At 47.9% G+C, this 144,179-nt stretch overlaps 1 protein-coding gene and 1 long non-coding RNA gene across 4 annotated transcripts; both read left to right on the top strand.

Moving 5' to 3' along the window:
* The first annotated feature begins 6,672 nt into the window (after positions 1–6,672).
* Add2 (adducin 2) lies at positions 6,673–105,786 on the top strand. Of its 3 annotated transcripts, none has more exons than XM_063285470.1 (16): positions 6,673–7,010; positions 64,548–64,646; positions 67,597–67,813; positions 69,759–69,897; positions 75,067–75,218; positions 75,621–75,701; positions 78,532–78,681; positions 80,426–80,569; positions 83,064–83,162; positions 86,597–86,773; positions 88,675–88,932; positions 89,709–89,828; positions 90,252–90,341; positions 92,063–92,216; positions 93,199–93,324; positions 100,195–105,786. In XM_063285470.1, the coding sequence occupies exons 3-16, from the start codon at positions 67,631–67,633 to the stop codon at positions 100,497–100,499; spliced, it is 2,178 nt and encodes a 725-aa protein (XP_063141540.1). In that variant the 5' UTR covers positions 6,673–7,010; positions 64,548–64,646; positions 67,597–67,630; the 3' UTR covers positions 100,500–105,786. The 3 variants fall into 3 exon arrangements, with proteins under 3 accessions (XP_063141540.1, NP_001103350.1, NP_036623.1); NM_001109880.1 differs by lacking the exon at positions 6,673–7,010 and adding an exon at positions 59,574–59,627 and having other exon boundaries at positions 100,195–100,657; NM_012491.2 differs by lacking the exons at positions 6,673–7,010; positions 92,063–92,216; positions 93,199–93,324; positions 100,195–105,786 and adding an exon at positions 59,574–59,627 and having other exon boundaries at positions 90,252–91,813.
* A 19,860-nt stretch (positions 105,787–125,646) lies between these two features.
* On the top strand, positions 125,647–135,493 carry LOC134486809 (uncharacterized). The gene is made up of 2 exons (XR_010066202.1): positions 125,647–126,720; positions 134,938–135,493. It is a non-coding gene; the product is annotated as an uncharacterized LOC134486809 (long non-coding RNA).
* Positions 135,494–144,179: the final 8,686 nt, after the last annotated feature.

The following is a 144,179-nucleotide window of genomic DNA, read 5'->3' on the forward strand; positions in this document are numbered from 1 at the left end:
TCTAAAGACTTCTGAGTGGATGGATGCGTAGCCTTGGTGTTCCTAGTATGGCCACTTGAAATAGAAACATTCTCTTGGAACTGGAGAGGTTGTTCAGTGGTTAGAGCACTGGTCGCTCTTCCAAATAATAAAAAAGGAATGTTTTCTATCAGTTCCCACAAGCTGGATCCGCTGGATCCCGCTGCTACTCTGCCACATGGTCCGTAAGCTGGTCACTCCCAGCTATCTCCCCTTTAGCTACCCTCTCCGTGAGGTCTCCTATTATTAGGGGTCTTTATTTTCAAAGGATAACAGGTCCTGAATTCTCTTCAGAAAAAGGAACAAGACTTATTTTTCTGGGTTTACTTGTTGGTTTTTGTTTGGTTTTGTTTGAGATAAGATCTTCTAGTGTAGCCCAGGCTGGCCTCAGACTCTCTATCCTCATGTCTCAGCCTCCTGAGTTCTGAGGGTTCAGATGCATGCCGTCATGCCCAGACCTGTTAGGTATTCTAACCTAACCATGAACATGCCACTTCTGCAAACAAAGACCATACCACATAATTGAGTTTTCGATTCATTGGGCTCGTGGCTTCTGTCAGGGCTGACTTCTAAGGCAGCTTGTAAGTATGACTGCTTTTGTGAAGGTACACTCTTAGGATTCATTCACCTTATTAAGAACTTATTATCCACTGGCATTTAAAAAGAGGTATTTATTTATAGACAGGATCGCATGCAGCCCAGGTTGGCCTTGAACTTCTGATAGCCTCCTTCACTTCCTGAGCCTGGGCATTACAGACATGTGCAGCACATCCAGCTTATACAGTGCAAGAAGTCAAGCTGGGGGCATGGTAGGCAGGCACAGACTGTGAGCTCCCCACAGTCTGTGTGTCCCCACCTCCTAGTGCTGGCCCTGCTGGGGACTCTAAATCAAGTTCTCATGTTTGCAAAGCAAGCACTTTTGCCTACTGGGTCACCTTTCCAGCCCCCAAAGCCAGCTTTTCTTTGACCATAGGATGCTTAGAAGGTTTCAGCCCAGGTTATTCAAAGAGGCGACTACACAAAGGTCTAGAATATTACTCAGATACCCTGACTGAACAAACTCTCTGGCAGCTCTCAAGGCTCTCTAGCCCGAAGTAGTCTTTCAGAGGGCTCAGAATGTAGGTTGTGGCCTTGCCAGTTATGCTTTGTGTAGGTAGCACCCCTCTTCTTGCCTTTAGAGAGGATCTGGAGAACGGAATTCCTGAGGCTGGCAGTAATGGCATTGAGGGGATTTAGAGATGGGGTTGGAAAGGGCTGTGCATGGTCAGCAACATTCCTGGGAGGCAGGATCCAGAGTGAAGCACATGAGCATCTGCTGAGGTGGGGGTGGGAATGCGTAGCATTTTCCAGCCTCTGAGACTGGAGCAGGTTTCCTGGGGACTAAAGCCACTCATGTGTGGACAGAGCAGGGCACGAGCCATGAGAAGCCATGGTCTTAGTAGGAATTGGGCTGATTTCAAGGTCCGGGAGAGATTTATTTACAGGGTTTCTGGTGTGTGAAGGTTGACATCACACTGGTGGCAGAGTGGCATCTGTCTTGCTGCTGTTTGTCATTGGTGATAGTGGTCGAGAATCTTAGCAGCATACATGGCTCCAAATCATAGTCAGACTTGGCTTATGTAACTGCGGAGACTGTATCTCAGGAGAATTCCCATTTTCAGTTTTGGTGTGCTGTAGCCATAACAGTGGAGAGTTGTGTCTGAGCATAAACTGGGACAAGCTCAGGAGGCACCCACAGGAGAACAGGAGAGACCTAGAGAACAGGAGCAAGCTCTGAGAGATGTGTGCCAAGCAGGTGACGGCTATGAGACAAGTGGCTGGGAGGCAGTGTAGAAGGTGCCTCTCGGAGCCTTTCTGATGTTCAGGGGTGAGAAGCTGATCCCAGCATGCCCTGGGGATGGCTGCTGGACCCCAAGTCGGGGGAACAGTGGATGTGGAGTCCAGAGTGGGTATCTGTTTCATGTGAGTGATAAGCTTTAGAGCAACCCTAGAGCAACACATTCAATTCCTCACAGTTTCCATGGGTCAGGGATTGAGTGTGGATGTGGCGTTACCTTGTCCTCTGTTTCCAGGTCTCATGGCATTAGCCAGGGACCTGACTTCACACACACATAGTTGTTGGCAGAATTAGTTTCCTCTAGGACTTTTGAAGCGAGGGATTCTGCTAATAGCTGGTGATTGGCTGATGTCACCCCCATGCCTGATGTCATGCAGGCCTTCCTGATATTTGCACCTAACAGAAGTGCACATGCTAGGAAGGCAACCAAAAGAGTCTGCCACGAGAGAAGTCTCCTATGACTGGTATTCTGTCAACGTGACACCTTAGAGTTATTTGGGAAGAGGTACCCTCTTTGAGAAAGGCCCCCACCAGATTGGCCTGTGGGCTTTTTTATTTTAATTAGTAAGTAATGTGGGAGGGCCCAGTGCGAGTCTGGGCAGGCAGTCTGGGGTGGTATAAGAAAGCAGGCTGAGCAAGCCACGGGGAGCAAGTAGGTAAGCACTCCTCCTTTGTGTTGCTCCCTGCCTCCAGGTTCCTGCCCTGACTTCCTTGGATGGTAGACTACAAGCTGTAAGACAAAACAAGCCCTTTCCTTCTCAGGTTGCTTTTGGTCAAGGTGATTCATACAGCAACAGAAACCCTAGGACGGTGCACTGCTAGCTGGTTTTGTGTGTCAACCTGACATAAGCTAGAGTCATGAGAGAGGAAAAACCTCAGCTGAAGAAATGCCTCCATGAGATCCAGCTGTAACGAGTTTTCTCAACTGGTGATCAGCGGGGGAAGGGCTCAGCCCATGCTGGGTGGTGTCATCCCTGGGCTGATAGCCCTGGGTTTTATAAGCAAACAGACTGAGCAAGCCATCAGAAACAAGCCAGTAAGCAGCACCCCTCCAAGGCTCCTGCCTCCAGGTTCCTGCCAGATTGAGTCCCTGTCCTGACTTCCTTCAATGAGGAGCAGCAATATGGAAGTGTAAGCCAAATAAATAAACCCTTTTCTCTCCAACTTGCTTTTTGGTCATGGTGGGTTTTTGTTGTTGTTGTTGTTGTTGTTGTTTTGTTTGTTTGTTTGTTTGTTTTTTTAGCAATAGAAACCCTAAGACAGACAACATTCCACCATCTTAGCTGAAAAGTTTGGTTAGAGGCAAATCACTACTGCCAACAAACATCTCAGGATGAATCCCAGGAGGATAGGGACGCTTGAGGCCATCGTAGAAGCCCCAAAACAAAGTGCTGTGCACCTGCTGCCTCCTCTCCCTACATCCACTGCTGACAGAGATACTCAAAAGACTCGGAGCTGAAAAATTATCTTATCAAAAATCTGAAGATCAGAAAATCAACTTTTAAATTACATCTGTCCCCCGGGGGTTACCTGACTGCAGTGTCCAGTTCTGACTGGGGTTCCCAGAATCCTTCTGTCCCTGGCCAAGAAGGGCCACACATTGTTGGGCTTTCAGGGTGACAGCTGGCAACACCACCAATATTTACATGTGATTGGGTTTCAACATGAGTTTGGAATTGAGTGAAGTGCCTACAACATCAGTGGGATTTCACAGGCTGCCAGTGCAAAATTGGTGTAATCCTGCCTCCTAGCAGACATCTGAACAAGTCCTAAAGGCTTAAGAGAAGAGGGCCACATTTGATGTTTTTTTTCTGCTTTGAAAATGCTGTGGCGGGCTGGGAGGAGGGGGGCACTTTGAGTGAGTTAAGGAGTCCTAGTCTTCACTTTGTACCAGTTCTGCTTTTGGAAGAGGTGTGGCCTTGCACTTGATATGCAGCTCCGGCTTGTCTCAAACCTGTGGTTTCAAACCTTCAGCAATCCACCTGCCTCTGCCTCCCGAGTGCTTGGATTACAGACGTGATCTACAACTTCAGTTCTGCTTCAGAACCCCTGTTCTCGTTCCTCTGCAGAGTAGAGGCTGTCACACGCTTAGAACCCTGGTCTGCCCTGTACTAGCGGTGTGGTCTTGGGTAAATTACCTTTCTACTCTGTCTCAGTTTCTCCAGTGAAGAGGCCTTTTAAGACTGGGTGAGGAAGATGTTGCATGAAGCCTTCAGACAGTGCTGGGGGCCAAGCAAGGTCTGCTGTTAGTTTGGGGGAAACCAGCACCCTACAGAGAGATATTTCAATGTAACAGAGTTGGCTTGAGAGGGTTTAGGAAATGGTTCTTGATTCCTGTTGAGATTCTGTTTAGGAAAGGAGCCTGCCTTACCTACCATTTAATGGAACTCTAAAAGGGGCTCCCAGATTCCCTGGGGTTCTGACAGGGAACACTGCTTCATATTATTTCCTTGGTAGTGGAACCTTGGACATAGGTACAGGAGAGGGGAGAGCTCACCCTTGTGACTTGTGATGTCAGAGTGAGAGAGACCATGACTGCATCTGAGGAAGACATGGAAGTGCGTGAGAAGCTGTGGAGGCGGAGGAGGTGTGGGTTTGGGGAGAACTGCTGAGAAATAGTCATCCTTAGCATCTGAGCAGCATGCCCGTGGGCTGTTCTGGGGCTGTCGTGGTGAAGCCTCCCACATGGCACCAGTAGCCGCTTTTGCCGAGAGACTATTCATGTTAATAGTCTCCGCCCACCACTTCTCTACTTCTGAGTACTTGGACCTTACGTAGGCCAAGCAAGCACTCTACCACTGGGCTAGCCCTAGAATGGCCATTCTCACAAGCCTGTTTGCAAAGGAATTATCAGAGTACTTGTTTAAAATATTTGAAGGAGATAGCTTGGTGAATGTTCTGTTTCACTGTAGTTCTATGACAAAAGCACCATGACCAAAAGCAACTTGGGAAGGAGGAAAGGATCTCGCAGATCACAATCCATGAGAGAAGTTAGGGGAGGAACTCAAGCAGGAACCTGAAGGAGAAACCATGGAGAAAGGTTGCTGGATGCTTCAGTCAGGTTCCTATTTAATAGCTAACTTTATTCTACAGGTCAGGGTCACCTGTCTAGGGACATATGCTGGTTACAGTGGGCTGGGCCTTCCCACTCTAATTAACAGTCAAGACAATCGTCCCACGGGCATGCCCAGAGGCCAATCCGATCTGAGCAAATCTTCAATTGAGGCCTTCTTTTCCGATGACTCTAGATCTGTGGTTCTCAACCTGTGGGTTGCAGCCCCCACAGGAGTTGTATATCCGATATTTACATTATGGTTCATAACAATAGCAAAATTACAGTTATGAAGTAACAACAAAATGATTTCATGGTTGGGGGTCACCATGACATGAAGAACTGTATTAAAGGGTCACGCAGCATTAGGATGCTTGAGAATCATTGTTTCAGATTGTGTCAAAGCTCACTAGGACAGTGGGTAGGTAGGATGCTTGCTGGGCAAGCATGAGAAACTGAGTCCTGATCCCCAGCAGGATGTAAAAGCCAAGCACAGCAGCGTGTGTTTCCATCTGTCCTACTGGATGGCCGGTCAGCCTAGCAGGCAGCACTTCCACATTCAGTGAAAGAGGCTGTGAAGTAAGGGGGAAATGTGCGTACTGGCTGGATTTGTGTCTCAACTTGACACAAGCTGGAGTTATCACAGAGGAAGGAGCCTCAGGTGAGGAAATGCCTCCCTGAGACCCAGCTGTAAGGCATTTCCTCAACTACTGATCAAAGTGGGAGGCCCCAGCCCAATGTGGGTGGTGCCATCCCTGGGTGGTGGTCCTGGGTTCTATAAGAGAGCAAGCTGAGCAAGCCAGGGGAAGCAAGCCAGTTTGTAGCATCTCTCCACGGCCTCTGCCTCAGCTCCTGCTTCCTGACCTGCTTGAGTTCCAGTCCTGACTTCCTTTGGTGATGAACAGCAATGTGGAAGTGTGAGCTGAATAAACCCTTTCCTCCCCAGCTTGCTTCTTGGTCATGATGTTTGTGCAGGAATAGGAACCCTGACTAAGACAATGTGTTAAGTACCTGAAGTCAACTTCTGGCCTCTGTACATGCATGTACTCATGTGCACATGTACACACTCCCCCATGAACATGTATATACATGTCCATTCCTGGGCTACTTTCAGAGATTTGGGTACTGCCTGACTGCGTTGGAATCCAAAAGGTTGCTGATGAGAATGTCAGAAGAGCAGGGCTCTTCCTCAATGGCCTGAGGTTTTTCTGGCAGCTGAGCATTTTGACAGGCATATTTCTGAGTTTTGGGAGTGACTAGCATGGAGTTGGAGGAAGCAGGGTGGAGGTCTCCTTTCCGAGGGGTAGGCCTTGAAGAATCCTGTCATAACTATTAGAAAAGGTGCAGGTGACAAACGCATTAGATCCAGGTCATTTTCCAGTAGAGGACAGGCTCACAGAGTTAGGTGGGATCCTCAAGGTCACAAAGCTGGGCAGTAACAGATCTGAAGATTGATTCTGATTCCCCACTCAGCCACTGGGGTCTCTCCAGGCGGTGGGAGGTAGAGAAGTACAAGAGCCCAGAGGAAGCAGAGGCAGTGTAGGTTACAGGAGTGAGCCCCCAGCCTGGTTGAAGATGGGGTCAGAATTAGAATCAGGATCAATCAGGTTTGGAGTTTAGTCGTCCGGTTGTCACTAGCTAGCAGCACTGAAAGTTACCTCCCAAAGCCAAGATGCCCTGAGACTCTAAATAAAAATAAAATATATCCGGAGTGTAAACTCAGAGCGGAGCGTGTCTAACTGGGGGTTCTCCTGAGGGGCAGGTCCTCCTGTCTTTGGCCCAGGCTGCTGCAGGGCACGGGCGGGGACGCTGCAGCAAGCCGGGCTCTGGAGGGGGCGCTGCGCACTAGCCCGGCCCTTTGTCATCGCGCACTGCTGGGAGCTCACACTTCTTCCAGTCTCCCGCGGGCTCTGGACTTGACTCTGACTGCAGCGCCTGCCTCAGGGACGCAGATCTAGGGCCTTTGTCCCGAGCTGCGGGACGCGCGGGAAGCGCCACGCAGCGGAATAGCCGTGAGTCCAGGAAGCGGATCTCAGAGTAGAGGAGCGCTGCCCAGCCGTGCTGGGTGAATTTGGGGATGGATGCGAGACCGCCGAGTACAAGGTAGGGCATCAAAGAAGGAGTAGGGTGGGCGCCACAGCAGGCAGATCCCTAGGGTACTGGAGCCACAGAATGACCGCGAGCTCAGTTTCAGCCTGGGAGTGGCTGCGCCCGCGCAGGAGCGGACGCCTGGGTACACCTGCGGCTCTGCGGCTCTGTCATATTGAGCTCTGGAGATGGGCCTGCGCGCGGACATGGGGCATTCCAGGTCCAGTGTGCCTGCTACACCCAGAAGGTGTAGCCTTCTCGGAGGGCCGGCCCGGCCGACGCCCTGCGGAATCCACGCGGGATGTGCGCCTGCCCAGCTAGGAGCACTGGGGTCTAGATTCACAAGATGCGCCTGCCTGGCTGAGTGCAATGGGGCTGGCAGGGCAGATGCGCAGGATGGGGAATTGATACCTGAGCACCCAGGGCTTGGGTTTTTATGTTATCCCAAAGCTTTGGGGATGGAGTAGTGGAGGCCGCTGTCCCTGAGGAGGTGCTACTAGCTAGTTCATTTTTAGCGCCCACCTTTTCTTTCTCTCGTGTCTCCTCCCCTCCCGTTCTGCACCCCAGGGAGGAGCAGAGAAGACCATTCTGGGTCCGGGGGTCCAGAAGGCAGGAGTCCAGCAGTTTCTTGTTTTGAAATCATAACCACAGTCTGCCAGGTGTTGGGGGAAGGGAGAACACAGCAGGGCAGGGCAGGCTGCTTTAGGATGCCAGTCAGGCCTGCAACCGGCCTATTGTCTGGCTCTTCAGGCTCCTTCCTTTTCTACCCTCCATCTCCATCCTCTGCCAGCAGTGAATAGATAAACATAAAAAACAAGTTTCACCCACACCCTGTCAAATTCTTTAAAAAATTGTCTTCATGACATACAAATCATTACCACCTCTCTTCATGCCCACTCCTCCTCTGGCAGTTTGTCATGAAGAGCTAAGTGTCTCAAATAAATAATAGAAATCGAGTCTCAGGTTTCTGTGCGGAGATTTCTGACTAAGGGGTAAGAAAGGGCTGGTTCTCCATCCTCGCTAGAGCTAAGGACAGGGAGAGAGTGGCTCAGTTCCTTTCACCGCATTGGGGCTGGCTGAGCCTGTCATGTGTTTAACTTGTGCTTCGAACTGTGAGCCCAACGCTCGGAATAAAGGTGCTCGAAATGAATATGGACGTCGAAAACAACCCAAATGTCAGACTTTCAATACCCCTTCCTACTAGCATGAGGGTAACGTGTCAGAAACTGTAGCTGGCAACAGGGGGTTCGACTATTGAGTATTTTTGCTCTTTTCAAAATGTTACTTTGTGGTGCTGGAGATGGAACCCTCGAGCACACTATGCAGGTGCACTACCACTGAGCTGTACCCACGGTGTGTCTGCCTTCTGTCCTTTGTTATATAAAGTGGACAGATGTCTCAGTACCTGTGGACCAGGACCTTGCCTAGCATGACAAACTCTTCACTGTGAAAGGGGCACATTACTTTTGGAAAGCCCACAGACTAATCTTTTTTTTTTTTTTTTTGATCCAGAATCTACAACAGTTTCATTGCCAGCCCATGTTCCTTTTTGTCCATCCAGTCACCCAGTCTCATTAGAAGTGAGCTTGTCCCAGACACATTACCAAACTGTGTGGATGCTGTTAGTTCACAGGTTCTGGGCCTGGGGTAGAACTCACTTTAAACATTACTATATTGTTGGAGACAGCAAAACTCAGCTTCTTAAATTTTTTTTTCTTGGATAAGTTCTCAACATGCATCCTAGGATGGCCTCAAACTCACCATCCTCCTGCCTTAGTTTTCCCAGTGATAAACCACAGCTCTTTTAAAAGTGTGCAGATGGTCAAATGTGTGTGTGTGTGTGTGTGTGTGTGTGTGTGTGTGTGTGTGTGTGTGTTGGCAGAGGATTTATGTTAAGTTTTTAAATATATATGTGACATGGAAAAGTATATTTATTTAACTCCTACCTTGTTTCACAAGGGATTTGAGTCGGTTTACAAGGATTCATAAAATATAACAAGGTAACCTAGTGTAGAAAAAAGGAAGCAGGATAGAATTAATGGCAGCGGAGGGACCTTCCAGAAACTCCGGGAAGGTAGCTGCCCAGCCCACTTGTCTGTGTTTTATTTGTAAACACTCATTGATTATTCAGTGAATATTCATAAGAAGCTACTAGATGCCTGGTTTGATAGGAAGTTCTGGAAACAAAGATGTGTGACATAGATGGCCAAGGGCTCCACCCTGTTAGCATTTCATGTCATGCAAGAAGCCATGGTCACAAAGGATGTTCTCAAATGCATCTTTACAAGCTGTGATGAGCATCGTCTTAGAAAAAGAGGAATCACCATTCACCCAGAATATAAAACAGGACAGCTTCCAAAGGGAGGCAGGGGACCAGGAAGACCCCATTATCAGACACAGCATGTGGGGTGAAGCCTTCCATTCTCTCCTTGTCAGACACAGGGTGAGCTTAGTAGGCTTGATTTGGTCTCCCCGTCTCTCATGCCCCTGGTGTTCTGAGGTAATGTACACGCCCGGGGACCTGAGTAGTCTCTAAGATGAATCACTTTACCCTAGTGATAATTTTAACTAAGGAATAATGAAGAATGTGCTCCGGATTGTTTTAGGGCTGGGCTTCGGTTCTATGTTGCCCTGTCTGAGCGAGGCGCAGGCCTGATGAGTCAGAGCATGGGCGAAGGAAGGGGAGTTCGAATAGAATGTACGGGGGAGAAAGAGGCTGCCCTGCACAGGGAATGGCTGGTCGAGCTCAGAGGATCAGCTCCTGATGACGACTGCCAATAGTAAGGAATGAGAGGGTTATGCCAAACGCACCTCCCCATGGACCAACTTGGAAGCGCTTGTCAGTAGCAGCAGCTGCCACACGCAGTAAGAGTGTGATGTACCTGTTGATTCTCAAAAACCTGGACTAGCTATCCACTACTGCAGATGGACTGACTTCTGTTAACTGCCTTACACTCAGCCAATTGGGTGCCTCGGTGAAGTGGAACCCAACTACTTGGTGGCTGGACTTACTGGTGTAAGACTTAGGCCAGTTAATCCGCCTCTTTGTTCTCCAGAACCCTCTGATATCTAGAGACTAAGCGTAAGGTGCTGCTTCCCTAAGAACTGATGCGGTTTACATGTGAGAGTCTTGGGACACAGACTGGCATTCTTTATACGTTAGCACTGACTATTGTTACTGTAAAATGAACCGGCAGCCAGTTTATGTAGGCACTCTGGGGGTGGCTTGGGGGCAGAATTTTAAATTATATCTGATTATCTTCAAGTAGCTGTGTGTTCTGGGGCTGTTAGCATTGTTTTGCAGGCATGCTGAGAGCCATGCCCGAACTGCCATTGCCATAGTAAAGTGCAGAAAGTGATGGTAAGGGCAGAAATGACCTGAGGCATCATTTTCCATTTTTTTTTTTTGAGACCTTTTGTAGTATTCAAACTCACGGCAATCCTCCTGCTTCCACTTTCCCAAAGCAGAGACTATAGGCATGAACCTCCATGCCTGGCTTGTTTGGGCATTAACATTTTCATTACAAATATTTAGTGTGTCCATGTGTTTGTGTGTGTGTCAGTGTGCACAGGTGCCACAGTGCACATGTGTAGGTCAGAGAACAGCTGGTGGGAGTCAGTTCTCTCTTTCCAACATGGGGGGCCAAGGATGGACTTCAGACCATCGCACATGTTCCTTGGTGAGTGTCCTTACCCACTGAGCCACCTCGATAACCCTGTTGGCATTTCAGCAATGTAGGGCTTAGGAGAACATATGTATACTCAAGTACATTTTACTGAAAGCAAACGGGCCGTTCCTTGGGTCCATGAGAAGTTTGTTTCCCTTCAGGATGAATTTCTGTCCTATTGAAAGCTCCTAAACTATGTTGTAGGACATGGCCAGGATTGCTGAGGTACAATTCTGAATCTCTAAAAGAGATTACAATGCTGGTATTCAACCTGTCTACTGAAGGATTGGTTTGAAAGGATTTTAAGGCTGTAGCACCAAAAATGACTTCTATGTTTAACCACCACACCCTAGTCCCTCTTATTCAGATGGTACCCATGGAATGAAAGGCCAGTTACCCTGGCCTTGGTTCCCAGGTGAAACACATGGGAATGGCGTGCAGATATTGAGTGCACTGGAAACAACACGCAAAGCTCAGTGGTATCAATTAAAACTAATCCATTGATAATCTTATTCTTACCTACCCAGTCTTTAAAGTCATTATTTTAGTTATAATATATATATGTATTTATGTATTAGTTATATATTAAGTTACAGGCCATGGTGCTGTGAGTTGCTCTATATAATGGTTATGGGGTATGGCGCCGTGAGTTTCTATATAATGAAATGAACCATTAGTGAGTCAAGGCAGTTGATGTGTTCACCTCCTGAGATGCCCTTTGATTTTTGATGTTTCTTTGTGGGATCACTGTGATATTCCTATACACGTCTACAATGTGTTCTGATGAAACAAAGGTAATTATTGCTTCCACTCTCTCATGACTTCACATTCGCAGCCCTCTAGCCCCCGTCTTTCAGTTATTCATGAAACTTGGAATAGGCAATTGCAAGCTGTCAGTCATCCCTCATGCTGCCATGGAAACCAGAACTTCCTCCTTTTATCAGTTGTGCTCGAGTATCTATTCCTAACTTCCTTCTAACACTCTCCAGTCCACACAGCCAAGCCTCTGATCGTCACTATTGTGTATTCTACTTGTCTTGTTGAAGAGGCCCCCAGGCCTGGGGAAGGGGCTCAGTTGGCAGATTCCTTACCTAACTCGTACGGAGCCTTATGTTTGATCATCCGGTGTGGAGTGATCCGTGCCTGTTATCTCAGCACTGGCAGATAGAGGAGGGTCAGTAGTTCAAGGCCACCCTTAGCTATATAGTGAGTCTGAGACTAAGGCCAGTTTAGGCTACATGAGGCACTGTCTCAAAATAACAAGAACAAAAGCAGAAGGAAAAATGAAGACATTCATGTGAGATACATAAGAGAGGACATGCAGGCTTCCCTGAATCTGGCTTTTATTCAATATAATGTCTTTAGTTCTGTCAATTTAGCAGCAGCAGACAGGATGTCATTTTTTTTTTACAGCTGAATAGCACCCTATAGAGTGTACATACAGCATTTTCTTTAGCCAGTCATCTGTGGTTGGGTACCTAGGTTGGCTCCATATGTTGGCCTTTGTGATGGTGCTATGGTAGGTGTGGGTGTGAGGTGTCTTTTGAAATGAACGATATGCTACTGCTATTTACTTTGAACCTATACAAGAGCAAGACAGCTGGGTTGCATGGTAGAGGCACATTTTTTAAAATGGAATCATTTATTTATATCTGTGTGTGCATGCATGAGTTTATGTGCACCACAAATATACAAGTGCCCTGGGAGGCAAGAAGAGGTTATTGGATTTCCTGGAGATAGAGTTAATGCAGGTATGAGCTGCCTAATGTGGGTGCTGGGAACCAAACTTGGGTCCTTCATAAGACTGTCAAACGCTATCTCTCCAGCCCCACTTCCTCTATACAAACTATTTCAGTGTGAGGTTGGTTGAATCTGGATGCAGAACAGTGGGCTCGTGGGTCATCTTGAACAACACACACACAGTGCTGGACAACACTGCTGGTACTATGCTCTGTGGGGCATTGGTTGCCAAGGCTGGGATGCTGTGTGGGGCACTGGCCACACAGCCTGGGATTTCCTGGAAGGTTTTTAGGACTAAGTCTGGGACAACTCCAGGGAACATAATCTTGACACAAAACTTGTGATTTTCATGTCTTCAGCATAGACTGAATTGTTATCCCAAGTATCCTTGTTTCATTGTCTGCTTTAAATTTCACAGTGTGACAATGAAACCAAGACCTTGCCTTAAATAATCTTTAACCCAGTTTTAAATTTTAAAACTTCCTTCTTCCATGCTATTTTTGGGGTTGGTTTTAGTTTTGTTAGCCCAGGCTGGCTTTGAGCTAGCATACTTTCCACCTTGCTTTCTGAATGCTGAGATGATAGGTGTGGGAGCCGCACCCAACTCGCCCACGTTATTTCGGTTTTTGCCTTTTGCTTGCACTGAGCTGCACCTTTGCTTCGTTTATTTCAAAACAACACAACTGGATTTTTCTAGCCAATATTAATAAACATTAATATTGTACACGGCAGATTTGTTGTTCTAGACTTTTGCTTTACATTAAAAAATTGTAGACTAATTTCCTCACTAGCAGTTCTCTAAATGCAGCCCAAGGCCGTCTTGCTCTTGGACTCAAAGGGGTTGCATTCTCTGTGGTTATTTGGCTACTAGTCTTACTTGAAATTTGCCTATGTATTTAATAAAATTATATATAATAATATATATTTGTTCCATTCTTTACCAAATAATGGAAGACTTACTACCTTAATGTCTTTCCTTCTCCTCTCACACCCATTTAATCTCTCACCTAAGGCATTTCTTGCCTTTACAGCCAGTTGGTATCTGTTTGATTTTTTTAATTTAACTTTATTTATTTTTACTTATTCACTTTTTATCCTGCTCACTTCCCCCCTCTCAGTAACCCCCTCCCACCAACCTGTTTGATTTCTAACACCCGTGCTTCTATTCCTATTGGGCTCCTAACTGTGCTCACAGTGGTGAAATTCCGAGTTATACAGGTGTCTGTGCTCACTCTTCTTTCCGATATTCAGTCTTTCATTTTACTTCTTTCTTGGGTTTTTTTTTCTCCAGAGAATGTCATGTCTTTTTGGTTCTTGCTTGTATAAGAATTAATACTCCTTTCACCCAATACTTTTGTAATTCCTTGTCAAACTCTTTTCATCTTAACACTCTATATATTATTCATTATCTTCTAATAGTTAGAAACTTCCAAGTTATGAAAGATATATATATATGTATATATATATATTTGTTGTCTGCATTTAAAAAATAAAGAAACAACTCAGGGTGGGGAGATAGATTGGTGGACAAAGCACTTCCCACATAAGGATGAGAGTTGGGTTCAGATCCCGAGAACCCACATAAATGCCAGGTGGGTGTGACCCACCTGTAAATACAGAACTGCAAAAGGGATTTGAAGCACAAGCTGGCTAGCTAGGCTAACTGCATCAGGGAACTCTGGTTTCAACTGAAAGATCATGCCTCAGTTAACAAAGTGGAGAGCCATGGAAAAAGATTCCCAACATTAGCCTTGTGCACACATACCTGCACACACATGTGTGTCCACACACTTGAAAACACCACATACTCACATGCAAAAGGAAAAAAAAATAACTGTGCTGGAAGCACAGAACGTTGTTAGCTCTTTTCCTCATGCAGTGACTAATTAGCTGATTATTTTTGCATTGCACACACTAAACACTCATTCTACCACAGCTATAGCCATAGCTCTTCAATGATTTTTATTTATTTATTCTACAAAAGATTTAAAAATTGGAAAACATGGGAGCTGGAGAGATGGCTTAGGAGTTGAGAGTTTATACTGCTCTTGAAGAAGACCCAAGATCAGTTCCCAGCACCTACATAGGGTGATTCCCATCCTCAGGGACTCTGACGCCCTCTACTGGCCTCCAAGGACGTGGTTCTTCATACATGCACAGACACACATACACAAAATTATAAAATAAAAACAAGCTTCACAAAATAGAAAGCATAGCAAAGTACGTGGACTAAGGTACAATTTAATGGAGTCCTAAAATTAATGCCTGAGTGGCCACTGTGCAGATCAGCAAGAAATGGTGATGGTAGCCACGAGTCCTGTGCTCCTACCCATCCCATTTCCTCCCGCCTAGAGGTAACTGCTCCCTGACTTTTATAGGGATACTTACTTGCTTTCTTCTTTGGGATCCTTGACCAAAGCAGCTCAAACTCTTAAGCTTTCACAGGCGTACCATTTTTGTCTTCCTAAACTGGGGCACCTACGACATCACTGGGATGGCTCCTCCCTATATCGTGGCATGAGGTTATTAACCTCTGGTCCTTGGGCCTGTTAGGCAAGTGCTCTCATACTGAGATGTTTCTCCAGTTCCATGGTTTTTGTGAATGTTACATGTGTGTATTCAATCATACCAAGGCCAGGAGTCAGCCTGAGATGTTGTTATGCATAACCTTCTCATCTTGTCTTTGGAGACAAGATGTGTTACTGGCCTGGTGCTCACCAAGTAGGCTGGGCTAACTGGCCAGTGAGCCTCAGTACCATCCTCTTGTCTCTGGCTCCTGAGTGCAGGGATTGCAAACATGTTCCCTTACACCCAGTTTTCATATGAGTTCTGGGATTTAACCCAGGTCCTCCTGCTTACCTGGGACAGTGGATGAGTCTAGTTGAGTTCTGTAGTTATCCACAGGCTCAGTGCTCTGTGTGGCATGATAGAGGGTCAAGGAGGAGGGTAGAAGCCAATGAAACTCTTCTAGCTCTTTTGGGTGGCATGGTAGACCCAGGTTTTGATGATCAGAGAACTATACCATGCTGGGTTGTAAGCTAGAAGCTGTGAGCAAGGTCAATGATTATCATTTCAGCTGGGGAAGCTGAAAGAGCAATATTCATTAACAAATGCTGCTTGGTACAGGAGTAAATATGGCTGACATCTGGGTCTGACATGGCCCTTTGTCCCACAGGCTTCATGCTTCCCACCACATTTAGAATGTGTCTGCCCCAAAGCAAATTTCATGTAATAACCTGGATGGTCTTAACCTTGGCCCAGCCTGGAAATGACTAGAAAATCTTACCATGCTAGGTGGCAAATCCCTGTGACTTTTCTTTGTGGCAGCTCTGAGGACTGTTTGCTGCCCTGCACCCCATCTCTTATGCACACAGTGGCCGGTCACCTTGAGCCTTGCATGAAGAGGAAATAGTTCAAGGGAGAAGAGAAAACATGTTGCAGCCTGGACAGAGAGATCACAGATAGGGTTCCTTCCTCTCCCATGGTCGCTGGTCCATAGGGAAGACTTGGCTCCCAGAAGTGACTGTATCTAGGTCCCAAGAAACCTAGCTAGATTCTAGTTTCTATGCCAACAAGGTTGCCTCCATCTCCCTCAGCATGCTGGCTGGTGTCTCTTGGGTCTCGTTGGCTCACGCTGCCATTAGCTAGAGCATGGAGCACATGGGATATTCCCTAGTCTTACCCCCACTCCAGTTCAACCCCCCTAGGTCCACAGTTGATCTTTTGGAACAGAAATGCAATCTCTTCATTCCCATATCTAGGGTATGTTCCTGACTCCACCTCCACCTTTCCTGAGTTCTGCCCTCCCCCTAGCAGCCCCTCCCTCACTTTGTGTCTAGCAAGTTCTTTTAGAAAGTCAGTAAAATAGACAAACTTCTGGCAAGGCTAATGAAGACAAAAAGGGTGCAGATTCAGAATGCTGGAGGCAACATATGGAACAAAAGGGAGAAGATTTAAAATAGCAGGCAAGTTACCTAATCCCACATGTGCGAGCGCTTGACAAAATGGACAGTTTTCACAAAAAAAAATGTGAACCACCAATATTGACTTAAGAAATAGAATGTGGTGTTCCTGGATGGGAGGAACCACGTTTCAAGATGTCAATCCCCCACAGTTCCGGCCACGCTTCCTGGTAACCCAAAGGGATTGGAATTTGTTCCTATTTTTACATTCCTTTGGCAATTTTCTGTGGTGCTCAGAAAGGGGAGTTAAATGCCTATGCTCAATTGTGAATCTTTCTATTGAAGAGAAAAATCCATTTGAATGTCACCAATAAATTGTTTCTCTTGAAGAACAGAATTCTTAAGCATTGAGGTATATGGAGACTTCATGAAGATAATTTCATTTAACTGTAGGTGTGTTTTTCCACTTGTTATTTTATGAGTGTAATTTTCAGCACTTTTTATTCAGCATGGGGCCCCAGAAAGAACTGAATCTTGATTTAGAAAATCTACAGGGATCTGGGCAGATAACCAGAGGACTCTGTATCCCACCATAGAGAGGTTTGCATGTCTGCGATTACCGCTGCTCTACTCACAATGGCCAGGAAATGGACGCGACCCAGATGTCTGTCAACAGAGGAACGGACAATGACGTGTGGTACATGTATATAATAGGGTGTTATTCAGCAGTGAAGAGAAATGAAAACACAGGGCAATGGGTGGATCTGATAGGTATAAAATAAGCAAGATGGCCCAAACTCAGGAAGGCAAAAATTGTTTTCCCTCATCTGTAGATCCTAGCCTTTAATGTACACATGTATATATGGAAACAATTATGAATATAAGTGAAGTCAAAAAACCCAGAAAGGAGATCAAGAGCGATGAGGAAGAATGGGGCAGGGCAGTGGAATGCATGGGACATGAAAGAGGAAGTGTGTGTGTGTGTGTGTGTGTATGTATGTATGTGTGTGTGTATATGTGTGTGTGTAAGTGTGTGTATGTATGTGTATGTATGTGTGTATATGTGTGTATGTATGTGTGTATGTATGTGTGTATATGTATGTGTGTATGTATGTATGTGTGTGTATATGTGTGTATGTATGTGTGTGTATGTATGTGTGTATGTGTGTGTATGTATGTGTGTGTATGTGTGTGTGTATATATATGTATGTGTGTATGTGTGTGTATGTATGTGTGTGTATGTGTGTGTGTATATATATGTATGTGTGTGTATGTGTGTGTATGTATGTGTGTATATGTGTGTGTATGTGTGTGTATGTATGTGTGTGTATGTGTGTGTATGTATGTGTATGTGTGTGTGTATGTGTATGTATGTGTGTGTATGTGTATGTATGTGTGTATGTATGTGTATGTGTATGTGTGTGTGTATGTGTGTATGTGTATGTATGTATATGTATGTGTGTATGTATGTATGTATGTGTATGTATGTATGTGTGTGTATGTATGTGTGTGTGCGTGTGTGTGTATGTGTGTGTAGCAGGGCACAGTAGCAGTGGGTGGAAGAGATGGGGAAGGAGACCCACAAAAAAACTTGGCTCAACAATATCACATGGTGTGGTGTCTATTATCTTGTATGACTGTTTAAGAAAACTAAAAACACTTTAAATCTCTGAAGCTGGGGATGGTAGCACACGCCTTTAATGCCAGCACTCAGAAGGCAGGGGCCAGTAGCTGTCTGTGAGTTCAAGGACAGCGAGGTTTACATAGCAAGTTCCAGACCAGTGAGAGTTACACAGTAAAACCCTGTCTCAGAGAAGGAAAAAAAAAGGAAAAGGAAAAGTACATTGCAGAGAAAGATCCCAGGATCCTCCGTGTGGCTGGGCCTTCTTCCACACTGTCTGCTACAGAGCATCTATGCTGGAGATCTCAGTAACCCTTTATTTAGATTCTTCTCTCCTGGCACCACATTTCCCTTCTTTCCCTTTGCTCTTCCCAACACCCTCTTGTGTGCTAAATCAGCTGCATCTGTTGCCATAGCTACGCTACACAGCAGCACTTTAACCCTTCCATGCCAAGTTTCCTTTCTGCTACTTTAAAACTAGACATTTTCTTTCTTTTTCGCCTGTCTTCTCTATGTTTTGTTTTGGTTTGTATTTAGAGAAAGACTAACTCTGTAGCCCTGGCCGGCCTCAAACACCCAATCCTTCTACCTCCCGAGGGCTGGGATTACAGGCATGCCTTACTGTGTCGAACATAATACAAGATGGGAGTGGTGGAGTTGTAATATGGACCAGCTGTCCCCGCTCACACCGAATCGTTAAGGAACCGTTCGATGTGTTTCTAAGTCTGCTGTTAGTATCTGAAAACGATCCACATATAATATACTTCTACTTTTGGATTTCCCTCTTTACACAGTTAGAGAGTAGCCCTTTCCATGAATGTCCAGAGTGAAGCTTTTTATCTGTGTCTCTCCTCAGATCCACATGGCTACAAACAAGTCCTTAGGATATTTTCTTAACTAGTTACTGGTGGGGGAGGGCCCAGACCGTCGGGTCGGTAGTCCTGGACTTTATATAGGAAACCAGTGTGAGTGAGCCGGTTAGCAGCCTTCTTCCATGGCCTCTGCACCAGCTTCTGCCCTCAGGTCCCTGTCCTACTGGAGTTCCTGTCCCTTCAATGGAAGCTACAAAATGGGTGTAACCCTTTCCTCCCCAACTTGCTTTTGGCCATGGCGTTTTATCACCACAATAGTAATCCCAACTTAGACAGCATTTTATATCACTCTAGTCAGAGACATCTGAAGTTTAAAAAAATGGCAATAAACCTGGCTAGGATGTAGGAAAGGAGGAGCCAGCACTCACTGCGGGTTGGGAGTGCAAACTAGTGCAGCCATCAGTGAAACCTCAAAAGTTGAACTGAAGCACCATAGAGCCGGCTGTCCACCTGAGGTGTAAGCCTGAGGGACCCTGTATCCTAGCACAGAGACATTTGCTCGGCCAAGTCCGCTCTATTTGAAGCAGCCAGGGAGTGGAAGCAGCCTAGATGTCCAGCTGATAAATGGAGGCTGAGCATGTGGTGCACAGACCCAGCTGTACGGAAAACGGCATCATGGAACTTTCAAGAAAATGAATGGCTCCGACAGTGTTCTATTAATGGAGACGCCACAGACTCCGACAAGGATCACATGATTTCTCTCACATGCAGATTCTACCTTTAACATTTGTGTGCACGTGAGAGTGGGTGGGGAGCAAAAGGTCATATGTGGCATGAAAACGGGGAGGAGGCTACCGGGGTGATGGGGCACAAGTAAAAGAAAAGAACAGAGACGAAAGACTTGTCTGGAAAAATCTCCATAATGCAATCTAATACGTTTATGCCAACAAAAAAAATAATAATTTTATCTAAGTATGGCTACCTTGTGTGTGCATACCTTTAATCCCAGCATTTGGAAGGCAGATCATTTTTTACTTCTGTGTAGTTCCAGACCAACCAAGGCTATGCGTACCCTTTCTTAAAAATATTTTAAAATCTAGATTTCCAATACATTAGCCAGGTTCTTAAGGCTGGACACAGGCTTTGGAATTCCACCACACAGCTTGAGTCTGCTTAAGTCTCACGCAGTGAGACTGTCTGTTCTGAAGACTGTATTTATCACATTCTGTTCCAGGCCGTGGACATATCAGGATTGAAGACATCAAGGGATTGAAACTCCACCTGGCATGTCTATTATAGTTATGAATGAAATGGTAATATCTAGGATAATATCTAGGACTTGTTTCAAAGCAATATTTTGTGTGGATTACAACGGGCAGTGGGTTGTTGAGGCTGAATAGATCTCATCACCTAAGGTGCAGTCCATAGGTCATCAGAACAGGGGACATAGCTGGAGCTCCAGGGTAAACTGCCATCTTCCAAGATGCTAATTGACAGGCCTTTGGGCTCCAGTTAAAGAACAACTACTTAGAGTAGCTCTTTAATTTCATCTAAGTTCTATAAATTTTAAGTGTCATTTTCTGTTTTATAAACATGAGCTTTTGACATTGAGCTGTGATGTTCAGCACTGCCAACTTTAAACACAATGAGAAAGCAGCTCGAGAATGTCATCACTGGATAAATCTATTAAGTTGATTTATAATGAGATAAAATCCATAGCTTCTGCAGCTGGGGCATTCAGTGCGCACAGTTCAATTAAGTGGATGATGTGGGGGATCAGGTGCTGCAGCCTATGAGGAGGAGCTCTGCCTCTGCTGAGGGCGTGGGTCCTGGGGGTTTTATCCAGAGCAGAGGCATCCTGAGACAGACCCAGGTCTGCAGGGAAGTGAGCAGGGGAGGGCTTACTGTTTCAGGGCCATGAAGCTGCTACCCAGCGAATCCCTGTTTAACCCTCCTACACTTCTCCTCTGCTGGGATCTTCTTTTCGAATGTGATTTTGACTCTGAGAAAGGAAGGTTATATCCCCACTCCGTAACTACCACGTCGCAGGGTTTCTGGAGGAGGCACTTGGATGGTGCTCCAAGCATGTGACCCACCTTGTCAAGATGTCAGTCATTTGAGTCTACCAATCAAAGGGCCCAGGTGGTTGTGGATTTGGCATGTGGTTCTGTGAGTGCCATTCAAGGTGGAGCTCTGGGTGGCAGGAATAGATGGATCACATGACTTCTGGACCTGAGGCTGGGCTGCTAGCCCGGCTCTGTGACACTTGCTGATTCTGGTTCTTCAGAGGTGATGTGTAGCTGCTGTGGGCTCAGATGCTTGCACTCCTAAGGTAATTTGTTCCTCTGCTCTATTGCTAATGGTCACCCCTGTGTCATAGAAACACGCTTGGTAATTTACATGGTTAGGCTTAATATGCCTACATCAGATTTTATCTTCTTTGGATATGTGGTTCTGAGAATTTTACAAATACACAGGATCACGGAACTGCCACTTCAGTTAAGCTTCAGGAATTCTCCAGTCTCCTCCTCCCATATCATCAACACTGGAATTACATGCATAACTATCGTGTCCAGCTTTATGTAGGTCCGGGGGATCCGAACTCAGGCCTCAGGCATGTGTGGCAAGCTCTGTATATACTGTGCCATCTCCTCAGCCCACTGACAGTTATTAATTGCTCTGAAATAGGCCTTTAGAAGCAATACCATTATTTCTTAGATAGGCACCCACTAAAGGTCACATGGCCTGGGCAGAGAGGTGTGTGCCGTACTTCCAGTACTTGTGAGCTGAGGCAGGAAGATAGTTCATTTCAGACCAGCTTGGGCTACAGGGTGAGAAACTATCTCAAAAACAAAACAATAAAAGGCATTTGGGTGAGCTTCATTTTGAGGTAGGAAGGAGGCTGATGTCTGTGTGGGTATTCATGGGAATCTGAGACTTCAGCTATCTGAGTCAACACCATGACGGAGGCATGCATTCTCTACTCTTACTGCCAAATGCTTTCCAAAATGGCTGTGCCTTCTGACACTCCTGGTCTCTCTCCACCTGGTATTGTTCTCTCTGTCTGTCTCTGCCTCTTTCTTTCTCTCTCAATTTGGCTTTAATTCATGTCCTAAAGATCAGCAATGCTGAGTGTCTTTCTGAATGTTTAAGCAGGACACTCTCTTCATGGTTTGCTGATCTCAATAGGTCAGCTGGCTCTACCATTCTCAGGCAAGCAGGCGAGTCTCTTGGCTTCAGAGGGGCAGCATGAGCTTGGCAGGGGGTGCCAGGGAGTACACAGGGAGCGGCCTCAGATGAGAGTGGCATTCAGACCCAGCCAGGAGCTGACCCAGGGTCTTTGGTCCCTTCCTCTGTGCAGGCTGCTGGTGGCCGGGTCCTCACTCTGACAATGTACTCTGCTTTACTAGTCCCCTCCAAGTTCTGTTTTTTATAGCTTTAGCTGAGTAGGTTTCTTTAGAAACGTGTCATGGCTGAGTAGGGTAGTGCACACTTTTAACCCTATCTCTGCATTTGGGCCTAGCCTGGTCTACATAGCTCAGAATTAAATAGCGCTGGCTGCTCTTACAGAGGAGCCAGGTTCTACTCCCATCCCCTACTCATTCACAACCATCAGTAATTCCAGCTACAGGGGATCGGGTTCCACCTTCTGACTTCTGAGGCCACCAGGCACATGTGTGGTACATAACACGTGTGTAGAAATTCACACATACTCATGAGAATAAATATTAAGAAAGAAGGTGAAAGGGGCATCTTTGCCTCTGAGAGCACCCCTTAACTGACCTTTAGGGTTTTGAAGAGAGCAGAAAGAAGGCATGCCTGAAAGAGGTCCAGGAAAATGAACACTTGCTCATCACAGCTTGTGATGTGCTAACATTAATAAATGACTTGTCACTGTGGCCTGGCTGTGTGTTCGCTGGACACCTGCATGTAGCTGTTGACCCGGGTGTGGGACTGTCTGGCAGAACCAGACTTCACACTGAGTCAGGAAGAGGAAGCTAGAATGGAAACAGCAGATGGACAGCGCCAGCATCCACCTATTCTGCAGAAGAGAGACTGAGGTGGGACAGGGGAGTGACAGTGGGAAGCTGCTCTTGGCTAAGTAGCCAGGATGCCCCATGCTAAGGGGGTCAGGGGTCAACTCAGGTGGTTAGAGGAACAGGGGTGGCCACATTCTTATTGTATCATTTGGGTGACTTCATAGGCTTAGAGTGGGGTGAGGACAGTTGTGGGGACCTGGGGAGATAAGCAGGGGGAACTGAGTCTTTAGAAGAGTCTATGCTGGAAAGACCGACTGCATGGTAATGCAGCAACAGAAGGGGATGGAGGGGCTTCCGAAGCCTCCACTGTGCAGTTGGGGACAAGGGCCAGCTGCTCAGGGAAAGGTCAGGAGGAAGGTGAGAAGAGTGGCCTTTAGAGGTGCTGTGCCTGGGCAGGGGAGTTGACCCACATGGGAAGAATAGAGCAGGGGCAGTAAAGGAATAGGACACCAGCCTCCGTGCTGACTGGTGATGTGAGATTCAGGTTGCCCTGTGGTTGGAGTAGCAGCTAAGAGCTTACACCTTGAATTAATTGCAAGCAGCTCGTAGAACATATTGGGAATGGCTAGAAACCTCAAAGCCCACACCCAGGGACATACTTCCTCCAGCAAGGCCACACATCTTAAACCTTTTCAAACAGCACTAGCAACTGGGGACCAAGTACTAAACATCAGAGCCTATGGGGGTGGCATCTCATTCAAACACCATAGTCTCATATATACTAAGCTGGCTTCAAATCTGTTATGTAACCAAGAATTACCGTGAGTTTCTGATCCTCCTGCCTCCACTTCCTGAGTGCTGGGAGTCAAATCCAGAACTTCGTAAGTGCTAGGCGGCCTCTCTACCATCTGAGTTACATCCCCAGCATGCAATAGGGTATTGAAGGGAGCGGAAATAGAGGGATGTAGCTCTCTGGTGCAAAGGACATCTTCAAGGAACCCTGGCAGCTCCCAGGTCCCTAGGATCGGGGGTGGGGTGGGGGGAGCTATGGACAGTAGTTTGCTGGGAAGATCAGGCCTTTAACTTCCAGATTCATACATCACCAGAAGGGACATTATGTAGCTACATTAGGGAGCACGGACAGGTATGTTGTGAGTTAGCTTAGCAGCCATGCAGGAAGAGTCTTAGTTACTTCTCTCCTGCTGTGAAGAGACACCATGACCAAGGCAACTTATAACAAGTAAGAAAGCATTGAATTAGAGGCTTGCTTACAGTTCCAGAGGTGAGTCCATGACCACTGTAGCAGGAAGCATGACATCAGAAGGCTCTGGAGATGCCTGGAGAAGTAGAAGAGAGCACACGGTTGACCCACAACTATGAGGCAGAGAGAGCGAGAGGGAGGGAGAAGAGGGAGAGGGAGAGAAAGAGAGAGGGAAGAGGGGAAAGAAGAAGCAGAAGTGGAAGAAGCAGAAGGAGGAGGAGGAAGGAGGAGGAAGAAGAAGGAGAGGAGGAGGAAGAGGAAGAGGAGGGAGAGGAGGTGGTGGTGGTGGAGGGGAGGTGGAGGGTGCTAATTGGGTTTGGCATAGACTTTTGAAACCTCAAGGCAAAATTTCCAGTGACACACCTACTCCAGCAAGACCACGCCTCCTAATCCTTCCCAAACAGTTCACTAACTAGGGACCAAGCATTTACACATATGAGCCATTCTCAGCAATCCACCATGGAGGGTGACTAAGGGGACATTCTGGGCTTTATGCTTGTTCAAAGCTTGGTTAAAAGGTGACTGACAAACAGTATCTGGTTTTGTTACCTAAACTGTCTCTAAGGATCTCCTCGTGATCCTTGTGAAGTGTCCCCGCCAGCGGGGACCCAGTTATTCAGGGTCCCGAAGAGGCTTTCTACCTGTGGGCCAAAATGGGGGTGAAGAGAAGAAGGAGACCAAGCAAAAGTTCTGTTGTCAAGGTCTCGTTTATTGGGATGAACATTGCAGCTTTTAAGGCTTTCAGGTAGGGGGAGTGACCTTTGTGAAATATGAAGGAGGGGGAGATGAGGGTATAGGCAGTGATAGCTGGAGGCAAAGAAGTCAGGCGATGAGGTCAGGTGGTGGAGACACTGGGTGTTGACTGAGGAGATAACTGGTATCTGCTCGAGCTGAGGCATCCCTTGAATGTTATACTCCTGTGCCGTAAATTCATGGGAGAGGCTTTATCCAACAATCTTAAGATTTATGGCAGTCATCTTCGGGGTGAGTCTCTGTGGCCAAACAGCCCAGAGTCACTTTGAACCATGCAGTCAAAAAGCGGCTAGGCCCAAATCCAATATGGCTCCGTGCAGTGAAGTGCAGGAGAGGAGGAAAGGCAGGTACTTGTGTTTTCCCTGTAATTTGGGAGAGAAACCTCCTGTAAGTCCTGTTTCCATCTTGGTCTGTGGTGACTTCTCTGCTGAGCCTTGTTCTACCCAATGGTGTTCCTTAATGAAATCATAGGGAGTGATAGGCGCTGATGGGGAGGACGCACTCACTGTCTGTCACTCAAGCCTTGGAGCATCAGTGCAGAGCATTGAGAAAGGAAGCACTCCATTGGGCATTGTGGGGATTAACAACATGACAGCCAAAAATCTCCCCCAAATCTCCTTGTACTGCCTGGTGATCTGTGGCCACAAGTGACAGGTGCCTCTTCTTCTTTCTGAATCTTCCTCTTACCCCACTCCCCCCCACCTTCTGGGTGTCCTAGCTTCATTTAGTACTAGAATCACGGTCTAGGAGCTCCAGGCTCTTCCACCACCCTGCCTACTGCTATGGTTGAGTGGCCCTGACAGCAGGTCTGCCCTTCTTCTGAGCCAGACACCATTCCCTTACCTCAGAAGCACCGCCACAGCAGCTCTTCCTTCCATCATGGCAGCACGCCACTTTCCTATGTTCTCTGAGTCTCATCAACAGCACCACACATTTGTCGTCTCTGTGCTATCGCGGCTGCTCCGATCAAGGGTACCGTGACGACGATGTCCTCACTGATCAACATGATGAAAATTCCCTGCTTCATCTTACTAGACCAGCTGGCGGCATTAGCACAGCTGCCCTCTTTCTAGAATAGTCTCTCATGTGGTCACCAGGGGCAACTGCTCCCTATGTTCCCCTTTACCTCGGTGGACTTCCCTCTTCCCTGTTCCACCATCCTGAGGAAGTTTAAATGCAAGCGAGCTCTCAGGCTGTGCCTGGTACCCAGTCTTCCCTGCCAAGAGCTCATCCAGGCCTTGACTTTAGGCTCTATCTACAAGGCCATGAAGTTCACAGTCTTCATATCCTCTAAAGGCTAGCCCGCTGTTGCCTATGGCTCATGTAGGGAAATTGTTCTAATGTAGATTCTGATTCCATGAGTCTAAGCTATGGCTTGAGGCCCCATGTGTCCCTGAAGCTCTCACAGTGTTTCATACAGGGCTGTTGTGCTGTGTACTAGCCTCTTCCTGGACCTCTCTACACTGATCTCAGACAAAAACCACACTGTCCTGGTACGGTACATGGCTGACTTCTTAGCCAGTTTCTCTTGTGTTTTCTCTTATCACCCTCCCAGTTGCTAGAGCTGAAAAGGTTGGGGCTGCTCTTGGTTTCTGTTTCTTTTCTTTTCATCCAATCTGACAGCAATGCTGTGGCCTCTGTCTTCCCAAACACACCCCGAGTCCTCCCACTCAGCCAGCAGACCTGTGGCCTCCATCCTCCCAAACACACCCCGAGTCCTCCCACTCAGCCAGCAGAGCTGTGGCCTCCATCCTCCCAAACACACCCCGAGTCCTCCCACTCAGCGCCATGATGACAGCAGGGGCTGGATGCTCTGGAGGTACGGCCCACATGCTGGACTCTGCTCACACTATGTGCTTATATTTATATGCATCTGAAAATATAATCATCACAGCACAGCTCTACAGGGAATATCTTAGTTTTTGGACCAAAAAATAAAAAAGTGTCCATACTGGGTAAATGAATAAACACAGACGCTAAGGAGCTTCATTTGAACCTTTAAGTTTATAACTTTAAAAAACAAATTTAGTCTGGGGAGAAAAGCCGGGGGGAGGGGGAAGAAGGGGGGTAAAGGCTGAGTTCAATTCCCTGAACCTATACCATGGGAGAACTGAGTCCCATGGGTTGTCCTCCAATCCACATGCGTGTGCTGCTGGGTTGCACGCAGGCACCTCATCCCCCCAAATCTTAAAGAACCAAACCCCAGCGCCTTGTTTTCTTTCTCTCACTTGTAGCAGTCAATAGCACTATGGGGGCACTTAGGGAATTAGGGAGACAGCATGCTATTGTAAGCATTCTGTGTCCTTGCTGGGCACTAATTATATCGAGAATGCTCAGATGTGCCTGTCCAAGGGGTTTGAGCAGGACAGGACTGATAGTTTCTTTGGCTTTTGATTGCATGCATTTAAGGCTTGAGAGCTATTTGTGTGATAATTACTGTGACTCACCCAACGGAGGCCTGGTGCCTCAGGCATCTTTGGGAGGAGTGGGGAGCAGGGGTGGGGTAGAAGAGGCACACCTGGGCCCCAGAACACTGTTCCTCCCTCCAGTTTCCCTCGTACGGATGAGTTTGAGAGTGGTCGGCAAGATTACGATTTCCCCTCTGTGGTTTGCTCTCTATCGCTGTGATACCAGAATAGGGCAACTCTGGTTGGAAAGGACTTACTTCATCTTATACATTACAGACCATCATAGAGGGACGCCAGCCAAGAACTGAAGTGGAAGCCATGGAGGAACATTGTTTACAGGCTTCCTCACAGGACTTCTTATACAACCCAGGACACCCGCCAAGGGTGGGTCTGTCCCATATCAATCAATTAGCAATTAATAAAATGGCTCCCAGACGAGTCCACAGGCCAATCTGATGGGGGTAGTTCTTAGTTGCAATTCCCCCTTCTTAGATATGTCTAAATTTATGTCATGTCGCTAACTGAAGCTATGACACAGAGTATGTTAGGAAATGGTTAGGCTCAAACCAAAGCAACCAACATGGTCACAGTGCATGGTCTAATTATGACACCAAGAAACATCTCAACGAACTTGGGTTATTCAGATTGGAGAACTTGCTTTAAAGGAAATCATTAGTAAACTTGTTCATAAAATCCAGGTATCTTGCAAATATTAAAGTGATGGTTTTATAAGTGAACATTTTCTTAAGAATGGGGGAGGAAGACACACTCACCTTTGCCCTGCCTGTGGAGTGCTCTGTAAAGAATCACGCCCCTCTCTGAACTTTTATTATGCTATGGCAAACATCTGCAAACACCACCGCCTTCCCTCCCCCAGTGCAGTTCTAAGACCCATCCCTAGGAGCCAGACTCTATGACCTAACAACGTGTCAGTGTGGTTTGTAACTTTAGGATACTGCAGTTTGGCAGGAACCATACTTTAAATTTTGATCTTTTCCCAGAGTAGAGGCAATTCGACATTCTCCTAAGACGTTGGACAGTGGCAGTGAGCAGAAGTTCCTCACTGCAGCCAACAGCCCACTCTCCCCTCTAGTATGTGAGGTCCAGTCAGAGACTCGAGCTGGCTAATGCTCTGTCATAAAATGAACTTCATGTGTGAACTTATTGCTCCAACTCTGGCTAATGTAAGTGTTCTGAGTATGCTGGCAGGTGTGTGTATGTGTGTGTAGTATGTATGTGTGTGTGTGTGTATGTGTGTGTAGTATGTGTGTGTATGTGTGTGTGTGCATGTGTGTGTGCATGTGTGTGTGCATGTGTGTGGTGTATATGTGTGTGTGTGCGTGTGTGCATGTGTGTGTGTGTATAGCTCAGCTGTTAGGTGGATTCAAACATTTTTATCTTAGTGATATTTTTGACATAGAATGGATCTATCAGGGGACACAGCTGTGCAAGCTGAGGCAAGCCTGTGCAAGTGAACCCAGGGAAGCTCGGTGGAGCAGCATCAGCCAAGGATGCTTCGTCACAGCCAGCCCTGCCCATCTTCATGGTCAAAGCAATATGTGCCAGTTGTCATTTGCATGACACATTCCCACTAGGACACCATGAGAGGGAATTATGTGGGTCCCTCCAAGTGAGAGGGACCACAGCAGGGCCATTCCAGTCCTTACCAAGATGATGTGGCTGACAAGAGTGTAAGGAGGCCCTGCCCCGGCCAAGTAAGGCACAGTTCATAGCACCTATTTAAATAAGCAGCTTTTCCTCCTCCACCCTCCTTCACCCACCATCTCCCTTCCCCTCCACCTCTCCCTTTCTCCCTTCCCTCTCTCCTCCCCTGTACTCATCTGTCTTTCTCTCCACTCCCTTTCTTTCTGACAGACTCTCATTGTGTTGCCCTGACTGGCCTGGAACTCTGTGTAGACCAGACTGACTTCAGACTCGCATAGTTCTTCTGCCTCTGCCTCCTAGTGTGTGCCTCCAAGCCTCCCTAACTTTCCTTTCTTAATGTGAGTCCTCAAGATGCTATTTGATCTCAAGGAAGATTGGCAGCCAGAATATACATACATTTCTTACAAGAAACTGAACTGCAGTAGAGAAGCCTGTGTGGGGAGGTGGGCTCTCTAGTCTTCTGGGTTTTGATGCTGATTCTCAGTGCTCCTCCCTGGAAACAGGAAAAATGTAATAGTGATTTAGCCTTGCTGACAGTGTTGCCTAGGCAATTTGTTTCCCAGAGTCTCATCAACTGGGTAGCAACTATGGGCAGACTCAAGACAAGAGCAGCCTGTTGGCATCCAGGTCCAAGGTGAAGTTGTTGCAGTACCACGCTCTTTCAGGGGCTCTGTGGGGAAGACCCTCCCCTGTCTTCCTGCTTTGCTACCTGGTCAGTGACCCTGTCCTTTCTCACCTTTCCCCTGAGTCGTACCCATCTGTACCACCATCATCACACATTCTTCTTCCTCTGTGGACATCTCTGTGACTTTGGCCTTTTGACTTAGGAGTTACTCATGATGGCCTCATCGTACCTGAGAGTGTATGTACCTACCTTATTTCTTTTTTTTTCTTAAATTTTTTATTAGATATATTTCTTTACTTACATTTCAGAGGTTATTCCCCTTCCCAATTTCCTGTCCATAAGCCCCCATTCCCTCCCCTCCCCCTCCCCACCCTCCCCCATATGGGTGTTCCCCCCATATATCCCTCTTATTGCCCCCCCCATATTCCCCTGCACTGGGGTCCAACATTGGCAAGACCAAGGGCTTCCCCTTCCACTGGTGCCCCAACAAAGCTATTCTCTGCTACATATGCAGTTGGAGCCCAGGGTCAGTCCATGTATAGATTTTCGGTAGTGGTTTAGTCCCTGGAAGCTCTGGTTGGTTGGCATTGTTGTTTTTATGGGGTTGCAAGCTCCCCTCTAATTCAATACTTCCTCTAATTCTCCCCAAGGGGGTCCTATTCTCAGTTCGGTGGTTTGCTGCTAGCATTGACCTCTAAGCTGGAAGGAACCTACCTTATTTCTAAGTAAAGACACATTTAACAGTTTCAGATGGACATGGATTCTTGATAGACCTGAGTTAAGCTAGTATGCCAAGTTACAGTGGGTTTACATCTCAACTTTTGCTAAGGATTTATGTTTGCATATCCCGGGAGGCTGTGCTGTTCCCTTAGTTCAGGATTGAGGTAGGAAGTAGAGTACTGAAAACCCATTTGGGACACTGGGACACATTGGTTTAGCACTGTTCCCCAGAGAGGACAGGAGCAATGAAAGGCTCCGAGGTCATTAGAATGTGAGAGACCACACTTGACCGCTCTCTGCCACTCAGCTGGAGTAGACACAGCTCAGGGAGCCCCATGTCTACTCTTTTTTTTTCTTTTTTTTTTTTTTCTTTTTTTCGGAGCTGGGGACCGAACCCAGGGCCTTGCGCTTGCTAGGCAAGCGCTCTACCACTGAGCTAAATCCCCAACCCCCCCCCATGTCTACTCTTATTAATCTGTACTTACTCTACATTGACTAAGGTTTGTCTCCAGGACATGGAAGAGAAACTCAGCCACTGAGGCTTAGCCAAACAGGGGCTTCTTCTCTGACCTATGAGGATAGAACTTAGGAAACAGGCCCATCATCTCACAATGGCACTAACATGCCACGCCAAACTCAGCCCTAATTAGTGTGTAATAGCCTTTCCCGCCTACTCCATCAAACTAAGCCATCTCCTGCCTTTTGTCTGCCTTCCAGATAAGGAGGAGAAGCTGTGTGAGAGAAAGCCAGTGGTATTCCCATCAGGAAATCGGATTCAGACTTCTGTTTGTACATTATTGAACCAGCACTATATATAGCAAGTAGTTGCTTCCAGGGTACATGACATATACAGTTTCTAAATGGACGCATTTGTCTTTGGTCTGACAAGACAGGATTCTACTGGAGAGCCATAAGCGAGGGAGGACATCTCTGAGGTAAAGCACACAGGTAGATATTTCCCTGGCCAGCAGAAGTGGGTGCTAATAGCCACCCTTCTCAAGAGCATACATCCTCATGGCTTGCAGATTCCTAGCACCAACTGCCAGGTCTGACCCTGCCAAACATTTTAACTGAATACAACTCAGGCAGTCTGAGTGCTTCTCTGAGAGCACTCTGAATTATTCAATGTGTGCTTATGCTCTGAAGTGTATCTAATGTGGGCTAATGGAATTTGGAACTTACCTCTCCAGATACACACACACCTCCCCCCACCATAGCTCCTAAACATGCTGCCACCATGTTGGACGTGGTCCGCTCAGAATACATCTTGAAGAGCTAGGCTGTCTATTCAGGATAGCATTTAATGCATTGAAAAGACATCAATGTCACTTGCTCAGACAACAGTCGATACAGAGTGACTTCAAATCTTGCTAATGAGGGGGTCTTCAGCAGTCAGTCACCCCAGAGGGGCTGAGGAGCAAATCCTCGTTCCCAGGCAGGAAATACCCAGTCCTGTATCCAGAGTGGCCTGCTGCAAGAGCCTGTTGTAATAAAGTCAGTGGACAGGAAGCTCCCTGACTTTTGGTCCCTCTCCTTTGTTTAAACACACACACACACACAGACACACACACACAGACACACATAGACACACACACAGACACACACACAGACACACACACAGACACACACAGACACACACAGACACATACACAGACACACATAGACACACACACAGACACACACACAGACACACACACAGACACACACACAGAGACACACATACACACACAGAGATACAGACATACACACACAGACACACACACACACACACCGACACACAGACACACACACAGACACACACACAGACACACACACACACACACACCGACACACAGACACACACACAGACACACACACAGACACACACACACACACACACCGACACACAGACACACACACAGACACACACACACACCAGGCAGGAGGACAGCAGGGATTGCAGTATACCCGATTTCACTCCAAACAGCCATACTGTCAGGGATCATATGGAGAAATCATAGATTCCAAGAGAGGCTCCTTTTTTGAAATCAGTGTTTGACCAAGTTTAAACTCTCCCCTCAGTAATTGAAGGACTTGGAACTACTCTGATAAGCTCATTATGTCATCAAACAGGATCAGAGACACTCTTTACAAGTGAAACCTGATGCCATTTCTATAGCTGCAGGGAATAAACATAAGCTTTTCCCGAGATCCAGTGGTTTTTCTGTCAGGATATCAGGTTACGGTTTCTAAGGAGCCACTCCAATCTCATTGTGCATTTCCAAGAAAGCACAGGGCCCCCAGACTCCCTCCTAAAGGAGGCTGTTGCAGGGAGCTGTCTCCACCCATCTGGATACTTACTATAGAAACATTGAACAGAATACCACCGAACGCAAAGGAAATGTCATCACCGAGTAGTATGTCAAAATGCCATTCTGAATTGTGAGTCATTCCCAAGCCACTGACCCACAGACAGTTACTGATCAGGAGTCCAAGTTGTGTGCAGAAGATGGACAGGGAGGGTGTGGCTCAGTAGAAGACAAAGACAGGATGAGAACAAGATGCCTGTGTAAGTCCATCTAAAGGCTTGGCTCACAGCTGCAGGCAGTGGTTGGGAGCCCGGGGGTGGGGTGAGGTAGGGAGTGGGGAGGACTGGCCTGAGTGAAGGTGCATAAGAGTAGGGCTCGGTGAGGAATGAGGGTGCTAAAGGCCAAGGGATTTGGCAAGTGTCCTAGGGGAATCATCCACCAATAGAAAGCCGACTGCAGGGTCTTGGCCTCCTGGTCACTGGTCACCATCCTTGTCCTCTGAAGGTGACAGAGCCAAGCCACTCAAGTCAAAATCTATATTGTTCCTAGTTACTAGTGGTGTGACTGGACACTGTTCTCAGCTCTCAAGCTCTTCTTTCTTCTCAGTGGCCTATTTCCTCAAAGGGATGACGAGGATTAATGGTCCACATTTGAGATGCCTGCCCCATTCACAGGCTTGTGAGTGTCAGCAGCTGCTGCTACAGCCCTGCCAATGCATATTCTCTATAAACTCCAGAGTGAGGGAGGCTGAGCTGAGGAGCTTGTGCTGCAACCAGGACACCCACCAAAGTCACCTCTACAAAGTGCTCCCTCATCAAGGGCTGCAGAACACACGGGAAAGGCTTATCCATTCTGCCCCAAAGATCAGAGAAAATGCCTCAAGAGGGAGGGCACTGAAACAGGCCCATAGAAACCTAGATGAATGTCTCTCCCTTCCCAAAGATGCCTTTCAAGTGCAAAAGCCTTTATTCTAATTGGCAAGACGTGACAAGGTGACTGTCATACCTGCCCGCTCTCTAGCTCCTTATGGTGTGACAAGAGAATATGTCTTATTTACAGTTTTCCTCCCAACAATTACATTTTACACATATAGTTTATACATTTTATATAGTTTGTATCACAATGAATTAAGATTAAAACAGACCTTTCTTAACAACAGTAATCAGCAAGAGAGACTCACATGATGTATCTGGTCTTTATGGAAAGTGTTTGCTGTGCATTCTCAGAGAAGGAGCAGCAAACGGTAACAGCTGCTCTCCCTGGGGGACTGGGGGACTGTCTGGCTGCCCTTTTTCCCTCACCCCAGTGTGAGGCTTTATGCTAGGTCTTAGACATAAAGCGCCTCTCTCACATAAGACACAGGTCTTTAGTTCTGTTCTTTGTGAAGCAAAGAAAATACAAGAGCAAATCAACAACCTTACATACAACAGGGGTAGGGGCGGGATGTGATGTCTCACGCAGTTCACTTTGAAATTTGCGGTTTTTAAATTTAATTGATAAATTAATTTTGAGGCAAGGTCTCACTGCATAATCATGACTGGCTTGGGACTTGCTATGTAAACCAGCCTGGCCTCCAACTCAGAGAGATCCATCTGTCTCTGCATCCTCAGTGCTAGGATTAAAGACATACACCACCATCCCTGGCTCCTGTCTAGCTCTTAGGCAAGAGATGTTTATCCTGATTTGGATGTAAGATCTGGGGAACAGCTCTGAGGCTTAGTTAGGTTCATACTGATAACGCTTCGTGCTAGCCCCTGGAGCAGTGCTGGACACACGGATATGGGTGGGTGCCTGACTGAGAGTGACCCCACTCACTTGGCCCTCCATGTCACCACTGCTGGCTTTTTCAGGCTCTGCTGTCCTTACTATAGCTTTCTCTTCTGGTTCCCTTTCATTGCTGTGATAAAACACTGACTAAAAGCAACTTAGAGGAGGAAAAGATTTACTTGGTTTACCCATCTAGGTTATACCCTATCCCTGAAGAAAGTCAAGGGGGAACTGGAATTCCATTTGCTGTCTCACTCTTAGACTCTTAGCTTACTTTCTTATGCAGCTCAGAACCATCCGCCCCTAGAATAGTGCCACTCATAGGGGGCAGGGCCCTCCTGCATCCATGAACGATCAAATCCATCCCCGACAGACCAATCTGGTCTGACCATGCCTCAGTAGAGGTTTATCTCTCAGATGACTCTAGGCTGTGCCAAGTTGCAAATCAATGCTGCCTAGGCTCCTTCCTTTGGACGCTCCTGTCCACAGGGCCTTTGCATGTGCTGGTGCTTTGCCCAGCACTTCTCTCTGCTTCCCTACTTACTCTTCCTACAAAATCAGCTCACCTGCCCCTTCCTCAAAGAAACGGTCTACCTGCTTTCAGGAAGAGGCCTGGTTCTCCAACTGACAAGACGCTTTGATGGCTAGATAGCCCATGTTCGAGGAACTGGGACAAAGCCTGGGTGTGCACCAGGCTGCATTAGTGCCTTCATGTTTATATACTCTGTGGTGTTTGCACAATGATGTAATCACCTAGAGACACACTGTTCAGACCAAGCCTCCACCGCAGGATTCAGGCATGGTGGTGGCACATGCCTGTGGACCCCAGCCCACCTGAGGATCATGAGTTTGAGGCCAACCTGAGGTAACTGCTGAGACCCTCCTCCAAAACCCATAAGGGTAGTGAGATGGCTCAGCAGGCAAAGGCGTTTGCCACCAAGCCTTACAATGTGTGTTTGAGCCCCAAGGCTTGCCTGGTAGAACAAGGGAACCAAGTCCTGTAAGCTGTCCTCTGACCTCTACACAAGCACTGTGACATAGTCACAGCACACTCATGCACACATGCTTGAGTACACACACACACACACACACACACACACACACACGGAGAGGAGAGGAGAAAGGACAGGGAGAGAGAATAAGGAACATACTCACCTGTCCTGTTGACAGTTGTGTAACTGTGTTGGTGTTTTAAGCACTGTTCCCCAAACTAAACGAACTCCCACATCTGCTGGGATATTGCCTACCACCATGCTAGCTTTGCCAACTGAATTTTTTCCCTTCTCGGTAAGTAACTGCCAACATCTGGTAATGGAGTTTGTTTCTTTAATATAAGTATTCTGTTGCAGATTGAACAAGCACCTATGCCAATTAAATTGTGTTTGAAAGAAGGTTCTTCTCAATGTATTTTTGATCCTATGAACTGTTCAACTGCAGTGTTAAAGCTTTTCCTCCGCTCTCCCCACTGTCAGCCACCAGGGCTCCGTAATCACCTCAAGTAGTTTTGCTTAGACTGTTACTGTGAGTGTTTTAATTTTTGATGCTCCATGAACTTATGAGCATGAATATTATGTCCTAAATTGCCCAAATTAGGAATTGTTTGATGTATTAAAAATACCCCAAAGTTATACAAATTAAGTCACTCTTGTTATGTCCCATAGGTATTTAGTTAAGATTTTCTCATCAGAAAAACAAGAGTCTTCTTGTCTCATTGAAAAAAAATTATCTGAACACTTTACTTTGGAACAGCTAATAATTTTTACTAAAAAATCAGAGATAGGGGCTGGCAAGATGGCTCAAATGGTAAAGGCACCTGCTACCAAGGCTGCTGACCTGGATTCAGAGGTATCCACTTGGTGGAAGGAGGAAACTAATCCCTGCAAGGTGACCGCTGACCTCCACATGTGTATACCATTGTACACATATACACACTAAATGAATAAATGTATTTATTCATGTATATAAAAGAGTACTGCTCTCAAAAAAAAAAAACCCCAAATTCTAGAATTCATCACCTAAAGTAGGATGTGCCATTTAAAGTTAATCTATTAATTTGTTTGGAAAATGAAACCTTACTTTGAAGAGCCTTGCAAACCTCCCGAGAGTCCTCCTTTAAGTGCCATGCAAACACAACTTCTTGGAGGCTGACACTCTGGGTTGTTTTAATTTAAACCCAGCAAATCGTTCAGAGAGTTAACAGCTTTTTTTTTTTTTAAATGTCACATACTTACTGAAGCCACTTTCTCCCTAGTGAATGACTGATCCTTGTGTGTGAAGTAGCTGCCTTTGTCACACGCACCTGAGGGCGCACATTCAGAAGATGGAATAAAGGTTCAGGGGCAGCCTCTCTCCCTCCGTGCATCAGGCATTCTAGAGCATCTTGTGCTTACATGCAAACCCACACCTCGATGGCGCACTGTTAAGACTGTTGAAGGATGGCTCTGAATTGTTTGCTGGGTGCAGGTCTCATTCTTGTCTTAAGGTGTGATTTTGCTGTGACGTTTTGATCTGCTTAGCCACCAGTCAGTAGAGCCACACCCTTGTCTCTTATTGGATTGTGCTGCCTACAGGCCGTCATAGCATTCAGGAATTTGCTTCTTAAAATACTTTACATATTTGTTTCACTTTTGATGTATGACCGTTTTGCCTGCATGCATGTGTGTGGCCATGTGTGTGCTTGTTGGACCTCCTGGACCTGGGTTATGAGCCATCGTATGGAAGCCGGGAATTGAACTTGGGTCCTCTGCAAGAGCAACGCATGCTCCTGGTCTCTGAGCCATCTCTCCAGCCCTGGCAGTGTTTTTCTTTATCACACTGTTACCGTGCCTGTGAGACAAGAGAACGCATGGTTCCCCACGTGGGCTAAGTTCACGGTAACATTAGCAAACCTGAACAATAGTGTGTGACTTGAATATAATGTTTGGTTCCAACTGCAGCCAAAAACCTCCTTTTTGGGTTCTCTAGAGCAGTTCAGGTGATGTGTGGTGGTGGGACACACAGGAATTTTTAGCCAGCTTTCCTCAGACATGAGGCTGCAGTGTTACAGCCTGGAGGAAGTGGAAGCTGGGGAGACACCGGTGGTAAACATGTGCTTGTCTGTTTTAGCTTCAGCAGCTGGACAGAGATTCCTGCTTCCTGTTTTAGGGCTGCTGCTTTGTTACTATGTTGCAAAGATGTGTTTGTAATCGGTACTGTAGCTTCCATCCACAATTAGAGGCAGAGATGAATGCATGCAGCTTCCCTGCTCCTTTTCTCCACTTACGCAGTCAGAATCTCAGCCAAGGAATGGTGCCACCACTAAGCTATGTCCCCGGTCTCGTTTTACTTTTTAATTTTAAGACAGAATCTCTTCCAACCTGGCCCTGAATTCCTAGGTTCAGGTATTCCTTCCTTCCTCAGCCTTCAGTGGCATAGCTGGGACTACAAATCTGGCAAGATGGCTGGCCTGTGTGTCTTACTGTGTGTGATTAGTCTTGCTAACCGTGACCCCATTAAAGCCTCTGGCAAGGGTAGCAGTTTCCTGCCACCCTGGGATCTCTATGGTGTTGGGGCTCAGCGAGTGAGGGTGGGGATAAAGATTTATTTATCCATTCAGTTTTAGGACATGTATGGGCATGATGTGTGTGCAGAGCCCATGGGGGTCAGAGGAGGCCTTAGGTCCTCTGGCACAGTTGTGAGATGTCATGTAGGTGCTGGGAACCAAACCCCTGACCCTCTGGAGTGTTCCTAACTACTGAACAAATCTCTCCATCCTTCATGTTCGTATTTTATGGGTCAGAAACTGGAAAGGATGGGACTTTGAAGGTGGATGGATACACACTGGGCTGGACGTACACCCTCTTCAACCATACTCTGGCCGCGCTCCTCCTCAGCTAGGTTCTTCTGCGTGGTGGAATTTTAATCAAAGCCTTGAGTATCTCAGAAGGTGCTTATGGCGTAGGACCATGGTGTTTAAATTCAGCGTCAAATATTTGAGTCTCTAGTTGATTCTGATCTTGGTCCCAGAAGAGTGATGGCACCAGCTTCCTTTCTGTGGCCGGGGAGCTTTCTTGGTGACCCTCCCTGCCCTTACACATCTGCTACTTTTCTGCCTGCAGTTAGGTCATTAGTTAACATTTTTTGTTGCTTTTTCTGAAGGACGAAGTTCCTTTGATGCTGTTGTTATTTGAGGCAGGCTCTCATGTGACAGGAGCTAGCCTCCAACTTTCTATATAGTCTAAGGTGACCTCGAACCGTGATCTTTCGTCACCTCCCAAATGCTGGGACTCCAGGATTGCCCAGCACCCCTGTTTTATGCAGTGCTGGAATGGAACCCATTCCTTTGCTTAACCCCTTCTATGTTAAGGCTGGGGATGGCTTGCAAAGGAGGCAGGAACTCACTATGTTTATATTTAAAAGCACACAAACAAACAAACACCCACAAACAGCCAAAAACCCACAATCAAAGCACACAAACAAAAACACACAAACAAACAAAAACACACAAACAAGCAAAAACACACAAACAGCCAAAAACCCACAATCAAGCAAAAACACACAAACAAAAACACACAAACAAGAAAAAACACACAAACAAGAAAAAACACACAAACAAGAAAAAACACACAAACAAGAAAAAACACACAAACGAACAAAAACCTTAGACAAAAATAGACAAAAAAGGAGGGGGGTCAAACAAAATCCCCATTCTCCCCATGGACAATACCTTTTCTAGAATGAAAAAGCATTGATAAAGTGTTCTGTTCGTTTAGCTGACATTTTCCTGGGTTGTGTGTTGAAATTTATTACTATAATGCCAACATTCACTATGTATCTTGCTAAGCCATCTGTCAGCTGTTTGATGTTGTCCTGTGAGAATGGATGTGATGGGGAGGGGCTTTAGTGGTTAGTCAGACTCTGTACTGCCTGCCCTCTTCCCCCAAGCTCTGTAATCCTTGAAGGGCTGACAAGCATATTAATGAGGTCTATTATCTGTGATTTTTATCTGATTTCCAATGTGGGTTTGTATACACAGTCAAACATTAAAAATTATCTGGTATGCAATTATTCAATTTTTATTATAGGATTTACTTTTGGGGGCAGGGTTACACTTTGTAGCATAGACTAGCCTTGAACTCACAGCAGTCCTCTTGTCTCAGCCTCCATATTCCAAGGATTAGAGGTATGGACCATTTGGCTCCTTTTCTCTTTTTTTGAAAAGGAATTTCTACTATATGTCCCAGGCTGGCTTTGAACTAGAACCTACTGCCTGTGCCTCCCAAGTGCTATAGGACAGGCATGTAGCAGCACATCCAACCACAGGATCTAATCTGTGCTCCAGTAGAAATGCTGTAACGCAGAGTTTAGCTTCCTATTTATCCAGCTGATCATTTGTAATCACATCCTGTGACTTCACTGTGCTCCACGTGAACTTTATCCCCCCCCCCCCATCCCTCTTGTCAGAGTCTGTTCTCATTAAAGTCGTCAGACGTGGCATGACAGACCCCGCTGTCCTGACAGAAAGGGGTGTGAGAGATGGGCTCAGAGATAATATGGCACAAAGTGCTCTGGCTTTTAAATGAACAGCTGCCTCCTCATAGTGGGAAGGTGGCTAAGCTTTCTGGTGGTGGAGGCTTTGTCTGAGCTGGGAGGCAGCCTGGGGTGGGGGAGGGTGGAGGTGGGAGTGGGGACAGCACAGCTTCCCCTCCAGCCAGGAGCTGCCTCTTTGCTGAGTGGAGAAGGATGAGTGCCTTTTCAGATGCTGTTCCTGCCCCTCCTCCTTTCTAATGACTCTTGTAGTATCATCCTTTGTTTGCCTTTTGGCTCTGAGGTATATAATACTAGCCCTTATTCCTGGAGTTACCATGAGCTGTGCTTTCAACGTGTGAGTTGACATCGGGTTTTAACTGAAAAATCTGTATGTGTAGAGGTGGGTCATAGACTATCATTCAGACCCCATCCTAACTGGGAGCATTTGAAAGATTCTCTCTTTGTTTACACTTATTGGGAATGTCTCTAAGCAGTATTGTTTTTATTTTTTAATTTTACTCCAGTTTTTATTATGTGTATGTCTGTGTATGGATATATGCCCGTGTGTCCTGGTGCCACTGGAGGCCAGAGCTGTCAGATTCCCCTGGAGCTGGAGTTGTAGGTGATTGGTCAGCCTGATATGGATGCCAGGAACTGAACTCGGCGAGAACCACTGAGCCATCTCTCCAGCCCCAGAAGTACTTGTCTTTTAAAGGCTTCAGAAGTTAAGTTACAGAAACAACTGGGCTAGAAACCAAGCTTTGCACTAGATGTGTCAAGCCTGGGGGCTCAGCTCCACTGCTGTGGTTCTGATCAAGCCCTAAAAGCCTGGGCATGGGTCTCAGTTCGCCGGAGTTCTGCTCAGACACCTGTATTCCAATGAAGCTGGGATTCTCGGCTTTGTCACAGGAAAAAAAATCAGGATGAACTATTATGAATAGAGTTGGAGTTTATTAAGAGATTCTCAACATGGATTTAAATAGAGGTGTGAGGGGGAGCGAGGCCCTTTGAAAAAAGAGCGTTGCACACTGTAGTGTGGGTGTGGGCTTCTCAAGATTCTGAGTCTTAGCAGTAATTTCAGAGGCTCTGGAAGCACATCATATCATCAGAGGGCTTCTAAGGTCCTCGTCCTAATTTTATCTCCTTTTCTATCCTCTCAGTGCTGGTGGCCAGCATTCTCAGGGAGAAGAGGGGAGCAGCCTCCTCAGGGAGACAGGGTCAGAGCAGTGGATTTTGAGGGCTATAACCATTTCAGGTCAGAACCAGATATGAGGTTTTAGAGCAGAGATACCGTGGAGAAGACTGCAACTCCATAAGGCAAAACCATGGGCCACAGAGCTGGAGAAGTCCCCCGGTTCAGAGCATGTACTGCTCTTGCAGAGGACAGAACCCAGCACTCATGCTGGACAGCTCACAGCTGCCTGTATCCTCAGGTCCAGGGAGAGCTGAAGCCTCTGGCCTCCATGGGTATCTGCGCGCGCGCGCGCGCGCGCACACACACACACACACACACACACACACACACACACACACACACCCCACACCACACCACACATACACATAATTCAAAATGAATTTTTTTCAAAAATAAAGATGTCATGGTTCACATGGATTCCCTACAAGGGGTAAGATGTGTCATTTACTGCCAATGGATTCCTGTGAGACTAAACTGGAGTGTGTGTGTTTGTGTGTGTGTGTGTGTGTGTGTGTGTGTGTGTGTTGGAGGTGTGTGTGTGAGGTGTGTGTGTGTTGGAGGTGTGTGTGTGAGGTGTGTGTGTGTTGGAGGTGTGTGTGTGTGTTGGAGGTGTGTGTGTGTGTATTGGAGGTGTGTGTGTGTGTGTGTGTGTGTGTGTGTGTGTGTGAGAGAGAGAGAGAGAGAGAGAGAGAGAGAGAGAGAGAGAGGGGTGGAGGTCATACTACTGGAAGATCATATGCACTTAGGCCCTGTTCAGTGTGTGTGTGTGTGTGTGTGTGAGAGAGAGAGAGAGAGAGAGAGAGAGAGAGAGAGAGAGAGAGAGAGAGAGAGAGAGAGAGGTGGAGGTCATACTACTGGAAGATCATATGCACTTAGGCCCTGTTCAAACATTCTTATTTGAAACATCTGTATGGAGACGGCATGTTTTCTCCATGTTAGCAATTGTCACAGCAGGTGTCAATTGTGTAAGAGTTGTTGACACTCAGCTGGTGACTGAGGGGCTCCTTTCTCTCCTCTTGTCCCCTTAGTAGTCTCCCCATCTCTCTGTCTGCCCCACAGGAACATACCTCTATAAACACAAAGGACAACATGGAGGAACGATACGGACGGCAGTGAGGGCAGAGACCACCTGGGGCTGGCTAACTGGGATCTGATCTCTCTGGGTCTACAGAAGAGAGGAACTGTAGCCAGCATTGTCAGGGAGAAGAGGGGAGCAGTCTCCTCAGGGAGACAGGGCCAGAGCAGGGGATTTTGAGGGCTTTGACCATTTCAAGTCTCCTCTCCTGAATTATATGTCTATACGCATTTTGATGGATAGTTTTATGTCAACTTGACACAAGCTATAAAATCATCGAGAGGATCATCTGAGAGGAGGGAAACTCAATTAAGAAAATGCCTTCAGGGGTGGAGAGATGGCTTAGCAGTTAAGAGCACTGACTGCTCTTCCAGAGGTCCTGAGTTCAATTCCAGCAACCACATGGTGGCTCACAGTCATCTGTAATGAGATCTGATGCCCTCTTCTGGTGTGTCTGAAGACAGCTACAGTGTACTCATATGAATAAAATAAATCTTTAAAAAAGAAAATGCCTCCATGAGTTAGGGCTTCACATAGCCTGTAGGGGGTTTACATGAGTAGTGATTGGTGGGGGAGGGCCCAGCCCATGGTGGGTGGTGCCATCTCTGGGCTGGTGGTCCTTGGTCCTATAAGAAGGCAGGCTGAGCAAGCCATGGAGAGCAAGCCTGTAAGCAGGACCCCTCCACGGCCTCTGCATCAGCTCCTGCCTCCAGGTTCCTGCCCTGACTGCTTTTGATCATGAACTGTGAGTTAAATAATTCCTTTTCTGCCCAACCTGCTTTTGGTCATGGTGTTTCATCACAGCAATAATAACCCTAACTAAGGGATTCTAGGAGACTATGACCCTGTGTATCTTCAAAGTCACATTGTTTAAGTAGTTACTCGTGTGTGTGTGTGTGTGTGTGTGTGTGTGTGTGTGTGTGTGTGTGTGTAGGCCGTAGGTTGCCACCAGGAGTCTTCCTCATTCACTTCCCACGTTTTATTGTGGCAGGTCCTCTTGCTGAACCTGGAGCTCCCAGTTGCAGCTAGGTTAGCTAGCCAGTTTTCCCAGAGATCGAACCCCTGTCTCTGCTCCCCAGGTTCTGGGATTAAAGAGGTCACCACAGTTCTGGGATCTGAAACCAGTCCTCATGCATGCAGTGCTAATGCATTATCTACAGAGACGTCCCCAGCTCTTACTTTAAAATAAATAAATAAAAGTATAAAAAAAGGTTTTTCTAAGTTAAGGAATACAGTAATAAGATCTTCAGGACTGAGTAACTCTGGAAGTTATACAGTAGGCGAAATTACTGACCTGTCTACGTGGTGGTGGCAGACATCAAAAAACTGCCATCATAAAGCGGGAGAGAAATTTTACAAAGATGCTTAAAGATCCTCAGGTTGCCTAGGCAACTGGCCCTTCCTGTCCTCTTGGCTGGCACAATACATAATGCAGAGTGTGAGTAGCCCCCAGGGAAATGGCTGCTGTTGTATTTATTCAGCCGCTCTGCCCCACACCAGTCCAGCTCCGCCTGGACCTCTGCCCTCGGATCCTCTGTTTCATTCATGTCCACTTCCTTCCCACCAGAGGCCCTCAGCATCTGTTTGACCACTCTCTGCCTCTCCACTCGCTACCCTGGCTGTTTTGACATCCACTTGGCTTTGTGCCCTGTGCCCTGTGCCCTGTGCAGGTTCCATGTCCTGGAGGAGGAGGGCCAGGCCTGTCTTGGGTTTGGAAAGTGGAGGAATGGAGAGAAGGGGGGGACGGGTCCACGAGGAAAATGAGAAACCGGATGAGTTCTTGACATTTGCTTCCCTATTCTGAGGTTCCAGTAGGAGCAACCGAGAAAAGGAGAAGAACGAAAGTGTGGATGGGCCCCCGGGTGGACAGGGATTGGAGGAGGGTTACAGCCAGGACAAGGCCCATGGGTAGCTGGCTGTGGAATGCCTCGCTCGAGTGGGAAGTGGAAAGGAGATTGTCAAAAGCCCTGCCTGCCTTCTGTTCCTTGGAGTATTGTAACTGTTCTAGCAAAGGAGTCAGACTTTTAAATTTTGGGGCTGCAGCAACTGTGTTCCCATGACAACGGCATCCTCTCAGGACCAATCCAGGTGCATGTCTGCCTAATTAAAGGCTAGCCCTTCTAGGCAAAGAGTCGTTTTCTTTTCCATTAATCATTATGCAAATTTCCTCCCAAAGCCCTGCTGCCAGCAGGAAGACCCTTCCCTTCCCTGCTCAGGTGTCTCTCTGACTTCTTGGCGCTGACAAAAAATGATGGGTATTGTCTTTATTAGGAAAAAATCACGAAGCAGCCATGGTATGAGACGATACTGGGAAAGCTGCATGGTGCACTGGAGAAAGCCACATAGACATGCTTAGGATTCCGGAGACGAAATCTTCCTCAAGTCATTTCTCAGGATCACTTCCAAATTCTGCATCACTTCTTCCTCCTTCCCTCTCTGCTTCCCTCCCTCCCTTCCTTTTTATAGTATCTAATGGAGCCCAGGCTATCCCCACCCCCTTTTCATATTCCTGCCTCTGCCTCCAAAGTGCTGGAATTCCTGCCACCATGCCACCATCCCCCCCATGTCCCCAGGCCCCCATGCCACCATGCTGCTATGCCAGGCTATGTCTAAACTTTCTTAATGTAGCTGGTAATGATCTTCAGATCCTCCTGCTTCCGCTTCTCTGGTACTGGTATTACAGACGTGACCCACCACACACAGTATATGCAGTGCTGGAGACTGAACCCAGCACTTCATGCATGCTAGGCAAGCACTCTGCCAACTGAATTACAATCCTAACTCCAAATTCTGAACACGTCTGCAGGCAACGTTGTCTCATTGCCCAGAATAAGAGTTGATAAACTCATAAAGACTCAGTACATCCAGTCAGCCTCAGTGCTTACTCTTCCAAAGTTGTGTAGTATGGGAAGATGGGTCAGCATGGGATTTTTCAGGGCTCTTGGCATAAAAGGATAGATGTAATGTGTATCACAATGGGGCTAACACAGGGCTGGGGTCTGAAAAGGAGACCCTTTAGTGGACATTAAAGTGAATGGTAAAGAAAAAGTCAAACACTGGCCCGCCCAGGATGTTCAGAGGGCAAGTACATACATGCCACCTAGTGATGGGAAATGATCCCAGAAATGTGTGTTTGACATGTTTATCATGTGCCAGCATCAGACAGCACACATATGCACTCCTGGACAGTACACACTGCCAATATCCGGCCTCTCAAAGCAGCCAACCCGCACAACATGGAGACGCCACAGTACTGAACACACAGTGCTGAATATCTGTGTATCTAGACCATAGCGTAGACCTGAAGTTGGTCACTGGTAGAAATATGATCAGAAGGTACACCACTGGGATTCAGAATCAAGCAAAGACCCCCTCACAGCCTCCTTTACCTCCTCCCCTGCACCTACATTGCATGAACACATTCCCACTCCTGGCTGGCTGCCAGCAGCCATCTTACCACTGCCCTGCCTTCTACTCCTTTCCATCCACCCCCTCCTCCTCCGTTGTTATTAGTAACACTGGCTTTCCTCTCCTTTCCTATTACATCTTCCACGACTCCTGAGTCTCTGAGAACCTCATGGATCAGTGTTTTGATCTCAAAGATCTCTCCTGGCCACACCCTCCCCCCTACAAAGCAGTGGCTTCAGCCCATTGGTGGATGCCATGGCTAAGGCTCCCATTTAGGGAGTGTTAGGCTGGGTGTTTTGGAGAGAGAGCACTGAATGGTAAATCCTGCTTCTTTAGGTCACTCTTGGTAATGCAGGTCCCGGTTCCTGCGCTGGTAAAACTGCTGTCCTTGGTTCCAGACTCTTGCCTTTCTGTGTAAAGACGTTCATTTCCCCGAGGGTTATCTGTGTGCAGCCCATGTACACGCCTGCTGGGCTGTCCCAGGAGCTGCTGTTCCTGCAATATGCTAGGCCTTTTGCTAGCAAAAGGGTCTCAGAGTGCAGGGGAGTGGTGGTGAAGAGATGGCGGGCTCCCAGGAAGGGTGGGCGGAGGCTCCATGGAGGCAAATCTGAGGCTTTCTAATTCTAGAGCTAAGAGCAGACTGGTTTCCTTGACAACCGAGCTAAAGTCTGCTTGTCTGCTGCTTGGGATGAGCTTTTGTGTATCTACCGAAAGCTCTGGGACTTGGGGACAAGAAGCAGCCATTTCTGGAGATGTGCCAAGCCTTTTGTATTAACAATACTTAAAACCTTCCCAGGTGGCCTGGGGACATCCGTTATGTAATCTGTGCATTGGGAATCTAGGCATAGAATCTTTCTACCATATTGCCCCTGATCCTTAATCTTATTTTTTTTTAACCATGCCAGTCACAGCTCTTTGATACCATGCTTTACAATGTCACTTACCAAAAGCATCTTTTCCTTCCTCAGCTGACAACTGTGTATGACAAACGACATTCGGCAAGCTGGCCTGGCCTCACACCTGTGCTTATCAGGTGGCATCCTCAGACAAGGCTTAGGGGGCAAACCCTCCTTCTTGGTACAAACCAGAAGTTTCAGGCACAGTACTGCCCCATTAGCTTAGTGTGGAGGTAGGGCACCATGGCGGTGACACATCTTGGGAAGTGGTTTGGTATTTAATTCATAGGTGCTTCCCTTCCTAGGCATTAATAAAAGCCTCTTCTGGAAGCATTCATGGATCACAGGAAGAGGCAATCAGCAGAGATTTCACATTGCCTGCAAGAGCAACATCTGCTTCAGGGAAATATTCTGCAGACTCAGAGCCCGTGGCAAGGCTCAAGGAGATGACTTCAGACCTCAGGTTCAGAGAACTACCATTTGTCATATGTGTGCCACGTTTCTTCTGTGTCGGTGCACTGGATATCTGAATGCCAAGTGACACAGATGGGAACTGTGAACGAGTGGCTGTGATGAGAGTGGAAATAATTAGCAGGGGACAGTGGCTTCAGACAAATGTGTCACCTGCAATGTACACACCAAACCAGAACCTTCTCTAACAGGCCCCTCAGGGAGTCCTGCTTCTTGTGACAGTCACAGCTCCAGGGCTCTAGTGTGTCTGACTCATTACTGGGGGTTGGATGACCGAGGCATCTAAAACCCTTTACACAATTCCTTTGTCCCTTCACATTCCAGAAAGCCATTGACTGCCCAAGAAAAATATTGGACTTATGAGTCTAGATGGGGCTTAAGTTGGCAATTATTTGGTCTGGAAGAGACGCTTACCCCAGGGCTCTGCTGCTCTTACTAGACAGGACCCTGCTCCCTAACTGACCTTCTACCTCCCTCAGGGCCACCTGAAGATGGCTCTATCTGGGAGTCAGGGACCTGGCTCCCTGTTGTCTGTATGTCCCATGCCTTTCCCCTTGACACAAAAGCTTCCAAGTGCCTGCTTGGCACCCTGGATCTATGAGACATATGTATACCTGGGTCTAATGACTCCCAGTTGGACAGAAGTTAGTCCGTCAGTCAGTGATGCTAGGAAGCTGTGTGGGTTTGCATGCTGGTGGTCCCTGGCTAAGCCTGCAGGACAAATGTTTTTGCAAACTGTAAAGACCCAAAGGCCTCATTTTGTATGTGTGTGTATGTACTGCTTCAGAACAAGGTTATATGCAGGACCCTGTTCTCCTGTCCTACAGATCTGTTGCTGCTTCTCACTGCAGCTTGTGTCTTGCCAAGCTCTGAGCCCTGTGAGACCTGGGGACATGATGGAAAATATCAGCTCAGGGTATTGGGTCTGAGGTAATATTGGCAGTTTCATTTTGCCTGTGGTCATTCAAAAACGAGGAGCTGAGAACCTTCTGTGGAGGCTTATGCTGTGTCTTCCAGTGTGGAATCTCTAAAGCTTAAGGCTTGTGTACCTAGGGAAGACACATCAGCAGGCCACCGACCAGACACTACCTAAGAAAGAAAGCCATTCAGGACAGCAGAGTCAGTTCAGCAGAGCCTGTCTGTGGGGTCTTCCTGCAAAGGATGGTCCATGAATGTGTGGGACGGTGATTAGCGGCATGCAGCAGTGTGATTAGAGGGACCGTGAGACATCCTCTCCTCACCAGCACCTTCCTTTTCATCAAGACAGTTCCCAGTGACTCCACTCTAGGTGCCAATATACCAGAAGACACCAAGGGGATCAATGTCAAGGGAGCCCTGCCCCCTGAGAACTTCTCGTCTAACGTCAGCGACAGCTCCTTCTTGTTCTCAGCTGCTTTTAGGAGCTTCAGTGCAAATGCTTCTGCCACATTCTCAGGGTTGCAGCTCTTTCCTGCCATCTGCCCACACCTCCTCCCACAACGAGGAGCTCTGTGACATGAGAGTAGGTGGCCACAGCATGTCCCAGTAGTCCGACAGGACAGATCCTTCATCTCTGACGCTTATCCTCTTCTAATAAGCCCATTCTCCCCAAGGCCTCCTGTACCATTACAGTAAGGTGGCCTGTATCCCCCTCCATGGGACTCCCTAGCTATAACATGCTGCTTGTTCCCCTGTCACCTTGACATCATCACAACATTAGGAAGAACTCTATCATTGGGTCACATTGATGTCAGATGGATGAGCAAATGTCTAGCCAAGTCTCCCTGGGGCACTGGCTGCTATAAAGAAGAGGCATGTTAGCCAAATAAACCTCCTCTTGCTCAAACCTCAGGCAGAGGGAGAAGGGGTTGTAGAGCTGGCTTGATTATGTCCTCAGCAGTAGGGCCTGAGACGGACATAGTTCTATGCTTCACCACCCTGGGGAATTTTGTTCAGAGACTTTCACGAGAGTGAAGCAGGCATGTTTGACCTTGCCTTCCTCCTGAAAAGAATTTTGGGAGGAGTCAGCATGAGGCAAATTTTAGCTCGTTAAGAAGAGATTTTTAACAGAAACTTAAGCACATGGGGTATTTAGAGAGATGATTAGGATGTGGGTGTGTCTTCTCAAGAGCATATCCTCCGTGATAGCCTAACAGTAGCCCTGGAGACTATTTTGATGGTTTTTCAATGTTTCAGAGTTCAAAGTGTGTCTCAGGAGTTTTTCTCCAACACCACCTTTTTCAACTTTTCACCCTCACATTCACCTCCTCTTCTTCCTCCCCTTCTTCCTCCCCCCTCCTCCTCTTCTTCTTTCTCTTCCTCCTCCTCCTCTTCCTTCTCCTCTTCCTCCTCCATTATCTCCTCCACCTTTATCTCCACTTCCTTCTTTTGGTAAATGATATCACAGAGTGGTTTCTGAAGTGCCTCTGATGGAACTCTGAACGGGTAAAGGCTCACAAGGCTACATGGGGGTCTTTTGTTATAAATAGAAATGTTCATCTTGCTTGTAAGACTGTCATAGATGCTTGGGCCTTAAGCCTGGCTCAATGCTGTTTTAACATTTTTATCTAAAATATCTTTCTCTGATAGAAATACTGTCTCTGTGTAGGAGTCGTTCATAGCAAAGCTTGTTAATTGTACTGGAATCATTGGCTCTGTGGAGAGTGTTTCATCTGGATTTTAGGGTCAAGGACTTCTTTCCCTTCCCATGTTCCCTTACTTTCCCAGGCCTTTAGTCTGACCTCTATATGGTGACTGGATGAGAAATGTCTCCTGTACTTGATCCCCAGTTGATGGTGCTGTTTGTGTAGGCTTAGGAGGTGCCACCTCACTGAAGGAAGTGTCACTGGTGATGAGGAGGCTTTGGGAGCCTCACGGTGCTGGTACTTTCCATCCACTCTCTGCTTGTGCTTGCGTTTGAAGATGAGAGTTATCTGGTTCTCATGCTAGCCATCATGCCAGCTACTTGCTGCCATCCCCTGCCATGACGGACTCTTAGCCCTCTGGAATTATAACTAAGACATTCAGTGAGATCTGGAAAGAATGCTCACTACTGCCTTCTACGCCTGTGGTCAGTTTGCCTGGCTGAGCCATGACGCCTGCTGCCTTCAGTGCACATGTGTGTGCACCTGTGAGTGTGTGTGTACACGCATGCATGTATGTACGTTAGTGGCTGATTAACTTACTTGCATTCTTGTGATTGTCTTGGCTAAGGGACCACAGTAGGGGTCTGACTTGAAGAGCATCAGTGTCCAAGGACCTGATGTGATGTTGTGCTTACGAGTCACTCCAACTTCAGGGAGTCACACTTGACTTTTCACATTACTTCATTCACACAACAGGCAACACTGAGATAATTCACATTTTCCATCCCAGGGCAGCTTTTCACAAAAGAAATAGGATTTTTTTTTGACACTATCTTGCAGTGGTTACAAATGATAGAAATTGCCTGTAGGACTCTTGAGAAATTATGAAGTGTTAATTAGCAGAAGCACTGTGTATTTAAAATGCACGGCCCGTTTAAATAACTATGGGATCAAACCTACTTTGCAACGTTGTAAAACCATCTGGTCTGAAAATCTGAGGACTTAAATTTTGCTGCATATATTAAGAAACATGTTTGGGGCCTTCTGGAAATGGTTGTTTTGTAGCAGTTTTTAGTTCCCTGGATGTGGAAGCAGGCTTGGAAGCATGCCATGAACTGGCAATGGTTAGGCCTGGCAGGCTTGGATGGCTCCTTGTGTCTGGAAGCCTGTTTAGAGGATTAAATGACAAGGCTGAGACTGCGTATGAGGGATTAGCATGATGCTGGCCCAAGAGGCTATGTCCTATGAAGCCACACTGATGGCACTGCTGTGGCTTTAAAGATGGGCATGAGTGGCCAGAGAAACTCATGGTGGCAAGTTAAGGTTTTATCTTTCTTGACTAGGAAATGGAAACGTGTGTAGGCCACAGCAAGACTCCTTAGACATCGACTTTCTTTGTTATTTTCAAAATGTATTACATAGATAAAATGTACCTTGACTATATCCATCCCTACTCCCTCTCCCTTCCTCCAACTCCCCTTAGCCCACCCCCAGCATATCTCCCTCACACAACTCTCACAACTTCATTTTCATATTTGTGTTTTTGTTTTTGGGGTTTTCTTGTTTATTTTGCTTTTGGTAGTAACACACCAGATCCTATTTGCTGCTGCTCATATGCCCACAGGTGTGGGGTATGGGCAACGTACCAGAGGCCACCCCACAACGAAAAGTGAGTCCCCCTCCCCCAGAAGCCATCTTTTGCCAGTAGCTCGTCCGATAGTGTGGGGCCTGGAGAGCCGTCCACTGGTTCACTGGTCTGTGTTGGGTTGATCGTGTGCAGGTAGCCACAGCTGCTGTGAGCTGATGTGTGCGGCATCCATGTCGTGTCCAGAAGACGACATCTCCCAGCCCTCCTCCCTGCTCCCCGGCTCTTACAGGCTTACATCGGCCACACGTGAGCTGTGGTGTAGGAATTGATGTAGATAACCCGTCTATGGCTGAGCACTCCACAGTCTCAAGTCCAAGTCTTGGCAGTCTTGACAGCTGAGAGTCTCCACAGAAGCTCTCTGCACTGAGGGGTGGGGTAGGGGAGATACATAAACCATAAATACTCAGAAGGCAGCTCGACATCATGACTGTTTAGCAAAAGACATCGGTAGGTTCTGTCCTAGGGCCCGTGCTTCCTTGGCTGTTGTTTTAATCATGTTTAAAACACGAGGCATGTATTCCCTCTCTCTAGGCCGAGAACTACCCAGTGCATGAAAGCTGGTACCTGATGGCTATGGGCATGACATTTGTGAAGCATTTTAGAGATAACACCATGTGTATGGGATGTCCTAGGAGGATTGGAAGAAACAGTTGGGGGTTGGGAGGAGTGGGAAACAGTGGAGGTGGGGGGAGTAAGCCATGCACATCTGAACCATCTGTGCATTCTTGTTCCCACTTTGGGAGAGTAAAGCCCAGGCTATGGCAGCTGAAGCCACTCACTCTATCGTAACCTGCAACCTTGTATTGGTCCCCACCCCATCCACCCACTCCTTACTCACTCCATCTCAACCTGCAACCTTGTATCGCTGGTTCTCCCGTCCATTCACTCACTCAATCTCAACCTGCAAGCTTGTATCAGTTGTTCTCCCCACCCACCCCGGTTGCCACACTTAAAGTTCAGTGCCCAGGCTATTTCTTTTCTTTTCAAAAGTTATATTTGTTTATTTGTGTGTGTTCTTGTGGGGTGTATGGGCATGTGTGGGATCAGAGGACGACCTGCTGGACTCAGTTTTCTCCTTCCGCCATGTGGATCTTGGGGACCGGATTCAGGTCATCAGGTGGTAAGTGCCTTGACCTGCTGAGCCATCTCAGTGGCCCAAGTGCACTCACTTTACAAAAACATTAAGGCGGTTGATTTAATAATCATTTATGGGTCAAATCAAGTTCATCAGAATTAGGAATGTAGGCTCTATTTTCCCGGAAATTCTTCAGGTGTCCAGGAACCAGGGGAACAAAAGTTATTTTAAATCCTTTCTATCAAAAACAAACCAAGTGTAGTGGAAGTAAGAAAGCCTGAGCAGGGTGCCACTGCTTCAGGACGGCCATCGAATGGCATAGACGTGTGCCCATGGAACGGACATGCTAACTGAGCAGACATGGTCTGAGGTGTATAAAGTTTTGGGTGGGCATGTGCTTGAGTGGCTTCCTTCCAGCTGTGTAATATTTTCATTTGGGAGTTCATTACAACAAACTGATTTTATATAAAAGAAAGGAAAAGAAGAAGCTGCCTCTTGATAGACTTGCTCAAGGGCGATGAACTAGAGCCGTCAGGGTCCATTAGTACTTCCCCAGTGAGCTGATGTTCAATTCAGAAGTATCAACTGAGCCCAGGGACAAGTGCCACCAAAGGTCATCTCCTGCTAAAGGCAGAGCTTCCACATGCTGAAACCCTGGCCTAGAACCAAGGCTGACTGGGTCCACAGTGCTCCTTAGTCTTCATATCCTCTGCCATCGGGGCACTTCGGGCTTGTTTCTCTGTGCTAGGAAGTGTACCCAGAGCTCTGCACATGTGCAGGTCACTCTAGCACTCTACCGCTGTGTCTGATACTTTCCTCTTTGCTATAACAAAAGCAGCTTAGGGAAGGGAACGTTTATTGTGACTCACAGTCTGTCATAGTCGGGGCACTCATGGTGGCAGGAAGCTGAGGTTGCTGGTCACTCTGTCCACAGCAGGAGTGGAGAGCTGAGTGCTGGTGCTGGTGCTAGTGCTCACCCACTCTCTCCTTTTTGTTCAACCCAGGGCTACAGGGCAGAGAATGATGCCACCCACCCACAGTTAGAGTGCGTGTTCCAGCTCAGTTAACTTAATCTAAGCCATTTCCCCTCATAGATGATAAATCCAGTCAAGTTGGTAATCAATACTAATGATCATAGCCTCTGTGGTCTTATAACCTTTTCCTCTCTGAATAAATCAGTTCTCCACTGAGGACTCTGGTGATGGTATTTTTAGCCTCCAGCTCAGTAATCCAGGATAATCTCATCATGAGATCCTTAATTGCACCTGCTAAGACTTTACCCTGTGAGGTAATGTTCACAGCTCTGGAAAACCCACGAGTGTTTTGTGTGGATGTAGGGGTCAGGGAAGGGGAAGACACAGATGCTTCAATGATACCCACCCTTTCTTCGGAGCGTCTGAAGGGTATTTATCACAGCAACAGGAGAGTGACTACAACAGAGGCTTATCTAGCTGATGGTTCTAGACCTGAAGTCTAGGGACATCCTGGACCAAGGAAGCAGGCACAGGCGGAGAGGTCAGCCAACTACATCCTTTGGATTTGTGCCGACTCTGGAGATTATGACCTAATCTAAGCCAGTCGCAAGCATCTTGTCCTCCTGATCCAACGATCTCCTGAAGGTCACCCCTCTTAGCACGGCTGTCATGGCTGTTGTCTTAACACGAGAAAGGAACATTCTGACGACACACCTCAGAAGGGAAGGTGGAAGAGCATTAAAACACACCGTAGAACAGAATCCGGCCACAGACACTACCTGCCTAATTTCACTGAGCTCAGACTCAGCATTGCTGACTTTCCCTTGAGGACGTGGGATGGGGCAGCCAGCCCAGATCAATGCTTACTGGCAAGAAGGAGTCTGGGCAGTGATTTGTACTTTAAATTGTTAGATTATCAGTAAGCTACACTAGGGGTGATTTAATAATATGCTATAGGCCCTGCACAAAGCCAGAGCTTTCTGTATGCTACCTTGTATAATCGTACCTGGCGTCCTGTCCACAGTATATGAAAGAAGAAACAGAGGTTAGAAAAAGTAAACCACTGTACCAGTGAGATGTCTCAGTGGGTAAAAGCTTTGCCACCTGATGGAAAATGAAGTCCCCCTAGTGACCTGACTTCAAACCCCAGAATCCATATAGTGGAAGGAGAGAACTTACTCTTCAACGCAAGCTTTCCTCTGACTGCCACTCATGGCACACACACACACACACACACACACACACACACACACACAGAGAGAGAGAGAGAGAGAGAGAGAGAGAGAGAGAGAGAGAGAGAGAGGGAGGTGAGATTCAACACAGGTTATTGGGATTAGCGCCTAGGCCCTGGCTGCCCTAACAGTCTAGGCTTGCCACTTGGCTTCAGGAAGCCATTTTAAGAGACACATTAATGATGTAAAGCAGAAAACAGGTTTGTCAATGTGGCCACGTCGAGATGAATTAAGAGGCCACAGGTATGCATAAGTAACCAATCTCAGATGAGTTGTCTGTCCTAATATTGACCCATCATAATCTCTGTCTCAATTCCTCCTACAAGGTAGTCTGACAAGCTGTAAGAACTGTGCAAACTCTCTTTCCAGATGATGAGTTTCACTTCTGCCTGGCACCAGCCTTTTCTTCTCAGAATGAGACTCCAGGAGAAAATGCGAAGTTCTTGGGGACCAATGTGTCAATAGTCTTATAGCCAGAGACAGGCACAAGAATATCATCTGGGTGGCTGATGGGTAGACCCAGTCTCTGGGTCTTCCTGTAGAAAGTTGTAGAGTATTCCAGGATTGTTTATCACCCTCTGGAGACCCTCATTTTCTTTGTTCTATCCCAAAGTTGGGAATGTGCAGGCCAGAGATGAATGGCAGTTCCCAGAGGGATTTGGAATGGAAACTGCCCTCCATGGAGCCTCTGACACATGTTGATCTCCTCCCTTCTCTCCCTCTCCTTGTCCTTCTCTCCTCCCTTCCTCCTTCCTCCCTGTGCGTGAGTGTGTTTGTGTGTGTGTGTTCATGCATGTGGGGTGTGTGTGTATGTGTGTGTGTTCATGCATGTGGGGTGTGTGTGTGTGTGTGTGTGTGTGCATGTGTGTACATGTGTGTTCGTGGCCTTATGCATGCCGGCAGCTGTATCTCTTAATCCTCCTGTGTTTTCATCAGCTCAGCGGGTCAGAGGTCCAGGTGATGGGTGAGTCTCCTCTTTCATCCCGTACTAGGCTCTCCTCACCTGTGACATTGTACTGCTGTTTCACAGAAGAGGAAGTGGCCTCCTCATTAGAAAGCAGATAAAACCTGTGTGGAAGCTGGGACATTAAGCCTGCCCTTGCCCTTGACCTCAGGACGCAGCATGGGGCAGAGGCAGATATTGACAGACAGGCACCCATGCCTGTTAAGCCTTCCTGGTCTTTCTCTTTTGGCATCTCTCCATCCATCCATCCGTCCGTCCATCCATCCATCCGTCCGTCCATCCATCCATCCGTCCATCCATCCATCCATCCGTCCTTCACCTGGTAATGACATGCGTCCTCCCATGGGAATATGCTGACACCGATTTCTTTACAGTGTGTGCTTGCACGTGTTTAGCTATTGTGGGCACGCTCAGAGGCCCAAGGCTGATGTTGGGAACGATCCTTAGCCACCCTTCACCTCATTTGGCGAAACAGGGCCTCTCAGTCAGATGTCGAGTCCCCCTTCTGGCTCATCTCAGTAGCCAGCCTGCTCGGAGGATCTTGCCTTTGCCTTTCAAGGCTTGAGTCGTACACGGACTGCCATCCCCACAAACACGCAGAATATGTTGGGATCCAGGAGTCTGAATGTTGATCCTCATACTTGGGAGGCAAGTGACACTGACTTGTAACATGGGTTTCCATGCTTTATCTATTCTGAGACACATTTCCCCCACATTTAAATAATCTCTGAAACTAGGACGTGTCTTCTAACCAAAGGTAACATATAACCAAGGGTGTTTCTTCTTTCAAGCTGTGATGTAGATCAACTGGGTTGGGCTAATGGTTATTTTTACAGCTCACCCTCATACCAGATTTGCTACCTCCCCTACATCTCACCCCTGCATCCTCTCTTCTGAGACCAGCATCTGTGCTGGCCTGTGTGACTCACCTCCTGTGTCATTTTCTCAGACAGGAGTATCCCAAAAGTGAGGCTGACTTGAGTCACAGTATCTGCAGCCCTCAGCTTGTTCTCCCTAGTATGACCTCTCATTTCTTCTTCTTCTTCTTCTTCTTCTTCTTCTTCTTCTTCTTCTTCTTCTTCTTCTTCTTCTTCTTCTTCTTCTTCTTCTTATCTTATCAATAATCTTATGGCCTCTTGGGAGTTAAGATGGAAGATTATGTTTTAAGATTTGTGGCTTCAGCTGGTTATTTATTCCCTTGAGTCTGCCGCTAGGAGTCTAATCCCCCCCATCACTTCAGATGAGCTCAGCCTAATTTAAGGTCTGCACAAATGGAGCTCCCATTTCTAAGCTGGGAGTGGGGTGGGCTGGCTCCTTAATTCTTGTACTTTTTTTGTCTCCACTCCGAAGTGGATTGGTCATGAAGTAATTGCTATGGCCTTGTTAGAGCAGAAATTGAATTGACCTGAGGTATAAAAGGTTGAGATGATTATGTAGACACCACAGTCATTCCCAGAAAGCATGTGGCTTCCTGATAACTTTTGCTAGAAGCTATTTCCCCTTAAGGCTGTATCCTCATGGATTTCACCTTACCTGAAATTATAGTAAAAGAAAAACAAACGTATCTTGAAGAGCCCCAGGATGGCAAGAAAAATATCAATGCCACAGCCAGGGAGAGAAAAATAAGGACAGAGATTCCACGCATGGATACCTGGACCCCAACGGGGTCTGTGGGAAGGAAGCGGAAGCCTGGCGTTCATAGGAGTAGTCTCACAGAGAAAAGGGAATGTGTGAGAGCACTGGTAGGCTAGGATACCTGCTAGAACAGGCTCAGGAACTCCAATCGGTTGCTCCGCTGTCTGTCTTTCATTTGGTGGTGACTCCACTGCCTGGACTGTTTCCTCTGTCCTCTGCTTCCTGCAAGGAAGATGGCACTTGAGAAAGAATGAGCATCTGCACCTGGACTCTCAGTCACTGTTAGCCTGCATCTGTAACTGTGACTAAACACTTGAGATCAAACAGATTAAAAAAGGAAAGCTTATTTTGGCCAGAGCTGTCAGAGATTCAGACCATGGCTGAATGGTCCTATTGCCTTGGGTCTGTAACAGCATAGTACACTCCAGCATATGAGCTGTGACAAAGGTGACTGCTGGCCTCATGGTTGGGTACAAGAGAAAGGACATACCTGACATCCAACAATCCCTTTTAATAGCAGTCCTCATAATCTTAAAACCTCTCACCTCTTAAAGGTGTCAGTGCAATTCTCCTGTGAAAACAAACAAACAAACAAACAAACAAGCAAAAAACAAATAAAAAACATTGCAAACCTTAATAAAGCAAGGGCATCTTGAAAATTTTGACCTCTGTGTATTAAAAGAGTGTTTCTTTCCACCTCTGGGGACTGGGGGTGTTTGCTGTGTTAGTGGCAGAGGTGTCCTGGGCAGTTGCTCTCTGGAGCTCTTGGTTGGAAGTAGGGAGGACCATGAGATAGCACCTCAAGCAGAGATGTCACCCTGGGCCAACATAAAGACACTGTGGTGTTTGTACTCAGTCAGGTGGGTCACTTTCAATGTTTGTTTCCCTGAAGACAAAGGGTAGACAAGGTAACTGCCTCCTAGGGCCTTGACGGATCCAAGACAGCAGAGGTGAGAAATGGTGACTCAGAGGGCAGTCTGCCTCTGTAGTTATCTGCTTAGTTCCAAGGTTGGAGACCGGCTCCCTGGAACCATCATGGGTGGAGAGCCAGGCCCAGCCAGCCAGTCTGCTAGTTCTGCTTAGCCTCAGCAAACTCAGAGCTTCCTACGTGCCTCTCCTCCCCCTCACAAAGGCTTGACAGCCACTGGTTTGGGGATCACTAGCAGAGGTACCTATGGTGTGGATTAAAGTCCATTGCTGGTGCCTCAGTGGCAGGAACTGCATAGTTTCCATGCTGAGAACTGTCCACTTACACTCCACCAAAGATGCCGTTGGCCCCACCCCTGAGAAAGCCTTTTGAGAACAGGGACAGGGGATTCTGCTGCTTACATTACCAGCAGTTGGGCAGAACCTGGCAATGAGAGGACTGTCTTTGAGTCCAGGTCCAGCAGAGCCCAGAGGTGACTCCATCTACCTTAGTGACCCGGAAGCCATGGTAGTATGTGTTGGGTGACCTATGGCCACCCACCTCACCACACCACCACCATTCTACTTGGCTGTGGCTCTTCATTTGAGTGGGGTAGGGCTTGGTAAAGCAAAGAAACAAGCTGTCAGCTAGATGTGTTCAGACCCAGGCTGTGCTCTCAACCAGTTAGTTCAGAACTGCAGATCTAGACGTTCAGGTACCCAAGGCTCAGCTCCCCACCTAGAAAACCAAGACACTGGTTCTTCATTGTAGGGCTTGGAGAATAGGCTTAGCCCCAGCAGCCTCTGGGTTTCACATCTCCAGAACCTCCATGCACTGAATAATACCTCTCATTTTTAAAAAGATTTATTTATGTGTTCTGCATATATGCCTGCAGGCCAGAAGAGGGCATCAGATCCCATTACAGATGGTTGTGAGCCACCATGTGGTTGCTGGGACTTGAACTCAGAACCTCTGGAAGAGCAGCCAGGGCTCTCAACCGCTGAGCCATCTCTCCAGTCCCCGAATAATATCTCTCATTAAGGTCTAAGTCAAGACTTTGATTCTCATAAATGTCCACAGAAGCACTGAACAAGGTCTGTTCTGGTCAGGCCTGGCCTTCATTTCCAGACCCCGGATTGAGATGACCAGCTGACTACATGTTAGCATACATGCGTTTGTGTTTCTGAGTCTTATACGCACCCTCATGTTCAATGAGCAGAGGCTGTCTATGGCTCTCTGGATGAAGATGTCTACCTCTCCCGGAATCTTTCTCTGGTATCTAGGTCCGGTTCCTGGTCACTCCTGGCTTTTGAAGCTCCTGACCAGACTCATTGCTGCACAGTGAGAGGAAAGGAAACCAAGTGAGTCCAGCCCTGTGGGAAGCAGCGCTGGCTATCCACACTGACAGGTGGATGGGAAATTGTCTATTAGCCCCTCAGGTGTGAGGCCCTGAGCTGGATGCTTTTAGCATCCCCTGGGCCTCTCCAGAAGAGCGTGGGTCAGGAGCACCCAGAAGTCAGTACTCAGGTGCATCAAGGCAGGCAGCAGTGAAGAGCTTCCGGTCATCAAGATTTCAAGAGGCCGACATTGGTTTTACCGCCTCTTCCGTCCCTCCTCTTTTCTTCTTTTTAAAAGTACTTTGGTCCTAAATGACCACAGTGGCTGTTATGCGAGGTGGAACGTGAAGAGTGAAGAGTCATGCGGTGTGAGACTGTGATAAGTGTCCCCCGAGATCCTGCCTTTATCTGAACATGGCAGGCAGGGTGTGGCTGAGTCTCTTATTCTCTGCCCACCTCTATTCTGGGTAACAGCAGCAAGGCCACAGGCACTGCCTCCTTCATTTGTGGGAGTCTACAAGGATGGAGGATAGGTGAGTGTGGGCTCTGATGGTGGGCACAAGGCTTGCAGCCTGTGCCTGTGGTTGGCCTTGCCCATAGCTGACCTGGAGGGTGGGGCAAGGCTGGGATTGCAAGCAGCTGAGCCAATGGTAGTGGTGACCTGGAGCGTGAGGGCAGCTCATGGCTGTTCAGGCTCTGCATGCCAGGGAGATAACCATCTGTCCTATGTGGAGACGCCCGTGAAGTGGCAGGAGACGGTCGCCCACCTCTCAAGCCACACCGAACTTAATCGTTAGGTTTTAGCAATGTCTGACTATGTGGGCTCCTATCTGTTTTTCTTGTGGCTGCTCAGTTCTTTCCAGCCTCAGGGAGCCAGTGCACCCTCCAGGGCCATGGCTCTTAGTGAGCCAGAGAGGAAAACGCCCTCGGCAGTGACTTGCAGCACAGCTCTACCCCCAGCCTCCTAGAGCCTAGAGTGGAGGGTGGAAGAAAGTCCTGGCTACACAGGGAGGGGCGTGCAGGGGTCCAGGGCTTCCTGAGGGAGACAAGTTGGGGTAAAGGGGCTTTTAAAAAGTGAGAGGGTTGTGGAGAGTGGTGTGGGTATCACCTGCTCCTTGGGCTCCCGGGGTCAGTGTTGCACGTGACTTGGACTTGTTTGGCAGAATGTAGGCTATCTGGGTGTGAGCTCCGATGCTATGTCTGAGACTTTCAGTAAGTGCCCGTGGCCAGTCTTGCTCAGAGCTGATCTGGGAAGAGGCAGGGCAGGGCTCTAAGGTAGCTGAACCTATGGCAGTGGTACCCAGCAGAAGGACAGATCATGACTATTCAGGCTGTGTGTACCCAACATAAGACTGACTGGATGCTCTGGTCCAGAGATACCCCACCGAAGTGGCAGGAGATCTGCTGGAGTTTGTCCCAGACTGGCCTTAGGGGCCATCCCCTGGGTTGTAGTTTAGGAGGCTGTGACCTATCCTCAGGGCATCTGTTGCCTTTCCCTGTAAGGAGCGTCTGTGCAGTGAGCTCCCCTCTGGCCTGGTCAACTTGGATCTACTTTGTTGACCTGACCCTACTTCTCAGTACATCGTTTGTCCCATGTCTGCTTAGTTAGTTAGCTTTTATTCAGCACCTACCTTAGACCAGCCCCGTGCAACTCCTTAAACAGAAAAGTCACCAAAATCAACTCCTTGTGCTTGCTAGGAGCTCTGGGTAAAAGCTGTTGCTGTTGGGTTAAAAGAAGAATGAAAAAAGCTAAGAGAAAATGAGTGACAGCTAAAGGTTGGACAGACTCCCCTGAGAGATGGTCCCTGGGTGTCAGGAGGGGGTAAAGAGGAAGGGGTGTTCCTGGAAGGCTCCACTGTCCCCAGAGAGTCTGTCAATGAATTGTGAGTAGCTCAGAGCATGATGGGAAGGGGGTGGGGCAGGCACTGAATGTCACCTCACGGTGTGATTTTATTATATTGGTGGCCTCCCTAAAGGGGGAGGAGTTGAGAGAGGGGAGAGAAACTGGCTTAGTTGGGGGCCTGTCAATGAGTTTGAGTTCAACACAGAGGGGGCATGCAATTGGTTTTAAAAAGCAAGTGCGTAATTATAGTTTGATACTTGGCAAGGGTGAGAGAAAGGAACGTCTGCCATTTTTGTAGCAGGATCCCAATTTGACTAAGTTTTGACTGAAAGAACAGGAATTAAAGATGCCAGTTTGGTGCCCCTGTGGAAGAGCACTGGGTTTCAGCAGGACCATGGCAGGCAGGGGCCAGTTTGCAATTTTGGGACAGAGACTCCATTAGGCAGTTGGACAGTGGTTAGGAAACAAGAAGGGTTATACAGGCCACTCCCCACCCCACCTCCCACCCCCACTGAAGGCTAAGACAAAGAGACATAAAACTAGAAGGTCTCTGTGGCTGAAATCCACAGGGTGAGGAGAGGCAGGAGTCAAGGTTGGCTCTGGTATACTTGGGGGCAGAGAGAAAGGGGCCTAGCATAGGCACAGCCATGCCATGGTATGAGCTAACCAAAGCCACACTCCATTGAGCAGGCTGACATTAACGTTAAAACTGCAAAGGCTTTTTAGCATTTTTGTGTCTGAGTGCACAGACTGGAATCTCCTGTGAGACTCTCGGTACCTTCATGAGGGCCCAGTGACATACTTAAAGTGGGTGGCCCTGGGTACCATGCGTTGGCTCTCTGAGTCATCTAGAACTCTTGGGGTGTCAAATGTCCCTTCTCCCCAACTTGAGTGCGATAGCCCTTCCACATTGCCTGCAGCCAAGTCGATAGGGCATTTTCTTGATTAATGACTAATGTGGGAGGGCCCAGCATTGTTAGCCCTGGGCTGGTGGCTCTGGGTTGTATAAGGCTGAACAAGCCATTAAGCAAGCTACTGAGCAGTGTCCCTCCATGGCCTCTGTCAGGTTCCTGCTTCCAGGTTCCTGCCTTGAGTTCCTGCAGTGACTTCCCTCAGTTGCTTTTGGACTTGGTGTTTTTGTCACAGCAGTAGAAATCCCAGATGAGACAGGGGAGCTCTTGAGGTGAGGCATGTACTGGAAAACCACGAGAGCTGGTGCTGCCCAGAGTGCCCTGGCCCAGGCAAAGCCATCTTTAAACTGTGCCGATCTCCTGCCTGCTCCAGCCCAGTGCAGCCTGACTCTGTAGTTTGTGCTTAAGCAGAGTTGTCACCCCAGGGTAGTTGTTTACAGGTAACTAGTAAGAACTGTAGGGCCATGTCACTCCAGTCAGGGGTGACACTATGACCCCAGGCACAGAGCTGGGCCGATGAGACAGGGGTTATGCTGTTCACACGAGAGACAGAGGACTGCCTCCTTGTCAGTTCTGGGGTGAATTCTTCACTGTGTATAGGATATTATTCAGACCCCAGCATTTCAAATCTTGTGAGTTCTGACCTCTGAGGAATTTCAGCAGCTCCATCATGGGGTCAGCCATGAAGTCAGGGTCATGGAGGGCACAATGGTGGCTATGATCCTGTTGTAGCTAAAATAATTAGTAAATGAAAGCTGTTTAGCAGTCACCAGCAGGTACTAGACATGCTAAACACAACCTGGCTTTGGAAACACTCCTAGTCCCTGAGGTAGCAAGATGAACTTCAAGTCTGGCCTTAAAGGCTGCAGAGTACTGAGATGTAAAACTCCAGGCCCACTAAGTGGGCTGCAGAGGGGCCTGTCTCAGTGAGCACAGGCATGTGAACCCCCAAATCCATTCTCCTTACTCCTCATTGAGAGGCCAAGCTCCAGATAGCCCGTTCTCCACCATCAGGACAGGGAATGAAGAGACATGAACTTCAGCCATGGGTGGGGCACATAGGGGAGGTTGACTCTGGATGAGACACCAAAGCACCTGGGGACTGGGTAACAGGACATCCAGGTGAAAGTAAAAGCTCTCAGACACACACACACACACACACACACGCACACACACACACACCACACACACACATACACATACACACACATACACACACATACACACACACATACACATACCACACACACACATACACATACACACATACACACACATACACATACACACACATACACACACACAAACACATACACACACATATACACACATACACACACAAACACATACACACATACACACATACACACACAAACACATACACACACATACACACACACCACACACAAACACATAAACACACATAACACACACATACACACATACACACACATACACACACACCACACACACAAACACACACACACCACACACACCACACACGCACACACCACACACACATGCACATACACACACACCACACACACATACACATACACACACATACACACACAAACACACACACAAACAGACACACATTCACACACACATACACACACACAAACACACACATACACACACCACACACATACACATACACACAAACACACACACAGACACACGTACACACACACCACACACACAAACACACACACATACACACACACACCCCCACACAAACACACACCACATACACACAAACACACACAAACACACACAAACACACACACACCACACACACACACACACCACATACACACAAACACACACAAACACACACACACCACACACACACACACACACACACACACACACACACACACACACACACTGCTTACCAATCTTCATTGGCCCCAGAGTTTTACAGTGTCTTCCCCATGTCTATTGAATGTCAGTGACTTTCCCCTCTAGATGATCCCACCCACCCAGTCCTAGCTGGGTCCATTCCTTCCTTGAATTCTATGTGAAGTTCTTTCCAGTGCAAGGCTCTCCCATCTTCCTGGGGTGTGGTATCCTTCAGGCTGTTTCTGTCTCTGGGGAGTGATCCTCAGATTTCTCACACTAGCACCAGTGAGTACAGTGGCCGTCAGTAGGGTGCTTTGAGGGGACCTGGGCAGGAGTTCTATTTCCTGGTATCGTACTCTGCTTCTCCCACTCTCAGAACAACTGTAGTGGCTGCCACAGGTTCCTCCTCCTCCTCATCTTCCTCTTCCTCTTCCTCCCTTCCCTCTCTCCCTCCCCTCTTCGGTTTCCCGGCCTTTCTCACCTCTTCCTTTTCTCCTCCTACTATCTTCCTCATCTCTTCCTCCTCCCCACTTCCTTCTCCCTCCACCTCTCTCCTCTTCACCTCAGGCCTTCCCTTTTCCCCTCCTTCTTCTCGGACTTCCTTGTCTCCTTCCTTTCCTCCCTCCTTCCTTAGCCTGCAACCAGCAGTGCTGTCTTAAAATAATCTTGATTCCAGCTATAAAGGCTAGAGTCTTCTTAGCCTGTTAGTAGTCATGATTAGCCTTAAACACTCTTTTCCAGATCATTTCTAAGTGGGTCCCGGCATCCATGGACAAGCCAGGTGAAGAGCCTCACCTGACTTCGCAGGTAATCAGTGTGGCTGAGGTACTGATGTCTGCACTTTCGTTTGGCAGTTCCCACCCGGCTGTGTGAAGTGTGGCTGTGCCAGCCCTCCTAGTTGTGAAGACCTGGCACTGAGGACAGAGACTGGACAGGCCTGGTTCATCCTACTGGTAAGTGATGGATGACTTTTGGAGGCCATGAAGGAAGTTTACTGAGGGCGATAGTCTAGACGTTAATGGTTTTGCTCTGAACTCCTGTATCTGACTTGGAGATATACAGACTATTGTTAGTACGACCCACCCAGTCCCATCCTTAGGTGTGCTGGAGCCCTCTGCAGCACCAGAGACACTGACTCTAGAAGAACCATCTGTCAGACAACCAGTGCTCTATCCCCCTTTACCAGCTGTTCCCGTTGGTGGGAAGTCCTTTCTTAGGCCTGTCTGCAGTCCCCCTCTGCCAGTTGGCTCCCAGACCAGAAAACTAGCCTAAGCTCTCTTCCTACAAGGTGGCTTGCTATGTGTTTGGGGGCAGTAGGAAGGAGCAGAGGAGTGAGGGCCTGAGCTAGACAGGGTTCCAGGTGAGTAAATGCTGCCCATGAGGTCGTATGTAGGTTAGGTGGCTTCTCAGTGAATACCCACCAATAGAGAGGGCCTGGGTATAAAAATCATGATGGAGAATAGAAGTTGCCTGGAACCACAATCTCATTTTGCCAAAGAATCACATGCCAAAGGTAACAAGACTGTCCTGTGGACATCTATGGGTGGGACGAAGACTTGATCACAGCTGCCATGAACCAGGCCCTGTCTTAAGTACACACACACACACACACACACACACACACACACACACACACACACACACAGAGTTTGCTATCCTTTAACTGTTGGCTTGGCACAGTTAAGTGAATTGGCCAAAGACCACAGGGCTTCTAAGCGGTATTGCTGAGTTTGAACCCAGGGGGTTTTGTTTCAACATTGCTGCCTTACCCACTAAGCCATCTGTAGGCAACTGGTCATCACCAGTACTGTGGAAGGGAGCAGCACAAGGGATGCCTTACTTCACAGAGTCTCTGTCCCGTGGGGGCAGAGTTAGCCACCCTTATGGACGCACATCTAGAACCAGAGGGCAGCCAGTTGTGGCAGGGCAGTTATGGGCCAGTGCTTTTCTGTTGAACAGAATGGACTGAAGTCAGGAGGCCTCAGGACCTGCTGTGCTGAGCCACATCATCTCCGGCCCAGGGATGCAGAAAGCTTGGTGCTTCTGGAACTGGTGACTTAGAGTTCTACAAGGATGTGTGTTAGGATATAGGTAGTCATATATCCATGCTCACACCAGGGTATGCACAGGGTGGGGCTGCTTGGTTCTATTTCAAAAACACCCAAGGTTTGGGGCTTTGAAGGTGCTGTGGAGATTGGTACCAGGTAGAGCAGTGGCAGCAGAATGGGGAGGAGCCATGGGAGGACTTCTGGCCACATGAAACAGGGCTGCCCCATCCGTGTCTTCATGGCTGTGTCCTCTGCACCTGTCTTCCCATTCTTTCTTACCACAAAGTTCCAGGATGAGCTGGACGGGAGCAGAGTAGAGGCACAGTGTTCATCACTAACTCCTAGGGATGGGGAGCCAGGAAGTCCCCTTCCACCATGACACCCAGATCTACGTGGATCTATCTGCCTCCAACTTTCACAACCATGAATGGTCTGGACTAGAAGGGAGCCCAGAGGTCGTTCTGCTCACCGCTCAATGAGAGATGGATGAGATGAGGCAGAGAGGGAAAGAGAGCCACTGAACACACGCAGGTGTCAAGGGACAGAGCTGTTCAAAGTACAGGCCCTGACTTCCAGTCGAGACCTGCTCACCCGAAATGGCCCCCAGCTGCAGACCTCTCTTCTCCATTTAGAATATATGTGAGGCCCTGGACAGCTATGCACAGGCCCCATACAAGATCATAAACTTATTTAAAGTGCTGAGTTTTTTTGGTTTGGGCGTTTTTTGTTTTCTTTTTACTTTTTTCCGTAACTCAACTGTGAGAGTCTCAAGCTTGAACTTTGTAGATGAACTTGGCTTAGAGAAGCCCAAAGGCAGATACCCTTGACTTAGATGGAAGGGACCCTGTATTTGAATGTCCCCAAGTACTCCTCATTTGACCTGCACACTGCCAAATCTGCTTTAGAACTTTAAGAGATTTTTCCCTCCTCCCTCCTCCCTCCTCCCTCCTCCCTCCTCCCTCCTCCCTCCTCCCTCCTCCCTCCTCCTCCCCCTCCTCCTCCTCTCTCCCCCTCCTCCTCCTCCTCCCCCTCCTCCTCCTCCTCCTCTTCCTCCTCCTCCCCCCCTCCTCCTCCTCCTCCTCCTCCTCATTCTTTCCTGACCTCCAGCCTCTTGTCCTCCATCTTTAATGTTGTCAGACATCTGCTCAACAGGACCGCCAGGTGGCGCCTGCTACTTTTGAGGACAGAGTATCACTTAGCACAGGCTGGACCTGAACTCTGTATGTAGCCAATGACTTTGATTCCTGAGTCTCCTGTTTCTCTCTCCTGAGTGCTGGGATTGCAGGCATGTGCCACCATACCCTGTTTTATGTGGTGTGGAGCAGGCCAGGCAAGTACTCTACTAACTGAGCTGTGTCCCCTGTTCCTGGCGGAAGTGTTCTTCTGTGAATTTCTGGACCATAAGCTTTTGAGGAGGCCTACAAAAAGAAAAGGGTATTTATATGATTTGTTTGGGATGCTGGACACAGATGCCAGACATGGCCTAGATGTGCTAGGCAAGTACTTTTTGCTCTTAACTACACCCCAGCCCATTACAGCCCACTACACCATTCTACTAAAGTACTCATGGATCAGAATAGCTCCTGCCTGACTCTGTGAGGGCTCAACACAGAAAGAGCCGGGAAGGTCTGCAGGCCATGTTTATACTCCACCTAGGAAGTCTCCCCTGACGTGCCAGTGGGACCAATTAGACTGGACACCTGCCGCACAGAACCTGATGGTGCATTAGCAGTCCCTATGGGTCATCAGCCTGCCTTCCCACTTGGAAATAGCCACAGGACATGGTGAATCACACCACCCTTTGCCTTAGCAAGCAGCTGGCCCACTGGGAGCTCACCCTGTCCTTCTTCTACAGGGTTCCGGGAGTGGACTGAAGCCTTAGCAGGAGCATGAGTGAGGACACGGTCCCCGAGGCAGCCTCACCGCCACCCTCTCAGGGGCAGCACTACTTTGACCGGTTCTCTGAGGATGACCCTGAATACTTGCGACTTCGCAACCGTGCAGCTGACCTGCGACAAGACTTCAACCTGATGGAGCAGAAGAAACGGGTCACCATGATCCTGCAGAGCCCTGTGAGTGGGCAGGGCAGGGAGGGCTGGTTTCCCAGAGACTCAAAAGACCAGTGGCTCTGGCTCTCATCCCTCACCAGGGTCTTGGCAGTTTAGGCTGTGTGGGTGTTTGATTCCCTCCCTGTCTTAGGGTTTTACTGCTGTGAGCAGACACTATGACCAAGGCAATTCTTATAAATGATATTTAATTGGGGCTGGCTTACAGGCTCAGAGGTTCAGTCCATTATCATCCAGGTGGGAACATGGCAGCATCCAGGCAGGCATGGTGCAGGAGGGTTCTACATCTTCATCTGAAGGCTGCTAGCAAAGACCGACTTCCAGGCAGCTAGGATGGGGGTCTTAAAGCCCACACCCACAGTGACACACCTACTCCAACAGGACCACACCATCATTAGTGCCACTCCCTACGACTATCATGCACAAACCACCACACTCTCTAATACTGGTCAAGGGCAAGCCCAGGAATATGCACGAATTCTGAAAGTGGCAGAGAGACACGCCCGCTGACCTGGTTTCCTGTGCTCCATTTAGGCTTTGGTTATCAGTCCTCTTTTCCTGCAACAGGCAACAGATAGGACCATGTGAGCTGGAGGAAGGGTTGCCATGGGGCTGGCCTAGGGTTCCCTTTGCTGAGTAGCATGGAGTATCTGCTCACTGTAGAGTGAGTAGCACCTGAATGTCCAGCCAGGGTTGAGGAAGGGGGACAGGGGCCAGCCTGAACTAGATGCTCCTGAGTCTCCAGACCAGGGTGGGTTCGGGCCTGTCTCACAGGATCTCAGAGCTCATTCCCAGGTAGGCAGTGCACTGAAAAGATGGATGGCTGAGGAGGTAAGAGTGCTGCTGACCCTTGTGTGGGGAAGAAGAACAAGGGAGAAGCAGTGAGAAAAAGGAGGATAGCACTTGGGGCTCTGTAGGACACAGGCTGGGAAGTCCAGGGAGGGAAGTGGCTTCTCAGGGGCCTTTGGAACAGCACATCCCATGGTCTGTGGGCAGTTTTCACCAGGAGCAAGCAGACTGCTCAGAAGGACAGGAATGAGCCTCGGGCCTTCCTGGCACACGTCAGGGGCCTAGAGGAACACAGCAAATACTTAAAGGCCTTAGGGTCAGGTAACCTTAGACACCCAGAGGGAGGGGTGGCAGAATAGAGCATCTCCAGCCATGGGTAGTGAGTGAGGCAGGATATGGGGATGCAGGACCCCTGGTTCTTTCCCGCCATTCCTAGGCTCCTCAGTTCCCTGTTCCTCTCACGCTTCCTCTTGCCACTTGGCCAGCAAGACCAGAAATTCAGCTCCAAGTAGGATGAAAACCTGAGCTTAGCATAGGACACAGTGTCAGGCACTGCAGAGGTCCTCCACTCCTTCTCCCTCTCCTCCTAATCTATCAGTAAGAATACAGATGTGTGAGAAGGGCCCTGGGTGTGCTAACGGGGAGGGAGGGGCATACTCGCTCATTCAGTTAATTCCCTCTAAAGTCAAGTCCTGCCCATGACTGGTATAGCCTTGGCCATTGCTTATATAGGGAGCTGGAATCTGGGCTAGCTCCACAGGAAAGGGGGCTCTAGGTTCTCTACAAGAGTCTTCCTGAATACTTACCCAGCAAACTGGGGAGGCACCTGGGGCCCTAGTGAATCTGCATCTGGGGATCCCTCAGGGTCCTGGGCCCTTACTGAAGAGCTGGAAGAGCAGCCCCCTGGACCCTTGCAGGAGCAGTGTTCCTGTGAAGGAGCTGAAGGAAGGGAGTGGGTGGAGATCATGCCCTGTGCAGAGCTCAGCAACCAGCCCCTTGGGACTTGCTGTGCACTCAGCTCCTAGGGACCTACACAGTCCTCAGTTTTGCAAGGAGCTGGGCACCAATCCCTGGGGACCTGTGGGGCCTCACCCTTTTGTGAGGGTCTGCTGGGCCCTCGGCCCTCCATGAGAACCAGGAGCACCAACCCCTTCTGCTGCAGTCTTTCAGGGAGGAGCTGGAAGGCCTCATCCAGGAACAGATGAAGAAGGGTAACAACTCCTCCAACATCTGGGCCCTCCGACAGATCGCGGACTTCATGGCCAGCACCTCCCACGCAGTCTTCCCAGCTTCCTCCATGAGTACGTGGGTGCCTGGGTGTCTGCCAGGAGCAGAGGAAGGGGGCTGTGGTAGGGAAGGGAGGAGAAAGCACCAGAAGCAGCTTGGTTGCTAGGCAATGGCCAAGCTGCAGTTGCATTAGCAGGTCTGAGCAAAGAGATGCCTGGTCTACTTCTGATGTTGTTGTGAATTAAAGGCCCGAGGGAGAATCGTTCATGATGCCAGGGATGGGGAGGGTGGAGGTAATTCAGGGGACCAGCCAGGGTGATCACCTCTGAGCAGTGAGAGGAGCTACGACTATGTGTGGGCTCCCTTCCCGGACTGTGCAGCCATGCCCACAGCCTGGAAGCTGCACGTGACTCATGTGTATAGGGTGATGGCCACAACTAAGGAAACATTTGAGAAAGAGAAGCCAAAACCCACTTGGTTGTATTTTGAGAACTCCAAGATCACTCTCAGCAATATTTTGATGTATCTTTTAAACTTTTTTGTTTGATATAGACAGATTATGGAAAGTAAGAATAAGACATATTTTAATGGTATATCAAACAAATTTTTGCATCATAAATAGGGTTCTGCATTAATGTTTGTGGACGCGTGCTGATGAATCAATCATTCCTTACTGGAGTTTTAGATTGTGCTCATGTCTTCACTATTATGAATCACAGTGTGGTAGGCATCCTGGTAAATTAATTTGATGCTACATGCACAACTGTCTTCTGAAGATAAATTGTAAGAATGGCTGGGAGGATGCAAATATGAGTTTGGAGGCATCGTGCATAGTGTAGATTCTGTCCCTTCACCATCCTGGAGGAAGATTTGCCAGCTTGCTCTCAACAGAGTGAGGTGGATGTGACCCTTCCTCCATCTTGTCTCAGTCTGTTGGTTACTGCTCCCCCCTGCCCCCTGAAACAGACTCTACCTAAGCCTTCATCTGTGCTTTTCTTTATAGCAAAATGCTTGTCCCCATACTTGGCCAATTTTTCTATTAGTATGTTGTGAGTAGGCTTATTCAATCTTTATAAATTAATGCTATTTCCCTACGATCTGTCAAAAATATTACAGTCATTTTTCAATTTCTCTTTTGTCTTTTAACTTTGTTCATAGCACTTGTTATGTTGTAGAACACATTGTTACAGAACAGAGCCTCTGTTGTTTTTCCTTTGTGATTTCCATGTTGGCCACGTGCCTAGACAATAGGTCAAAGGACTGTAGTCACCAATTCATCTTAATCTCTGTGCAAATTTATTCTATAAAGTAATTTTGGAGTTATTTTGTCAAGCTCTATTCTCCTCCACTTTAAAATCATCCTTTTAGGATTGTGATTGGAATTGCATTGGTATTGATTTGGTAGAGGAGTTGGAATTCTTTATTTTTATTTTAGAATATAGCTTCCATGGGGGAAGTGTGCATGGTTGGCTCTGGAATACTCTACCCAGTGTGTAGGAGATAGTTTAAAAAATATTTTCAAGAACTGATTTTGAATATACAGAAACAAGGTATGCTTTATGCTAGCTCTGTGATTCCCACCCAGAATGCTTCTAGTTGTTTTCATATGATCTGACTACGTCTTAATCCAGGGGCTTAGCTGTCATAAATGAATCTTTATTCAACTTCTTCATGAATATATGTGCACATATTATCTTGAGTTTTAAAACCATTTTACTATTTTATTTATTTATATACGTGTGTGTGTGTGTGTGCATGTGTGTGTATAATCATACGTGTGCTTGTGAGTGTGTATATATATCACAATATGTTTATGGAGGTCAGCAGACAGCCCACAGGAGTTAGTTCTCTCCTCCCACCATGGGAGCCCCTTGGCAGCAAAGCACTTTCCCCCTCTGAGCCATCTTTCTGGCCTTGTCTTTTTGTATATAGAGAATCACATAGTCTGCAAACATTGACGTTTTGCCTTTGTCTGCCAGCATTTTGCCTTTGGGCTTATTTTTTCTAGTTTTCTGGTTTTGTCCCCTCAGGCTTTGGGATGGTATTTAATAATTTAGAGAGTGGTCATCCTTGTCTTGCATCTGACCTTAATGGAAATTCTGTCACCACAGAACTTGAGATCATTATTCTTTTTCATGTTGATAAAATATCTTTTTTTTTTCTAGCTCATCATAGCTCTCTCTGCAGAAATAGATTTTTGAGCTTTATAACATGATGCATTGGGGACACTGATTCCTTTTTGTCCCTTCGAGCAATTGTCACAATGAGTTATAGTAGCAGACTTCTAAATACAAGGCTCTAAATTATCTCTGGTCTCGTTTGTGTGTGTGTGTGTGTGTGTGTGTGTGTGTGTGTGTGTGTGTGCGTGCGCGCACGTGCGTGCGTGCACACATACATGGGTGTACACTCATGTTCATATATAAGCACACATGCATGTGGAAACCAGAGTTCAACCTTAACCAGCTGATCCTTGGAAGCAACCCACCACAGATTTTGAGAGATCAAGAACATTTTCAGAAACTCCTGTTGCTTACCTCTTTCGGCATTTAAATTTTTATTTTGTGCTGTGTCAGCAAATTTTGATCATATGTTTTGTATGAAGTTATCTAGTTTGATGGACTCTCTTTAAGATGAAGTGACTTACAATACTCCTTTTATTGTTAGGTCTTGTGCTGATTGGTGGCTGGGTTTTGTGCTGGCTTCTGCTGCACTGTGTTCTCAGTTTCCCTCATTGAATAAGTCATATTTGTTTATTCAGAGGTCTTTATTCTGATTCTTGTATTTGGTTATTAGTTCTAAATTTTTTCCCTATTACTAATTTCTTTTCCAACAACAGGGATCAAGCCCAGAGCTTTGTACATGCCAGACAAGCACTGCTCACCGAAGCTACATCCTAGCCTTTTGTGGGAGGAAATGGGAGCAGAGTCTAGTCACATAGTTCTGAGTGGCCAAGACTCTCAACCCTCTTGCCTTCACCTCACTAGGACTGGGATTATGGGTGGACCTCACCACATCTGACTGACTTTGGTTTTGTACTCACTATTTGCCATACTATTTATGTTCTAGTTTGTTTCCTATTGCTACGACAAACACCTCAAACCAGAAGCATCGAGAGGAAAGGGTTTATTTTGTTTACATGTCAGAATATCACTGAGGGAAGTCCAGGCAGAAACTCATCATGAAGGGCAGGAACCTGGAAGCAGGAACTAAAGCAGAAGTCATGGAGGAGGGCTGCTTACTGATTTGCTTAGCTTGCTTTTTGAATAACCCGGGACCACCGGCCCAAGGGTGACCCCACCCACAATGGGCTGGGCCCTCCCACATCAATCATTAAGCAAGAAAATGTGTCTACAGACTTGATTAGAGGTCAGTCTGATGGGCACAATTCCCCAGATAAGATTCCCTCTTCCTAGATATGTCTATGTTTATATCCATGAACCACAGCTGCACACACGTCAGGCACTCACTGAGCAGCAGCCCCACTTGGTCTGGCTTTTGTTCCATGAGCTGTCTTTTCTCATTGCCAAGCTGTTGGGTGATCATTCTTCTACAGATCCGTCAATGTCAGGCTACATAGAATCAGAAGTTCTTAAGTTCCATGTCAATGATTTAGTGAAAGCTTTTTGCAACCTAATATTATTATTTTTAAATGACTTGTAGTTGAAGGCAGTCTCCAAGACACTTAATTTAATTTATATTTCCATTTTCATTGGATTTTGTCAAAAGTAAAGGTTGGCCCATCCATTTCATTTTTGCTCATTTCTCTTTGTACTTAGGCTATGTTTTCTTTATGTTTTGTTTGTTTTGAGATGGGGGTCTCACTGGGTAGCCCAGAGTGGCTTTCATTCGCCCACTTTGACATCCTGAGTGCTGGAATCACAGAAATGTGCTACCATACCTAGCCAGTCCTGACAAAATAACACTTTGATAATGATAACATGACCTTTAATTTTTTATTTAACCAATGTACTTTTTAAAGGAAAATGTAGTATGTGTGCACACATGTGTGTATGTGTGTGTATGTGTGTGTGTCTGTGTGTGTGCGTGCATGTGTGTGTGTGAGTGTGTGTGTGTGTATGTGTGTGTGAGTGTGTGTGTGTGTGTGTGTGTGTGTGTGTGTGTGTGTGTGTGTAAATGTATGTCCCTGACATAGGGAATGTGCTGGGAACTGAGCTCAGCCTCTGCAAGAGCAATGAATGTTCTTGATCGCTGACATTTCTCTAGCCCTTAACTTGTACGCCTTCCTCTGCTCCCCTGAAGCTCATAGGCAGTGACATCATTGTTAAGGGAACAGACTACCCATCAGCTTCTGGCATCTGGGTGCCCTGGGGACAAGATTGCTACTCCCCTCCCCCTGGGGCCCATTTCCAAATCTCTCAGACTTTCCCTCAAATCCCTAGAGAAAAGCAGCACGTGACTGCCTGGCTACCTGTCCCAACAGAAACAGACACATGCCACCAGACACTGCGGCTCTCTAGTCAACCTTGGCTTTTGGAGTCTGTGTCTCTCAATGATGCGTTGGGGAGAAATTGAAGAAGTGTCTTCCTGGTTGATATGGCTTTCTATGTGCCATGTTTCCCAGCCACAGAGTAAGTTCTGTTGCATGGTCACTCAAAACACAATGACAGCAGCCCTTCTGCCCAACGCCAATGTCACCTCCATACATTCCAACTCAGAAGCCATTCTGCACTTACCTGACCAATGCTCCGGTTGAGGGTTTCTGGAACCTTGGCATTCTGAGAACTCTTTGTTCATGGCTTTGAGATGTGATGTGGCTTTGTTTATTTTGTTTCCTTGAGAGAGAGGCTCCTGTAGCCCAGGCTAGTCTCAGACTTGCTCTGTAGTCCAGGATAGTCCCAAACTTCTGGTTCCACTGCCTTCATCTCCTGAGTGAGTGCTGAGATTACAGACATGCATCATCACCAAGACTTTATTTAGTGCTAGGGTCAAACCTGTAGATGAGTGCAGGCTGGTGGAGTAATGAACCACCCGAGCTACTGGCTTTCCTCTAAAAGCAGCACCAGTCTCACTCAGTCAAGCAGAGAGAGGGCTTTGAGCCACACATGGTCACTCTATAGCCTTTCTTCCTCTAGGTGTGAGTCAAGAGCTGTTCGATCCTCTGGCTGGTGGCATTTCTTATACCATGGTAGCATCAGTCAGTGAGAGCTAGCGGGGCACAGGACAAGGACCAGACTGGCTGGTAGGGACTCAGGGAGATGCACTGTCCCCTCCCACCCCTACAGACTTCTCCATGATGACACCCATCAATGACCTCCACACTGCCGACTCCCTGAACCTGGCCAAGGGGGAGAGGCTTATGCGGTGCAAGATCAGCAGTGTCTACCGTCTTCTGGACCTCTATGGCTGGGCGCAGCTCAGCGACACCTATGTCACGGTGAGGGGCAGATGCCCTGTGCCCATTCCCCATCCTCCTATTCCCACAAAACCTGAAGGGAAAAGTTCCGACTCTTAGCATGGTCAATCACTGTTAGTGGCCCTTGGTTAAAATCCACTCACCTCTTCTGTGGTCATCAGAAGAGATTCCCCCCCCCACACACACACACCCCATTGGTACCTCTTTGGATGGGAACCAGCTCCTATATTTAGGGCTGTGCCTAACTTTTGTGAGATTCCTCTGGAAGCTCCATTTTCAGTTTAAAGAAAGACTCATGTGGAGGAGAGTTCACTAGAGGAAGCCTTGGTGCAGTGAGTTCAAGGAGAAAAGGATTTAACAGTATTGTAGAAGAATCCCTGTTCCCTGTCTGCTTAGCACTGAGTTTCTTGTTTGTCTTCTTAGCTGAGAGTGAGCAAGGAGCAGGACCACTTCCTGATCAGCCCCAAAGGGGTTTCCTGCAGTGAGGTCACGGCATCCAGCCTGGTAAGTATGCCCCAGCATCAGTGCCAACCCTTATTAAATACTCATCTGACCAAGGAGGGGCAGCGCATCTCCACGTTAGAGCTCTGTTCCTTGAGAGGTTCACACTCTTCCTGGGCAGAGAAGATAAATGGCCACGTGGGTGCCTAGATCGTGATGCGGCCAGGATGCAGGCCACAAACACAGTGGGAGGGAGGACGGAATGGGCCTGGGGTCCCGTAGACTCCCGGCTTGAGGTTAGACCACATGTCAGAGGAAAGCTTCCTTGGATGGGGATGACTAGAGCAGGAGAACAAGAGCCTTGCAAATGTGACTCAGCACTTGGAATGTGGAGGTAAGAGCAAGACAATCTGTTTCCTTTGCTCACGGTTTGTCCTAACAGAGGTGTGGAGGCCAGCAGACATCAGGACAATTGCAATTCTGGGCTTGTGTGCTTGCTAGGTGGGCCTGCTGATCAGCTGGGCTGGCAGCTGAGGTCGAGTGTGAAGAGCTGGAGAGGGGTCCCTGGGGCAGCGGCAGTTGGTATTTGGCTGCAGTGGGTTCTGACCCCACATTGCAGACTTGAGAGGAATCACAAGCAGGAGGTGCTCTGAGGTATGGGCAAGACTCTGCAGGCTTGTGGAAGTCTCCAGCAGGAGGTAGTGTGGGGTGTGGACAGACCCTGGGCTGCTGTGTGTGGATGTTCAGCTCAAAGGGGGAATGTGGTTGATGAGGAAGAGAGGAGCAGGTGAAATCACGCGGTGTCACTCCCTGCAATGTCCTAACAATGGGCTTCTTTTGTAAATTTGCACAGCAGCAGAACCCAAAGCCAAGCCCGAGCCTCTGGGGAAGTCCTCAGAGTTCTCTTCTAGTCAGAGGCACCAGATGTACTGGCCACTAGGTTGTGGAGATCTTGAATGACGCAAGTCACAGGCCCAATGATGAGATAAGGAACATGTGAGCCAGAGGGGACTCTGACTGGGCCACTCGGAGGAACTGGGGAACCAGGCTGAGCACATGCATTTGTTTTATGGGGCGAGAGCTGGAGGAGTTGCTGTCACACCCAGCCAGCGCCAGGCCACTGCTAACCCAGGAAACACAGTCCATAGAGAGGTTGGCAGTGGGGCCTCTTGGATGCTACTCCTGTGCTATTAGCACACAGTACAATTGTGGGTCCCTCCCATACCACGATGTCACTGCCCTGTAGTCCCTCTTTTGTCTGTGGGCTTTTGGGAATGAGGTGTGACACCATTCGTGGAGCTTCCTTGAGCGTTAGTCTGGATGTCATAGGGGCTTCCTGTTTTGAGGGACAACTTAATAGTGATCTCTCTCTCTCTCTCTCTCTCTCTCTCTCTCTCTCTCTTCCTTCCTTCCTTCCTTCCCCCTCTCTCTCTTTCTTTCTCTTTCTTTCTTTCTTTCTTTCTTTTCCTTCCTTCCTTCCTTCCTTCCTTTTTAAGAAACTAAAACCTAACTTGTTAGTGTGTAGGGTATAATTGTATTCATGTGAGCTCAGGACTGCCTGAGGACCAGAGCACATGCTCACTAAAGTGTCAGGATATCAGTTCTCAACCTGTGCGTCACAACCCCTTTGGGGGTCATGTAACAGCAGCACAGTTACATTTATGAAGTAGCAACAAAATAATGTTCTGGTTGGGTCACAACAACATGAAAAACTGCATTAAAGGGTCACAGCGTCAGGAAGCTTGAGAACCATGGGGGCTAAGAAATGTCACACATACAGGGGTTAGGAAGATCTCGCCTCTGAATTCAGGTTTGTGTTGGGTGATTTGGGCCTTTGAGGGGTGGACCTTGCAGTGTGCTGGAGGGTTGGTGAGGGCATCTTGAGGATGAAATTTCCATGCAGAAGGTCACTTGTCTTGTACCAGTCATCGAAAGCCCTTCTGTGACACTGGTGCTCTGTGAATCCGTTTGTTAAGTAGGAACACCATAGGCAGCCAGTAGCAACATCCTCTCTCTCTCTCTCTCTCTCTCTCTCTCTCTCTCTCTCTCTCTCTCTCTCTCTCTCTCTGTGTGTGTGTGTGTGTGTGTGTGTTTGCGCATGCCTGTGTGCGCACAAACACACATGCATACATGTATGTGCTCTTTCTCCCACCAGCACTCACTGTGCGTGTGTGTCTGTTTCTTTCTCTCTTTCTCGATCTCTCATGATCTCCCACTCTCCTCTTCCTTTCTCCCACTCTGGTCTACCCACCCCCCACCCCCTCCTCTTCCCCTCCTTTCTCCCTTGCTGTTCCTTACGCACATATTGTGTGTGACATTTCTTAGCCAAGCCACCTGCTTGTCTCTTGGAGTAGGAAACAGGCTAAGAAAGGGACATCTTTTTCTCGGTCCCTTTTCTGTGACCAGTGAAAGGTGTTGAACCTCATTCTCTTTACCTTTGTGTACGAAGATGTTTCACAAATGAGACGGCTCAGCTTTGACATGGCTTCCTCGGGGAAGGTTTCTGCTGGCGTTCACGATTCCTCTTAGCTGCTTCTGGAGGATTCTATCACTGTCTTCTAGCTCATTACCCACAATGGGGTATGTGGACCACAGCCTGGCCATCATTTGGGAAATGGTTAGAAGTGTTGTTTTCTCTGTTTAGAACCTATTTTGACAGCTTCTGAAACAATGCGTAACAAAGTCTGAGAAACGGCTCCACCACTTACCCTGTAAATTCACCTGCCACCCCTTTAGACTCCCCACAGACAAGACTCCCCATTGCTGTGCCCCCACACCGAGGCCAGCCATTACTCCTGTGGTCTGGAGTGGTGGACATGAACTGGGGAAGGCACTGGGCTCATGTGTGGAAGAGGGCAGGAGCCCTGAGTCTGGTCTCTTCTTTACTGCCTAGATTAAGGTGAACATTCTAGGAGAGGTCGTGGAGAAGGGCAGCAGTTGCTTCCCAGTGGACACCACCGGCTTCAGTCTGCACTCAGCCATCTATGCGGCCAGGCCGGACGTGCGGTGTGCCATCCACCTGCACACGCCTGCCACAGCAGCGGTGAGTAGTGCCAGGCTTCCTGTGGCTGCCAGCCCAGAATTCCTGTTTCTCCCTGAGCAGATACCATCTGGAGTATAGCAATGTCATCATTTAAGATTTCTGGGAAGGGGACAGAGAGATGGCTCCGTAGTTAAGAGCTGCTCTTCCAGAGGACCTTGGTTTCATTCTCAGCAGCCACATGGCCTCTCAGCCATCTGTAACCCTAGTTCCAGAAAATTTGACACCCTCCGTTCTGGCCTTTCCGGGTACTGTATTCATGTAATGTCCAGACAAACATGAAGGCATAATACCACACACATAAAATAAAAAATAAAATAACAATAAAAGATAAAAACTGTGGAAAGATCTGGAACTCAGACCAAGAGAGTGAATGCTCAGCTTAGGACTCTAGTCCAGCCCTCTTTTCATGCACCAAGGTCTTGATGAAGCATGAAGGAGGGAAACGTTTATTTCACAGACTCCCCTCTGCTGTGGCCACAGCTGGGAACTCAGCCAGGCAACCGCACCTCCCCAGTGTCCACCCAAGTCAATGTGGTTGGGCTTCAGGCTACCCTGCCTCTGCGCGACCCAGAGGAGAGGTGGGAAGTGACTACAGACTTTTCCACAGTTCCGGGCAGCTGCGATCTGGGGAAGGGTACAGTAACACTGGGGACGAGACGAGGGAATGATCACAGGTCACAGGTAGTACCCGAGCCACGTCTCCATGTGTGGAGGACGCTGCAGAGTCACTTGTGACACTGGGCATCACCTTGGCCATCATCCTCTGCTGGCACAGACCACATAGCTTTAGGGGTGAGCACATGGCATCAGCCTATTGATTCTGAGGGAAACACAAAGGCCATGGTGTACAGATATCCCTGAACTGGGACCACGACACAGTGGTGTGTTTGTGTTGAGGGTCTCTACAGTCTCAGGCTGCTTTGGGGCAGTGAGGCAAGATCAGGAAGGCGATTTGTTTTTGGTGAGAGGTGAAGGAGGACTCTCCATTGGTTTACTAGTCTGGTATGTTGGTGACACCATGGCCGACTCAACAGGGAGCCAAGAGCTTGTTTCACCTTACAACTTGTAATCCATCATTCAGAGAAGTCAGGGCAAGAACCCATCGCAGGAGTCTGGAGGCAGAAACGGATGCAGAGGCCACAGAGGAACTCTGCTTACTGGCTTGGTCCCCATAACTTGCTCAGCCTGTTTTCTTTATAGCATCCAGGGCCACCAATCTCAGAGTGGCACTGCCTACAGTGAGCTGGGCCCTCCCACGTCAATCATCAAAAAAAGAAAACAGGCCCACAGGCTTGCCCAAGAGCCAACCTGGTGGGAGCACTTTCTTAATTGATGTTCCCTCTTCCACAATGGCTCAAGCTTATGTCAAGAGTTGACATGAAGTTTTAGCCCTAGGTCCTTGCAGTCATCCTGTGCCAGGGCCATTCTAAGGAGGAAAACATTTCTGCCAATCCCGCCTCCTCCCAGAGTCACAGATGAGGACAAAGCTGGGACCGGGCCAGGACCCTCTTTGGTGTGCTCTGCCCAGCAGTCCTCACGGCCTCAAAGTGATGGGCAAGAGTAAGGAGAAGCCCTCAGACCCCTCAGTGAGAAAGGCCTGGGTGGTGCGGGCTTCTTCCTCCCTATGACCACCCCACACTCTCTGGCCTCAAAACAGGGCTGGCCTGCTGTGCTCTGAGGAGAGAGGGCCAGTGCACCCCTGGGCCTGGGCTGCAGTTTCTAGGCAACTATTGTTTCCCTGTAGGTGTCAGCTATGAAGTGTGGCCTCCTGCCTGTCTCCCATAATGCCCTGCTGGTGGGGGACATGGCCTACTATGACTTCAATGGGGAAATGGAGCAGGAAGCTGATCGAATCAACTTGCAGAAGTGCCTTGGACCCACCTGCAAGGTTTGTTTCTGGGGGTGGGATGGTACTGTGGAGTGGTACTGTCAAATGCCAGTGTCACAGGACTAGGGGAGACAGCTCAAGGGGCAAAGAGCTTGCTATACAGGGCCTTAGTTCCATCTCCAGTACACACATTAAAAACTAATGGGTATGGCAGTTACATACCTATAACCCCAGTGCTGGGAGCTGTATCTCTGGGGTTTGTGTGGCCAATCAGCTTGAGTGTACATCAGTGAGCTCCAGGTTTAAGGAAAGACCACAACTCAAAAATCAGGTGATCTGGTTCATCACACACACACACACACACACACACACACACACACACACACACACACGGGGGGGGAGAGAGAAAGAGGAGAGAGAGAGGGAAGGAGGGAGGGAAGGAGGGAGGGAGGGAAAGAGAATTAACATCACAAAGCAACATGTATTTATTGAGACTATTTATTTTGTAGACATTTTTTAAAGATTTATTTGTATATGTGCAATGCATGTGGAGACCAGAAGGGGGCATCATATCCCCTGGAGCTGGAGTTGCAGGTGATTGCCAGCAGCCTGATGTTAACGCTCAGACTCAAACCTGGGTCCTCTACAAGAGCAGAAAGCACCCTTAACTGCTGAGCCACCTCTCTAGCCTCCAAATTTCCTAGATGATTTTTTTTTTAAGAAAGACAACTTTTTTAAAAGCCATTTCTCCCACACTGCTCTGAGATGTTGATGCATTCTCTGAGGCTTTTCACATATATTTATAAAATCAGAAAGTCAGTTCTCCCTCCCCTAGCAATGCACACTAAATGACTTGGTATGTCACTGTTTTCTCCATCACTCAGATTACTAAATCATACCTCATTTATGAGTAGCTGTAATTTAGCCCACACAGTTGAACCTTCCAGGGGTTGCTTCCCACCCCACCTCACACCACCAGGCAGAATCCTTCCAGCTAATCCTCGGGGATGGAGGAGGCTCCCTTAGACATTTCTAGGAGACAAACTTTTTAAATATGACTTCGTTTTTGTCCAATTGCCTACTGCAAATGTTGTACCTTCTGCTTTCTTCCCCATGTCTAATAGATGGGCTATTTCTCTTCAGTTTCCCCAAATCCAAGCACTATATTAGTTAGTCAACTAATTCCACTTTTTAGTTACCAACTAGTTAGAGGGCAGAGCTGCAGTGCTGCTTAAGTCTGAACACTTCTACTAGCACATCTGAGGGGAAAAGAACTTTGAGACAGAGCCTCACTTCTCCTGAGCCTCTGCGGCTCTGCTTTGAAGGAGGAACCCTGCTGCTACTTCTGCCCCGCAAACCCCAGGGAGTCCTCAGCAGTGTTAGTTAATAGCACACCTATGACAATCCAAGGGAGGATGTTCTGGGTGCTTCCGTTTATGCTCTTGAACTCTGAGCTCCTAAGTCTCGGGCATTGGAGAGGAAAGAACTTCATCTATTCTTAGAGAGGATGTGGCGCTCTGAGCCTGACCCTCAGCCCTCTGTGGGGGAAGCTTGGAAGCATAGATCTTTGCCTCAGTTTCCACTTGGGCTTCACCTGGTTTCAAACTTGCTAAGGGTAAAACCAATCGTGAATATTTCTTTCAGGGAAGGAAGTAGAACTCGACCCTGGGGGAATCTTGATCTAAACATCTTTCTGATCTCTTCACCCTTTTTACTCACTGCCCCTGCCAAATCAGAAGCCGTTTCCCCTGAGAACCTCAGGTCTGGTCCAGAATCTGCCTCCAGTTCTCCTCATTTCTCTTTCCTCATTTGAAAAGCCAATTCAAAGTAGACTGTGGATGTCGGAGCCAAGTCTGTGGAGCAAAAACTCAGAGGTCCAAAGAGATGATAATATGGCTGCCTGTTTCTGCAGGGCCTCCTCTCAGAGCGCATCCTCCTGGATGTGACTGAAGTCAACTGAATCACTTGCAGAGGTTGCTTTTGGGGTCTAAGCTCGACAGACTATGCTCACCTAACACTCACAGGCCTCTTCAGACTTCTGAGTTCTCTAAGGCACCAAAGGATTGCCCAAAACAGTCACTCACTGCACTGACTCAGCTTTAAACGCCTCTTCCATCTCCTGCAGTTGGGTGCACTGGCCTCAAACCACTCCTGGGTTAGTGGTGGGGTTCTTGAGTAGAGAAAGAGCAGTAAGTTTGTGGAGGGGCTCCAGGCTGTGGTATGGAGCTGGTCTTAGTAAGAGGAAAGTCTCTTAGGAGTAAGACTTTTTTTAAGGTTGATTTTATTATACAGTTTTATTTATTTGTTTATTTAGTTTTTATGCATGGGGGCGTTAGGGTGGGGAGTTAGTTTAAGCTGCCATGGTTCACTTGGAGTTCAGAGGACAATCTGCAGGAGTCATTTCTTTCCTTCCACCATGTGGGTTCCAGGGATTGAACTCAGTTTTTCAGACTTGGTGGCTGGCACCTTCCTCCACAGAGCCATCTTGCTGGCCCAGGGAGCTGGGGGTGGGTTTCAAAGACTTGGGTTTGACTGGTTCTTTCCTCCTCCACAGATTCTGGTGCTAAGAAACCATGGTATGGTCGCCCTGGGTGACACCGTGGAGGAAGCTTTCTACAAGGTCTTCCACCTGCAGGCTGCGTGTGAGGTACAGGTATGCAAGATGGCCTGGGAAGTGAGCTTGGGCGCTCGTTTTGATGGGGCCCCAGGGACTGTGGGCCCCACTAGTTGTCAGATGGGATCCTGACCTCCTAAACTGCTTTACCACCCTGTCCATCACTACTTCCCTTATACTCCTGCCATTTCCTGATTACAATGGGATCCATGCTCTGGAAGAATCCATCACAGTAACTGACTGGTATTACCTAGATCTAGGGGACCTGAGGTAAGACTGGAGGAAACCATCACAAGGCACACAGAAGCCCTACTGCTCCTGTGTCATCTGGTCAAGCTGTACTAGGGGCACAGAGAAAGGTTGCTCTCATTTTGCCAAGGAATGGGGTGGAATGAAGGCAGGCTGTACATGGGTAGGGAGTGTGGCCAAGCACAGAAAGAGAGATGACAGTGAGCCAGTCAGGGTTGTCATGGCAACCAGAACAGCCAGCCTTCAAAGGTATACAGGGAGCCAGCTCATCTCCAAGTCCCCTCGTTGGGAAGGAGTGCCAGTACCATGGAGCCCCTAGAGCTCCAGGAATGCTGGTTTATAGGCAGCTCCGTGGTGAGGGTCAGCCAAGGGCATGCATTCTGTGGTGTTCAAGTTGGTGGGATATGGGGTACGCTATCCAGCCCTGGATAGATTCGTAACCCAGTTCTCTTAGCTCCACCATCTCCAGCTCTTTGGGGCAGAGATGTGCCTCTACAAGCCCATTAGTCTTTGTGTTGGCACGGATCAGAATTGGCTGGGAGGAATGTCTCTCCAGGGTAGGAGAGGTAGTGACACTATAGTGGCTGCAGTTCTAGGACAAGCTAGCTCTCTACAAGTCCTACCTACATGGTGCCCTCCTGCCTCACTCTGGCTGGCCTGGGAGAATGGCATTGAAGGAAGGTTGCTCCCTCTCTCAGTCACTTGGGGTGAGATCAGCCCTGCAGTGTGGGGGAGCCCTGAGGTACCCTTACAGTGGAGTGCTGCAGAGACAGTTGTAAATCTGGAGATGGATAATGTTATGTGGAAGGGTGTGAGGCTCCCAAGGAACAGCAGTGGTCAGAATTAGACTCTGAGACCTGGAGCCAGGCCATATCTGATGTGGTACCTTCTCCCTCAACTGAGACAGCTGACTGATCTAGCTACTGACTGGCCTCAGAACTGGCCGAGCCTTCACTCTCAAGGGCAGACTCTTCCTTTCCTCACACTGAATTGCAGAGAGTTCCCTAACACACCTTTGCAGAAGCTCTCCTGAGAAAACAGCACACAGGAAAAGCTCTTCTCTGCAGAGACACCTCAGCTCTCTGCACAGACAGAGAGTTGCTGCTGTGTCCCCTAGAGGTCCACAGCGAAGAGTCCTCTCCCATTTCAGACCTCAGAAGTGACCCCTGGGCAGCTTAACCCTCTGACCTGCAGCCACAGGGCAGAGCTGTTAGTTCTGGTCCGTAACAGCCTCCTGGCTGCTGTCGCTTTCTGCTCAGGACTGGCTTGATGTGGTTTTGCCCTCTCACATCCCTCTGGCAACCAATCCCGGAAAGCACCAGAGGCTCCATCAGTTTTACAGATGGAGAGGCTTCTAGAGGGAGGGGATGGTCTAGAGGACATGGAAGAGCAGAAGTGAGGACTACGGCATAAATGAACACCGGGGTCATGGCCTACAGCTACTGTCAGGATTTCGCTCTGGCGGGCCGCTCTGAAGCTCCATGTCTACCATGGGCTCTGCTTCCTCCCTGACCTTGGTGGACAGGCAAATGTGACTGTGGATAAGTCTGTGACCCAAGCCCAGGCGCCTGCTCTGCTCTCTGGGGCACGGTGATTTCTTTGCCTATCGGTTTGGAGTTCTGGGAAAATTGGGTCATCCCTCACTGAGAGGCAGATGGGAGGCACAGGCAGTTCTTCCCCATCTGCTACCCATCACCATGGAAACTGCTGGAGGAAGAGATGAAAGGAGGCAGCTTGGGTGAGGCCGTGGGTGCTCTCTCCCTTCTTCTCCATTAACAAATAGTCCCAGGGAGGCCGCCTCTCCTTCTGTGAGTGTTAAAGTAGCAGCAGCATCCTGTGGTGCTCCCGAGGCTCCAGAACATTCTAGATGCTTTGCCATATCACCTTCAGTGGTTCCTCACGAGGTAGGGCATCGCCATTTTTTCTTGTCGGATGTGGAAACTGAACCCAAAGGTGCTAAATGGCTGCCCAAAGTCAGAGGGCGAGGAGGTGGTGTGACAAGCTAGGCCACCCTGGTACCCAGGTCCGCCCCTTACACTCACCCACGCACTGTCTCTCCGGGGCATCAGGGGACAGTGGGGACAGTTAAAGACATGTGTACATATATCCTGAGTACAAAGGCACTGGGAAGTGTTGTGGTGTCCGCCTGTCCCAGGGTGATGGGACTCACCTGAGGAAGTCTGAGGGGCTGACCTCCAAGAAGCAGGGTTAGGGCCGTTGTTGGTGCAGGAGAATGCCATGCACTGAAGGTGCTACCTAGATGCCTGCATCTGTCGGTAAACTAAATGGATCCTTTAATCTATGGTGGAAACAAACACCACCAAAGCCACAACCCAAACTCCCAACCCATCCTGAGACACCAGGCACTGCAGATTCGATTATCAGAGCACAACTCTGATGAATGAGCTTCTGTGAGGACATCAGTCTTCTCGGATGTGAGGGTGCGAACACACTGCTGTGTCCTCTACAGGTCCATGGTGAAGAGACCTCTCCCATTTCAGGCCTCAGAAGTGACCCCTGGGCAGTTTAACCCTCTGACCTGCAGCCACAGGGCAGAGCTGTTAGTTCTGGTCCATAACAGCCTCCTGGCTGCTGTCACTTCCTGCTCAGGACCGCCTTGACGTGTTTTTGCCCTCTCATGTCCCTCTGGCAGCCAACCAGAAAAGCACCAATGCCTCTCATTTCAAGGATTTCTCCCTGAAATCCAAACCCGACTAAGGACATCTGAATGGTAGGGATGCAAACTGGGAACAGATGTGTGAGTGCTTTTAAGGTTAACCTAAATGGCCCACACTGTACACATACCTCTGACCGAATCATTAAGTGTGTTGCCTGAATCCATCTGCACTGCCCCCTCTTCTCTGAGGCATTGTGACCTCGGTACTGTTTGGTTCTCTGGGGTGCTACATCCTAGGCACCATTTTTCTTCTCTGGAGTCTTGTATCCCAGATAATGAACATTCAGTCCTCTGTGCTGTTTCATTCCTGGGTTTTAACACTTGTTATTTCTTCCTCTCTGTGTTCTCTGGGAATTGAGCCCAAGGAAGAATTACTGATACTGTGCTCCATGACGATGAATGCCGGCTCCATAAGTCTTCGGATATTTTCCTTAGGTTCCCTAAGCCTTTCTGGATCCCAAGTTCTCTGTGAGCCCACTGCCCTCTGGTTCACACCGCAGCAGTTCCAAGGACTCCACCCACCCACCCGTGTGCTGATTCTCTGCAGGTGTCGGCTCTGTCCAGCGCTGGGGGGACCGAGAACCTCATCCTCCTGGAGCAAGAGAAACACCGTCCGCATGAGGTGGGCTCTGTGCAGTGGGCCGGCAGCACCTTTGGGCCCATGCAGAAGAGCCGGCTGGGAGAGCATGAATTTGAAGCCCTCATGAGGATGCTCGACAACTTAGTGAGTGTCTCGGTACTGTACTTCAGACCACTCTGTGGAGGCTGAGCACCCAGAACCAGATATCTTAAAGTGCTGGGGACAAAAACCACCTCTGTCATGGTTTACTTAGTGAAGGCCTCCAAGTTTTAGCTGCACTTTCTCCAGCGCTTGCTTTTCCTTCCTCTGCCAAGTGCTGAGACATCCTCACGTCTGCCTATGCTCTCCATGGGAATCATAGTCCTCCTGTCCACAGCCCCTCCCCATCATCCTATATCCATTAGCCCACACTGCCTCAGCAGTTGGCCCTGATCATCCCTAATGTCACAGCTTTAATCCACACAACTAGCTCCCTGTTCCAAACATCAACGTTACTCTATTCTATTGCAGTGAATGAATGAACCAGTTCACAAGGAATTAGACGGGATGGTTCATTAACAGATACAAAAGGACAGCCTCCTTCTTCATGGAGCTAATGATTGGGTTGATAACTTGGGGAATCAGAGGAGACGCTTCAGGCACAGGAGGTAGGGGAGGGATGCAGTGAGGAGCGAGTTCAGAGGGGTGAGACATGAAACCTGCCTTCAGAACAGTCCTGCTTGGTTCCCTTCCCTCACCCTCAAGGCCACCTGACCTAATCATGTCAAGGCCACTACAATAATTAATACTTTCCCTCCTTCAGCGCCTCCAAGTCATTGCTCGCCCTGTTGCTAGGAGGACCATGATGGCTTTGCAATGATGAAATGTGCCTTAGTGGTGAGAGGGGACTCTGGACACCGTGTGCTGAGTCACTGCACCCAAATGAAGCACCAGGCCTTTGCGGGTAGCTTCCTACAGGAATCGTTTCAAAGCTTTGAGGGAAGCAGACAATTCTACTTAAAGTTTCAGAGAAGAGAGAGAGAGGAGGGTTCTAACACAATCAGATTTCACTGGGAATGTTGATGACAGGTGCCAGCTCTATATAACATCAGGGTTTGCTCCTACAATTCAAGGGCATTTTACTGTCACAAGTATTTTGATATTTAAAAACTAATGTGTAACACGTGGATTTCCTCATGGCAATGTCATTCATATCTATCTATATCTATCTATACTGTATAGATATATATACTGATATAGATACAGATATAGATATATAGCATTCTACACTGTTCTCATTCCTCCCATCTGGCTACTGAGCCCACCCATTGACCCTCTAGCTATTCCTCATCCATCCCTCAGTCCCCGCTTCTGCTTTCACACGGCATTATACGTTACTCTCTGTATCGTGCTCCTTAAAGAGCTCTTCCTCCCTCGCTCATGATCCCCTTTCCAGTTTAATGACTTGCAAATGCACATACATGTGTGCACACATGCACATGTATATAAGGACGCACACTTACGATTTTAAATTTGTTATTTTACCTTAATGTTAGCTATCTTAAAAACATATTAGCTACTGGGGGTATAGCTCAGTATATAGACTGTCTGATATGGCATGATATGCCAGGCCCCGCACTGCAAAATTATACACTGCCATCATCACTGAAAGCAACACTACTTACAAATTCATCAAAATCATGAGCATTAAGCAGGCCTCATTTCTTGTTAAATTTTATGTGCTGGAGATTAAACTCAAGGTTTCACGTGTACAAGCAAGCATTCTCCCAAGGAGCTATACTGCCCAGACTTTCTGTTCACACTTTATTTTGAGACATAGGCTCACTAAGTTACCCAGATAGTCTTGGCTTGCTTTGTAGTCCAGGCAGACCTTGAACTTGTCATGCTCCTGCCTCAGCTTCCTGAACAATTGGATGGACAAACCTGAGTGACTAAGCCCATCTTAACTTGAAAGGCCTGTAACCCGGTGGATATTTGGGGTTGAACCAAGTCCTGGTGTGGACCTCTATCCCCCACAACACCTGGCTCTGGTTCTGTCCTCTCAGGGCTACAGAACAGGCTATACGTACCGCCACCCCTTCGTCCAAGAGAAAACCAAACACAAAAGTGAAGTGGAGATCCCAGCCACGGTCACTGCCTTTGTGTTCGAAGAGGATGGTGTCCCAGTCCCTGCTCTGCGCCAGCACGCCCAAAAGCAGCAGAAGGAAAAGACCCGCTGGCTTAACACTCCCAACACCTACCTGAGGGTGAATGTGGCCGACGAGGTGCAGAGGAACATGGGCAGTCCCCGACCGAAGACCACGGTGAGAGGGATGTCGGGCCGGCCTGGATGGGGTGGGAAGCAAGTCTGTATTGAGGTTTGGGGCACAAGGAGCAGATTTCTCCGGAGGGAGACAGAACTGGGCACTTCCATCAGCACAGATTCAGGAGAGACTGGGGTCTGGGTTTCACCCTGCGCCTACAGGGGGCTTTGGGAAATTCCTGGGAAACATGTCGAACCCTGGGCCTGGGGTCTGACACAAACCCAGGAGAAGGACAGGCCGATCGTTTTCCTCTCTCCCTTTCTCCTCACTCACACACATCTCTATTTCATTTTTTTCTTTCCTGTTCTTCACAGATAAATGTGCTTTTTTTCTTGGCAAGTGCACAGGTTCACATGTATGTGACTCAGATTGATGTATGGAATAATCGTCTATGGTATTCTTTGAGAATAAGCCTATACCTTGCTGATATGGTTAGATTCACTTGCTCTGGAAATCCCGTCCATGCTTTCTGAGTTATGGGTGAACCACTGCACCATCCAGGTTCCTGGGGATCCACACAGGTCCTTGTGCTTGAAGGGCAGGTGCTGTAACCATTGGACCTGCTCTCTGGTGTTTCGTTTTTGTTTTTGTTTTGCTTTTTTTTATGGCCCACTGGCCTTCCTTGCTGTCTATGTTATCTATTACTCATCTTGGCTCTGACCCAAAAAGAGAGAACAACTCTGGGTGACTTGTGGACCTTCCGTGCTAGTGGGTGGGGCACCCCAGTGGGAGGAGCACCGGGTGGCCCACACCCAACTCCCTACTTGCCTTGTCAGTGGATGAAGGCTGATGAAGTGGAAAAGTCCAGCAGCGGCATGCCCATACGGATTGAAAACCCAAACCAATTTGTGCCTCTCTACACTGACCCCCAAGAAGTGCTGGACATGAGGAACAAGGTGAGTCTGCCCTTCTACCTGCTTTTCTGAAGGAATCTGCAGTCCCAGAAGTGCAAGCCAAGTTCCTGGATTGAGGAACTCATTGGTACCCCTGGTGTGAGACTGGGTATGGACTACATCCTGGGCTCAGAGCCCCTGCAGGACTTACAAGGCGGTCCTCTGTAACCCACTTACGTAGCAGCACACTTACTTTACACGTTAGGTGTGTCTAAAAGACATGTCCACAGAGTGGCCATTTGTGAGCTCAGAGTTGCTCAAGGCCAGGTACAGAGGCAGCCCTCAGAATGGCAGATTGGGTTGGAGCAGAGAGGATAGACTCTATGGACAAGACCATGGAGGACCTTGTCAGATCCATCACAGGCCTCACTGGACACCAGAGGGCCCCTCCGTGCTCTGACCCCTTCTTCTCCTCTTTCTATGCAGATTCGAGAACAAAACCGACAAGATATAAAGTCAGCCGGGCCTCAGTCTCAGCTCTTGGCCAGCGTCATCGCCGAGAAGAGCCGGAGTCCGGTACAGCAGAGACTGCCCCCAACTGAAGGGGAAGCTTATCAGACTCCTGGGGCTGGGCAGGGGACCCCTGAGTCCTCAGGCCCACTCACCCCATGACCTTAGGTGCTGGGCTCTTGCTGCACAGTGAAGGGCCACCACACAGGTGGCTGTGAGGTCCAGGGAGGACAATGTTGGCTCACTCCTGGGTGCACCAGATAGGGAGCAACAAGGAGCATCTGTTCATAGGAAGGCTTCTGGCCAGCCCCACACCTCCCGCCATGAGACTCCACGAGGCCCTCTCTCAGTGTCCTGCTGAATTCTGGTGGCCCAAGTGTTTCTGACCCCTGGTTTGGATGTAGCATCATCAGGATACAGGGAGGGGGTTGTGGCTAGGACTGCTGTGCTATGGGGTGGGAAGGGTAAAAAGTAGCCATACAAACGTAGTTAGCATTAGAAAGCATGACGTCACTGTTTCTGTGTTTGAGGGGATGGCATCTTGTCTAGGGCTTAGGAGCAGATGGCATTGCAATTCTGCCTTGCGTGGCATCATGGCTGTTCATGGCTTGTGGCAAAGGGTGTGACACTTTCCTAGACAATGGCTAATGGGACGTGCCAGGGCCCATCACTCTCTGCAGAGCATGTTAACGTGATATGGCTGCAGATCAGGCAGCTGCAGGCTGCACCCTCACATCTGCTTCCTGACCTCCCCCAGCTCAGCCAAGTCAGTGAACTCTGAGCATGCCATAGAATCAAGGTTAGAAATGACCCGTGATCCCAGGGGGATGAGAGATGAGCACAGGGCAGGACTGTCGTTCAGCAGCTCTGTCCTTCACAGCAGGAGTTCTCAGTGGAGTCCCTCATCCTCCTTGGGGTCTATCTTAGACTCCCCTTTGACTCTGAAACCCGTTGAAATAAGCCTATTGTTGCTTCTGTATGAGTGCAGCCCATAAGTGGTGACCAGAAACCATGGTTGCTCTGGGCTCACCTCCCTGAGATCTCACTCTGTTCTCCTCCTCCGATAGTAAGTGATGCCTTCTGATAGGCCACAGTGAGGAAACTGACTTAGGGAAAGGACAGAAGGGTCTGGGTTCAGTCCTCTCTTGAGCAAGAGGGACCAGATGATTCAGAGCCAGGGATTCAACTGAGGTGCAGAGCAGAGGTTCTGTCAGTGCCCCTGCCAGGGCCTCAGGGCCTGGCCTCTTGGTCACCATGACTCCAGGATTCACTGCTTGGACTGAGAATGCTGAAGGCCCTGTATCTTATTGTTTTAATGCTGTGTGCTGAGGCTGCTCTTGAGGGACCTGGGGGAAGGCAGTGGGGGAGAGGGCTGGGGAGGGGCAGCAGGGGAGAGGGCTGGCATGCTGCTTGCTCTAGCCAATGCTATGCTTGCTAGACTTTGTCTGACTAAATTTGGGCCACCAAATGTATGCACAGTCATGGCTTGGAAGTGTCCGTAGATGGGAATGCAATAAAGGTATGTCTTCTGCTTGGGAGCATCTTTTGATTTCATTTCAAGGGCAAAGGGTGGACCCCTATATTCACCAGGAAAGGTACAGAGCCTAAGTGTTGGGAGGATATAGCAATGGAGAGAAGGAACAAGCCCTACCCCAAGGCCCCAAGCTTGGTTCCGAGGAGCACATGTCACTTCTCTAGCAAGACAGCTGACTGCCACTTGAGAGAAGCTCCAGCTTGGGCCCCAGCACAGCGGTCAGAGAGCAACACACACTTTGGTTAACTTTCAGTCTACAGAGAGCCAGCTGGCGTCCAAGGGCGATGCAGATACCAAAGATGAATTGGAGGAGACGGTGCCCAACCCCTTCAGCCAACTCACTGACCAGGAGCTGGAGGAGTACAAGAAGGAGGTGGAAAGGAAGAAGCTAGAACAGGAGCAAGAAGGTAAACCTGTGTGAGCCATAGCTCTCCCAGCCTAGAGAGTAGAACTCAGACCCCAGTGAGGACCTTCTTGCCCCATCACCAAATAGCACCCCTGCTAGAGGAATATAGCATGATCCAGCACCTCCTAGTGACACGGGCAGGCACCTTCGTGATCTCAGTGACCTACTCACTGGCTATGAAGGAGTTAGTGCTAGTAAAATATTTGGACTTGTGCCTTTGATCATGACAAAGCTCAGTAAAACAGGTCAATGGCTGCAATGAGACTGGTGTGACAGTCACATAAAGTCTAGAGTGAGTCTATCAGGATTCTATTAGCTGACACTTCTCTCCTTGCTTCAGAGTCTTGCATCCAGCCCGTTCCTCTGTGGTGAAACTCCTAGCATCTTGATGTGCTGGTCCATGCTTTGTTTCCTTCTGGGCTAGCCTGAACCAAGTCATCTACACTCAGGCTCTACCTCAAATCTCTCTCTGCCTAGGAAGGCCACCTCTCGCTCTTTTCACTCTGCCCAAAGGAACTGTCTTCTCTCCTTGCTTTAAGAGCACCCAGGACCTGAAATCCACTTAGACTGAGCTGTAATTTACCAGGGGCAGGGTTAGGGCTCTCCACCCTCCCCTTGTCTCAGGAAGGTGTGAACTAACTGAGTTAACTGGTAATGTAGCTACTGCAAGCAAACCCGAGAGCCAGCGGCTGGGTCTGCTTCTATCTGTGCGTGTATTACAGCAGCACCATCTTGTCCAGCACAGGGCACCCTCCTGACACCTTACTTTCCCATGGGGGCAGCCATGTGGTAGACAAGACACACTATTACTCTGATTGCCCCCTTTTGGTCCCCCAGGAAGGAGCAGAGGCAAACCTGAGCTATGGAGGGCCTGCAGCTCTCCCGCCAGAAGTAACTAAGTAGAACAGCACTGGGTCTCACATCCGCCCCGCCCCTCTTGCCTCTCTGTGACTTGTGTGCTAAGGTGGGCTTGTTGTCTTCAGGGGAGAAGGACGCAGCCACAGAGGAGCCTGGTTCACCTGTAAAGTCCACACCTGCGTCTCCTGTGCAGAGCCCAACGAGGGCAGGGACCAAGAGTCCAGCGGTCTCTCCTTCCAAGGCTTCAGAGGGTGAGTGGAGCTGAGCAGGCTTTAATAGATGCCTGTGTGTGAGACAGGGTGGTCTGCACACTGGAGAGAACTGCTGTTGGTTGGAAGAACAGCCTCACTCGCATGGGGAAACACCCCCTCTTGGACAGTTCTAGGTAATCTGAGCAAGATTCCCGTTGTCTTACTAGTGAGCTATGCTGATGCAGCCAAAGCCCTGTCAAGCAGAGGTAAAGGACTGACCCATAGCCTCCCTGCCCCAGCTGGCCAGTTGTTCCCCTCCCCCAGCTGGCCTGTTGTCCCCCTCCCCCAGCTGGCCTGTTGTCCCCCTCCCCCAGCTGGTTAGTGGTCCTCAGGTGCTGATGCTAGGAGGATCTCTATAAAGATGAAGGCTCTGCTCTGTCGGGTCTGAGATGGGGCCTGAGACTCTGCATTTCTCAGGGAGTGACACCTAATGGCGTCACCATCAGTCTTGACTGTGTATTGGAACCCCTTGGTGAACTTAGGCGGCTCTGCTGCCTGGAACCCATCTTTCATCCTTTCTCTAGGGCAATCTAAAATGTGAACCAGTTGAAAACAGCGTCATTTAGAGAGGCACTAGTTTAGATATTAGAATTCCAGGCCCAACCAAACTGCTAGTTTTAGCAATTCAGAGACTCCCATCTGTGCCTCAGTTTCCCTGTGTGTCTAATGGAATTATTAATGCTTTTCTTTGTCACAGTCCTTCTGTGTCTAAGGGAGTGTTGATGAATGACAGCATACTTTGACAGACTAAGAGCATAATTTGATCATAGGCCCTGATTATTATTGAGACACACATACTGACAATATTGTGTGGCCCCTCACCACCTCCAGGCTGCTCCACTGGGTCCCCTGAGAAACTCCACCAAAGATGGCACCCTGTGACCCAGAGAACAGTCTCTGCTGGGCTGCTGGGATCCCCTTCCTTGATGAATGGTCACATGTGTGATTCTGATAGCACCTCCACCCTGAGCTTCTTCCCCAAGCCAACCACTGCCTCAAGTACAGACCTAGGCTTGCTGGAGAAAACCAATCTACTTGAGGCCAGTGCTCCAAGTGGATGTCCCCCCCTCCTCTCCACTGGCTGTACGTGTTCATTGTGTCTCACCATGGTGTGTTGTCAACCTGTCCACAATGTCTTCCTTTCTCTTCCCATTTGTGCTTTCAACAAAGGGTTTTCTTCCGAGTCTGAATACTTGTCTCTGTAGTAAGTATAGAGAGGCTGCTCGCTTCCCAACTCACCTGGCACTCGAAACATGGAGGGAAGAACTTTTTAAAAGAAATCTGTCTCTTCCAAGGTTTTCATCTTGCATCTCACAGCTCTGCCTTTGGAAAGTCTCTTAGATGTAAAATTCATGACCAATTCCACCTGTGCTGTGCATGGACTAGGCTTCCTGAAAGAGACATAGACACACACACACACACACACACACACACACACACACACACACACACTCATTCACTCACACACGTCCCATAAGGATGGGTAGGAGATGTCAGAAGAGTGTCATGGTCAACACAAATTAATCATTGGCCCTGCTTTGACACCTCTAGGGAACTTCTTCTAGAACTTTGGGAGGAGCCTGGATTCTATCTTTCCGGACCCCATATGTCTCCTAGTGGTGTGCAGAGGGTCTGGGCTGTCTGTCCATTAGCACAGAAGTGTAGGCTGCAGGAGAGAATTATAAGGAGAGCCGAGAAGGGCTCGTGATAGACGGGACAAATCAGGAGATTCTGTTCCTGAGAGGGGTGAGAGTGGAAGGATGGAAGTGTCAATCACCCATTACTGGGCATCACATTCACTGTGGCCAGAGTTCCGGTTCTCTCTGGTGCAAATCTACCACTGTTCTTGAGTTGTAGAATAACAAAAGTTATGGTTTTCTCTAAAAATGCTTTCTGTACCACAGACAGCTTGGAACATGGCCACTTGACAGAATGTGATGAGATGTGAGCTATAGTGTGGTGTGGCTGGGTGGCCTGGACCAGCTCCTTGGGGTATGCAGGATGGACTCCTACACGGTAGCTATGTGCCCACATGTGTCCTACCCATGAGATCAAGGGTGACTGTTTCCAGCCATCTGTTACTGCACTCCAGGTCCTCTCCTGCTGAGTCTCCATAATATCACTCCCTGCCTATGTTCCCAATCTTAACCTTGCACTGTCAACCTTTCCAACTCCCTTCACATCTGTTCACCAGGATACTTCCTTCTCTTTGACTAAGTCCTGACTGATGTTCTCCCTACTGACCTGCCCCACAGGGAATACCCAGGACTACAGACTGAGCGGCAAAGAAATAGTTCATGTTTCCTGTTAGATAATCGCTGATGAATCCATTATTTAAAACAAGCCACTCAAAGCACTTCAGAGTGGGCTGGGAAATGGTCCAATGGATATAAGTGCTTGCTGCACAAACATGTGAAATCCAACCAGGCATGGCAGTCCCTGTCATCCCAGAACTCAAGATGCAGAGGCAGAGGAGCCCCAGGATAAACTGGCTAGTCGGTCTAGCCAATCAATGAGCTCTGGGTTCAATTGAGAGACCCTGACTCAATAAGTAAAATGGAGACCCATCAAAGACCACAGCTGACATCAGCTGTGGGTCTCCACAGGGAACAGAGGTGAGAGGAGAAAATGACCAAAATTTCAATGTGCTCACATAAATCCATTCTTCCTATAGACTGTGTTCTTTGAATTGTGAATTACTAGTCCTCGATGCTGCCAGCCTCCAACACTTAGGCAAGTTAGCTCAGTAGCATCAGTCACTGTCCAACCATGGTCCGCAGTGAGTTCTGTGGATTGGCTGGAGTTGACTGGGCTTAGCCCAGGGGGTCTTCTTCCCTGTGTGCTATCAACCAAGGCCACAGTCAGCTATGAGCATGACTAGGTCAGGACTTCCAAGGTGGTGCACACATATGGCTGACTCCTTGGCAGAGACAGGAAGAAGCAGGCTCAACTGGGACACTGGGGTAGCTTATTAGTCTCTGTCTGTGCCTCACCCTCTCTCTCTTTGTTCACCCTTCCCCTCTCATGTGGTCTCTCTACATTTTCATTAGTGTCATTGGTCTTTATCCGTGGTGGCCTAGGTCTCCCAAAGCTGTTAGGCAAAAGTGTCTAGACCTTCTAGGTCTTTGGCCTGCAGCTCTGCAGCACTCCCCTGCATTCTGGCTGCTACCAGAAGCCTTGGACCCAACGGGGACAACATGACACTGAGGTTTTGCACACTAGGACCTGAGCTGTTGCACATGTCATTAGTATACCCATTACTTACGGGAACTTTGATTCTCAGCCAAGGAGGGGCATATTCTGAACACAAATGTCCCATTGTGCAGCCAATGGTCCTTTTTATGTCAAAATGGACTGATGACTTGATTAAAAAAACAACAACAACAGGAACTTAGAGAGGTAGAGATGTAGCTCAGTGGTAGAGCACTTGCCGAGAATGTGTGAGACAAAATAACACACACAATAACACACACACACACACACACACACACACACACACACACACACACACTTTGGGACCCACCCACTGCCTTAGGGACCTAACATGGAGAAAGACTGCATTTGCACAAGTTGAATCTGGATCATTCTTTCAGACACTGCTATTCAGGAATTTAAAGGAGGACAGAAACTGGTTCAGGGTTCTGTGGACCAGCCTCCTGCTCACAGAGCTTCAGAGGCAGTTGTTTGTGCTGGGCTGGCCTTCTGCTCCCTGCTGTGTGGTCTGAGTGCCTCGTGGACCTTTGCGATCCTTGCAGCATGGTACCCCAGCCCTGTGTTGGTGCCTATCATGAGTGATACTTCCCCCAACCTTTAATGAGCCTTTTCTTTGCTTCTGCATGCAAAGGTGAAGAGCCCTCTTCACTGGGGAAAGAACAGTGCATGGTGGTCACCAGTCCTGCATGCACTGGGACATAGACCAGGGTTAATCTGGTTGACCTGCGTTCAGCAAACCCACGTCCAGGTCCTCCCCTTATCCCCCTTCCTGTTGCTAAGTGGCAGGTCAGACTACTTATCTGTCATGTGTTAGGTAAAGTCACATGCCTTTAGTCATGAGTATATTCCTGAGGTTAGATGTGGTCTCCTCCACAGACATGCCAGCAGTGAGGAGAGGCCAGGTATCCTCTGTGGAACCTGTACCTGACCTTGCTCAGAGAGAGGCTCAAACGGGTAGTTCCTGATTGGGAGACGTCTGCACTTAAGTGAGAGGGATTTGTGTTTCGAGTGGAGAACAAAGACAGCCAATGTAACATGAGCACGTTGCGGTGGGCTTAGAGAACGCTAGTTTGTTGTTAATCTCAGTGGAAGCTGCACAGAGTGTAACTGAACCCAACATTGGAGAGATGTGTACTTGGATGGGTGGGCAGGAGTGGTCTGGGTTGTGTCGTACTGGGGTGGAGACCAGGAAGCTGGGGGAGTGGCCTCAGCTGTCCTGAGCCCGGATTTTCCCTGAATCATCCACTTTCCCTATTTCTCCTCTTCCTCTCCCAGTTTCCTAGGAGACAGAACTTGCAACTTTACAGTCTCTGTCCCTTCTACCAAGTGTCCCCAGTTCCATGAGCACCTCCAAGCACCCCCTATTCAAGCAAACATGAGTCCCACTGCACTCATCTCTTGGGGTCTCTCCCAGATACTCTTTAACTTCATTTTCTGGAGCTGCTCTCAGGGGAGAGAGTTGGCTCTGAGCCAGTCCTTGGTGTTTCCCAGGTGCTCGTACCTGCCAACTCTCCAGCAGTCTCTGTACCGATGGGGGTGGGTACACTGACTGTGCTCGGTTTAATATTGCTTTCTCAAGACAGCACAGACACCAGGGGCTGTGGACCTGCTTGATATAGGTGAAGAGACCTGAACAGGGACCTGGGAGAAGGACTGAACTACAGCAAGGACATGAGTCACCACGGATGGACATGACGGGTGGGGGTGACAGTGTTCGAGGGATTCCGTTACCACGTTCACCTGGCCGCTCATACATTCTGCCATCTGGCTTTCATGGGCCTTCCCCGGTGCCTTCCAGGGGCTAGACATGTACGTGGCACAGCTTCACCCTCTTTCCATTTAGAATGGAGAGGTGGTGTCCTCAAATAGACTCGGTTGGGGACAGATGTTTCTGTGGTGGGTGCAGGAAGGTCAAGAAAGACACTGAGGAGACAAAGTACTCAAACACATCTGTTATATAAGGTGACACGGGGAATGGAGAGACAAGAAGGGCCTCCTCCAGATAGCACAACCCGGGGTGACAGGGAGGGGACAAGGGACAGTTGAGGAGACCAAGTCGAAGGTTGGGGGAAAACAGGAGAGAGAACAGAGAGGATCGTGCCCTAACAGATATGGCATTGGGGTACACTGCCAGATGACAGCCTCGGGAATGTACCCGGAGGTGAGGGGACTAGAGCTCAGGCGGTGGGAATCCGGACTATAAATTTTGACAGGCTCTAGTCTGGAAAGTTGGATGAATGAGAGGTGGCAGCCAGTCTCTGATACTAAAAGGGAACACACCTCCGGGGGGGTCTAAAAGAACTTTGGCATGTCACCTCAAGGAGGAAGGAAAAGCCTCACCATAAGGTCTTTCCAGGTTGTTAACCCATCCCATTCTGACTGCTTTATACTCATCCCCATCCACACAGATTGTAGTCCCAGGATCCCTCTGTGGCGGGAACTCTAGGATTTTTTCTTCACCCATTTCTGCAGCATTGGCTTCACCTTCTCCTGTGGCTCACATTCCCAGATAGCAGAGCATGTGCCAGTCCTGGTGGTGATACTCCCACTCAAAGGTGCCCACGATCACATCACACACACACACACACACACACACACACACACACACACACATACACACATACACACACATACACACACATATACACACATACACACACATACATACACACACATACACACATATACACACATACACACATACACACACATACACACACATATACACACACATATACACACATACACACACATACATACATACACACACATACACACATACACACACACACACACACACACACACACACCCCTCTCACGGATTACATACATACACACATACATCATCTATACCACACGATGCTCACCTCTCACACACCAGCAGGCCACTCAACCCCTGGATGAGAAGCATGTGGAGGGAGAAGCCCAGACCTGAGTCTGCACTGTGCAGCTCTCTGCTCTGGCTGTGTAATGGGGAGAAGGGAGCCAGCCGGTCTTTAGTTCACTTTCTGTGTTTCTGAGTCTGTGGCATTATAGTCCCTTCCATCCTCTGCATAGATGGGAAGAGGGGACAGCTGGGGACTTTAGTGCCTGGGGTCTGAGCATGCTTCCCTTAAGTGTGGGACCTGGTGATCCCAGGTAGAATAGAGACCTGAGCCCTGGCAGCCACTACAATGAAAGAACCTCCTTCGATTCATGATCCTAACATGGAAATGTTGCGTCCTTCCTGTTCCTCCTCTCTGCCCCCTGGGAAGACATTGGGTCGCTAAGCTCCCTGCTGCTGTTTAGGGCTGAAGACCTGTGATCACCATGTCTAGATTGGTGCAACTGGGCTGCTTATCACAGTGCTTCCACTGAGACAACCATGGGCTGCCCTCAGCTGCTCTCCTCTCTTGGGTGGGTTCCTTCATTCACGCTTGTTCAGAAGCAAACCAACATCCGCTTCAATATGTAGACAAGAACCCAGAGTGCAGTGGGTGTTTCCTGGGCAGTGGTGAGAGGTGAGACCGCCATCCCTCCTCTGTTCCAGGATCCTCCCCCACCCCATGCCAGCCTGTACTTCCCTAGCTCCAGGTCTCCCTAGAAGTGGTTCTGTTGACCCCTTGAACACTCACCTTCATGAAATCTCACAGGCTGGGTCTTCTGGTCTTTTCCTAGATGCCAAGAAGACAGAAGTCAGCGAAGCCAACACAGAGCCTGAGCCAGAGAAACCAGAAGGGGTGGTGGTGAATGGGAAGGAGGAGGAGCCGAGTGTGGAAGAGGTCCTCAGCAAAGGACCGGGCCAGATGACTACCAATGCTGACACTGATGGCGACAGTTACAAGGACAAAACCGAGTCAGTTACCAGTGGCCCCTTGTCCCCAGAGGGCTCGCCCTCTAAGTCACCCTCCAAAAAGAAAAAGAAATTCCGAACCCCCTCCTTCCTGAAGAAGAGCAAGAAGAAGGAGAAGGTGGAATCCTGATTAGTGGCTCAGTGGGTCCTGATGCATCCCTGCCCTCCTTCCTTACCTTCTCCCAACTCTGACCCTGAAGCCAGGGCCAAGGAGGGCAAGAGGAGATCCTGGGATCACACTCAGAGGGGAACTTAGAGCCTGCCTTCCCAGAGCAGCCAGGTGTCTTGTCCACAGTCACAGTTAGTTGGCAGCAAAGCCTGCCCTAGATTTGAGCTTCCTGACTCCCGTGGTCATCCTCTGCCCTCTGTTCAACACTGCCTAGTCCTGGGCTGCCTATGTTAGGACACCACCTGCCCACCTGAGCCCAGGGTAGGAAGGCCAAACACCAGGCACTGTCACGGATGCTCACAGACCAAGGCTTCTTCTGAGTAAGGTCCATCTCTTCCCAGGAACCCTGCCTCCTGCTGATGGAGCTGTCTCCACAGCAAGAAGCCATGCTTCTCTCTTGGGTCCCTCCCCCCCCCCACCCCTGCTCAAAGTAACCAGAGAGACTGATCTGTCCCCGCCAATAGAAATTAATCTTTGATCCCTGGGCTGATGGCTTAGCTTGCACTCTCCCAAACACTAAACCTGAGCTTTCTCCATGGAACCCATTGAGTGATGGATGGAAAAACTCTAAGAGCCAACAAATAGAGGGTGAAGTAAGTCAGCCTGGTGAGTGGGCAGGGCCGGGGGGCACCGATCTATGAGCCCAGGAGCCTGACCTGTCTGTACTGTGCATCTCACAGGCTGAAAAATTAAACCCAACTGTAGCTTAAGAAAAAGTCTTATGCTCAGGGAAGAAGTCCTGGGACATTGAAATCTGTTGCTGGCATTGAGTTGTGCCAGGAGGTCAGACACCCCTTTGGCTTTGCATGCTATGCAGGGCTGTACCTGCCTCACTCTTGCTTGGCAGCCAAGTGTCCCCTGGCCTTCCCACATCCCCAAGAGCTCTTGCCCACAGACCAGAAGATGCTCTTGGCATCTCAACCTTGGCTCTTTGGGTCCCAACTCTGAGTCAGAGGGTCTAGCAGAGGATGGTCAGAAATGAGTCCTTTGGGGTTAATTCTCTCTCACCAACTTTCAAAGACATGGCTGACATTCCCAACCCCATCACCCTCTTGCACCCTGGGCCTTGGCATTAGGCAGAGCTGTTGTTTTAAATGCCAACACTGGTTTCCCCCCATATCCTCCCAACAAGTAGTGTTGGTTAATGAACACTTCTGGCTCCAAGACAATCCATCTTCCTGAAAGCACAGCGTCTTCAAAGAGTATTTCTCTCTTTTTGCCCTGGTTATTGTAAAAGTGTTTTTGAAGTTTCTTGACTCATCGGTTTTCACTTTGCACACGTGTGATTACAAGCACGCCACAGGCCTCCCCTCTGCTCTCTCAACCCTCCACAGACTGAACCCTTTCAGGGACAACTGACTTGCTGAGCAGGGTGCGAAGGCTGGGTTTGAACCCAGGGCTGTCTGAGCCGAGTCCTGCCTCTTCCCAGCTGTGGTGAATGGACAATGGCCTTGACCCATTAGCCATCCCTACAGTTGGTCTTGGCTGTGTAGTGTTAGCACTTGAGATGAAGGTCACTGTCAGTGATGCAGTCAGCTGTGGATGGTGGGATGTCTATGCCTCTGTCACTGGAGATCTGAGCCCTCTGGCTGAAGCAGGAAACCCCACCACAGTTGGCTGTCTCTTGAACAGAGCTGAGGACCTAGTGTTGATGTGGAGCTGCTGCCCAGGCCCTGTTTTTCTTTGCGTTTTGGTTGGGTCAAGTCTAATGACAGACAACCCAATGTCCCTGTGTACGAATGCCCAGAGACTTCCTCTTATAGGAAATGCCTTCTTAAAAATAAGATTTCACATTCATTCATTCATTCATTCATTCATTCTCTCTTAATATTCACTAGGCATCCACTTGTATCAGACATTTTTAAAAAGATAAGAAGAGTTGACCTTGCGGAGGCAGCATTTGTGTGAGTCGGTGCTGAGTGATGAGGTCTGTGGACTCTGTCCAATGAGCTCTCTTTATCCATCCTCATTATAACACTGGAGCTTGCTTAGGTTAAGATGTCAGAGCTTTCCCTGAACATTATCCTTCCAGATAATTGATGGCTGATTTGGTTTTTAAAACAAAGAGGAACATCTGGGAAAAACAAAAGTCAGCAGAGATGGACAGATGTGGAAACGTGAAACTCCACACTGTGTCCCTCTGGGCCATGCCAGAGTGTTATGTGAAAGGTGACAAGGAGTGGTTCACATCCCAGGTGGGCAGGCCTGGGTCTTAAGAACACTTGCAGACAGTGTGAGAGATCTGAATTTTACCGTATTCTGGACACTGAGGACTGTTAGTTAGGGTAGAGTCACAAATAGAAGTGTGGTAGGGTCCCTTTGGTGGCTGAGGGAGAGTACAGGTAAGGCTGTTGGCTGATCTCACAGGCTGTGTTCTCCCCTACTGCACGGTAAAACCATCTGGAGTGTTTACCAAGCTAATAATGCTGGGTTCACAGCCTCAGACCCTATTCTGCTTTGGCATAAGCTCACAGGAGAAGTGTAAAGACATTTTACAATTTCCTTCTTCCCTTGCACATAAAGGATGCTATGAGCACAGCCCTGAGGACTGTAGAAAAGGCTGTGTGTCCCACACAGAACATTTCTTTGGCTCTGTAAATGTTGATTCGGGGTTTGACCAGTGAGGAGGGATTGTGAAAGCTAAGGATTTACTGGTCACAGGCCTGTTTCTCACTGAGTCACTGTGCTTGCTACAGAGCAGGGTCAGAAGGTTGAACTGGTGCTACTGTGACCAGCTGGTTGGGAAGGCGAAGTGGCTTCCCAGCCTGTTTTTACACACTGTAGAGTCGTGCAGAGAGAGGCAGTCCTGGCTCCCGTGATGTCATACACCGGGGGTGGTTTCGATCTGTGACTATCCCCCAAACTGGAAAACAAAAACCAAAACAACCCTGCCCAGAGATGCTCTGTACCACAGTCTGAATCTGGCCCGTTATCAGCTGACCCAAGGTCTGGTCCTTCTTAAACCATGGGAAGAACCAGGTGACACTTGGTACTGAGTGTGAAGTCCTTGCTCTGTGGACGGGGGCATGAGGGACATGGGTGAGGACCTTAAGTCTCTCACATTCCCCCTTTTAAGGCACTGCTCTGAGGCACCCAATCATGAGACAGTGCCTGAGCCTAGCCCCTGTGGGATGGCAGTGTGACCAGATGACAGATGTCTGGCCTTGTGCTAACAGGACCTCCGCTCTGGCCGATGTGAGCAGAAATGCTGTAACGGATCTGAAAGAAACATTTGCCCCTGAGAGTGTGAATGGTTAGACCTAAGTTTGGACACAGTAAGGAAGGTTTGCATAAGGACAGGACACAGCCTGACCTAGGTAGACTAGTGTGCCAGGCTGTTTCATAAATGTGAATTTTATATCTAGTTCTGGGCCAAATGTCGTGAGTTCTTGACAGCCGAGCGGGACTATTGAAACACACATCCCTTTGCTCATTTTACACGTGATGCTCTACCAATATCCATGGGCTCCTGGAGTACTTGCCATCCACTGAGGGCAGAGGGGCCATGAGGCTTATGTCCTTTCTTGTCCAATTGAACTCTCTATGATCCCATATAATTCCGCAGGACCAAGAAATGAATAAAATGCTAGATACCTGCTCTCACTTCCCATGGGAAAGACAAGGCACCTTACAGCTAAAATGTAATAGGAACTCCTGCCTGAGGTGGGTGGTCTAATATGAGAAGGAAGGGCCCAGAGGCAACTGAGACTCACGAAACAGTGTATTTGGTTTTTGCATGCATGTCCTCTTTCTCCGACGGGAAGAGGCACCCACAGTACTGTGATTGCTTCCTAGAGCACTAGCTAACCAGGACGCAGTGCTCTCCCTGTCAGAATTCAGAGGCCAGGTATAAAGCTCTGTTCCCAAGGCACCCAAATGCCCCTCACTAGGGAAGCCACCTTGTCCAGAAGTCTGTGGGGATCTCACACTGCGGGGGATCTCTTACTGCAGTGGACAAAGTGCCTTTCGTTGTCTTTGCACTGATAGTGCCCTGGAGAAGGCGGGCTGCTTTTCGTAGGAACAATGAGCAAGATACATTATTTGGGTGACCCTAGAAAGTACAGAAGTCACATTCTGCCTCATTCACATGTGACATTAGACTTTTGCCAAATTGACTTTTGTACCGCTCGTCTCCGGATTCTCCCACAATTTGGGTGATCAGTTTGAGGATGCAGGGCCAGAGATAGAAGAGGCTTTGGGTGCCAGGAAGACTCTGGCACAGGTTAGCCTGAGAAGGTGGTCTTCCATGGGAGTCAAGTCCTCAGCCCCTCCCTCACACACCTCTCAAGCATCCAGGGCAAGCCTGGACCCTGAGAGCTCTTTCCTATCTCGGGTAGAAATGACATCTCAGGAGCTCAGAGGGTGGTGAGAAGGGTCTAAACTCCCCTCTCCTCCAGCAAACCATTCTGTCTATCTTTTAAAGGCCCCTTTAATATGAATCGGGGTGGCAGTTGGACCTAAACCCAGGGGTCACACTTGAGAAACAGCATGAACCCTTGTAGGATGGCAATACATTTAGAGAAGCCCCAGACCCTCCTTTCAATGCTACCTGGTTCCTGTGGGTCTTACTATGTTGGTGAATCATATCACAAGATTGTCCTCTCTGTAAGTTATTTGAACTGCTGAAAGCGATGAGTCCCCCAGGGTCCTCCCTTTCTGAGAAGAGGTGAGGTGGGGTGGATGAAGCAGGTACCTAACAGGACCCATGGGATGCAGGGTCACAGGAACCCAGGCTGGCCAGGGTGTGCAGTGTAAGTAATGCCATGGGTGGTTTTGGTGAAATGTCTGTCTGACAATCGTCACATGAGCGTCTGACTTACTGTCTTCCCTTGTACATAGGCTGTCTGTGTTTGACTTTTTCTAGTCCCAGATGGATTCCATGTAATATTCTATGCTGTGACAATGCCACTCTCCCCTAAGATCACACATCACCCCACAAATGGTTCTGCCTTTATGCTAACACATCGAGCCGCTGATATGCAGTTGGATGGTCAGGCTCTTGGATTTTATTTTGCAATTTTATATATATACATATATAATATATATTTATGGGTTGGTTTTATATGGTTTTTCTGTTTGAATCTATGAGCAACAAAGCTTCCCTTTGATTTCGATGAGAACTTTCCAAAGGCCTTTTGCTGCTTTGGTGTCTGACTGTGTTTGGGGTGGACTCTGCTTGTGGGTTTCTCTGTGTGTGTGCCGTTATTTCACCTGCAGATCTTACCCTAGTAAACCAGATGTGCTCGGCTTCCCAGTGTGTGTGACCCATCTCTGTCGGCTCCTTGGGGGCTCCCGGGGAGGTGGAAGTTAAAAGGGGGCTCATGTATGCAGGTCACACTGGGAACTTAAACCCTTTTCACACATAGAAAGCTGAACACAGGTATTGCCGAGTTCTGATGAGGGAGGGGAGGTCGTGACACAGTGTCCTCTGAGGAGGAGACCAGACAGATCTGACACAGCTGCAAGGGCTGTGTTGCAGTGGATGAGGTGGGGAGCGGCAGAGACAGCTGACCCTGCATGTACAGGTGAGAAGGCCAGAATGGAGGAAGACATCAGCCCAGTAGCAGAGGGTGAAGGGGAGATGGAGTCCCTCTAAAAGAGGGAAGGTGTGAAGGTGGGGTGGATAGTGGAAGAGAGAAAACCTCATTTTGCCCTTTCCCACCCCTACCAAAAATATACAGAAGAGGGCCTGGAAAGATGGCTCAGTCGGTGAAGGGTCTGGCATACAAGAGTGAGGACCTGAGTTCAATTCCCAGCACCTACATAAGAAACAGTATGGCCGGGTGTGCCTGTAACCCTAGCATCAGGAAGGTAGAGATGGATTTTTGGGGGGGTTGCTGGCCAGCCAGTTTGTCTGAATCAGTGAGTTCCAGGTTCAGTGAGAGGCAATGTCTCAAAACTAAGGTGAAAGATGGTTGTGAGCTACGCCTAATGCCAACCTCCAAACTACACATGTGCACTTGTGCACATGCAACACGTGTGTGTGCACACCTACGCGAACACCAGGGGTGGGGGATGCCCAGCCCTTATGGAACACCCACACACACAGGTCAGGTACTATCTGAGCATATTGTGCATAGCATCTCGTTTTAGCCCTTAAGCCCAAGGGCAAGGCTGTCATAGTTACTCCACAGATGAGGCCATGGGCTCTGCACAAGAGGACTTGCTAGGCCTCAAATTCACACCTGGTAAAGCCCAGATCCAAACAGAAAGAAACCTTGCTCTCTCCACTACACCCATGGTCCCAGGACCCCAAGCCATGCTCCACAAAGGATGCCTCTGTCCTCAGCCCAAGCCTCTGCTCTAGACAGGTCTGTTCTAAAGCACCCACAGTCTCAGTCCCTTCTCCCTCTATTCCCATCTGGATATCCTGAGGCTCCCCATCCATGGGCCTGTATGGACCACCCTGAGCAGGTAGCACAGGTGGGCACTTCTGTTCCCATAGCTACGTCCATTGATTAGGTAGTTCACTCTGCTTTGTAGAGTTTGCTGTGACTTAAGATGGTGACAGCAGATCTAGAGAGGTGGCTGTGTGATTAAGAGCGCTTGCTCCTCCTCCAGAGGCCTCAAATTTGGTTCCCAGCACCCATATCAGGCTGCTCACAGTGCCTGTAACTCCAGCTGCAGGGGAGCTGACAGCTTTTCCTGGCCTCTGTGGGTACCTGCGTTCATGTGCCTGTACCCACACATAGGATTTAAAAATAACAAGCTATCTAAAGGTGGTAACAGGAACAGCTTCCTCCTCATGTTTCTTCTGTTTCCTTCATGTTTCTGATGGATACAGAAGGGGTACAGAGCGCCCCCTACTGACTGAAAATACAGAAGGTAAAGGGGCATGTCCAATGCAAGGGAGGAGCCAGAGTCTACAGGCTTCTTACTGCAACCTTTGATTAAAATATTTGTTTAAAGCAGGGCACAGGCAGTTGTTCATGAATCCGGAAACCATAAGGTATGTCTAGACTTGGGCCTCAGGGCCACCTGCGACTGGAACTCACATAACTGAAAAAATCAGTATAAACAACCCGAAATAGAAACTAGTTAGTGAGCGATTAAATATACAGCTAAGTCTAATGCCTCATTTACAAACCAAAGGCAAACATTTTCAGAGTAGTTCTTAGAATAAACATAAATGGTAACTTGGAGGAGAACAGAGGTAAAACACGCTAAATTTCTCATTGAGAAAGGCTCAACATATTAATTCAGCTTTTCGACTGTTAGAAAAGCATTGGGCTAACTCATCTTAAGTTATAAATTTAGAAGGTACCAACTTTTAGTCCATGATAATTGTTAGCTTAGACATGACCTAAAGATATAAAGTCGATCTTTTCTAAAAGGCTATATAGCTTCCAATCACAAAAGAAAAATTACCATAAAAATGAAGCAGTGTGCTGGGGATGCGTGCGACTCCGTTGGTGAAATGCTTGCCAGGTGAGCATTAGGACCTGAACTCAACACCACCGCACATTAAAAGCCAAGGGTGACTGCGCATCTGACCCAGGGCTGGGAGGTGGAGGCAGGCTCCTCTGGTGTCACTGGGCCACCGAGCTTCCAATCAGTGAGAGACACTGTCTCAGAAAGATGGAGCCTGACCAAAGAAGAAACCCAGGGCCAGCTGCTGCCCTCCCTGCATGAGAATGTATACACATCCCACACACATCTACACACATGCGCACAACATATGTACAACACACACATACATGCACACGGGCACATACTCAGTCATACACACATGCACATATACACACACATACACACAGGTACATACACACATGCATGCACACCAGCACACATGTGCACACACATATGCACAAACACACAAACCTCCGGAATGTAGGTAGAGAACAAAGAAGACACGGGACAATTTCTTTTCTTTTCTTTTCTTTTCTTTTCTTTTTTTTGTCTGAAAATTTTACTGTTTAATAAAGCAAGTCTCCAAGACTGCTTGGTAATGCACACTTTGTAAAGGTGGCTACATTCATACACAGATCTTTATTGTTGGGTTCATGACATTGACAACACAGAGTACAAAGTGCAAAGAACTCATCAGAGAATGTGGAAGTACAACGAATGGACAAACCACAGTCTCGCGGACACGGGACAATTTCTTTTTGGGAATAAAGACAGGAAGAAGAGCGGAGTGACGTCTTTAAAGGACTGGAGAAAAGCCACCAACCCAGATGTTTGTGGCAGTGTAGGCGCTCTCAGAATGAAGGGGAGGCCCAGAGGCTCAGTGGGCAGAGGCTGAGACTGGTGAAATGAGTTCTACCCCTGGGACCACATGGTGAGGAGAGAACAGACTTTGAGGCAAGATGTCCTCTGGCATCCATGTGTACACTGTAGCACTCCCACCCACAAAATAAATTTTAAAAAAGTTAATGGATTTTTTTTTTTTTTAGTAATGAAGGTAAACTAAACGGGAATGTGAAGAAAAAAGAGAAATCACAACTTTAGATGAGAGGTTTCATGTTTCTTTATCTCAAGTAAATAAAATTATTCATAAATATATACATACATGTGTATGTGTGGATAGAGCAGGTTTGACTAACAATAAAACACATTGGCTTAATGGATATGCAAATAGTCTATAAACCAGAATGTACATTTCTTTCAAATGACTGTGGAATAGTTTTAAAAGACAGAAGGAGAGAGAGGGGGGGAGGGAGGGAGGGAGAGAGAGAGAGAGAGGAAGAAGAGAAGAGAAGAGAAGAAAAGAGATTAAAAAAGGAAACAGGAAAATGAAAGGACCAGTCAATTCACTACCACTCCTCAACATCTCCACCAGATGGCAGCAGCTCCTTGCCTTCTGTTTTTTGTTGGTTTTTGTTTTGTTTTGTTTTGTTTTTGATTTTCCTTTTTACTCAGTAGCTTCCAGCTAAGCTCTCTCTTTTTTTTCCTCACTAGCAAAAGGACTAACTGGGCTTCCTCATTCTTGTCAGAACAAATCTGAGCACCCCACACTACCTGGTACCCACCTGAGGGTAGCCACCCCAATGGCTTCAGCTCGCTCTAGACAGGGTGCAGGGTGTCTCTGGTATGGGATGAGCCTTTAGGTCACCTGGGTTGGGCCTTAGCTTCTTCATCTGTACAACAGAAAAACAATACCTGGGGTAATCAGAACATGGGGGACCCTGGGCAGAGACCCTACGCTGCCCAAAGCCTTGGAGGAGGCCAGGTCAGGAGAAGGCAAGAGTCTTTCCGAAGCTTGACCACACACTTGCATGGGAAGTGCTTTGTTGTAAGGAGGGAAGAAGACAATGTCGGCCTCTGCCCTATCTGATGTAGGACAGATCAATCGGCTGAGAAAGCTCAGAGCCTGGTGATTAAATTGATCTGCATATACCAGGAGTCAGCACAATGATACTAAAAGCAGCAGTGGACCTGGATCCTGGTCACAGTCTTCATGGCGAGCCATCTAGATCTTCCCAGGGCTGGCTGAGGGTGGGTGACTGCACAAGTGAGAAGCAGTGCTGATCCCGACTGTGTTGTCACCGTCCTTCTCTTGCTCCTTCCTAGAGAGCCACAACAGTGCTGGTCATGTCAGCCAGGGTGACACAATTGTTGGATACACTTTTTCTCCCCACAGATTGCATTTGAGAATACTATTTATGATGGTCCCCGCCTCGTGTAGGTTGGGCATGCCCCGGACACTGTGGTTGCTTCTGGGAGCCTGTTGGAGATCACTGTGGCAGTTTTTGTCTCTCCCACTGTGTGTAGAGGGGTGTGCTGGCATGGCCTCTTACTTTGGCCTCCTGCAGACTTCCTTTCCTATCTGTGAATATCACCCAGACCAACCACTGTCTTCCCTGTAAAACAAAGCTAGCAATGGTTCCCATCTCATCGGGATTCTGCTACATGGAACACGCCGGGCTATTCTGAGCCCACGGAATACAGGGGAAGAGGAAAATCTGTGTTAGTTATTGTTATTATCATACCGCAAGCACCCCTGGGCGTACATCAACAAAGGCTTAAAAGGAAAACGGAGTCTGGGACCCCTGCTGAGCATTAAATTGAATCTGTCCAAGCCTGGCTCTGGCCCTGCGTAATCTGTGCAAGCCTGGCTCCGGCCCTGCGTAATCTGTGCAAACCTGGCTCCGGCCCTGCGTAATCTGTGCAAGCCTGGCTCCGGCCCTGCGTAATCTGTGCAAGCCTGGCTCCGGCCCTGCGTAATCTGTGCAAGCCTGGCTCCGGCCCTGCGGATTAACCACAAAAGGACTTTTGAAAATTCTTGCTTTCCATCTGCATCTCCCACCAGCTACACAGAATGCTCAACAGACAGCAGTTCGTCTTGCAGAAAATTGACATAATGGGTAAAATTTACAGGTACCTCTCAGGCCCTTTGCCACCGTGTATGGGGGAAGCACTCATGTCCTTTGAGGACTCACTGCACTGCCTCCAGGGGGCGCACTCATCCACCAATGCAGAAATACCGGCAAAGGACTGTTTCCACTCACCTCTCCCGGGACAAACCTTGCAAGGGTATCTTTTGGATCTGGCCTTAACTACCTAGTCATCCCCATGCTGGTCTCAGAACACCATGCTGGGTCCTAAATGTCCCATTAACCTATCCTTTGCCTGATCCACCAGTACAACAGTTTCTTTTGGATCTGCCTCTTCCTTGGAATGAGTGAGGAAGCTCCAAGAACAAGTTCATTCACAGGCTGACCTGCAGAGTGATGCCTGCCGCAGGTTACTGTCAATCTTTCTAATAGCAAATTAAAAAGACTTCCCGTCCTAGTTTTCCTCTCCTGAATAATAGCCCTCGAGCCAAGGTAGTAGCTACAAGCAACACATGCAGAATAATATTTTTGAGTGACTGTCATTGCCCTTGACCAGACTGAGGTTAGAACAAGTTGGATTTCCAGACAGGTCTCAGAAGCCACTGTGGGGGTTTCAAAAAGATAGCATTTTAACCTAGGATGAACTATGGTGTTCCTCCTATGCTATCAAGGCTCCAGAAATCTTGACTGAGCCTGAGCAAGCACCAGTGACCAGGGAGAGGGGCCTATGGTGACATGGCCTGAGGGCTGGCCAGGAAGGTAGGACGGCTTCCAGGGACAGAAATTTTGTTGTTGTCCCCATACCACCTTACATTCTACTTCTGTGTGAGGGAACTCTCCGAGGGACTCCTGAAATCTGTGGCATTAGATGTTTTTACAAGTTCAGGAGCTCTGGCTAGCAGCCTGAAGGCCAAGCAGCTTCCCTCCTACCCCACAATGCCAAGCAGCTGGCTTGCAAAAATGGGAGCAGAGTCTTCCTGAGGCAGACGCAACCCTCATGCCACATCTTCAACATCTGGCACCTTACAGCACTATTTATTACTGTTTATGCCCATTTGTCTTTTTAAAAAATTCTATTTTATTCATGTGTGTTCATGGCACATGTGTGTCTGAGTGTGTGCTGGTGTGTGTGCCTGTACATTCCTGGAGGCTGGAAGAGACATCTGTGAGTTCCTAGGACATCGCCTGCCTGTCCCTGTGAGGCCTGGCTGGGCTCTCTAAACCTCAGCTAGGCTGGAAGCCAGTGAACCCCAGCTATCCTCTGGCTCTACTCAGAGCGGGGGTTCGGGCTTCTGGGGGATGCCTAGCTTGTTATGTAGGTGCTGGGATCTGAACCCCAATCTTCACGATTGCAGAGCAAGAGACCTTAACTGCTGAACTGTTTCTCCAGCCCTCACTTCTCCCATTTAAAAAAAAAAAAACTTACTGCACTTTCTTTACTTGGGGCAGGGAGCATGTGCCTCGGTATGTGTGGAGGTCAGAGAGGACAGCCTGCTGACTCTCTCCTTTCACCCTGTGGGTCCTGGAGATAAGACTCGGGTCGTTAGACGTGGAGGCAAAGCGCCTGTACCCACTGGGCCATCTTGCCAGCCTGACTTCTGTCATTTTTCACATAGTGAATTCAGAGTAAGGGTCCATCATAAGAACCACACAGACAGGGTTGAGGGTGGACCCATGACATTCCTGGTTTTAGGTCAGTGTTGGTTCTTAGGGAGCTGAGATGTCCTGCTAGGGTAACAAGCACAGTTCCTCCTTCCAGGGCAGGAAGATGTAATTAGTGTGTCTAGGAGAATCTAGATACTTGGATGAAAGGAGGCTCAGGCTGTCATTACAAGCCTTCCCCTTATCATGGCTTTTAAAGCCTATTTTGGTAAGACATGATGGTGGCTGCCTTCACCTTGGGGAGCCCCTTGTGCTTCCTGGTAGACTTTGGGGGGATGTCTCTGGGAGGAGGCCAGCTGTCTGAATACATTCTGGGAAGTTCTGGTGAGTCTAGACTCCTCCAAGACTTCCTTGATCAAATCTGTCTTAGGTGCCCTCTATTGCTTGTTCCTTGAGAATAAAGACTCCCAGGCAAGGTGACACCAGATAGCACACAGGGAGTGAACCATTGTTTTTGGAAGAACTGGTGTATCTTGTCACAACTGAGAAGAGAACTGAGAGCTGGGGTGGGGGTGGGGTGGAGGAGTGGGGGAGTTGGGGAGGGGAGTGGGGGAGGATGTCAAGACAAACTTCTCTCTCACAATTACAGGGCACAGTGAGTCACTAAGGAATGATTCACAATTATCCCAATGGCTTTCAAATACCCAGGGCCAAGGTGACCTCCTGCTCTTATCCCTAAAGCCTCTGGGCTCAAAAACAAACAAACAGAAAACCCAAAACAAACAAACAACAACCACAACAAGAAACCCCAGCACATTCCCGTCTAGAAGACCGTGTCATCCAAACACTGTCTCTTTCTTCTGTGGCAGGAAAGACATCCATGACTATGAGTGCCTATCTCTGAGTCACTGTGGGCTGGAGTGGGTCAGCAAGAGGAGGGGAGTCAGTCATTGGGTTTCAGGGAAAAGCTAGACCCAGCCTGATAGACAGAAACTGAGCACCCTGGGCCAACCGTAGCCCCCAACCTTCTAGTCATGGTGAGAGCTCTGGGGTACGAAGGAAGCTGAGGTGTGAGAAGAGCTTCACAAACACAAGGTCTTCTCAGGTGATGAGTGTGGCTACCCAGAATGCACTCTGACTCTTTCAGCGGCAGGGTGGGTGTGGCTACCCAGAATGCACTCTGACTCTTTCAGCGGCAGGGTGGGTGTGGCTACCCAGAATGCACTCTGACTCTTTCAGCGGCAGGGTGGGTGTAGCTACACAGAAGGGCACTACGACTCTGTGTTCTCAAAGGTGATGAACACTGCCACCCAAAATGCCCTTGTCTGTGCCTTTTCTTTTCTTCTTTTTTTTTTTTTTTGGTTCTTTTTTTCGGAGCTGGGGACCGAACCCAGGGCCTTGCGCTTCCTAGGTAAGCGCTCTAACCACTGAGCTAAATCCCCAGCCCCGTCTGTGCCTTTTCAACAGTGGGATGTAGACTGACACCCAGAATTCTCAGCAATGTATCTGTTCTTATGCCAATTTTAAAATTCCATCTCCATTCACTATGTATCATTTATTCCATTCATTTGACTCTCAATGAAATCTGTGTTTTAAGGCTATTTTTTTAGTTTCATGTATATGTGTGAGTGCCCTCGCGCACACACACACACACCCCTCCATACACTGTGCAAGTGCTAGCTTCCATTTTGGAGTCCCCCGAGTGACACAGATGAAATAAAGCGGGACCCTCTCCCTCTCATCCATCCATGTGTGGATGGTTCTAAGGGCACGGGAACAATGTGTACATCCAGTTAATAGCTGTAGGATGCATCCTGTGCCGGGGTTGGAGTAGGAATCCCCTCTCAGGGAGGGGGTCTTCATATCTCAAAGGCAAGATGGATATAGCCGGAAGCCTGGGCTAACTGGTCTCTGTCTGGCCTCCCAGAGCAGATTTCAAGACCACCTTTGGACTGAGAGCCAGACTTCAAAGTCTACAGGTATCTTACAAAGTCAAAAAAGAAATCCTTCCTGCTTTCTGTTTCTTTGTATTGCATTTCCCAGAAGATTTCTTCCAATGTAGTTTCAATGTAATGAACAATTACAACGGTTGGGTGTCTTGAGTGTTCCCCAGAGGCCCATGCAGAATAGCCCATGGTGCCATTGCACAGTGGTAGCACCTCTAAGTGGGGGCTCATTAGAGAAAGTTACATCATTGGGGCGTGTTGTTGACAGAGATACTGGTACCCAGGCCATCCTCTTCCTGTCTCTGCTTTGGACCATCGTGAAGTAAATACCTTGTCCTTTGCTGCCCTGCACTCTCACCATGATGTACTGTGACACCAACCATCCGAAGCAACGTGGACGAGCAAACATGACTCGGAAGCTGACACAGGAAGCTTCTTCCCTTAAGTTCATTATCTTGGGTGTTTTGTCAATACAGCAGAAAGCTGACTAATGCCATTGACCTTTAAGACGTCGTCTAACTTGCATTTAAATGCTTTCTACTTGCTTATCATTTGTTTGCCCCAATGTTTAGCTAGTACAGGTCATATATATACTAGTATACAATATAATGGCATGCTTTAATACCTCTATAGAAAACTAGAGGCTAGCTTATGAAGAGTTGCCTGTGTTTTCTGAGCCATACATTGGGCCAAGGTCATCATAAAAGGCAGCACAGCCTCAGAAGTAGATACTAAACACCCTCTCCTTAGAGGAAATTAATCTTTTAATCCTTTCTATAATTTTTGTTTTATTGGGGCACATTGTTTCAAACATCAAATTGATTTGATAGAATAAAATACTGCTTTCTTCCCACCTCTCCCAACTCTGCATGTACCTGGTCCTAGTGATTGCCACTGTGAACTGTTGTCTTCATGAGACTACACATCTCTGTGTTTCTAGCTTGTGTGTTGTACTTGAGCCACACAGACTTCCTGTGGTGGTAGATGAGAATCTGTCTCTCTTCCACCACTTTCCTGTCCCCTCCCCTCCATATAATTATTATAGTCCTAGGCCAAATCAGTTTATGTTGTCATGCCTGGACAAATATTACTCAGAACCAAGCCTTGCCAAATGGTGAGGTTTCCTTCTTTACCTTTTGTTTTTATCTATAGTTAATAATTGCCTTCTTTTTATTGACTTTTTTTTGTACTTATTTTTACCTTCTAGAAGTTACTCAGGATGATTTTCTGTAAAAACAAAACAAAACAAAAAACACTATAAGAAACATGAACCTTTCCTCTTTATAATCTCCCCCAGGTATTTCGCTATAGTGTTTGAAAGCTGATTGACACAACCTGTGGGTCTCTACTGTTGCTACTGAAAAACCCAAAGCAAATCAAATTCATCTTTTTTTATCCAATATGCTTTCTCTCTGAAATTGTCCTGTTGCCCTCACAGTTCTGAAAATGTATAATAGGGTACTTTCATCAATTTAATCAATTTGCTGAGTCCCAGAAGACCCTTTGAGTCTGAAGAGCCATATCCTGTGGTTCTGGGAAATTCTTTTAAGCTGTCGTTGATGGCTTGTTCTTGTCAACCTCTTCTGCTCTTTTTTAAATTGCTTCTGGTTATATTTTGGATCTCTGAATTCTTCTAGTTACCCTCCGAAGTTTGTACATTATCTCTCTTGCTTTCTGTTTCTTTTTATTGTATTTCTCAGATTTCATCCAATGTAGCTTCAAGTGTTTCTATTGAGTTCTCATTTCTGACATCATATTTTAATTTTATTAAATGCACACTTTCACACACACTAAAAATGAAAATAAAATTTTCTGTACAAAATATTCAGCATTGTCCAGACTTCGAATTTTTATTTTCCACTCCCCATTCAATGTTTTGTAGCTTTTGTATCTTCTTATTCATCCCCTGCCTGTGAGTATATTTTTAATCTTCTATACATTGAGACATTAGATATATTCAGCCAGGCACCTTAATTATTGATTATGATCCAAGTAGTCATCCACCCACGATCTTAACTCCTTCAGTCCCCATGCCAATCACAGGAGGAAAGTGTCAGTGTGATTCATCAGGGAAGCTAAGGAATGCAGAGGAAATACACCTCATACAAGGTCTCCCATCGAGGAAGGAAGGAGAAACCATTGAGGGTGAGACCTAGAATTTAGCCCCATGCCTGCCGTCTATACCATCTAGGAGGTGTTACAATCCTTTCTTTTCATCTAAAGTTTGGTTACCGAAGACAAAGAACAGGAAAGGATTCCCTCACCTTTCATCTAGTCAATACCAATGTTTAACAGAGCTGCTGTGTATCAGGCTCTGCCCAATTCCCATCCAGCCCTCAGCATTCTTAAGTGGTAGTTACTAATGGTCTGGCAAGATGGCTCAATGGAGAAAGGTGCTTGCCACCAAGCCTAACAGCGTGAGTTCAATCCCTAATACCCACCTGGTGAGTAGAGAGGACAGACTCTCAAAAACTGTTTTCTGACCTCTGCGTTCATGCTGTGGTGCACATCCCCTCACTCCACATCACACATGATAAATAAAAACTGTTTAAAATGGGCATATTACAACTGAGGCTCAGAAGCCTTAAGGAATTTGCCCAAGGTTCATGTGACTTCAAAGCCAGGGAGATGGTAAGCTATGCTTGGAATTTGGGGGACTGTCTGTGGGAAGGTAGAACAAAGTGGGCCTCCACTCCCTGTCCAAATACTTAGCAACGTAAACATTTTGTGACTCTTCACTCTAGTTGTCATCTTCAGGGATCCATGTTGGAGGAATCTCCTTTCTCTGTGTCTGTATAGATAATCTTCTCTTTAGATTTTACCATTTTACCATTTTAATTTAGTGCTGGTATTCCCTTGTGTTAATCTGTCACCCTCACTAATTTTCTAGTAGTGTCTACTTTTCTTCACTTCAGTTATGTCTTTTTAAAAGTTCTGTATGTGTGTCTGTGTGTGTATGTGTAGGTTTGTGCCTGTGTGTGAGTATGTGTGTGTGTGACTTAATGCCATGTGTGTGCAAGTGCTCTTGGAGGCCAGAAGAGGGTGTTGGATCCCCTGGAGAAAGAGTGAAGATAGCTGTGAGCTCCCCAACATAAGTTCTGGGAAACAAACTTGGGTCCTCCCCAAGAGCACCGGCTGCATTCATTCAGTCACTGGCTGGGAGTTGCTATGAAACAAATGTGTTGATGGGTTTTGGGAACAAAGTTGGGCCCCTGTTCCATCACACTGTCTGTGATCAAAGATCCAAAGAGTGCTTCTCATAGGAGCCACACTCTCTCTATTCTATTACAGGTGTGCATAGACATATAGATACTCATATAATAAATAAAAATAAAATTTAAATCCATTGTCTTCTAGAATCCAGTTTCTGATGAGAGATCTGATATCAATCTGACTTCTGAGTTTCAAAGAATGTGTCTGTAGTTCTGTCTCTATTTCTATCTTTTTTTAAAAATCCATATCTCTGCTTTTAGTTATACTCTACCTTGGAACTGTAGAAATGTGTTAAGGATGTGTATGACTGACAGTGCTATATGAACTTCATGTGTGTGAGGTGTATGCATGTGAGGGCATGTGTGTGTGTAGGTGACAGATGTGTAAGTGACACATGTGGAAGCCAGAGGACAACACTGAGGGTGGCTGCTTTATCATTCTTCACATCACCCCCTTGAGACAAGGCCTCTCACCCAACTTGGAGCTTTCCGCCCTTTGGCTCAGTGAGCAAGAAACAAGCCTCCAAGATTTTCCAGCTTCCACCTCCCCCAACAGTGGGTATAGGTGTGTGTGTGCCCACACTCTGCGTGGTTCTTGGGAATGCAAACTCCAGTCTTTGTGTTTATGTTTCAGACGCCCTTACCCTCTTATCTCCTGAGCCACCTCCCCAGCCTGGGCTTTTTAAGTTGGAAAAGGACTTTCCATCCCCAGGAAAGTGTTTTCAATCCTGCATCTGATGCTCTTCCTGTTTCCTTGCTGGGGAACATCTTAGATAACTGACTTTCTGACTGATCCTTGAGCTGCTCATCTGTTGCTGATGGTCCCCCCTGGGCCTTGTGTTCTGGAATATCCTTTGACTTAATCTGTTAGCTGTTCTTTGAATCTTTCTTAGTAATTTCCTTGTTGTCCCGTCTATGGAGGCTCAGGTCTTGTTTTTGTTCATATCTTCGCAACATCTCAGAAAGATCCTAATTAAAGACTTGGGTTTCAGGTGTTTTTGCTTCTGTGTTGAGACAACTCTCCCAGGAGCTGTTTGCAACCTCTTTCGTTTCACTCACGGGATGTTTGACTCCTCCCTGGGGATTGTCCCATCATCCTTAATGACAGAGAATGGTTTTGGTCTTCTTCCAGAGCCATCACGGGGTTCCCTCCCAGGGCGTATCTGTTTTTCTCCCCCAGGCTCTCTTGGGGTGGGTATGCTGGCCAGAGGCCTGCAATGCTGCGAAGTAGCTCTTGGGAACTCGCACATAGATTGTCAGCTTGAGGTTGGGGCTCCCCACGTGTGTACACAGACCTTTCCTCCCCAAGGGCCCTTCCTCTGGAAATCCTCTTGGCCTCAGATGTAAGTTCAGCATCTCATGAGGAGGGCCTTGGTGTGCAGGGGAAGACCTGGGCTTCCTGTAGACAAGTTTCTAGTGACAGTGCAAAGGGGAGGGAACTTTGGATTAATCGCTTCAATTAGACTCTTTCTTATACCTGTTCTCCTTCCTCCCTACCAACTGTGACAGTGGCTTGAGACAGGGGCAGGGGGGTGGGGGTGGCTGGAGTCAGGGGAGGGGGGACTGGCTTCCTCCTTTGCTGTGGCTTTCTCCTGCATATTCTGGGATATTTTGTTTCTCCCTGTTTACTCATCTAACATGTGGGGGGTGGAGGAGAGGTTGCTCACCCATGCATGCTCACCCATGTATGCTCACCCATGCATGCTCACCCATGCATGCTCACCCATGCATGCTCACCCATGCATGCTCACCCATGCATGCTCACCCATGCATGCTCACCCATGTATGTACACATGGAGGCTACAAGTTGACATTGAAAGTCTACCTCTCACTTTTCATCTTATTTTGGAGAACGTGGTCTCTCACTGAGCCTGGCGCTCACTGATTGGCTACTTTGGCCAGCCAACAAGTTTCTGAGATCCACCCATCTCCAACGTTTTAGAACTTGGGTTACAAACACATGCTACCACACCTGGTTTTCATCCAGAATAAAATAATGCCCCAGGTTCTGGGATCTGAGCCTGGGTCTTCACCCACTGAGCCACCTTCTCAGCTCCCTACTCACTGACCATCTGACACCTTCTCTTACTCTCTAATAAATATTTTGAGGACTGGAAAGATGGCTCAGCAGTTAAGAGCACTGGCTGCTCTTCCAGAGTTCAATTCCCAGCCGCTGGCTCACAACCATCTGTAATGGAATCCGATGCCCTCTTATGGTGTATCTGAGGATAGCTACAGTGTACTCACATGCATAAAATAAATAAATCTTTTTTTTTTTTTAAGAAATATCTTGAAAGCGGGCACGAAAGCACATATCTCTTATCTCAGCACTCGGGAGGTGGAGGCAAGGGGGAGCGAGAGTTCAAGATCATCTTTAGGTTCATAGCAAGTCCAGGGCTTACCTAAGCTTCATGAGTCACTGTCTGAAAAAACAAAACAAAACAAAAGCAAACAAACAAAAAACTGAGATAAAGGAAAACCAGCCAAAAGAAATGCATTGAACGTTCTCCCCTACCAAGGACCTCTTTCCCAGCTCTTCTGTGGTACAAGTTTATCTTTGCTGTGATTTTTCTGGAATCCAGTCTGACACATTGAACTGATAGCCAGCTCCATCCACAAGCACAGATAGAGTAAGAATCCTGCAGCATCTCATGCCTCACACCCCATAAACACTGTTTCCTCCATCCTCTCATCTGACACCATGTAGCTCACATATTAGGAGTCTTCATGCTCTGGAACACTGGTTTCAGACTGGCCTTCCCTCTGCATTCATCGAATCTCACATCATCAGACTGTGCCCCTCCATCCCTCTGTGGCATGATCTCCCACCTGAGCTGATCACTCCATCACTGCAAGACCTTAGCTGCCAGGTCTCACCGTCTCCAGCACCCCGTAACTCGGGACTTCACCTTGTCTTTTCCTGTGATCATGGCCTTCATGGTTAATCATTTCTGGGGCCATACCCTTGGCCTTGTCATTACCAACAGTACCAATTTCAAGTACTCCTTCCTACCACCCTTGTAAATAATCACCTTGCCTCTGGGACCCAAACACTAGCAGTTCTGACCAGCTCTTCCAGTCCATTGGCTCTACAACATTCCTGCAGCTTTTGTTCTCACTTTGTGTCTTATCTGGGGCATTGGTGACTTTCCTAAGTACTGTGACCAAACACCTGGCCCAACAATACTGCTGGGAAGAGTTTGTCTCGGTTCATGATGTGAGGGATACAGTCTACCATGCAGGGCAAGGCACGGCAGCAGGGGATCCATGATAGTGTGGGGCTGTGGCAGGGACTTTCCCCCACTCCTCTGCAGAATAGAAAGTAGGGATCAGACGGAGCAGGACGTAGAAACTGAGCAAGAAGTGGACTATAGACCTCAAGGCCCACTCACCGGTGACCATCCAGCAAGGCTTGTATAGTTTCCTTGACCTTCCAAAACAGCTCCGCCAGCAGCTGGAGATCCAATGTTCAGGTGTATGAGCCTGCGAGAGACATGGCAAAATCAAAACCTAACAGTGTAAAGTCCATGACCCTATCTTACAACTTGCTTTGAATGCCCTCATTCTCTTTCTCTCTTCATCACCAGAAAGGGGAAAACCAAAACCAAAACCCACCTAGTTCAATTGTTCGTCTCACACAAAAATATTTGAGCAGGGAGGCTCTAGGTGTGAGAGCACACCAACGGAATGTCGCGGATCTGATGCTTACCTTTGTTGGTTTGGTCCACAGCTGGCGTGTGACAGCAGCACCTCAGTGTTTCTTGAACACTCAAAAGAGTCAGGTGTGCGTTCTCCAGGTTCTGTGCTAATGAGGTCAAGGTGACAGCTCCTGCTCATCAGGTCTATCTGTCACTAAGGAAAGTGGGCTGTAAAGACTCTGCCTGGATCTGCCTGGTTCTCCTTCAGTGTTGGCGCTCTCAGGAGCATAGTGTCGGGTGCATGGACGTTCAGTGGTTTTTTCTGTCTGGAGCTGAACACTGTGTAAGTCCGGCTCAGGATTATCTGCTTTGTGCATCTCTTTTTGTCCTTTTACCTGTCCCATTGTATACGATCATTTTTTAAAAGTGGGTTTCTTTGGAGCTGGAAAGGTGGTTCCAGGATTAAGGGGGCTCTGCTCTTGAAGAGATCCCAAGTTCCCAACATTCACATCTTGTGACTAACAGGTTCCAGTGGATCTGATATCCTCTTGTGGCCTCCATGGCCACCTGTATACACCACACACACACACACACACACACACACACACACACACACACACACACACACAAACAAATCTCTTTAAAAATGGAACAAGTAGGTTTCTTGTTGAGTGGCACACAGTTGATAATGTATTTTATTTGTAATGTTTGAGAAGATATCTAGTGTTTGTGTGCATGTGTACGGTGCACTCGTGCCCAGAGGCCAGAGGAGGGAATCAGGTGTCTTGCTCTACCACTCTTTTACCTTATGTCCCCACTTCACCCCCATTTTGCAAGGTCACTTTTTTCTGAATTCTGGGTCAGGCACTTTCTTCCGGGACTTGAACGGTGCCAAGTCACTGCCTCCCATGTGAATGGCTCAAGAAGAGAGTCCTCTGTGGCTCTTTCCAGATCCCTCTGCTGTGATGCCCCCTGCCCTGCCTTCCTCCCTAACAGCTCCCTTTAAGGTTTAATCTCGGTTTTATCAGTTAGGCCTGCTAAGATCTGGTAGTTAATTTAATTTAATTTTTGGTTTTGTTTTTTCTCTTGGGCTTGTTCATATTTAGATAGTGGTTTATCATTTGGGGGTTTCTAAAATATTTGGACGTATACTTTGATATATTATTTTATAATTTTATTATTCTATAATATACATTTATAATTTATTATTATTTTTATGGAACTCTTGACCTCCATCTCTGAAAATATTTCCCCTGTCCAGTTCTTCCTGTTCACCTATAACCTTTTCCACCCCTGCACCACCAGGGGGCGTTTCTCCAGCTCCCCTCTTCCGTGAGAGCCTGTGGGGAAAGCCTGAGAGTGCCCTGCCCCTGGTGTCAGACCCCTGCTCTCCCAGATCCAAGCCCACAGTGGCTGCTGGCAGTCGGTTATGCATTTTGCCAGTTTCTTCTTAACCACTTGCACCTGCCATTTTGTCCCGTGCCCCTGCTGTGCCACAGGTGATAGGGTTAATGAGTCCCAGCTCTGCTCACAAAGTCTTCTCTCTTTTTGGAATTCAGGCAGCTAATTGCTTTGCGGTGTCAACCCTCTGTTTCAAGAAAAGCCTGTGGTTACAGAGCAGTTGAGGGTATGATGATCTTTTTCTTTCCCCTTTTCTTTCTTTTTCCTCTCTCTCTCTCTCTCTCTCTCTCTCTCTCTCTCTCTCTCTCTCTCTCTCTCTCTCTCTCTCTCTCTGTGTTGTTGTTTTGTCGATTTGAGTTTTTGTCTTGAGACAGGGATTTGGGTTACCCAGGCTGACTTCCCATACCCTAAGTAACTGTGCAGGCCCTTGAACTTCTGATCTTGCTGCCTCTTCCTCCCAAGTGACATGCACCACCACCCCAGGTTTCCTGATGCTGGGTTTAGACCAGGGTACCACCTGTGCTAGCCAAGCACTTGACCAACTGAGTGGGCATCCCTGGCTCCCATTTCCCCACTCTGTAAGTGGAAATGGCACCTCCCCTGCTGACACCACTTTACATTCAGGATGCCTGAATGATCATTTTCTGGACCTCCTGGACAGTAGTTGCAACACCCTTTCTCCTGCTCAAGCTTACTGTCAGCAGACAGATCAAAAGAACCCTTTATCCCCCCCCCCCATAACACCTCTCCATCTGTGTGCACCTGCCTCCTCCCTCCCTGAGCTGGGATGAGTGGCTGCCATCAGAGGAGGGCTGACAGCCTTGTTTGTCCATCAGGTTCTGGTCCCCCACCTTCCCCAGGACGCTCGCTGCTCAGCAACCCCCAACCTTATTGTCACTCTCTCATGTTTTCTGGATCACTCACATCAGTTAATATTTATAAAATATATTCAATCAAAAATACTAAATGTTGCATTTTTATCTTCCTTAGCTACTAAGAGCTGCCTGTCCAGAGTCCTTCCATTTTTCTTGGATTCAATCAGACCTGGCTAAACTCAGCCCTCTGACTCAGCAGTCAGACAATGGTCCCTGAGTCACTAGGTCTGAATTGAGTTCTCAGTCCTCACTCTAGTTGGTCACACACCTTCATTTGCCTAGACAGCCCTACTTCATACCCATGTCTTTGCAGAATTAAGAGTGCTTTCTTTTCATAGCAACAGTGTCACACAAGGTATATTGTTACCCACTGTCCCTAGCGGGTGACGCACTCGACTGACTCGTTGTGCATGTTGGGGTGCATATATGTCACAGCATGTGTGTGGAGGTCACAAAAACACTTGGGGGAATTGGTTCATTCCTTCCACCATTTGTGACCAAGGAATGGAACTAAGGCTCAGTGGGAGCACCCTCTACCCACTGAACCATCTTACCCACGCAGCTCTCTCTCCCTTGACACTTCATCACCCGCCATTTGGCCTCTGGACACCTCTTCCTTATCTTTTCCTCATCACTGTAAAACCATAGAGACTGATGGCACAGGACGTGTCTCCTCCAGCCTCACCGGTTGGGTGCCATTCACTACTATGTTTAGTTCTGTGATTGCCTGATTAATGTATTTACCGACTGTCACCACAATAGCCATACACAGCAAAGAGACTTAGAATTCCCTTGACTTAGAACCACAGAAGTTTGCTCTGCATGCTGGGAAAACTGAGCAGGCTAAGCAGGTCAGTGTGCAGACACAGCTTGGGCACAGACGCTGCCCTGTGCGTCCCAGGATGGATGGTCTTTGCTCACACTGCTTTGCATGCATTAGTCTCCAGGTTCTCCCTCAGCGGGTCGTAGCACTGTGAACCTGTGCTCTGCTTTACTCTCTAATGTGCATCCCACTCACACAGACGCCCGTGTGACCCACCTCCACGCCCCTTCACTGATTAGGTGAGGACAAGTTGTGTACCAGCTGTCTTCCTTGACAAAGTACTTTAGATAAGGAACTTAAAGGAGAAAAGATTGATTTTGAATCACAGTCCAGAGAGCACAGTCCATCATGGCAGAGAAATCACAGAAAGGGTGGTGAGAGCTATGCCAGGCTGTGGATGCTGGAATCGTGCAGATAAGGAACAAAGATCAGACCAGAAGTGGGACTGACCTGTAACCTTAAGGCTCACCTTCAATGACCCAGCAACCAGACCTCCTGTCCCAAAGGCTCTACAAAACAGCACCACACGCTCAAATGTTACACAACGTGGGGGCTTTTCACACCCAACGTTGACAGTCCGGTTCAGGGGCTAATTTCTTTGTGCACAGTTTGGCTAATATTGATAGTTGACTATTATCTATATATTGTCTATATATAGATCTATACATATGGCCAGTTCCTTACATAGTGGATTATACCTGTGTTTACAAATTACACTGATGACTTCTCAGGGGTGACAATGTCTTAGGGGTGACAATGTACTCCCCCAAATGTTTTCAAATCAACTTTTGAAATCAAATCACTAAATCAAATTGTGGTGAAAATTAAGGCAAGCATCCAAGGTAGAGATTCTCCATTAACTTCTCTCTGTAAAGAACTATTTGTCTGTTAGGTGGAAGAGATAAAAATGGAGCCGCTAGCCGAGGGGCAGCAGGATCTGCTGACAGGAAGCTGCAGGAGCTTCCTCTGCGCTCTCTTTCCCAACTCTTCCAGGGAGACTCTGTGTCAGAGGCCTGCACAGGTCTACGTTTTGTGCTGAGGAGCAAGCCCAGCAGGTGGATGGACTTCTGCCAAGCCCAATGCTGTTAGGTCCCTGGAACCCAGAATCCACACCCACGAGTTGTTCTCTCACTTACACGAATGCCATGATGCACAGACATACATGCATGTGCGCGCGCGCGCGCGCACGCGCGCGCGCGCACACACACACACACACACATTTAAACAACTTTTGATTTGTATAATTTATATCCTCCTGATAATGACATTTAATTCTAGATGGCCATTATAGAAATGGAGGTCAGGGCTGAAGCGATGGCTCACAGATAGGAGCATTTGCTGCTCGTCCAAAGGACTCGGGTTTGAGTCCCAGCAACCCCATGGTAGCTCAAACTGTCTGTAACTCCAGGTCTAGAGAATCTGATGCCATCTCAGTGCACCAAGCACACACTCAGTGCATTTACATGCACCCAGGCAAAACACTTGTATACATAAAATAAAAAATGAAAAGTTCCAAATTATCTAAAGAAATGAAGGTGGACCTCATAAATCTCCTTCGTGCTTTTCTTCAGCTCCCCAGACTAGGGATTGAACCTGGGGACTCACTCCAGCCAAGTGTTCTACCAAGTGACCGTCATCCCCAGACCCTTTGAGATTCACTTAGTCTCTTAAATTCTATCCCTGCAGTCTCCTGGCAGCAGCTGATGCCCTCCTTCCGCCAGGCTCCTTGGGGAAGAAAGCTCTGGAGTCTGGTGAGCTCTCATCTGAGAACTGGGAATCCTTTGTCCTGGGCTCTGGTGATCCTGATTCTCCAACAGGTACCTGTTGGGCTGGCATTTCCTGGTGTGCACCCATGGCAGCCTCTTTCTTTGTTGTCTGAGTTTGGATTAAAGGGAGGCTTGTTGCTTCACAGTCAGGTATGCTGGGTCTTAGCTCGGAGGAGAGAAGGGTGAAAACAGGCTCTTGAGCAACTCGGACTAATAGAGTGTTAATTAGTAAGGCGCACTTAACTTTTTCATGCCAACCCAAACAGGCCAGCGTAGGCGGACATTTTTTTGCAACCTACTTTTAATAAGGGTTCAACCTCTCCTCTAGACCACAACCCAACAGCGGTAGTGGAAGAGAAAAGTTATTAGGATACGGGGGAAGTGGACCCGTTCAACAGTAGTTCTTTGGGGATGAGCTCCATCTTCTTTGGCATCAGTTCAGTCCCATAGCGAACACCAAATATGACTCAGCAGCTACTGACCAGTCCTTTCTGCAGGCAGACGCCAGGAACGAGCCAGCAGCTGTTGTCCAATCCTGAAGAAACCATTAGGCTCGACGACCAGCCTGAGGCGAGACCTTGGAAGCAGCAAGGAACCTCACAAGCAGCCCTTGGGCGAGTTTCTCTCAACGGCAGCGTTATTGTAAGTTAAGCTCAACAACACTATGTAAGGTGAACCAATACACGTGTGTTGTTAGGGAAAAATAGTGAGGTGGAGCAAACCAAACCAATGCTCAGTGCTCGACTCTCACTGTCTGGGGGGGGTCACAGTTATACCCCATCCCAGGTCCTCCCACGAGTTTGCTTTAGCCAGACCTCCTTTCACCTGCGTGCCCCAGCCAAACAACACTTGACAAAGCTAACTTTCCAAAGGAATTAGAAGTTCCCACTCCACATTCCCCTTTCTGTTTAAGAATTGTCCTTAAGACTGCCATTAGCAATCTACACACAATAGAAATAATTGTAAGAGCCATCACATTTTCAATAAACGCCATGTGTATAACACAGTCAAACAAGCTAAGAAAACAACCTCAAATTTCTATCAGTGTACAGTAATTCAAACAAAATGACTTTAAATTTTTACCAGTCTCTGATCATAACCAATAATAACCTTCCATCCTAGATGCTAACAATTACAACACATCAAAAGACCAAACCTCTCCAACCCAACTTAAGGGACTAGGGCTACGATCTTTGTAAAAATTGCTTCGGGGTTGGGGATTTAGCTCAGTGGTAGAGCACTTGCCTAGCAAGCACAAGGCCCTGGGTTCGGTCCCCAGCTCTGAAAAAAACAAAAACAAAAAAAAAAAAAACAAACAAACAAACAAAATTGCTTCCTGCTGAATTGGGGTGAAGAATTCCTGTATGGGCCCCAAGGGGAAAAAATGGATCATTTGCAGAAAGCTAGCTGTAGCATTTGTTGTCAAACCCCCGTGTTTCTGCAGCCTCTGCATTGTATGTCCAGTCTCTGTATTGTTCAGTCTCTCTATGGTCGATCACTGGGGCTGGTCCTTTTGAAGTCGGTTTGCCTGCATATTTTGGAGAAGTCAGTAACTGAGACAGTCTGTGAATCACCTGTGCTATTCGCTTTGCGAAGACTTTCATGTCTCAGCTGATAAGAGGGTTTTTCTGGTCAGAGCTAATCTTTATAAGCTTTGTTTGTAGCCGTATTTTGTCATTTTCTGTAGATACATAAACATAACCACATCCCCATCTTAAAACTGTTGCAGGTTTGTATTTCAATCCCAACACATCCCTACAGAATATCGGTTGGCCCAGTTCCTCAGTTTTTTCAGTAACCCAGTGTCTCTCAGCTACTGTTGTTCCTTTCTCACCAACATTAAGAAAGTTGAGAGCTAACAATGCATTATGCAGTCTGTCCCTGGGGTCTTTACTCTCCTGTTTTAATAAGCATCTCTTTTAAGGCATGGTTGGCTCTTTCTACAGCTGCTTGTCCTGTGATTTGACCATGGGCACAGATTGCGATCGTTCTACGTCACTTGGGGCAATACCTTCTCCAGAATCATCTACCACATCACCTCTAGTCTCCTTATTTGCTGTCCCTAGAAATTGCAGGAATATTAATTTGAGTACCCCATTGTGGTAAAAATATCCTTCCCCATAAGTTCATGCATATGTCAGCCACGTAAGGCTTCAACTTCCCTGTTTGCCCTTCTGGTCCCACACAGGTAATCCATTGGACACTTTGTCTTATCCTTGATAATTCACCAATTCCTATAAACTCTGTGTAAACTTTCTGAAGTGGCCAATCTGGATTCCAAGACTTTTGGGAAAGTATACTAACATCGGCTCCTGTAACTACCAACCCTTCTATGTCCACACTCTTCATTTGTACGATTAATTTGGGTCTCTGATCATTGACCATTCTTTGCCAGAACACACTTCCCAGTGCTCCCCAAGGCCCTGTTCATTCAGTGGGAGGGACATTGCCCTATACAAGGAAATAACAACAATGGAGCAATTCTATCCCCTGCTTCAATGTGCATCTCCCTTTTCACGTTACCATGATTTTTATTTCTTCCTTGCCATCCCCATTTACTACTCCTGGATGCACAATAAATTCTTGAGGAGTTAATTCACTTCTTCCCAAGATTATTCAGACTGTCCCTGAAGGTAAGGGACCATACACAGCAATGGTTAACTTATAACGTTCAACTTTTGGAGATAATGTAAAAGAGTTGTCTGTGGCCAGATCCAAAGCTACACTTCCTTCCGTAGCATGGATTAGATCAGAAATACTTAATTTTCTTGCCTGCTTGGTACCTCCTGACTGGCCAAGGGAAGCTCCTGTCTGGAGTCAGAGGGCTCTGGTTTCCTAGCTCTCGCCTGAGAAGGGGCGGAGACAGAGGGTGCCTGGAAATTGAATGGTCACTGGAAGTGACCTGCTCTGCTGTTACTGAAAGAGCCTGCTCAACTTTGACTTCCGAAATTTTCTTCCTGGGCTATGGGAGATGTCAGCAAATTAAAAATGCAAACAGCACCAGAAACTCTAGGAAGGCTCCCTGTTTAAAATCTCTTTGAAAGTTCCAGCGATTGTTATACTCTCTGTGAACAAACCCTTGCCAGTCCTTCTGTCTTTCCATCCACAAAACTACCAACTCCAGGGGGATTTTAGGTGGTCTATTGATCAGCTGGAATACATCCTGTAGACTAGACTGTGATGGTCTGTATGTGCTTGGCTCAGGGAGGGGCACTATTAGGAGTTGTGGCCTTGTTGGAGTAGGTGTGTCACTGTAGGCATGGGCTTAATACCCTCATCCTAGCTGCCTGGAAGTCAGTATTCTGCTAGCAGCCTTCAGATGAAGATGTAGAACTCTCAGCTCCTCCTGCACCATGCCTGCCTGGATGCTGCCATGTCCCCGCCTTGATGATGATGGACTGACTGAACCTCTGACCCTGCAAGGCAGCCCCAATTAAACGTTGTCTTTTTAAGAGTTGCCTTGGTCATGGTGTCTGCTCACAGCAGTAAAACCCCAGCTAAGACATAGACCCAGAGGAGATTCATCATCAGACTTCCTACTGCTGACAACATGTTCTTGAATAGATAAAGATGTGGAAGACAAGAGACAAAAAGCCATTGAAGACTATTTCTTTATTTAAGATGTCATTGTACCCTCTCCCTGGACTGATCATGGCAGAAATCGGCCTTCAGCGCTTCATCCCAGGAAATTTTTGTTTGTTTGTTTTTTTGTTCTTTTTTTCGGAGCTGGGGACCGAACCCAGGGCCTTGCGCTTCCTAGGTAAGCGCTCTACCACTGAGCTAAATCCCCAGCCCCCATCCCAGGAAATGTTTAAGTAGCAGTAGTGACTCCTGCTGGGAAAATGCTGACTCTTCCTTCTGAGAAGTAAAATGCTGCCTGCCAGACTCTGCTGCCTCTTCCTGTGGATCTTTATTCGGAAGCCATATTAGGAGACTATTTCAGAGCGGATGACTTTGTGGACCAAGCTCCTGGGAACCTCAGTTCCTCATCTCTCAGAAGAAAGCTTTTTTGGGGGGGGGTGTGAAATGGGAGCGTCTCTGACTCCTTGCCTTCAGCTTCTCCTGAAAGTCCTCCCAGAAGCGCTTGAGGATCTCTTGAGAGACAGTTTTCTTCTACCTCCATTCAGAACAGTGCAAAAATTAATACTGATACAGTGTGGGGAGCAGGCCCACCAGCATTTACTGAGGTGGACAACCCAGTCTCCTTTGCTGACAACATGTTGGTTAGGGCCATAAACTATAATTACTACTATTAATTGAATGCCTGGCTGCTGCTGTGTCCCTGGTGGCTGTGTTTTGATTGATCCATGGGCTCCAGGCCAGCCTTGCTTTGGCTGTGTGCCATATAACTGCATCTCGAAGCACTCTATAAACACTCATTAACCCCCAGTGCACATCCAAATACTGGGCACCATCAAACCTTTCCCAAGACTCAGAAAGCACGTTTGCTTTAGACTTGACAGTTCATGACTTACTGAAGGCCAGGATCAGCCTTCCTTAAGTCTCTCAAGCAAGTCACCTTATCCCCAGACCACGGTCAGTCTGCGGTCACCTGCTCTGCCCCTCTGTCATCAACCCCAGCAACTGCACTTCCGGCCATGTTGAGACATCCTAATTGACAGTCATCTCCCTGTCTACTAATTTCCATTTGAGAAGATATGATCTTCCGGGTCACGTCATCAATGTCCCCATCCCTCAATCATCACGTCACCATCTCTCAGTAGCTATTGAACTGAAAGTGTCTTCCTCACATCATCCCCTATGGTAAAAGGAAATCTCGTCTTTCTATCACCATGACACCCTGGTCTGAGGTCACAGGGCTGGGTTGGGTATGGATGTGGGAAGAAACTGGGAGGAAAAGTAGTTTTCTTCCCTTTATATTTTCAGATCCCCACCCCACAAAAAAACCAGAACAAAGCACACAGATGCCAGGAGACCCCTCAAGTATTCCCTGCTGGTGTGCCAGGGGCAAGCCTCCTGCTCTGCCTTACCCATGAGGCAGTGGCTCACAGCAGTCCAGACCTCATGTATATGCAAGGTACAGAAAACTCCCCCTGCCAGCTGTCAGGCAAGCCCCTCAGAACCCCAGGCCTGAGCACATGTGCACCCTACCCCCACCCCCAACCCCACACACATGCTACTGTGTACACCAGGTCCTGGAATGTTTGTGGTTTTCCTCCCAGCTTCCACAAGTGACATCAGGCTGACCTGTCCAGCTCTGACAAGCACCAGGGAGACCAAGCTAATCACTCCTCTCTGCTGAGTCAGCAGAATATTCCCAGAAGCGGTTTCATGGTATATGAATCACCTGAGCCCAGGATGTGGTTGCGTTTCCCTCACACCTGGCTTTAATGCTAGGACAGTGCTCACTGGAAGCCCCTCAGCCTCTGGAGAGCTGAACAAGGAGCAATTCTGCAACCTCTGGGGAAGCAAGACGTACTGCTGGGGGCTGCATAAGGGCTTCCTGGCTTCTTGCCTTTCCCTTGCTTTCTTTACTCAAGGCAGAGCAGAACCCCCACTTGTAATTAACCCTTCACAAGCTGAGTCTCAGGATCTCCACTAATGCAGGGGTAGGCTCAACTAAAGCAGCTGTATCAATAGACGCCATTTCCTGGGTCCTCAGCACACAGGCAGGTTGTAGAAGCTCTGGGGAATGACTGAGACTCATTCATAGATGAGACACTGAATATTTGTCCCCCTATGTGTGCGCGCGCACGTGTGTGTGTGTGTGTGTGTGTGTGTGTGTGTACGTGTGTGTGTAGACCGAGATTAGCTTCAGGTGTCTTCAGTTGGTCTCCACCTTATGTTTTGAGGCAGGGTCTCTCACTTAACCTGACGCTCATTGGTTTGGCCCCAGAGATCCTCCTGGCTCTGCCTCCCCATCGCTGGGATTACAGCCATGAGCCACCATGCGAAGCCTTTCCAGGTCCTCATGCATGCACAGCAAATTCTTTATTAACTGAGACATTCCCCATCCTAGAATTAATGTTCTTACACAAAAGAGTGCACAGGGCTCTCTCACTGGGTCTATCAACCAATTAAGACACAGCCAAAAGATAGCTGTGAATGAATCAGGAATCTAATGGCATGAGTCAGTTTTCCAGCATTCAGAACTGTGAGCAGTAAATCCCTTATTGTCTCAACACAGAAGCAAAAGCACCTGAAACCCAAGTCTTTAATTAGGATCTTTCTGAGATGTTGCGAAGATATGAACAAAAACAAGACCCAAGCCTCCATAGACGGGACAACAAGGAAATTACTAAGAAAGATTCAAAGAACAGCTAACAGATTAAGTCAAAAGGATATTCCAGAACACAAGGCCCAGGGGACCGTCGGCAACAGATGAGCAGCTCAAGGATCAGTCAGAAAGTCAGTTATCCAGCTAAGATGTTCCTCAGCAAGGAAACAGGAAGAGCATCAGATGCAGGATTGAAAACACTTTCCTGGGGATGGAAAGTCCTTTTCCAACTTAAAAAGCCCAGGCTAGGGAGGTGGCTCAGGAGAGAAGAGGGTAAGGGAGTCTGGAACATAAGCACAAAGACTGGAGTTTGTGTTCCCAAGAGCCACACAGAGTGTGGGCACACACACCTGTACCCCCCCCCCCGACCCACACCTCAGCTCATGTGTTGGACGCATGGTTTCCAGATCCTGATGCTATTTAGAAGGTTGTGGAACCTCTGGGAAGCACAGACTAGTTAGAAAAAGCAAGTTGCTGGGTAGATAGGATGCTGAAGCTTATAGTGGGGCCTGCTTCCTATCCACACCCTATCCCAGAGAGAGTTGAGCAGGCAGCTTCATACCTGCTGAGAGAGCCTCGTACCTGCTGCCACAGCTGGGAGAGCCTCTCCTGTCACCAAGATTTCCCCTCTACCTTCTAAGATAGCATCATGTTCTGGGAATCAAGTGTCCAACACATGAGCCGGTTGGGGGGCGGGGCACTCTATCCTAGAATCCTATCAGCTTCCGGGATGCACTATACGCATTCTCTCCCCCAGTAAGAATTTGTGTTTTGTCATCCTGAAAACAAAACATTAATGATTGTTTTCTCTGCCCTTCCTGAGGGAAATTCCTAGGCATTGTGCAATGCCTGACCCCTAGTAGGATTTCCTATTGAAACATCCCAAAGAAACAACAAATCTTCAAACTAGAATTAGATGTTTTGGACAAAGGAGTTGGGTGCTTACCATGCGCCATAATCCCTGCTCATCACCGTGACGGTGAATCCTGATTGCCATCTTGCTGGTTTTAGAATCACTTTGGGAGACACACCTCTGGGTACACAGGTGACACTGAAGACTGGAGAGGTTAGAAGTCTTACTTGGCATCCCTCATTTGGTGACCTATCCACCTACAGGTTTTGGGACTCCCCTCCTCTCTGCCTTGGAATGACTGAGATGGAGATCTTACACGAAGCCTCACAGGAGACTAGCTTGGTTTCATGAGGGACAAAGCTCCCATGGGGTGGGGGACACTTACAGAAAAAGTCAGGTCACAAGAGCTATCCAGATTTTTACTTCTATGTGCTTTCTGATCTCCTAACCAAGCCTACCCATGTCAAAGAATTATCAGGGTGAGAATTTGTCACAAAGAGATAATAAACAGATGCATCTTCAATAAAAAAATATAAATCTTTCATTTTGAATAAGAACAAAATGGTGTGATTCAGACCTAAATCTTCCCCAGGACACCTAGAAAATCTCAGTGAAGCTTTAAATCCATAAGTTCATAATGATATTAAAATAAAGTAAAATAAAATAATGCTAAAATTCCTTAGGATCTTAGGGAATCAATGTATTACTCAGGAAACTAGTAAACACATATAAGCAAACACGCATGCGTGCGCGCGCGCACACACACACACACACACACACACACACGCACACGCACACGCACACGCACACACACACACACACACAACAGGAGTAATACAAAGTAAAATAGTTGTAAAAGAAACCAAGAGGAAATGGATGAACCCAGTGTAAACAGAAGAGCCACACAACAGCTTCCTAAGGAACACCATGACTTCGGGTTGTCAAGCATAGTGGAGCACACATTTGATCCCAGCACTCGGGAGGCAGAACCTTCCTGATCCCTCTTTAGCAGAGGAAGGAGCCGGCTCAGGCTGTTATGACGTCGACGGCAGATTCTTGCGCAGCCTGGACCTTCAGACCTTGCTGGGCTCTTGGGTTTGCCTGGATAAACAGTAAATTAGTTAACTGTTCTTATTGTTGTGACCAAATACCTAATAAGAAGCAACCTGATGAAGGAAAGGTCATTTGGGTCACATTTGTTGTCACCATCATGGTGGCAACAGCATGACATACCATCATGGTGGCAACAGCATGTGGCAGCTGATCCCATTGCATTTGGCATGAGAAGGCGGAGAGAAATTGATGCTGGTGCCCCCAACTCACTACCTCCTTTTCATTCAGTCCAGGACTCAACCCACAAGAAGATGCCATTCACACTCAGGGTGGGTTTCCCTCTCCTCACTTAAGCCAATCTAGAGACCCTCCTACAGAAGAGTCCAGAAGCTTGTCTCTGTGGCAGTTCTAAGTCCCACCAGGCTGACCATCACAAGCTGGCTCGGGCCTTCTTTAAAACAGAACAGGGTGGTACATTGCAGCCACCTAGCTTTGAATATACAATCTGTTCCATTCCCTCATCTCTCTGTAGTTCGTGATTGCTAGTAGAAAAGGCTTGTAGATCTACATTTCTCAGCAGTTCTTGGAGGCCAAATGTCTACTTGGACAATGGTCAAGGCGACCTGGCCATGTCGGCTCATTGTGGTGCTCAGCCTTTCTTGGCAACCTCCTCACAAACAAATGAATGAAGTTTGGCTTTCTCTTTCCCCTCTAGACTCAACCCCACTCAACAGAGAGTGGGCCATCCATCTTGCCTCCACAGAAACTGTCATGCCTTGAACACAGCCCGTCTTCTCTGGGCCTGGACTCTCCCCTCCTGGGCTGACGTCAGCCTTGCCCTCCCTGAAGGTCCCACAGCCTGGAATCATCAGTGGTTGTGGTGTATGGGAGCAAACAACGGATGTATCTGCAGTACTGTGTGTCTCTGGTGATGTGGCCCAAAGACGCTTGGGTCACCAAGCCAAGTGCTGAGCTGGCTGAAGTTCTTACAGTCGCAGAGGCCAGGACTGCGCGCCACACAAAGAGGCCATTGTCTGGGCAGCATGAGCGATGTTTTGCTGGGGAAGGTTACTAGCCCGACTGCTTATTGTCACAGGACCTCAATTGATTTTGTGCCCAAGCAGTGAACTACAGGCAATTCACAGAATTCCTTCCTTTCTTTCCACAGCACTTACAGCTCTCAAGTCATGTAAGCCTGCCCTGGTGTTTGCAAACAAGTTATTCCCAGAAAGGGTTCCATATTAAAACCATTCCCTCTGTGCCATCACAAAGATGTCCTCTCCTTGCTGTCTTTTACCTCTTCTGACTCCCCATGTCACCTGTGGGAACATGGGTGAGGCTGACTTATCAATCACATGGAGAAAGCTGGAAAGCCCTTGGATCCAGGCTCAGCTGGGTGCTTAGACCTGACTGACAGCCCTGCAGCTTGTCCACCATCAGCCTCTCCCCAGAGTCCCCATCACTTGCCCTCCAACTCAACACTGAGCTCTACCCAGGAGAGGCCAGAGGCCAGTGGCCAGCCAACAGAGGCCTGAAAACCTTCCTACTGTGAGACACCGGTCCTTAATTAATAGTGAGAGCACTGGGACTTAGCAAAAGCGAAGCAGTTTGTGTCATAGACATGCAAAGCTGGCTGACTGTCAGCCTAGAGGAAAGGCGATAGTGGTTGGCACCTGATTTGGAGCCTTGTGGGGTTTTGTTTGTTTGTTTGTTTACAGCTTTTTATAGTTTCTAGTCATGTCCCCATGTCCCCTGAATTCCCCACTGTCCAAGTTCTTCAGGGAGGTTCAATCTTCCTTGTCTCTAGCATGGTCCCCATCCCAAATTCCTCATCCTCCTGGGACTCGAGAACACTCTCTTCTGATAGGAGAGCTCAGTCACATGGCAGACTGCCTGTAACCTGGCAACCCTAGGATGAACTGAGAACACCCAAGACAGACACTGACTCCAGCTGCGGGGGTCTTGGGGGGACAGACAGGGAGGCAGTGCCGCCTGCTCTCTGTAATCCTCTGATGAGCTCTGAGCTTACTTCATATGAAAAGTGGTCCATTGTGATGTATTTCTGGACCATTCCCTTTCAAGTCTAAGGGCTTGTACTAAGAGGCTGCACTTATGGGGAAGCCCCTTCCCCCACGATCCACACTGGCCACGGCTCTACACTCAACTCCTCTTATACTTCTATATCTTCAAACTGCCTCTCTCTTTAGGCTCTTTTTCTTCATCATAGCATATCAAAGTCTCTCAAACCCCAAACAAGTGCAAAAGGTAGCTTGCGCACACGCACGCACACACGCACGCACGCACACATGCGCCTTCCTTGCCCAGCTTTCTCCTTTGGACACAGAGCCCTAAGACACAGCCCATGCAACATCTCTCTACTTCTGCCCCTCCGAGTCTCCCTCAGCATTCAGACCATACATTCTCCAGTGTCTCTAGACAATTTTGCCAAGTGTCAGGAAGGCAGATGCTTGGGGATCCAGGTCCACTGAGGTGACCTCTTCAGGATTTGATGCACGAATCGCCTCAGACTCTCCTTGTTTGTAAGGAGACCAGCGTCTCTTTAGGATTCCTTGCTTTGAACACTGATCTCGACTTTCTATCTCTCTTCCCCACCCCACTCTCTGCCATATTCTACTGGGGACATTTAGAGCCAGCCCTGGCCCTCCCCCAGGTACTAGCAGTTACTGTCTCTAAAGCTCACTGTGACTCTTCCCTTCATACCCCCTCACCCCCTCCTGCATCCACAGCCTACCATGCTCACCATGATCGTCCAAAGCCATGGGCCACTTCAGTGGAAAATCTCCTCTTCCTCATTCGCCATACATAAAAGCAAACCCAAGACCGGCTTCTGGTCCTATTGCTTTTGTTCCTAAATATTTTAGAAGGTGGCCTTTCCCGCACTCTGCCTTTTTATTTCCATCAGTGATGTTTAAGTATATTGGATTCCATTTGGGTCATGCTCAAAACCACTGGCCATATTGCTCCTGGAATCTTGTGACACTTCTGTGTGGCAGGGACAGTCACAGTGGTTATGTGTGTGAAGCTTTGAACGATGTACCTGCCTTCTGCTTCTCACTCCTCAGAGGTCAGTATTTGAAGAAAAAGTCTAAAGATAAGTAGTGAGGGGAAACAATCCTCTGTTCTTGGACTCAAAAAACTAGAAACAAAATGGGAGAAAAATTGTCACACTACGCATGTGGGAAGGGACTGTGCTTACTTAGAATAAAACACTTTGGATACTGAACAGCAATGAAGCGAACAGTTCAACTAGAAAATCAGCAAAAACCAGGCTTAGGAGTTGGCTTAGTGAGTCATGTGTTTGATGTGTGAGCATGAGAGTTGGGGTCACCAACACGCACATAAAAGCCAGGCATGGTGGAACACACTTGTGACTACAGTACTATAAGGCAGAGATGGTCGGATCCTGTGGGCCTGCTGGCTAGTCAGTCTAAATGAACAGGGACCCCAGGTTCAGGAGCAATGCTGTCACCCAAACTAAGGTGGGTAGAAATAAAGGAAGATACCTAGTGTTGACCTCTGACCTCCACGTGTGCATTCAGAGGTGAGCGTGCCCACACACAAGTATACATGCTTATAGCACACAGGAGACAGAAGGGGAGTGTAGGGGGAAAATGTGCAAAAGCCACAGAGAAATGGGTCCCTGAAGAGAATGCATAGAAGCAAATGAGCACATGGAAAGTGTTTGCTGCCACACAAGTCAAAACCACAGAGACTGTCACACATGCCTTGCACAATGGCTAAATAAATGCCGGCAACACCAAGTACTTGCTATTATGTCAATGAATAGCATTTATTGCTCAGGCATGGGTGATGGAAGGACAGAGATTCAACTACCTAGGAAAGGTGTTGGATGTTTTCTTTCAAAATTAAGCATTGAACTACCATGCCCTGTGAATATTTCCATGAGGCCACACTGGGACAGAGATCTAGAGACACCCTGAACCAAGCACCCCCTGCTTGTCTGTAACTTGGATGAACTCTAAGCCCACCTCATACTGAAAAACGGATTGTAACAATTTATCGCACACCCACCCACACATGCACCCATGCATCTGTACATGTGCCAATTTCCCCAGTGCAGCAACATTCAGTAAACCTCTTTTTTTTTTTTTTTGCTTTCATTCTTAACTTGACTACTTGACTTTAAAATTATCTTATTGAGATGGGTGGCCAAGTCTGGTGTGTTGAGAAGCGGCTGTGACCTCAAGTCTTTAATAGGACCTTACATAAGCTAACTAGGGGAGGCTAAAGAGGCCTGGCGTGAGTGCAGGTAGGAACAGGTGCCCTGCAGAATCGCCCTGTGTAGATGGATGCAGAGCTCCTGCGGACAGTGGGAGCCTCCGCCACGAGGCAGGCAGAGTGGATGTGCTGAGGCACGTTCCAAATCCCTGTCTAACTGCAGAAACCTGTGACCACGCACGTCCAACCTGTGGTTAGAATCCGCTCCAAGTTCTGCAGAAGATCCCAGAGGCTGGAAGTCAAGGAAAGAGAGATGATGTCCAAGGCCCAGCCCCTGTAATTACTGTGGGCACAGAGCCAGCAAGAGCAGCTCAGCAACAGAATGCCCGGCCCACAGCTGAGTGGGTACCTACTGGAATTCAGAGCTTACCACTACAGAGAAGGCGGGGCAGAGGGACAACAGCGTGTGTGGTCAGGACTAGGGACCACGATGCCAGTTCATTCCAGGGCACCGCTCACAGCAGTGTGGAGAGGCAGGAAAAGCTGGCTCTGAATTGAGATCCAGGAATGGTCATGTTTATGAGCTTAGAAGCCAAATTTGTTCTGGCTGGGGACTGTCAATCAGAAGGAAGGAGGGAAGACAGTACCCAGAAGACTTAGGGAAGCAAACAGTGGGGTGGGGCCGGAAGCAGGATGTCGAGCTGGCCTCACTGAGATGATGCAGGTGTGAATCAGCCTACTGAGGTCAGGGCCTGGCCAGACAGGTTCTGGTGGGCGGGGCTGACTTGAAGGAAGGGAAGGGAGAGATCCTTTTACAAGAGAACATTCTAGTAGTTCTGGAAGAGGGTGAGCATTTGAACAACTGTTGGAAGAGAAGTTAAGCCTCGTTCTATCTGGAGTAGGACTCCCTCCTGTGTGATTCTCCTGGATCCTCTACCATGAAAAGTCAGTGGCATGAAGAAGGCTCAGCTCAGGGCTAGAGAGCTTAGAGATTACGAGAACTGGAATTCAATTTCCGGCACCCACATGGTGTCTCACTTTTCTGTGCCTCCAGTCCCAGAGGGCCTAGCGCCCTCTTCTGGACTTCTTGAACACTGCATGCACAAGGTGCACATACATACAGGCAAAACTCCAATATATGTGGAATAAAAAAAAAAATTTAAAAAGAAGGCTCAGCTCATTGGAGGCTTAAACAAAGTATTTTATGTGTTCGTGTGTGTGTGTGTGTGTGTGTGTGTGTGTGTGTGTGTGTGTGTGTGTGTGTACACAGAGGTCAGAGGGCAACCTAGGGTGTCATCCCTCTTATTTTTCTGAGAGTCTCTTGCTGACCTGGAGCTCACTGGATAGGCTGAGCTGGCTGGCCAGAGAGGATCTGCCAACCTCTTTTTCCCCAGTGCACACCACAAGGTCTTTTGACATGGATTCTGGGGATTCAAACCCAGATCCTCACACCTGCTAGGCAAGCACTTTACAGACTGAGCCATCCCCTCAGCCCCTAAGCTGAAAGCATTTCTATTTTTTTCCAATAACCACTTCCCAGCTCTACTGGCCAAACTCCAGCTTCCTGCGAGTGGTAGCTCCCTTACTGACAACTTATCGAGGTTCCAGAACTCTCTACTTACTTATAAGTGTTGGAACCGTACCTCTTAAGTATTGAAAACTCCAGAGCAGGCCAAAATCTGCAGAGAGGTGGGCTGCCGTGACTGCAGTCCCCAGCCATAACTGGCCCTGTGTTCAAATATTCATCTTTAGTAAGAGAAATGGCTCCTCTGTCTATAGTCAATGTAAGTGTGAGAAAACTGCCATTTTAACCAAAAACAGGGAGAGAAGAAGACTTGATCTATCTCCACCTTGCCCAGAATAGAATTATAATCTCCAGAAAGAAATAAAAAAAGGAAGAAAGGAAAGAAGAAAGGAAGGAAGGAGGGAGGGAGAGAACAAAGATCAGGAGGCCTGCATAAGTGTGGCCATCTGTGACTGGGTTGCTGGAACTGGGAAGCTGTCTTTTCTCTGGCACCTGGATCCTAATTTCTAGAGCTGAGGCCACCTTCCCCTTTGCCCCTCCCCATTCTCAGCCCCAGCTGGAAGAGACAGGGGTCCCATCCATGGCCATTTTTTTTCTGGAGCTGAGGACTGAACCCAGGGCCTTATGCTTGCTAGGCAAGCACTCTACCACTGAGCTAAATCCCCAACCTCATGGCCACTCTTTAAGCTGTGACCTCTTCATGGCTTAAACCAATTGGCTCCCAGTGGACATCCAAATGCTGTGTGCCCTGTCTTGGGTCGGTGAGGCCGCCAAGGCACACATCTGCTGGGCTAGGGGATACACTATTTAAATACAGACATGCTCTTATCTTTCTGAGTCAAGGAGGCAGCTACTCTTTGGGGGTCCCTTCTTCAAGCCCAGCCATCTCCCCTGCCACTTCTCCAGACACCAGCAAGCTTAGGAACTCTCCCACTCCTGATTTCAGGGTGACTTGGTGGACCTGGGATGTTTCATGCTCTCCTTAGTCACCTCTGTTGATCTTCTCTGCCTGAGGGTGACCCCATGCACCTCTCCATTCGGACCACCACCCCCATGGGTCCTACTAGCTCTTGAGGACTGGATTCAGTGTGTATACTCCCTGTGTCTCTTTACCAGACTCCAGGAACATGCTTCCATTTTGAGATCTTTTTCCCACTCATCAACTCAAGAGACATTTGCTCTGCTCTCTGCTCCAGCCCAGTCTTGCAAGCGCTCAGCCCCAGCATGTGTCTCTCTCCTCAAATGCAGCCTGCATGTGCGGCCAGCTCTCTTCTGACTCCATTCTTCAGTCTCCCTCTGCTGTATCTACAGCAGCATCTGACTTGAAGAGGCCACTGGATTCACATTTGCTAATGAGACCAAGGGAGAAGAGATTCAGTCTCACACTTTGCAGCAAAGGGATCTGGGAGACAGGCACTCACTTAGGACTCCAGAATTGACAGTGTTCTGGGCTCAAGGAGTGAGCCTGCTATGGGAGTCTTAGTGAGAATGAGGCTGTCTTTCCAGGAGAGAAGGTCACCCATGCAATAAACACTGGTCCGAGAATCCCCCAAGCTCAGAGGGTCAGGTAGAGGGAAGCCCCACACAGTGCTGCAGTCAGGGGAGGAGAGTGGCCTGTGTCCTGGTACTATAGGAGTCTTGGGTGTCACCTTGATCGATTTCCTGCTACCTGCCTACTTGTATACCTGCCTGGTCCTCTAGACAGGCCAGCAGTTCTTTTATGCACTATTTTAAGCTTCCTCCTCAAAACCCCTTTCACTAAAATTAGGGGAGCCTTTTAACTGGCCCACAAAAGCCCTGCACAAGACATCTAAGGCATTTGTTGATAAATGCCCTTGAGAAAGACATATGTGTGTGTACATGCATGTGTGTGCGTGCGTGTGTGTGTGTGTGTGTTTACAGAGTATGTATTGTGGTTGGACATGCATGAGTATACAGTGTATATATGATATATGTGAGTGTATGACTGTATAGTGTGTGTAGGTGTAAATTTGTAAATGTTCATATTTTACCTACATAGTCTAGATATATTTATTTATATATTCCATTAAAGTTAATCAATAGTAGAATAAAATCATATTTAAAACTTACAAACTATAAAATGATTAAATAACAATTGGCCTGCGCACCAATCGATAGCAAGGGGAGAAAGAAGACGCGAGCTTGAGCAGAGGAGGAAAGACGTCAGCCGGCACCGTCCGCCGACTGTGATAGGTGTGACTACACCCACAGTGTGCAGCAGAAAGGCCCTCAGAGTTCAGGTTGAATGCAGCACCATGTGACACTTTGGGTAGAGTTAAGTTGGACCTACAGGCTATAAGCTTCGGCAGGTGGAAATGAGTGGGGGCTGCATTCCTCCTGCTGGGACAAGGTTGGACAGAAGGGACCGTCTGTGTCTGTGTTAGGGTGTGGTCCCAGCTCTGAGGGGCAGGAAGCTGTCACAGCAGCTTCCTGACTTTGGGTAGCAGATTCATTCCCTCCAATGCAGAACAGGCTCCCATCTCCTCTGGCCTCTTCAGTCAGTAGGATCCTGTGCTAAATCTCTATCCACTTGAGATTCACTGGATGCTTCCTGTAGAGGAACTAGGAAATAAAGTGATATCCCAAAACAGTTCTTTAAAAAGAGACACAAGGGTTAAAGAGATGGCTAAAGAGGGGAAATGTTGGCCTTGAGAGCACTAGGACCTCAATCTGATCCCTAGAACCACATCCAAAAGAGTTGACTTGATGCATGGTGGTAGCCCTGCGCTGGGGAGGTGGAAGCAGGAAAGTCTCTGGGGCTCCCTGGCCACCTTTGCCCGTTTGCAACATTCCAGACCAGTGAGAGTCCCTGTCTCAAAAAGAAAAAAAATGGATGGCACCCAAGGAACCCCTCCTGAGGTTAACACATATACATGTGAGCACACACATATAGGCAGCATGGGAGCATGCACACACACAGACACAGACACACACACACACACACACACACACACACACACACCAATAATAAAATAATAAACGGTAAAATATTTGTAAAAGAACCCAAGAAAAAATGGATGAACCTATCATAAACAGAAGAGCCACACAACAGCTTCCTAAGAACTCCCAACTCACATTCCTTTAAAATGACTTGGGGGAACCAAGCATAGTGGAGCACACATTTGATCCCAGCACTCGGGAGGGAGAGGCTTGAGCTCAGTAAGTCTGAGGCCTGGTCTACATAGAGAGTTCCAAGACAATTAGAGCGACATAGTGAGACACTGTCTGAAAAAAAATAAAAAACAAAACAAAAAACAAAAACTTTGAATCATTGACAAAGATTTAAAACATGAAGCATAAAACAAAATATCAGTGACATCTTAATTGTAAATTACCTTTAACCGTCATCTAGTGACACAAAGAATCAGTGAGAAAAAATTTAAATAGTAGAATTTTAATGCCAGGAAGTTGGGCAATATCCCTCAGTATAACTCTTGGGTAAGAGAGGAAGTGGGAACTGTGGTTAGATGCTATTTCAAAAATAACAATAATGACAACGCAGATTTCAAAACCTCTGGTGGTGACAGCCACACTCCCGAAGAGAAGCCACACTCTGAGATATAGTATTATTTTAAAGGAAAAATAGAAATGAGCTAATTATTTATCTCAAAAATAAAAATTTTAAATATGAAAAAATTGTAAGATAAAGTTGGTAAAATGCATTGGTCCAATAAAACCAAAAGCTGATTGACCCTTTAAAAACAGAAAACACCGTTAATGATGCCATCTAAACTGTTTTTTATTAAATAAACAAAATAAAACAGTAGGATCAATTACAGCCCCTAAAAGTCTAGACTCAGCTAGGGCTGTACTTAGGCGGTTAGAATGCTTCTGTGGTGTGCAGGAGACCCTGGTTCCATCCCCAGCACCCCATGAGTGGATTATAGGGGTATACTCTGATAATCCCAGCACTATGAAAGTAGATCCAGGAGGAGAAGTTTAATGTCATTCTTGGCTACATAGGAAGTTCCAGGTCGGCTACCTAGGCTACCTGACACCCTGTCTTCAAAACAGTATCTAAACAAGCAAACAAACAAGCAAGCAAACAAAAAACCCGTAAAAACAGAGGCAGTGGGGTCCGCATTCCTGTTTTTGAGGCTTTTGGTGAGATGAGCTGATTCTCAAAGAACAAGTAAGTTATCAAACCAAATTCAGTGGGGCAGCAAAAACCCTAACCAAGCCCTGTAAGGGCACCATAAAGACAAAGAAAA

Source organism: Rattus norvegicus, chromosome 4 (genome assembly GCF_036323735.1).
Source record: "Rattus norvegicus strain BN/NHsdMcwi chromosome 4, GRCr8, whole genome shotgun sequence".
NCBI classification, from domain to species: domain Eukaryota; kingdom Metazoa; phylum Chordata; class Mammalia; order Rodentia; family Muridae; genus Rattus; species Rattus norvegicus.

What these genes read in the sequence shown, in the direction of transcription:
- Add2 (XM_063285470.1), top strand. Translation starts at nt 67,631, where the DNA reads ATGAGTGAGGACACGGTCCCCGAGGCAGCCTCACCGCCACCCTCTCAG. An exon ending in CCATGATCCTGCAGAGCCCT is followed by an intron (nt 67,814 to 69,758) that starts GTGAGTGGGCAG and finishes CTTCTGCTGCAG; the next exon opens with TCTTTCAGGGAGGAGCTGGA. An exon ending in TGAGGATGCTCGACAACTTA is followed by an intron (nt 86,774 to 88,674) that starts GTGAGTGTCTCG and finishes CTGTCCTCTCAG; the next exon opens with GGCTACAGAACAGGCTATAC.